The 144,179-nt window shown below is 39.9% G+C and overlaps 3 protein-coding genes, 2 long non-coding RNA genes and 10 other non-coding genes across 32 annotated transcripts; 4 read left to right on the top strand and 11 right to left on the bottom strand.

The window, feature by feature from the left end:
- Nucleotides 1-2,776: 2,776 nt before the first annotated feature.
- LOC132344236 (uncharacterized) lies at nt 2,777-8,151 on the bottom strand. The gene is made up of 3 exons (XR_009493413.1): nt 6,018-8,151; nt 3,596-3,751; nt 2,777-2,993 (listed from the first exon to the last, which is right to left on the bottom strand). It is a non-coding gene; the product is annotated as an uncharacterized lncRNA (long non-coding RNA).
- Nucleotides 8,152-50,787: 42,636 nt separating this feature from the next.
- On the top strand, nt 50,788-104,368 carry CEP295 (centrosomal protein 295). Of its 15 annotated transcripts, none has more exons than XM_003588005.6 (30): nt 50,788-50,918; nt 55,978-56,114; nt 56,718-56,918; nt 58,032-58,156; nt 58,985-59,078; nt 61,517-61,609; nt 65,949-66,089; nt 67,714-67,897; nt 68,151-68,318; nt 70,281-70,502; nt 73,888-73,980; nt 74,120-74,217; nt 75,740-75,877; nt 76,338-76,435; nt 76,696-80,122; nt 81,120-81,252; nt 81,416-81,559; nt 89,097-89,249; nt 92,574-92,677; nt 93,156-93,258; nt 93,630-93,878; nt 94,679-94,818; nt 95,571-95,745; nt 96,297-96,940; nt 97,571-97,711; nt 103,365-103,458; nt 103,558-103,722; nt 103,813-103,912; nt 104,059-104,158; nt 104,251-104,368. In XM_003588005.6, the coding sequence occupies exons 2-30, from the start codon at nt 56,001-56,003 to the stop codon at nt 104,287-104,289; spliced, it is 7,680 nt and encodes a 2,559-aa protein (XP_003588053.3). In that variant the 5' UTR covers nt 50,788-50,918; nt 55,978-56,000; the 3' UTR covers nt 104,290-104,368. The 15 variants fall into 15 exon arrangements, with proteins under 15 accessions (XP_003588053.3, XP_059739184.1, XP_010819086.2 ...); XM_059883201.1 differs by adding an exon at nt 52,911-53,288 and having other exon boundaries at nt 104,059-104,368; XM_010820784.4 differs by having other exon boundaries at nt 104,059-104,368.
- Nucleotides 92,761-92,840, top strand: LOC112444971 (small nucleolar RNA U2-19). Its single transcript, XR_003033375.1, has one exon. It is a non-coding gene; the product is annotated as a small nucleolar RNA U2-19 (small nucleolar RNA).
- Nucleotides 92,997-93,068, top strand: LOC112444970 (small nucleolar RNA U2-30). The gene has a single exon (XR_003033374.1). It is a non-coding gene; the product is annotated as a small nucleolar RNA U2-30 (small nucleolar RNA).
- LOC107131948 (uncharacterized) lies at nt 104,291-108,771 on the bottom strand. 2 transcript variants are annotated; one of them, XR_001495384.3, is made up of 7 exons: nt 107,078-108,771; nt 106,836-106,868; nt 106,109-106,142; nt 105,449-105,496; nt 105,089-105,151; nt 104,670-104,706; nt 104,291-104,434 (listed from the first exon to the last, which is right to left on the bottom strand). It is a non-coding gene; the product is annotated as an uncharacterized lncRNA (long non-coding RNA). The 2 variants fall into 2 exon arrangements; XR_001495382.2 differs by lacking the exons at nt 106,836-106,868; nt 107,078-108,771 and having other exon boundaries at nt 106,109-106,829.
- On the bottom strand, nt 104,513-104,639 carry LOC112444965 (small nucleolar RNA SNORA25). The gene has a single exon (XR_003033369.1). It is a non-coding gene; the product is annotated as a small nucleolar RNA SNORA25 (small nucleolar RNA).
- LOC112444968 (small nucleolar RNA SNORA32) lies at nt 104,941-105,063 on the bottom strand. Its single transcript, XR_003033372.1, has one exon. It is a non-coding gene; the product is annotated as a small nucleolar RNA SNORA32 (small nucleolar RNA).
- LOC112444963 (small nucleolar RNA Z40) lies at nt 105,290-105,363 on the bottom strand. Its single transcript, XR_003033367.1, has one exon. It is a non-coding gene; the product is annotated as a small nucleolar RNA Z40 (small nucleolar RNA).
- On the bottom strand, nt 105,608-105,741 carry LOC112444966 (small nucleolar RNA SNORA1). The gene has a single exon (XR_003033370.1). It is a non-coding gene; the product is annotated as a small nucleolar RNA SNORA1 (small nucleolar RNA).
- Nucleotides 106,226-106,362, bottom strand: LOC112444964 (small nucleolar RNA SNORA8). Its single transcript, XR_003033368.1, has one exon. It is a non-coding gene; the product is annotated as a small nucleolar RNA SNORA8 (small nucleolar RNA).
- LOC112444976 (small nucleolar RNA SNORD5) lies at nt 106,958-107,028 on the bottom strand. The gene has a single exon (XR_003033378.1). It is a non-coding gene; the product is annotated as a small nucleolar RNA SNORD5 (small nucleolar RNA).
- Nucleotides 107,178-107,308, bottom strand: LOC112444969 (small nucleolar RNA SNORA18). Its single transcript, XR_003033373.1, has one exon. It is a non-coding gene; the product is annotated as a small nucleolar RNA SNORA18 (small nucleolar RNA).
- Nucleotides 108,772-108,978: 207 nt separating the features above from the next.
- On the bottom strand, nt 108,979-109,105 carry LOC112444972 (small nucleolar RNA SNORA40). The gene has a single exon (XR_003033376.1). It is a non-coding gene; the product is annotated as a small nucleolar RNA SNORA40 (small nucleolar RNA).
- Nucleotides 109,106-109,382: 277 nt separating this feature from the next.
- Nucleotides 109,383-115,335, bottom strand: TAF1D (TATA-box binding protein associated factor, RNA polymerase I subunit D). The gene is given in 6 exon segments (NM_001037586.2): nt 109,383-109,795; nt 110,147-110,204; nt 111,449-111,624; nt 112,609-112,993; nt 113,609-113,761; nt 115,230-115,335. Coding segments are annotated over 5 exon segments (825 nt in total). The 5' UTR covers nt 113,668-113,761; nt 115,230-115,335; the 3' UTR covers nt 109,383-109,648.
- Nucleotides 115,336-115,497: 162 nt separating this feature from the next.
- On the top strand, nt 115,498-139,783 carry C29H11orf54 (chromosome 29 C11orf54 homolog). Of its 3 annotated transcripts, none has more exons than NM_001046315.2 (9): nt 115,498-115,524; nt 123,356-123,421; nt 125,178-125,276; nt 129,006-129,079; nt 129,259-129,360; nt 130,348-130,524; nt 131,700-131,849; nt 137,377-137,493; nt 138,359-139,783. In NM_001046315.2, exons 2-9 carry the CDS (start codon nt 123,367-123,369, stop codon nt 138,530-138,532), a joined length of 948 nt encoding a protein of 315 aa, NP_001039780.1. In that variant the 5' UTR covers nt 115,498-115,524; nt 123,356-123,366; the 3' UTR covers nt 138,533-139,783. The 3 variants fall into 3 exon arrangements, with proteins under 3 accessions (NP_001039780.1, XP_005226701.1, XP_005226700.1); XM_005226644.5 differs by having other exon boundaries at nt 123,336-123,421; XM_005226643.5 differs by having other exon boundaries at nt 115,498-115,565; nt 123,336-123,421.
- Nucleotides 139,784-144,179: the final 4,396 nt, after the last annotated feature.

Genomic DNA, 144,179 nt, shown 5'->3' with positions numbered 1-144,179 from the left:
AGAGTTGGACTATAAAGAAAGCTGAGTGCCGAAGAATTGATGCTTTTGAACTGTGGTGTTGGAGAAGACTCTTGAGAGTCCCTTGGACTGCAAGGAGATCCAACCACTCCATCCTAAAGGAGATCAGTCCTGAATGTTCATTGGAAGGACTGATGCTGAAGCTGAAACTCCAATACTTTGGCCACCTGATGCAAAGACTCATTTGAAAAGACCCTGATGCTGGGAAAGATTGAAGGCAGGAGGAGAAGGGGATGACAGAGGATGAGATGGTTGGATGGCATCACTGACTCAATGGACATGAGTTTGAGTAAACTCCGGGAGTTGGTCATGGACAGGGAGGTCTGGTGTGGTCCATGGGGTCTCGAAGAGTCGGACACAACTGAGCGACTGAACTGAGCTGAACTGAACTGAACTGAACTGTGGCTGCTGACTCAGGGCTCCTGAAACCCTTGTAATTAATTTCCTAAATGTTAAGAACCCTGGGGGCATATTTTGTTCTAGTATTTGGTGTTTGACCCTGTCCTGACGTAGAGCCCCTAGATCCCACATGAATTCCTAAGGGAAAGGAGCAGAGCGCTGGGTCCATATTTTGCTCTAATGGGTGGGTTGACTCTGGGTGGGTTTCCGGATGGCTCCTGGTTGGGCACTGGTCACTAGAAAGATCGAGTCACAGTTAGAAACTTGGAATTTTTAGCCCCTTCCCCTCTCTCCAGAGAGGGCAGAAGGGCTGGAAATGGAGGCAACAATAGATTGTTTACATGCGCAAGCTTCATTAAAATCCCAGCTGCATGGGGTGCAGGGGACTTGCAGGCTGGGAACAGATCCATACCAGGAGGGGAACAAACTCCAGCTCCATGGAGACAGAAGCTCCTGTGCTCAAGGCCCTCCTTGACCTCACCCTTCCTACCTCTTCATCTGGTTGCTCAACTGTATGCTTTATCATGGGGGTCCCCAAGCTACAGGCCACAGACTATTATCTCCTGTCAGATCAGCGGCAGCATTAGATTAGAAATAAAGTGCACAATAAACTTAATGTGCTTAAGTCACCCCGAAACCATCCCTCCAACCCCAGTTGGTGGAAAAGATGTTTTCTGTGAAATCAGCCCATGGTGCTAAAAAGGTTGGGGACTGCTGCCTTTTCATATCCTTTAATAAACTGACAAATGTGCTTCTCTGAGTTCTGTGAGCTGATGTAACAAACTAATTGAACCTGAGGAGGGGACAAGGGACACTCCAATTAGTAACCAAGACCGATGGAAGCTGTGGATAAACTGGGGACCTACTACTCGTAATCAGCATCTGAAGGAGGAGGGGAATGTTCCTGGGGGCCTGAGACCTTAGCTTGTGGGATTTGACACCATCTCCAGATGGAGAGGTTTAGATATGGAGTTAACTTGTAGGATACCCAGCTGGTGCCTCAGAGAATCACTTGTTGACAGGGAAACCCCACACAGTTGGTGACCTCAGGTGTCAGCTCTGAGAAGGAAGACTCACTGGGAGAAGGGAAAATTGTAGGTTTTTCCAATATATACAGTATACATAGTCAGTTGGGCTTCCCAGGTGGTATTAGTGGTAAAGAATCTGCCTGCCAATGCAAGACATAAGAGATGCAGATTCAATCCCTGGGTCAGGAAGATCCCCTGGAGGAGGGCATGGCAACCCACTCCAGTATTCTTGCCTGGAGAATCCCATGGACAGAGGAGCCTGGTGGGCTACAGTCCATGGGGTTGCAAAGAGTCAGACATGACTGAAGTGACTTAGCATGTGCCCCCAACTCCACACACACACACCAATGTCCAATAAATATTTCTTGAAAAGAATTGAACATAGGATGGTAAACTGGGCTGAAGCAACGCCACTAAAGGGTGATTGGTGCCCACTGTCTCCTTTGCCTTCAAAATGCGTTTTTCCTGGGTTGTGCTCACAGGTAACACCATCTGCCAGTATTGGAAGGTATTACAAGAAACAATACTATAAAATTTGCATTCTTCTGTTGTAAAGATGGAGCTGAGGATGTTGCTTGCTCTGTTATGGTAAACCGTGAGATTTTATGAGGATATTCAGGATAAATCTCTGCCTTAGTAGACTATCACCTCTGGAGTAGTTACATTCTCTTTTATCTCATGACTCTCTCAACTATATAATGATGAAGCTTCCATGTTCACACTGGCCACCATAGGGTGTTTGAAAAGTCTGGGAATCTAAGATAAACTTATTTTTAAATGATATGTTAGTTGTTTTTAACTAATATGCTTACTAATATGGATATATGTCCAAAATAAACACACAAAAAATTTTCAGATTGTTCACCTGAAAAAAAAAATGAGAATAAATATGTTGTTTTCCCTGTGTATTGAAACCTTTATTTTTGACACTGTGTTTCATATTTATTGCACATTTTTCAGATTAACAATTGGACCCACTGCTTAAAATTTAGAGGTACTTCATTTACAAAGATGTCTGGAGCTTAAGCATATTACTTGAAAAAGTAGTTGACTTACTGTATAAAAATACACTTCCTCTACATTTCCTGACTTTGTACCTGCTATAGAAAACTTGCCTCGAAACTGGAGAAACCCTGCAGGCAGCAACAAGACCCAGCACAGCCAGAAATAATTAATTGATTGATTGATTAATTAATTAAAAAAATTTTAAACTGTGGTCTGGCTTATCAAGGATTTCACTGTTCTTGTAAAGAACAGAAAACACTCAAAATCATTTTTATTGTAAAATGAAAGTATTTTATTATAAAATTAAAGATAAAATTTATAAAAATTATAAAGAAATAAAATATAATACATAAATAATTTATTATTTTATTATAAATAAATATCAACCCTGTGGACTCTAGCCCACCAGGCTCCTCTGTCCATGGGATTTCCCAGGCAAGGATACTGGAATGAACTGCCATTTCCTTCTCCAGGGAATCGTCCTGATCCAGGAATCGAACCTGTGTCTCCTGCATTGCAGATGGATTCTTTACTGCTAAGTCACTAGGAAAATCCAAATAAATAAATTTATAAAAATATAAATAAATAAGTTATTATTTTATGATGAAATAAATACCCACAGAATCCACTCAAACTAACTAAACCAAGAAAGAAGAGTTTCTGGAAGGAAGTGGCGTCACACTGACGCTGAGAACTGTCTCAGGAGAGTCTGATTAGCCCTGAACCCACAACACTCTCGTGACCCAATCAGCAGGGGCAGCAGAACAGGGTCCACCCACAACACTCTCGTGGCCCAATCAGCAGGGCAGCAGAACAGGGTCCACCCACAACACTCTCGTGGCCCAATCAGCAGGGCAGCAGAACAGGGTCCACTGCAGCACAAAGGTGGCTACAACAGGAGAAAAGGGAAGAAGGGGCTGAGACTGATTTCTCCTTAAATGTTGTCTCCTCCATTCTCTGTTTTAAGCATCCTCATAAGCTATCTTCAATATTTTGGGGAAACGGTGGAAAAGAGAGGTGGCAGGAGGGACTGAGGATTGGGGGAAGCAATGATGCAATTATCATTTATTTAAGAAATATGTACTGAATGCCTACAATGTAAAACTGTATAAGACATGGTCCTAGCAAACCCAGGCAACACTTACTCTTGATGCCAACTTTGAAACAAGTCAAAGGTTACAGCACCTGCTCTTCAGTCTTCATCCTTTCAGGCCAGGATGATAAAAGCCAACATTTGCAGTGATAACTCAGGAAGCCCAAGACCTTCTATCATCACAGAAAGATGAACTATGTTCATAGAACTGTCTGAGGACAGAAAAATGAACTTGCTCATTTAGAAATATTTTCAACAAGATCTGGACAAAGAGGTTTCATAGTTAAGTTTAAGTTAACCTTCTAATAAGCAGAACATGCCACCCTCCATCTAAGCCTTTTCTGTAAAAGATCCATGTCAATGAGAGTAGATAGGTAAAGAGCTGGGAAAAAAAAAAAAACACAAAGGGACTCCATGGAGGAACATCATTTGAGGGTAGATATAATCTGAGAAAACGCTGCCTGCATGGTCTGTAGATTCCTGTAAAGTCTGTGAAAGACACGCCAAAATAGGGAAACACCAAACCGAGCCCACATTAGACTAAGAAACTTCAGGAAAATCTTACAGGGAGCTGCTGTTTGGTAATTACAATGACAGATAACACACCAGGCACCACTATGCTAGATACTCGGTATGTGTGCAAACTAAGTCGCTTCAGCCGTGTCCAAGTCTGCGACCCATGGACTGTGGCCCACCAGGCTCCTCTGTCCATGGGATTCTCCAGGCAAGAAGACTGCAGTGGGTTGCCATTTCCTTCTCCCGGGGATCTTCCTGACCCAGGAATTGAACCTGTGTCTCTTATGTCTCCTGGATTGGCAGGTACGTTCTTTACTGCTAACGCCACCTGGGTACAGGATCTCATTTAAATAAGATATATACATATACATATACATATACATATACATATACATATACATTACATATACATGTATGCCTTGTATATAACTCTGGGAAGTAAGAGTTATTATCACTCCCATTTTATAGATGTGGAAATGGTCTCCGAATGAATAAAGTCTTTTGATTACTCAACCCAGTCTCTTTTTAAGAATTTTGTGGCCTAACTTAATGTCTAAAGAGCAGAACATAACGTTGAAAGTATTTTAAGTAATTAGTTAGTAGTTGTCCAGAGACTCAATGCAGATAATTCTGTGCTGGAAATAGATTTTGGCCCTAATAGTCATTTATCTAAGTGGGTTTTAATTCTATGATTTAAATCACCAACAACTTCCATCCCAACTCATGAAGAGTAGTGACCACCACTTATAAAAATCCATAAGGAGTCTGACTCATGAGTTTAGTTGTGGAACTTAGCCAAGAGGCTTTTTAACTCAAGCACACATGTGGTGGGGCAGCATAAACACATTGAGTCAAGACCAAATCTGACAACACGGAGGTCATCTATTAAAGAAAATCATTCAAAGATCACAGCAGAATTGCTTGTTAAAAATGACCATAAATCATGATGCAAATATTGCTGCTTATTAATGTTTTTATTATTGTCATTTAAAGTGAGTGGTTTAGCAAACCATTTATTTGTCTGGGGGCACCCCACTTGCCTCTAATACATTGACTTTGTAAAATTAGTGAAATCAACTTTGATATAGTAAATATTCATGGTATGTGAAAAAGTATGATACATAACTGTTCTCTCTTAATTACATAAAAATGGATGCTTAGTTGTGTAAATACACAAAGAAGACCTAGAAGAACATATCAAACAGTAAACTGCTTGTAATTATAGATGACTTGGTTTTTTGCTTTATGTGTTTTTTGGTTTCCTATTATGCACGTGTCAACTTTTAAGAAATAAGTATTATTTTAAGAACCTTTTAAAAAATAAAATTAAATTAATGAAATCAGACTATGCTGTAAAAACCAGGGCTGAGCAGCCCGGTGAGGGCTTCTCAGCGAAATCAACAATCAACAACAAGGTTGTGTAATGGACCAGGACAATGCACGTGGACCCAGAAGGAATGAAGTCGCCTTTGGCAAGAATGTAAGATGAGGTAGTTTGGGAGCAACAGGAGAGGAAAAAGCACTTGTGTTTTTAGTCTTGCAGTCACCAACGTAGGTGACCCTCTATCCCTGGTACCCTTTTATTTTCTTTTTATTAACTTTATTTTTTTTTAACACCAAAAACATTTTGTATGGGGGTATAGCCTATTAACAGTGATGTAATAGTTTCAGGTGAACAGTGAAGTGGCTCAGCCACACATATACATGTATCCATTCTTCCCCAAACCCCGCTCCCATCCAGGCTGCCACATGACATTGAGTAGAGTTCCATGTGCTGTAGAACAGGTTTTTGTTCATTACTCTTTCACTTTCTAGTTGGGTATTTCCTCCTGGCCTTATAGGCCTTTGCTCCACTCTCTTAAACAGAAGGAGTCTTTCCATTTCTCTACCATTAACTCTTGAGCGTGTTACACTCCTCTCTCTTGGCTAATGGCACCGTTTTAGTGATTCGGCGTTACCTTGCTTCACCGTGGTCCGCCCACTAGTGGGCGCTCTGCCCCTCGCCTTCCGGCCTGGCGTCCTGTAGTTTCCTACCGCTCAAGTTCTAGCAATGGATGTGCCCCTACTTGTGAGCAGCTGGCAGACACATCATCCAACTCGCTGTGACAGTCCTGGAGGTTGTCCCAAAAACAGGATAAAAGAGAACATATTCAGTTTTTAATGCAAGCTCAAAGGACAAGGGGATATTATGAAACAGGGTTTCATAGGGTAGAACATTTAGAATATATAAGACAATGAATATGGTGATGGCCGCTTAGGAGAGGAACCAAGACTGGATGGAGATGTATAAATCCTCTCATACATTTTTGCTATTGTATCATTTTTTAAAAATAGGGTGTTTTTTTTTAAATGAAGTATAGTTGATTTCTGTGAGTATGGTTTCAGTGTGTTTGCCCTCTGATGCCCTCTTGCAACACCTACCATCTTACTTGGGTTTCTCTTACCTTGGGCGTGGGGTATCTCTTCACGGCTGCTCCAGCAAAGCGCAGCCATTGCTCCTTACCTTGGACGAGGGGTATCTCCTCACCGCCGCCCTTCCTGACCTTCAATGTGGGATAGCTCCTCTAGGCCCTCCTGCGCCTGCGCAGCCACGGCTCCTTGGACGTGGGGTTGGTCCTCCCGGCCACAGCCCCTGGCCTCCGCCCCGGCCTCAGTCCGTGCGGTTGCTCCTCACCGCCGACCTTGGCCTCGGGGCTTAGGGGCGTGGGGTATCTCCTCCCGGCCGCCGCCCCTGACCTCGGACGCGGGGTAACTCCTCTCGTCACTGCTCCTGGCCTCAGGCGTGGGTTGCTCCTCTCGGCCGCCACCCCGGGCCTCCGGCTTAGGGGCGTGGGGTAGTTCCTCCTGGCTGCCGCCCCCTGACCTTGGACGCAGGGTAGATCCTCTCAGCCGTTCCTGCGCTGTCGCAGTCTGGTACTCTCAGCCACTGCCCCTGACCTCGGACGTGGGGTAACTCCTCTTGGCCGCTGCCCTTCGGGCATGGGGTCCTCCTGGCTTCTGCCCCCGACCTCGGACGTGGGGTGGCTCCTCTCGGCGGCGCTATGGCGCGCCCAGAGCAGCTGCCTGCGCTATGGCACGCCCGTGGCAGCCGCCTACTCACAGAAAACTAGTCAATCTAATCACACTAGGACCACAGCCTTGTCTAACTCAGTGAAACTAAGCCATGCCCGTGGGGCAACCCAAGATGGGCGGGTCATGGTGGAGAGATTTGACAGAATGTGGTCCACTGGAGAAGGGAATGGCAAACCACTTCAGTATTCTTGCCTTGAGAACCCCATGAACAGTATGAAAAGGCAAAATGATAGGATACTGAAAGAGAAACTCCCCAGGTCAGTAGGTGCCCAATATGCTACTGGAGATCAGTGGAGAAATAACTCCAGAAAGAATGAAGGGATGGAGCCAAAGCAAAAACAATACCCAGCTGTGGATGTGACTGGTGATAGAAGCAAGGTCTGATGCTGTAAAGAGCAATATTGCATAGGAACCTGGAATGTCGGGTCCATGAATCAAGGCAAATTGGAAGTTGTCAAACAAGAGATGGCAAGAGTGAATGTTGACATTCTAGGAATCAGCGAACTGAAATGGACTGGAACGGGTGAATTTAACTCAGATGACCATTATATCTACTACTGCGGGCAGGAATCCCTCAGAAGAAATGGAGTGGCCATCATGGTCAACAAAAGAGTCCGGAATGCAGTACTTGGATGCAGTCTAAAAAACGACAGAATGATCTCCGTTCGTTTCCAAGGCAAACCATTCAATATCACAGTAATCCAAGTCTATGCCGCAACCAGTAACTCTGAAGAAGCTGAAGTTGAATGGTTCTATGAAGACCTACAAGACCTTTTAGAACTAACACCCAAAAAAGATGTCCTTTTCATTATAGGGGACTGGAATGCAAAAGTAGGAAGTCAAGAAACACCTGGAGTAACAGGCAAATTTGGCCTTGGAATATGGAATGAAGCAGGGCAAAGACTAATAGAGTTTTGCCAAGAAAATGCACTGGTCATAACAAACACCCTCTTCCAACGACACAAGAGAAAACTCTATACATGGACATCACCAGATGGTCAACACCAAAATCAGATTGATTATATTCTTTGCAGCCAAAGATAGAGAAGCTCTATACAGTCAGCAAAAACAAGACCAGGAGCTGACTGTGGCTCAGACCATGAGCTCCTTATTGCCAAATTCAGACTTAAATTGAAGAAAGTAGGGAAAACCACTAGACCATTCAGGTATGACCTAAATCAAATCCCTGATGATTATACAGTGGAAGTGAGAAATAGATTTAAGGGCCTAGATCTGATAGATAGAGTACCTGATGAACTATGGAATGAGGTTCATGACATTGTACAGGAGACAGGGATCGAGACCATCCCCATGGAAAAGAAATGCAAAAAAGCAAAATGGCTGTCTGGGGAGGCCTTACAAATAGCTGTGAAAAGAAGAGAAGCGAAAAGCAAAGGAGAAAAGGAAAGATATAAACGTTTGAATGCAGAGTTCCAAAGAATAGCAAGAAGAGATAAGAAAGTCTTCTTCAGCAATCAATGCAAAGAAATAGAGGAAAACAACAGAATGGGAAAGACTAGGGATCTCTTCAAGAAAATCAGAGATACCAAAGGAACATTTCATGCAAAGATGAGCTCAATAAAGGACAGAAATGGTATGGACCTAACAGAAGCAGAAGATATTAAGAAGAGATGGCAAGAATACACAGAAGAACTGTACAAAAAAGATCTTCATGACCCAGATAATCACAATGGTGTGATCACTGACCTAGAGCCAGATCCTGGAATGTGAAGTCAAGTGGGCCTTAGAAAGCATCACTACGAACAAAGCTAGTGGAGGTGATGGAATTCCAGTTGAGCTATTTCAAACCTGAAAGATGATGCTGTGAAAGTGCTGCACTCAATATGCCAGCAAATTTGGAAAACTCAGCAGTGGCCACAGGACTGGAAAAGGGCAGTTTTCATCCCAATCCCAAAGAAAGGCAATGCCAAAGAATGCTCAAATTACCACACAATTGCACTCATCTCACATGCTAGTAAAGTAATGCTCAAAATTATCCAAGCCAGGCTTCAGCAATATGTGAACCGTGAACTTCCAGATGTTCAAACTGCATTTAGAAAAGGCAGAGGAACCAGAGATCAAATTGCCAATATCCGTTGGATCATTGAAAATGCAAGAGTTCCAGAAAAACATCTATTTCTGCTTTAGTGACTATGCCAAAGCCTTTGACTGTGTGGATCACAATAAACTGTGGAAAATTCTGAAAGAGATGGGAATACCAGACCACCTGATGTGCCTCTTGAGAAATTTGTATGCAGGTCAGGAAGCAACAGTTAGAACTGGACATGGAACAACAAACTGGTTCCAAATAGGAAAAGGAGTTCATCAAGGCTGTATATTGTCACCCTGTTTATTTAACTTATATGCAGAGTACATCATGAGAAACGCTGAACTGGAAGAAACACAAGCTGGAATCAAGATTGCTGGGAGAAATATCAATAACCTCAGATATGCAGATGACACCACCCTTATGGCAGAAAGTGAAGAGGAACTCAAAAGCCTCTTGATGAAAGTGAAAATGGAGAGTGAAAAAGTTGGCTTAAAGCTCATCATTCAGAAAAGGAAGATCATGGCATCCGGTCCCACCATTTCATGGGAAATAGATGGGGAAACAGTGGAAACAGTGTCAGACTTTATTTTTCTGGGCTCCAAAATCACTACAGATGGTGACTGCAGCCATGAAATTAAAAGACGCTTACTCCTTGGAAGGAAAGTTATGACCAACCTAGATAGCATATTCAAAAGCAGAGACATTACTTTGCCAACAAAGGTCCGTCTAGTCAAGGCTATGGTTTTTCCAGTGGTCATGTATGGATGTGAGAGTTGGACTGTGAAGAAGGCTGAGCGCTGAAGAATTGATGCTTTTGAACTGTGGTGTTGGAGAAGACTCTTGAGAGTCCCTTGGACTGCAAGGAGATCCAACCAGTCCATTCTGAAGGAGATCAGCCCTGGGATTTCTTTGGAAGGAATGATGCTAAAGCTGAAACTCCAGTACTTTGGCCACCTCATGCGAAGAGTTGACTCATTGGAAAAGACTCTGATGCTGGGAGGGATTGGGGGCAGGAGGAGAAGGGGATGACAGAGGATGAGATGGCTGGATGGCATCACTGACTCCATGGACATGGGTCTGAGTGAACTCCGGGAGTTGGTGATGGACAGGGAGGCCTGGCGTGCTGCAATTCATGGGGTCGCAAAGGGTCGGACACGACTGAGTGACTGATCTGATAGTTGATTTACAATGCTGTGTTAGTTTCACATGTTCAGTACAGTCCCTCACTATGTCCGATTCTTTGCGACCCCAGGGACTGCAGCACGCCAGGCTTCTCTGTCCATCACCAACTTCGAGAAGTGGAGGTGGAAGTCACTCAGTCGTGTCCGAATCTTTGTGATGCCATGGACTGTCCATGGAATTCTCCAGGCCAGAATACTTGAGTGGGTAGCCTTTTCCTTCTCCAGGGAATCTTCCCAACCCAGGAATCAAACCCAAGTCTCCCACACTGTAGGTGGATTCTTTACCAGCTGGGCTACAAGGGAAGCCCACCAACTCCTGAAGTTTACTCAAACTCATGTCCATTGAGTTGGTAAGGCCATCCAACCATCTCATCCTCTGTCGTCCCCTTCCCTTATCGCCCTCAGTCTTTCCCAGCATCAGGGTCTTTTCAAATGAGTCAGATCTTCGCATCAGGTGGCAAAAGTATTGAAGTTTCAGCTTCAGCATCAGTCCTTCCAAATGAATATTCAGGACTGATTTCCTTTAGGATGGACTGGTTGGAACTCCTTGCAGTCCAAGGGACTCTCAAGAGTCTTCTCCAACACCACAGTTCAAAACCATCAATTCTTTGGTGCTCAGCTTTCTTTATAGTCCAGCTCTCACATCTGTATGTGACTACTGGAAAAACCATAGCTTTGACTAGATGGACCTTTGTTGGCAAAGTAATGTCTCTGCTTTTTAATACACTGTCTAGGTTGATCATAGCTTTTCCTCCAAGCAGCAAGCGTCTTTTAATTTCATGGCTGCAGTCACCATCTGCATGATTTTGGAGCCCAAAACAATAAAGTCTGTCACTGTTTCCATTGTTTCCCCATCTATTATGCCATGAAGTGATGGGACCAGATGCCGTGATGTTAGCTTTTTAAACACTGAGTTTTAAGTCAGCCTTTTCACTCTCCTCTTTCACTTTCATCAAGAGGCTCTTTAGTTCTTCTTTGCTTTCTGCCATAAGGGTGGTGTCATCTGCATAGCTGAGGTTATTGATATTTCTCCCAGCAATCTTGATTTCAGCTTGTGGTTCATCCAGCCAGGCATTTTGCATGATGTACTCTGCATGTAAGTTAAATAAGCAGGAAGATAATATACAGCCTTGATGTACTCCTTTCCCTATTTGGAACCAGTCAGTTGTTCCATGTCCAGTTCTAACTGTTGCTTCTTGACCTGGATACAGATTTCTCATGAAGCAGGTCAGGTGCGTCTGGTGTTCCCATCTCTTGAAGGATTTTGCATAGTTTGTTGTGACACGCAACAAAGGCTTTGGCATAGTCAGCAAAGCAGAAATATATGTTTTTCTGGAACTCTCTTGCATTTTCAATGATCCAGCGGATGTTGGCAATTTGATCTCTGGTTCCTCTGTCTTTTCTAAAACCAGCTTGAACACCTGGAAGTTCATGGTTCACGTATTGCTGAAGTCTGGCTTGGAGAATTTTGAGCATTACTTTACTAGCGTGTGAGATGAATGCAATTTGTGGTAGTTTGAACACTCTTTGGCATTGCCTTTCTTTGGGACTGGAATGAAAACTGCCCTTTTCCAGTCCTGTGGCCACTGCTGAGTTTTCCAAATTTGCTGGCATATTGGGTGCAGCACTTTCACAGCATCATCTTTCAGGATTTGAAAAAGCTCAGCTGGAATTCCATCACCTCCACTAGCTTTGTTTGTAGTGATGCTTTCTAAGGCCCACTTGACTTCACACTCCAGGATGTCTGGCTCTAGGTGAGTGATCACACGTTTGTAGTTATCAGGGTCATGAAGATCTTTTTCGTAAAGTTCTGTGTCTTAATATCTTCTGCTTCCATTAGGTCCATACAATTTCTGTCCTTTACGGTGCCCATCTTTGCATGGAATGTTCCCTGGGTATCTAGTTTCAGGTGTACAGCAAAGTTATTTAGTTATACATTTTTTTCATATTCTTTTCCATTATAGGTTATTATGAACCTGTGCTGTACAATAGGTTCTTGTTGCTTATTTTATAAGTAGTAAAGGAGGGCATGGCAACCCACTCCAGAGTTCTTGCCTGGAGAATCCCCATAAACAGAGGAGCCTGGTGGGCTACAGTCTATAGGGCTGCAAAGAATTGGACATGCCTGAGCGACTAAACACAGCACAGCAGAGTCTTCATCTGTTAATCCTAAACTCCTGATTTATCCCTCCACCACTCTTCCCCTTTGTAACTATTAATTTGTTTCTTATGTCTGTGAGTCTGATTCTGTTTTGTATAGTAAATAAGTTCATTTGTATTGTTTTCTTAGAGTCCACATATCAGAGATATCATGTAATATTTGTCTTTCTCTGACTTACTTCCACTTTTGCCTGGAAAATCCCATGGACAGAGGAGCGTAGTGGGCTGCAGTCCATGGGGTCGATAAGAGTCGGACTCGACTGAGCGACTTCACTTTCACTTTTCACTTTCATGCGTTGGAGAAGGAAATGGCAACCCACTCCAGTGTTCTTGCCTGGAGAATCCCAGGGACGGGGAGCCTGGTGGGCTGCCGTCTATGGGGTCGCACAGAGTCGGACACGACTGAAGCGACTTAGCAACAGCAGCACTTACTTCACTTAGTTTGATAATCTCTAGGTCCATCCATGTTGCTGCCGATAGCAATAGTTCAGTCTTTTTACGCCTGAGCAATATTCCATTGTACAAATATTCCATAGCTTCTGTATCTATTCATCTGTTGGTGGACACTTAGGTCACTTCCACGTCTTCGCTATTGTAAACAGCACTGCAATGAACACTGAGGTGTATGTATCTTTTCAAATCAGAGTTTTCTCCAGATATATACCTGAGAGTGGGATTACAGGATCAAATGGTAGCTCTGTTTTTAGGTTTTTAAGGACCTTCCATACTGTCCTCCATAATGGTTGTACCAATTTACATTCCCACCAACACTGTAGAAGGATTCCCTTTTCTCTGCACCCTATCCAGCATTTATTTGTAGATTTAGTAGGTTTTAAAAGACCTAGAAAGTCACCTAATTGAAGATGAGATGTAAACCTGAATTTTTTATGGAATCCTGGACAGCTGTTGACCCACCTCTCCCACAGGCCTTACTGGAGTCCATGACTGAGAAGTAACTCGTTCGCCTTCTCTGACATCTGCCCTCAGCCTGAAGGGAGTCGGGGGCGCATGTCGCTAGTGTTCATATTTCTTTGCTCATGTGTCTTTATATAAGAAATGCTCCTTCAAAGCTCTTGCCCACCAGGCAGTAAACGCTAATAATATTTAGCTTTATTGAGCTTTAACTAAACATATAGCGTTCTAAGTGCTCCGGATACATAATATAATTTTTTCCCATTTCAGGTGTCAGTGCTGTAATAAGAGAAGTCTTCCCTGGTGTCTCAGATGGTAAAGAATCTGCCTGCAATGCAGGAGACCTGAGTTTGACCCCTGGGTTGGGAAGATCTCCTGGAGAAGGGCAAGGCAAGCCACTCCAGTACTCTTGCCTGGAGAATCCCACGGACAGAGGAGCCTGGCAGGCGACAGTCCATGGGTTTGCAAAGAGTCGGACATGACTGAGCGACCAACACCTTCACTGTCACAAGTGCTTGCAGGGCTGTCGTGTGCTAACGCTGGGATCCAGATCTAGCTTGTGTCTGAAGCCCACCCGGAATCCCACCCACACTCTCCCCTCCTCCCCCTATGTCACCTCCACAGCCACTGAAAAGACACGGTATCTGCAGCCACTCCTTACCTCATCATCCTGGGGCTAAAGGAGGAAGCAAGGGAGGGCAGGTAGGGAAGGTTAGAAGGTCACTCTGGGGCTTCCCTGGTGCTCCAGGGGCTGAGAATTTGCCTTGCAATGCAAGGAACACTGGTTTAATCCCTGATTGGGAAGATCCCACATACTGGGGGGCAACCAAGCCCAAGTTCTGTAGCTAGAGAGTAGCCCCTGCTTGCTGCAACTAGAAAAACTCAGCACAGCCTAAAATGAATCAATAGAATTTTTGCTTAAAAAAAGTCACTCTAGGTAGGGACAGGGAGGACAATCTAAACCATCAGGAAAAAAAAATAATAATCAGGAAGATTCAAGCACTGACTCCTCTTCATTCTCTGTCACCACATCTTTCCTTCACATACACACACACTCCTAAACATAAACACACACACACACTCCTGAACATAAACACACACACACTCCTAAACATAATACACACACACACTCACTCACTCCTAAACATAAACACACGCACACACACTCACTCCTAAACATAAACACACACACACACTCCTAAACATAATACACACACACACTCACTCCTAAACACACACACACGCTCACTTCTAAACATAAACACACACACATACACACACACACTAATGCTTGACACTTATAGATCCCACCGTTGAGAATTTTGTCTTCTAAGAACCTTAGGTTTTGGCTTTTCATTTCATCTTTTGTCAGTAGCATCACTAGAAGAGTCATCAGAAGGGAAGTTAGAAGGACCTGCCTGGCGGGTGCCTGCTGAGTTGACAGAAAAGAAAGCCGCTCTTGTGGGGAAGCACAGTTCTCGTGGAGCAGGGCTTGGGGCCTGGGCACAGCGGCTAGCTGCGGCGGGCGGGAACCCGAGAGAGAAGAGCGGGGCCGCGGGCGCTCAGGAGGGCTGAAAGGAGAAGAGACGAATTTTGTTTTCTTTTTTGAAATTTACAAAGCAGTCGTAGAAATGCAAAAGCTAATCATCTCCCTTCCCCTGCCCCTGGCTGATCAATGGCCTGAAGATAAATGACTGCATTGCTGTCCTCTGCACCACCCCACGAAGCCATCACAGCGAAAAAACAAACTAAAAGCAGAGCCTGTGTTTGGGGAGAAAGAAAGAGAATTCATCGTTGTTTGCAAACTCAGAAGTGGTTGCCACAGCCCTACTAAGGGAAAGACACAGACGCACAGCACACACACCCTAAGTAGGAAAAGAATCTATTAATAAGCAGGTACCTTTGTGTCTTTGCAGTTTCCTACAACCTGTATCCCATGCAGAAAAGATGTTGTTTCAAGTTCTGACAGGGGACTGGCTTGAAAGAGAAACTCCGAAGGATTTAAACCACTTTCTGAGTAAGGGAAAACTCAAACTGTCAACAGTTTCATATTTTTTTCTTATTTTCCTTCACTTTTCTTCTACTTTTTTTCTTTCATTTCTCTCCCTTGATGCACCCCTATCTTTTCCTTTTTCCTACCCTCCTTCCCTTTTCCCCCTTCTTCACAAAAACTATAAAGACGGAGCAGCCAATTAAGAGTGCTTCACGGTATCACAGCGTTTGGGGAATTAGGAAGAGTAAATGTCATGCCTCATTAGAAGATTGACAGCCCAGTGGAAAAATCCAAATAAAAGGCCTGGAGCAGAATTCCCGGAGCTGCTGGAGAACAGCTCATCACCAATAGGATGAGGAGAGGTGCTTCTTTGGGGCTGGTTTTATAAAATCTGCTGCACTGACGGTGATTTTCACTGAGGTCAGCACCGTAAGTACAGGGCCAAGCCTGCTTCAGTTCTCAGTAAATATTATTCCCTAGGATACTTTGGTGGAACATATCAGCAAAGTCTCTAGCATTATACAATGCTTTGCAAGCCAGTGTGACCCTTGCATGGTCGCAAAAAGTACCTGGGTAACTGTAGAGATGTCACTCCTGTGTGTTTGCGCTTCCATGTGGACACCTCAGGGGGTCAGTAAAGAACCTTGTAGTAGGAGTTGGATAAAGCAACTAATGCCTACTGTGTGTCCAACCTAGGTAGGTAAGCTTACAGACCCTACCCTGGAAGCCTCCAAGTCTGGTGGGCAGTAACATGAAAAAAAAAATTACATATACCTATGTATGTATGTACATATTATACATACACACACATGCACAGAGATTAATCCAACAATAAAGCTAAGAATATATATGGAAGGATTTACTCTGCTTTAACAAATAGAAACAGCTTGCTAAGAATCTATAGCCTCTATTTTCCTTTCCCTAACCAGTGACTTTTCCTTCTTACCTCTCAGCTCGCATCTAGGCTCATCCACCCACCCAAATGTTGACCTTATTTCTATCAAGACAGCTGCCAAGGGGAGGTGGGGGAATACAAAGAAAGCCAGCTGCTGAGATTCCTCACCTCTCTGAACTCCTCGTCTGACCCTGACCTCGGCAGCTAAGATGGTCGTGGCTCTTTGTGATTCCCCAGCCCTCTCACTTTTAGCCTATTTCTGATCAGAAAATTAACCCATTTGCTCCCTGGCTCCTAGACTTCTGAGTCACCTGACTTCTGTCTGTTCCCGTCCACTGATATCCCATTCCCATGGGTCTTTGGCTCACCCTCACCCAGTGGTCTAGGTTAATGCCTAGACCCAGATGTTCCAGACTTTACCCTTCCCTTGGCCTGATGGAGTCCTACTGTGTGTCTTATAGGTCAAGACTCAGCATTCTTTCCCCAGTTAATTGAGCTACACTATAATAATGGAAAAACAGGTAAACAGTATATTTCCTCTTGCTATGATGGATTAGCCTCACCTAGGTGAAATGACCCAAACAGTGCCTGTAAGGCATGTGATCCAGAAGAGATCTCTGTGGCTCTAAGGGGCCAAATAAAGGGTCACTATATCAGAGTGAGCCCCTTCCCCTTCCTCTTTATAAAGTGAACCCAGAGAACCACAGAAGTTGTCAAGCATTATCACTACCTTGAAGAGCTCCAAAAAGTGCTGTAGCTAAACCCTCTCAGTGTCGGGAGGTACCAATAAGCTGGATTTCTTGCAATCTGCTTCCTTGTGCGACTCAGGTCTCAGGAGGAGGGAGCCCTGGAGAGCTAACAAAGTGCATGCCAGCCACCTCCCTTCTCTTTCTCTTGATCAATGGCTGTGAAAATACTGCTCTTATTTTTCAGGGGAGGCTGAGGAAATATTGTGAGTCTTCCCGCTGGATTAGACACCTCTAGGATGAAGATAACAGCAACTTACTTATCTTCATACCCCAACCTTTAGGTCAGAACCTAGCACAGAGCAACAGCTTGATTAATGTTTGATGAACATATGATTAGTCCCTGATAGCTCAGTTGGTAAAGAATCTGCCTGCAATGCAGGAGACCCTAGTTTGATTCCTGGATCAGGAAGATCTGCTGGAGAAGGGATAGGCTACCCACTCCAGTATTCTTGGGCTTCTGCTGTGTCTCAACTGGTAAAAAGAATCAGCCTGCAATGCAGGAGACCTGGGTTCCATCCCTGGGTTGGGAAGATCCCCTGGAGAAGGGAAAGGCTACCCACTCCAGTATTCTGGCCTGGAGAACTCCATGGGCTGTACAGTCCAAGGGATCGCAAAGAGTCAGGCACGACTAAGTGACTATCACTTTCACTTTTACTCCATTTTGCATCTTGTAGTTAAATATTCTTTCAGTCAACAGTTCTTGAATTCAGTTCAAACATCATTCACAAAGGTTAAGGGACCTTCCTAAAATGTTGGCTTACAAGGTCCAAAATGTTTAACTAAAGTAATGATTCTCCTTCTGCTTATGTAGCATATAATCTTTGGCTAAAAACAAATTCACCTGGACCCAGTCTAATCCAGATCTTAAGGTTTCCTTTCTCAAGGTTGGTGTCACTGAGCTAAGACCCTTAATCTGATATTGAAAGGCTGGAGTCTCAGGTTCAATGAAGGTTGAGAGCAACCAATTGAAGGCAACAGACTAAGAATTTTGCATTTGGGCAAATTGCAAACATTGATGTAAAAATTGATACTGGGTTTTCTTCTAACATGGTCGGAATACTCAGAGAGAGATGCAAGTCTCTCCCACGCCTTCCCTCACAGGAATAATTCTGAAGCACTTAATTGTCATCTTAAATAATAATGATAACTTGGACATGGCTTTTGGAAGCAGTGCAAGTGCCCAACAATCAATTTCCCTGAGACTGAAACCTATGCGATGCTGCACGTGCACACGGGGCTCAGTGAGGACTAGTGGAGCCAGCAGCCAATCCGAGGAGGAAGATGTGTTTCCCTCAATATACAAATCCATTCTCCCAGAGACCATGCTAGGACTCAGGGAGTTAAGGTGTTTTTTAACCTCTAAAGTAGAGAAGGAAATGGAAACCCACTCCAGTATTTGCCTGGAAAACCCCATGAAGAGAGGAACCTGGCGGGCTACAATCCATGGGGTCACAAAGAGTCAGACATGACTGAGCGACTGAGCACTCAAACCTCTGAAGGGAATGGCAGAGGATAAGATGGTTGGATGGCATCATAGACTCAACACACATGAGTTTGAGCAAACTCTGGGAGCTAGTAAAGCCTGATGTGCTGCTGTCCATGGGGTCACAAAGAGTCAGACTCAACTCAGTGATTGAACAACAAAAACTTCTTGATAATCTCCCAGTTGCAAGGCTACCCCCTATACAGTCTGGCCTGAACAATCACAACTGCTTGCCAATGCTTGACTGCTTCCTAATGCAGACTGACTCCAGGTAAAACTGTGAAGATGTCCAAGTTTGTCTCTGTGATCCCCTGGCCCAGCTTTCTGGGCCTTCCCCTCCCTACTCTGTGCCGCTTCTCTCTGACCAGTCACCTGGATCTACAAGCCCTCGGGAACAAGTTCTCAAGAAAGGCTCGACATGGACATTTAAATGACTAGACTCCCTGTTCTAAAAAGTGTTCACTGTGGAATAACAGTGTTTTTCCCTCCTAGCGTGCATTAGAGGGATGGGGAGAGATGTGTGTGGATGGATGTAGTTCTTCCCCAGTACCTTCGAGTTCGGTGGATGTGTTTTGAGCACTTCAGGAAGGCAGGATAGTGCTGGGCAGGGACTCTCAGCCTTGACTACCCATTAGGGTCTCCTGGGAGGCTTTTGAAACATACTGATGTCTTGTCCTTACTCCAGTCCAGGTAATCAGAATCTCAGTCAAGGCTTTTTTTGTTTATTTCATATTCTTTTCCATTATGTTTATAGAATATTGACTGTATCAATAGTTCCCTATGCTGTACAGCAGGGCTGTGTTTCTTGTCTGTTTTATAGATAGTAGTTTGTTTCTGCTAAGCCCAAACTCCTAATTTATCCCTCTCCCATCCCCTTTCCCCTTCGATAACCATAAGTTTGCTTTCTATATCTGTGAGTCTCTTTTGTAAATAAGTGCATTTGAACCTTCCTTTTTAGATCCCACATGTAAGTGACATGATATGGTATTTGCCTTTGTCTGACTTACTTCACTTAGTGTGATACTGTCTGCGTTCATCCATGTTGCTGCAAATGTCAGCCAGGGTTTAGAACCATCAGCGTGGCAGAGCACATCTGGGCTTTGGCACTGACAGATACATGTGCTTCCCACGTGGCGCTGCTGGTAAAGAACCTGCCTGTCAATCCAGAAGACATGAGACCTAGGACCAATCCCTGGGTCAGGATACCCACTCCACTATTCTTGCCTGGAGAATTCCATGGACAGAGGAGCCTCGTCCTCCTCTGTCCATAGGGTTGCAAACAGTCAGACACAACTTAGCATGCATACACTTGACAGATACAGGTTCAGATCCCAAATCTGATACTTACAAGTTGTATGATTTTGCAAGAATTACTTAACGTTGGTTTGTCTCAATGCCTTCCTCTGCCAAATGACATATTAGTGATACCAGTCCTACCGAGGTGTAAGGCAGTTAGATGACCAACACAGCACCTGACCCATAACAGGGATGCTGTGACTTCGGTTTCCTACCCGCTCTACCTGGTCTTGAACGAGGTACCAGAAATCGCACATACAAAGAACCAAGTACTACAACTATATCTATCGCTTCATAAACAGATACCTCTTTTTGACCAAAAAAAAAATATATATATATACATATATATATATATATTTCCTCTAGCAGTTCCCAAAACTTATTCCTGAGAAGTGACTTTTCACTTTTGGAGGCACATTAGAATCACTCTCACAACTTTTTTTTAATGCAGATGGATTTCGGCTCCATCCCAAAGATTCTGGGATAGGACCTGGACACCAGTATTTTTAAAAAGCTTATAATGTGAGGATAGGGTTGAACAGATATCTTTCTAGAACAAAGACAGATATATTATTGTGTAAAAAGCAATAAAAAAGTGGTCAAAAGACAGTTCTGCCTTTGAGATCTGCCCCTGTCAGTATGACCTTGGGCACATCACATAAGCTCTCCAAAACTGAAAATGAAGATAATATTATCTGGCTTAAAGCAGAGTCATAATGATCAAATAAGATAATGTAAAATTAAAGTGCTTTTTAAACCATAAAGCACTGTGCAATTTTGGCTTATCATTCTAAAGATGACAGAGCCTGGGATTAGTGGCATGGTTGGCCTAACCCTTCCCAAGATTGTCCTGTGCCTAGGGGTGGGATGGGGAATTTGGACGTGGAATACAAATGAATATGGTGTTTTCCATAACAAGAATTTTGCTTGCTTCCTACAAATGAGGAAAGAGAAAGTTTTTCTCTAGGCCAAAAATCCATCAAACTTTAAGGCAAATAGAAACAGCAAATTTCTTGCCATCCCAAGCAACAATTTATGTGATAATGTAAACTGTTGGTGGGACTTTTTAAAAACTTTTTATTTTGTATTGGGGTATAGCCAAATAATAAACAATGTTTTTACAATTTCAGGTGAACAGGGAAGGGCCCAGCCATACATACACATGTATCCATTCTCCCCCAAACTTATGTACCATCCAGATCACCACACAACATTGAACAGAGTTCCATGTGCTGTATAGTAGGTCCTTGTTGGTTATCCATTTTAAATATAGCAGTGTGTACATGTCAATTCCAAACTCCCTAACTGTCCCTTCCCCCCATCCCTGCCAGCAACCATAAGTTCATTTGCCAAGTTTGTGAGTCTTTTTCTGCTTGGTAAGTTCATTTGTATCATTTCTTTTTAGATTCTACATATAAGGGATGCCATACAATATTTCTCCTTCTCTGTCTGACTTACTTCGCTCAGTGTGACAGTTTCTAGGTCCATCCATGTTTGCTGCAAACGGCATTATTTCATTCTTTTTAATGGCTGGGTAATGTTCCACTGTATATGTGTACCACACCTTTAGCCATTCCTCTGTCAATGGACATTTAGGTTGTTTCCATGTCTTAGCCATTGTATACAGGGCTGCAATGAACATTGGAGTGCATGTATCCTTTCGAACCATGTTTTTCTCTGGATATATGTCCAGGAGTGAGATTGCAGGGTCATATGGTAGCTCTGTTTTTAGTTTTTTAAGGGGCCTCCACACTGTTCTCCATAACAGCCTACTAATTCACATTCAGTTTGGTTCGGTTCAGTCGCTCAGTCGTATCCAACTCTTTGCGACTCCATGAATCGCAGCACACCAGGCCTCCCTGTCCATCATCAACTCCCGGAGTTCACTCAAACTCACGTCCATCAAGTTGGTGATGCCATCCAGCCATCTCATCTTCTGTCGTCCCTTCTCCTCCTGCCCCCAGTCCCTCCCAGCATCAGAGTCTTTTCCACTGAGTAAACTCTTTGCATGAGGTGGATAAAGTACTGGAGTTTCAGCTTTAGCATCATTCCTTCCAAAGAACACCCAGGGCTGATCTCCTTCAGAATGGACTAGTTGGATCTCCTTGCAGTTCAAGGGACTCTCAAGAGTCTTCTCCAACACCACAGTTCAAAAGCATCAATTCTTTGGTACTCGGTTGTCTTCACAGTCCAACTCTCGCATCCATACATCTATTTCTGCTTTATTGACTATGCCAAAGCCTTTGACTGTGTGGATCACAATAAACTGTGGAAAATTCTGAAAGAGATGGGAATACCAGGGCCACCTGACCTGCCTCTTGAGAAACCTATATGCAGATCAGGAAGCAACATTTAGAACTGGACATGGAACAACAGACTGGTTCCAAATAGGAAAAGGAGTACATCAAGGCTGTATATTGTCACCCTGCTTATTTAACTTCTATGCAGAGTACATCATGAGAAACGCTGGGCTGGAAGAAGCATAAGCTGGAATCAAGATCGCCGGGAGAAATATCAATAACCTCAGATACGCAGATGACACCACCCTTATGGCAGAAAGTGAGGAACTCAAAAGCCTCTTGACGAAAGTGAAAGTGGAGAGTGAAAAAGTTGGCTGAAAGCTCAACATTCAGAAAACGAAGATCATGGCATCTGGTCCCATCACTTCATGGGAAATAGATCGGGAAACAGTGGAAACAGTGTCAGACTTTATTTTTCTGGGCTCCAAAATCACTACAGATGGTGACTGCAGCCATGAAATTAAAAGACGCTTACTCCTTGGAAGAAAAGTTATGACCAACCTAAATAGCATATTGAAAAGCAGAGACATTACTTTGCCAACAAAGGTCCGTCTAGTCAAGGCTATGGTTTTTCTATTCAGTGGGACTTATTTTTGAAATACAGTTTCCGCTTCTCAAATTTGTCTTCTTCCTACTCCTACAGTACTTTGTACTGACAGGCCTTCCAGGTGGACTGAAATAGTTCATTGTTTTAATCATGCATGTCCTGGGGATTGAGTTTAATTTAACTGTTTGTGCAGTAGGATGCTAGGATATTGTCAAACCTTTATTTAGCCCCTGGAGCTATAAATCAGTCTCAATGTCAGCCAAGGGAAGTTCTAGGGTGTGAGTTAGCCTTGTGTCCACAACTACCACTCATTACTTCTGTAATAAGAAAATACAAAAAATAAATCTATTTAAACACTGCTCTGTAGCAGGTCTTACATATGAATCAAGGAAGCTTTACAAATGCTGCTCTGATTCTCTCACCCTTCAGTGTTCAGACACTCACAGGTGGCTGTGGCCACATGCTGGCCCAAGATTTCTTTAGACAATGGTTCTCAGCCTGGGTCCCATCACTTGAGAGTTTGGTAGAAATCAGATTCTCAGCTCTCGCTTCAGACTTAGTGATTCAGAATCTGCATTTTCAGCTGCCTTTCCCACAAGTGATTCACATACACGTGAAGGTCTGAGGATCCCCCATGTCGGAGCCTCCCTTCACATCCTCCCAGATCAAAGTGGCTGTTACTATTTCCCCATCACACAGAGGAAGCAGCTGAGACTCAGATGGAAACATTTACTCAACTATATCAGGACCACACAGCTAGTCATTGAGAGACAGAGACCTAATCCCGCCCCCGCTCCCCCACCTCAACCCCCACCCCGGGATATTGCCCTTGCTGTAGGAGCTGTTGGTTTTTCTTTTTTAAGTGTCATTGAGGACACAGGGCCTGTAATTTATTTTACATTCTCTTCTGCACAAAACAGCTTCTCAGGGATTATTCTTAACAAATTAATTGCAAGAACAAATAAAACAGAAAAGTGATGAGAGACACACCATCCAGAAAACAAAAGTGGAGAAAAGTCAGATTTCCACTGACAAGGACTTTTACAAGAAAGCCAGAGAAAGGCTTCAATCTCTGGATTTCTGGTAACCCTGGAAACCTGCAGCTCTTTAGAACAGGGATAAAAGTCCTCAAAGGACTAGGATGAAGATTAGTAACATAATTAGGTGGAAGGCAGATGGAACCCTTTGAGAAGGAAATCAATACCCACACAGATGCGGAAAACCAATATAGAAAGCAGTCCCTGTCCCTCCACCCCCAACCCAGCTGCTGAGCTGGAGGAGGCCACACACCCCGGGCTCTGACTGATGACACCACCCCTACCATCTTGCACTTTGGCCCTTCCTGACCCAAATCCCAAGTGCCTGAAGTCCAGGTAGTGCCAGATGCTGAAAGAGCAACACTCCATGAGGGACATGCACTGGAATAGGCATAGGGAGACGAGCTGTGTGATCTTAGAAGTTACCTAAATTCTCCGAATCTCAGTTCCTGCATCCATTAAATGGGAGCAACAAACCTGACCTGCCCCCACCTTGGACTTCTTAAGGATAACCATATTAATCCATGGGCTTCCCAGGTGGGAATCCACCTGCCAATGCAGGAGATACAGATTCAATCCCAGGGTCTGGAAGAGTCCCTGGGGAAGGAAAGGGCAACCCACTCCAGTATTCTTGCCTGGAAAATCCAATGGACAGAGGAGCCTGGCGGGCTGCAGTCCCTGGGGTCGCAAAGACACAACTTAGCCACTAACATGCTAATCCGTAAGAAAGTGCTTAAGAGATCATGATTTTCTTGTTGTGAAGCCTGATGCTATGTATGGAGTTATAATTACTAGTTTCTTCCTGGCCACGGCACTTGAAATTCACAGTCTGGCTGGAAGCAGCCCTGTACTGTGCAGAAGCCAACAGCGTCCAGGCTGCTTAAATTGTGTGTCAAGCTGGGTGCCAACAAATGAGGATGTGATAAACACAGGTTGTTTAGAAGGGACTGGGAATGATTCAGAAACGACCCCCCTAACAAAAAAGATCCTCCACAGGCAAGCCACACTGCCTCATATTCCACTATTATGGCACTATTTGTTCAGTCAAAGTGTTTTCCTGGGAAACCTTTGAAATGCAGATATTCCTAGAAAAGGTTAACCTGTTGACTGATTATGGTCTCTTCTACTTTAGTATGAATTAGTCTATCTACAGATTCCTCAGGTATTGCTCTTAAGCAAAGTCCCCAAACAAGGGAACTGAATGTAAATTTTGATAGTGGAGAAGAGAGAATGTTAGAGACTGAGACCCCAGCTTGAGAGGGTCTACCCTGGGTCTACTCTACCCAGCAGGTCTGAGTGAGTGCTGCAGGAGATGCAAGAGGGCACTGGGGGAGGCGGGCAAAGTGTCCCCAACTCGTGAGATGAACACTAAATACAGGAATGATAGACAGTGCTGAACCAAACTCACTTTCTGCTTTTTCTCAAGGTCTAAAAGGCCAGTCATTAGATCCTGTGTTTCTCTCTCTGGTCTGACTCCCCCTTTGCCTTTCCTTCTTTGAGCAGAGTATACCTTGCTATTGCTCTAGGCAATGGAAAAACAAACAAAGCTAACAATCTTGATTACTGCTCATTGTAAATCATTATTTATCACAGACATGTTACTATCTATAAGTCTTTCCTAATTGCACCATCTTTTTGGGCTTCCCTGGTGGCTCAGATGTTAAAGAATCTGCCTACAATGCAGGAGACCTGGTTTGATCCCTGGGTCAGGAAGACCCCCTGGAGAAGGGAATGGCTACCCACTCCAGTATTCTTGCCTGAAGAGAAAGGAGGAGCCTGGCAGGCTACAGTCCATGGGGTTGCAAAGAGTTAGACACGGACTAACTAACACTTTCACTTTATCAAAAACCCTTTAAGGTGAGTTGGAGCTCTCTTTATACATCATGTTTGGAGAAGGCAATGGCACCCCACTCCAGTACTCTTGCCTGGAAAATCCCATGGACGGAGGAGCCTGGTAGGCTGCAGTCCATGGGGTCGCTAAGAGTCGGACACGACTGAACGACTTCACTTTATACATCATGTTACCACTAACATAATGTATAAAGGAAAAAAAAAAATTAAGGTTCTAATTGGACCCTTTAAGGCTGTAGACATGGGAAGCGTTCTAGAACCCATCACTAGTATAACAGCATGCTGCCTCAGTTCCTCCAGGGTGACCGGTGTCTACAGAGCTGAAGACAAGCAACTCTAATCTAGTCCAGCAAAATGGGTAGCTCACACTGCCCTGATGAACCCTAATGAGTTCTCCTTCCCAGGCCTTCACATTCATCCATTTCATCCATGTCCCAGCCAGTCACAGGTCAGTGGATGAAAACCACCCAGGGTATCTATGGCCACCACCCTTGGGTCACCCTTGCTGTGAGTTCCTGTGTTCCTCCAGTTTTGGTGGAGTCCAGCTTCACTGGTCTTCCCTGCTAATTTGGCCTCCACTTTTACCTAATGCACATGGCTTATGATTTTAGACCCAAATATGTCCCTTAGAAGTCTTGACTCATTGTAGCAGACTGATATACTCATCACCAAATATTCTGATCCTCCTCCCTGAGAGGATTATAAAAGCCTGTCCTGTTGAACTCCAGAGTAGCTATGGCCCCCTTGGCCAACGGGAAGTGGGCAGAAGTGACAGTAAGAACATGGCTTGCCATCTTTCTTCCCCTCTGTCTCCTTGACCTGAAACATTCCCTGGAGAGGCTACTTCAGAAAACATATTTCCCCTGGAAAGCCTGGTTTCAGTATGGAGATATGGAACAAATTGGCAGCTGACTCGTTTTGGGACATAGGAGTGAGAAGTAAGTCTTTATTATCATAAACCTTGAAATTTGGTAGTCTTATTTGTTACTGTGTGTAGCATGTGCTAAGTCACTTCAGTCGTGTCTGATCTGTGCGACCCTATGGACCGTGGTCCACCAGGCTCCTCTGTCAAAGGGATTCTCCAGGCAAAAATGCTGAAGTGGGTTGCCATTTCCTCCTCTAGAGGATCTTCCCAACCTAGGGATCGAACCTGCATCTCTTATGCCTCCTGCACAGGCAAGCAGGTTCTTTACTGCTAGTGCCACCTGGGAAGCCCAAAGTTATGGGCTTCCTAAAGTTTTCCAGTAGTCCCAAAGTTTTCCAGTAGTCATGTACAATGTGACATGACTCATTGGAGAAGCGGTCGAACCCTTCCCAGCCCCGGGATTGAACCTGTGTCTCCTGCATTGGCAGGCAGATTCTGATTCACATATCCTTGGATTCCTACCACTTTCACCAACTTCAGACAGATAGACAGACTGACAGCCTGCTAAATTTAATTCTAGCCCCAACATACCATGATGTTCAGAGTGGGAGGATAGACCCACCAGTCAGGGTAATACAACATACTCAGGTGTTCTGTGACAACTCAGCCCCTGGAGAGAGATGTGTGGTCTTCTGAGTCCCTTGATTTTGTCAGTGTTTCTGGGTTTAAGGCTCTAACAAAATTTCATCCTAGAATCTAGTAGCCTAGGGACTTCTCTGGTGGTCCAGTGATTAAGACTCCACACTTACAATGCACAGGGTGAGGGTTTGATACCTGGTCATGGAACTCAGATTTCCCATGCTGCAGCCAAAAAGTAAAAATTAAAAACAACTCCCCCCCAAAGAAAAACCCACCAAAAAACCCCCCCAAATCTAGCATCCTACATGATACCAGGGTCCCCTTTGGATAAACTACACATTAAAATCTGAGAAGGCTGGAGTGGAATCTCTTTACAGGGTCTCTTTTAGGCCTTACAGGCCTTAGAAGGAGGAATCACCCATCTAACCTTGCCCAGGCCATCTACGCACCTAAAAAGTTACTAAACTCTATCCAATACTACTGAATTTCTAAAACCCCAGCAGTAATCATTAGAGGTGTTACTCTCTCTGTCAAACTTTCTTCACATACGGATTTTCCTTTCTTCTCTTTATCACCTTCTCAATGACGGAAATAAGGTGGCAAGGTCAAGAGAGCTCTGCTCTCACGTCTGATAAACGTATTGAGATACTGCTGCGAGGAGTGGCCGACACGAGTAAATAGCCTTTCCCCAAATCACAGCTGCTCACAGTTAGCACATTTTCCAGGGCCTGGATTTCTTGCTTATTGATGACAGATATATTCCAGGAAGAAATATTAGGGAGAAGGATTTCCTTCATTAAGTGAATGTGCTGAACCTGTTTATTTTTGTTTTCCCTTGTATCCTCACCTTTCTCCCCCAAGAGATTGTGGTACCTTGAGGATGGAAGCCATGATAGACTCAAATACCTACCAAATGGCCTGGTATGTGATAAACGCTCAATCAGTTCAGTTCAGTCACTCAGTCATGTCTGACTCTTTGCCGTCCCATGGACTGCAGCACACCAGGCTCCCCTGTCCATTACCAACTCTCGGAGCTCGCTCAAATTCATGTCCATGAAGTCAGTGATGCTCAATACAGGCTACTAAAATAAAATACAAGCTATTAAATAAAATAATGAATGATTAGTTTCAAAATAGGGAGTCAGAGAAAGACAGACATTACATGATATCACTTAGACATCAGTTCAGTCGCTCAGTCCTGTCCGACTCTTTGTGACCCCACAGATTGCAGCATGCCAGACTTCCTCATCCATCACCATCTCCCAGAGCTTGCTCAAACTTATCTCCATCGAGTTGGTGATGCAATCTAACCATCTCATCCTCTGTTGTCCCCATCATCTCTGCCTTCAATCTTTCCCAGCATCAGGGTCTTTGCTGATGAGTCAGTTCTTTGCATCAGGTGGTCAAAGTTTTGGAGTTTCAGTTTCAGCATTAGTTCTTCCAGTGAGAATTGAGGATTGATTTCATTGAGGATTGATTGCTTGAATCTCCTTGCAGTCCAAGGGACTCTCAGGAGTCTTCTCCAACACCACAGTTCAAAATAGTCAATTCTTTGGCGCTCAGTTTTCTTTATAATCCAACTCTCACATCCATTCATGACTACTGGAAAAACCATAGTTTTAACTAGATGGACCTTTGTTGGCAAAGTAATGTTTCTGCTTTTTAATATACTATGTATATTAGACATATATATATTATGTCTAATATATATATAATGTGTGTATATATTATATATATTAGACATACATATTATGTCTAATATATCTTATATAATAATAATATTATATATAATATATATTATAAAATAATATATAATATATTAAATTATATATAATATATGTAATTTTATTATATATATTATATATAATATGATATTATAAATATATATAATTATATAATATATTATATTATATATTATATAATATCATATTATATATAATACAATATATTATATATTATATATAATATGATATTATATAATATTAATATTAACATAATTATATAATTATATTATATATAATATATATTATATAAATTATATATAATATATTATATATATTATATTTTAATATATTAAATATATTTATATAATATATACTATTAAAATATAATATATACTATATAAATATATAAATATCAACATATAAATATTAAATATGTTTATATATTATTATATATAATATATACTATATATAATATATATTTAAATATTATATATAATATATATATATTATATATAATATATTATAATTATGATGGGTCATGGTGGAGAGTTCTGACAAAACATGGTTCACTGGGGAGGGCAATGGCAAACCACTTCAGTGTTCTTGCCTTGAGAACCCCATGAACAGTATGAAAAGGCAAAAAGATACAACACTGAAAGATGAACTCCCCAGATTGGTGGGTGCCCAATATGCTACTAGAGATCAGTGGAGAAATAGCTCCAGAAAGAATGAAGAGATGGAGCCAAAGCAAAAACAACAACCAGCTGTGATATGACTGGTGACAGAAGTAAAGTCCGATGCTGTAAAGAGCAATATTGCATAGGAACCTGGAACGTTAGGTCCATAAATCAAGGTAAATTGGAAGAGGTCAAGAGGAGATGGCAGAGTGAATATCAACATTTTAGGAATCAGTGAACTAAAATGGACTGGAATGGGTGAATTTAACTCAGATGACCATTGTATCTACTACTGTGGGCAAGAATCTGTTAGAAGAAGTGGAGTAGCCATCATAATCAACAAGAGTCCAAAATGCAGTATTTGGGTGCAGTCTCAAAAATGACAGAATGATCTGTCAGTTTCCAAGGCAAATCATTGAATATAACAGTAATCCAAGTCTATGCCCCAACCAATAACGCAGAAGAAGCTGAAGTGGAACAGTTCTATGAAGACCTACAAGACCTTCTAGAAGTAACACCCCAAAAAGATGTCCTTTTCATTATAAGGGACTGGAATGCAAAAGTAGGAAGTCAAGAGATACCTGGAGTAATAGGCAAAGTTAGCCTTGGAGTACAGAATGAACCACGTCAAAGGCTGACAGAGTTTTACCAAGAGAACTCATTTGTCATAGCAAACACCTTCTTCTAACAACACAAGAGAAGACTCTACATGTGGACATCACCAGATAGTCGATACTTAAATCAGATTGATTACATTCTTTGCAGCCAAAGATGGAGAGGCTCTATACAGTTAGCAAAAACAAGACTGGGAGCTGACTGTGGCTCAGGTCATGAACTCCTTACTGCCAAATTCAGACTTAAATTGAAGAAAATAGGGAAAACCACTAGACCATTCAGATATGACCTAAATCAAATCCCTTGTGATTATACAGTGGAAGTGACAAACAGATTCAAGGGTTTATATCTGATAGGCAGAGTGCCTGAAGAATTACGGACAGAGATTCTTGACATTATACAGGAGGCAGTAATCAAGACCATTCCCAAGAAAAAGAAATGCAAAAGGGCAAAATGGCTGTCTGGGGAGGTCTTACAAATAGCTGAGAAAAGAAGAGAAGCAAAAGGCAAAGGAGAAAAGGAAAGATAAAAGCATCTGAATGCAGAGTTCCAAAGAATAGCAAGGAGAGATAAGAAAGCCTTCCTACGTGAGCAATACAAAGAAATAGAGGAAAACAATAGACTGGGAAAGACTAAAGATGTCTTCAAGAAAATTAGTGATACCAAGGGAACATTTCATGCAAAGATGGGCTCAATAAAGGACAGAAATGGTACGGACCTAACAGAAGCAGAAGAGATTAAGAAGAGGTGGCAACAATACACAGAAGAACTATACAAAAGAGATCTTCATGACCCAGATAACCACAAAGCGTGATCACTCACCCAGAGCCAGACATCCTGGAATGTGAAGTCAAGTAGGCCTTAGGAAGCCTCACTATGAACAAAGCTAGTGGAGGTTATGGAATTCCAGTTGAGCTATTCCAAATCCTAAAAGATGATGCTGTGAAAGTGCTGCACTCAATATGCCAGCAAATTTGGAAAACTCAGCAGTGGCCACAGTACTGGAAAAGGTCAGTTTTCATTCCAGTCTCAAAGAATGCTCAAACTACTGCACAAATGCTCAAAAGGCAATGCCAAAGAATGCTCAAACTACCGCACAATTGCACTCATCTCACAAACTAACAAATTAGTGCTCAAAATTCTCCAAATCAGATTTCAACAGTACATGAACTGTGAACTTCCAGATGTTCAAGCTGCATTTAGAAAAGGCAGAGGAACCAGAGATCAAATTGCCAACATCCACTGGATCATTGAAAAAGCAAGAGAGTTCCAGAAAAACATTACTGCTTTATTGACTATGCCAAAGCCTTTGACTGTGTGGATCACAACAAATTATGGAAGATGCTTAAAGAGATGGGAATATCAGACCACTTTACCTGCTTCCTGAGAAATCTGTATGCAGATCAAGAAGCAACAGAACTAGACATGGAACAACAGACAGGTTCCAAATTGGGAAAGGAGTATGCCAATGTTGTATAATATAACCTGCTTATTTAACTTATATGCAGAGTATATTTGTCAGATGCTGGGTTGGATGAAAAATAAGCTGGAATCAAAATTGCTGGGAGAAATATCAATAACCTCAGATATGCAGATGACACCACCCTTATGGCAGAAAGCGAAGAAGAACTAAAGAACCTCTTGATTAAAGTGAAAGAGGAGAGTGAAAAAGTTGGCTTAAAACTTAAAATTCAGAAAACTAAGATTATGGCATCTGGTCCCACCCCTTCATGGCAAATCGATGAGGAAACAATGTAAACAGTGAGAGACTTTATTTTGGGGGCTCCAAAATCATTGCAGATGGTCGCTACAGCCATGAAATTAAAAGACGCTTGCTCCTTGGAAGAAAAGCTATGACCAATCTAGACAGCATATTAAAAAGCAGTGACATTACTTTGCCAACAAAGGTCCATCTAGTCAAAGGTATGGTTTTTCCAGTAGTCATGTATGGATGTGAGAGTTGGACTATAAAGAAAGCTGAGTGCCAATGGATTGATGCTTTTGAACTGTGGTGTTGGAGAAGACTCTTGAGAGTCCCTTGGACTGCAAGGAGATCCAAGCAATCAATCCTCAAGGAAATTAATCCTCAATTCTCATTGGAAGGATTGATGCTAAAGCTGAAACTCCAAAACTTTGGCCACGTGGTGCGAAGAACTGACTCATTGGAAAAAGACCCTGATGCTGGGAAAGACTTATGGCGGTAGGGAAGGGGACGACAGAGGATGAGAAGGCTGGATGGCATCCCCAACTGGATGGACATGAGTTTGAGTAAGCTCTGGGAATTGGTGATGGACAGGGAAGCCTGGCATACAGTAGTTCATCGGGTTGCAAAAAGTCGGACATGACTGAGCAACTGACCTGAATAAAAAATTTAATGAAGAGTGTTACAAATAATTCACTACTATTTATTCTTTCCAGTTCCTTTCTCTTAGTTCCCTTTCTGTTCATACATCTATCCTAGGTTCACTTGTAGCAGTGATCAAATAACAGGAATGTGAGTATGCATGTGTGTGTGTGTGTGTGTGTTACACCTTGAGCTTTTGGAATAAGAGTGTATTTCAAAAACATACCTATGTTCAAAAATGAACCCTGTTGAAATAACATGGGAGGCGAGAGCTGCTGCATCTTGTGGCTGGTTGTTTGTTCATCATTCTTTAACTCTGCCATGCCCCAAGGGATTCCGCAATGAACAAACTGATTCTGCTGTCCTGGCTGATTTTTATTGTGTTCACGGTGTACACAATTTATTAGCAAGAGTTACAGCCATCCAGTGATCTAAATTATGCATAATAAAAATTCTAAAAGGTAACCAACATCCCTGCCTGCATCCAGTTTTGTAGACTGTGAAAAATAACAAGCTTTTGGGTTTGTTTTTAAATAGATTCTGGGTCTTTCCCCTCCCTGGCCTCAGGATCTGTCTGGTACTCAATCAACCCTTCACCTGTGGTGGGACTCCTGCATGCTCTCTCTCAAAGTTCTGGAATGGGATCCAGGGGCTTCCAGGGAAGCTGGGTCCAATGAGGTAGGGAAAGTCTTTATTACTATCAACCCAGTATGCATTTTGAAGTGCTTTGGAAATACAGGGTGGTTTCCTCCCCCAAAAGTACATTCAGAAAGCATAGTAAAATAAGTGAAAAATAAACAACTAAAAATAAATAAAGTATAGTAAAGTGCTAGTGTTTTGCTAATTGTGCTCTGTGACTACTTGCCTCGAAATCCCCCAGATGGGTGAGTTAAAATGTTGATTTCTGGACTCTGCCACAGATGGGCTGCTGGTGGGAACGTAAATTGGTGCAGTCACTATAGAAAAGAGTATGGAGATTCCTCAAAAAGTTAAAAATAGAACTACCATACATTGTGTAAGTTATGGGTATTTACACAAATAGAATGAAATACTAATTCAAAAAGATATAGGTACCCTTAAGGCCATTGCAGCATTATTTACAGTAGCTAAGATATGGAAGCAACCTAAGTGCCCATCAATAGGTGAATGGCTAAAGAACATGTGGTATATATACATATATACATATATATATATATATATATATATATATATATATATAGAATGGAATATTAACCATAAAAAGAAAGAAATCTTGCCATTTGCAACAACATGAATGAACCAAGAGGGTATTATGCTAAGTGAAATAAGTCATACAGAGAAAGACAAATACTATATGATTTCATTTATATGTGGAATCTAAAAAACAAAACAAATGAACAAACATAACAACACAGAAACAGAGTTATAAATACAGACAAACAGGTGGTTGCCAAAGGGGAGGGATAAAGGGAAAGAAAAGAAATAGGGGAGGGAGATTAAGATGTACAAACTTCCATTTGCAAAATAAATGAGCCACAGTTATTAAATGTATAGTGTGGGAAATACAGTCAATAACTGTGTAACATCTTTGTATAATGACATATTGTAACTATATGTTGATATATATAATTATCACTACCAGACATTGTGGTGATCATTTTTAAATGTACAGAAATATTAAATCACTATGTTATGTACAGAAATTAATGGTACGTCATTGTAGGTCAATTATACTTCAAAAACAAACAAACTCCGATTTTGTGGTTACCAGTGGTGAGGTACAGGGAAAGGAGGAATTGGGTGGAGACAGTCAAAAGGCACAAGCTAATAAGATAAGTTAATACCAGGGATGTTATGTGCCATGTGATACATATAATTGACATTGCTGTATGTTATGTATGAAAATTGTCAAAAGAGCAAATCCTGAGTTCTCATCACAAAGGAGAATACATTTTTTTTCTGTTTAATTTTGTATTTATATGAGTGTTCACTAAACTTATTGTGATAGTTGGTAGGAATGTAAATTGATATAGCCACTATGGAAAACAATATGGAGTCTCCTTAAAAGACTAAAAATAGAACTACCATATGACCCAGCAATCTCCCTATTGGACATATACCCAGAGAAAACCATAATTCAAAAGGACACATGTGGCTCCCCAATGACATATACCCAGAGAAAACCATAATTTAAAAGGACACATGCACCCCAATTTACAATAGCCGGGACATGGAAGCAACCTAAATGTCCATCACAGAGGAATGGATAAAGATTTGGGTGACTTCCCTGGTGCTCCTATGGTTAAGAACCTGCCTTGCAATGTAGAGGACGAAGGTTCAATCTCCGGTGGGGAAGCTAAGATCCCACATGCCGTGGAGCAGCTAAGCCCACATGCCGCCGCTAGGAAGTTCAGGCACCACAAGAATGTTGTGGCACCACAGTCGCCACAGTGAAGAGCCACCACAGCCAAATAATAAAAAAAATATTTTTTAAAAAAAGAATATGTGGTACATATACACAATGAAATATTACTCAGCCATAAAAAGGAATGAAATTGTGTCAGTTGCAGAGATGTGGATGAATCTAGAGAGTGTTACACAGAATGAAGTAAGTCAGAAAAAGAAAAACAAATATCATATATTAACATGTATATGTGGGTTTCATGAAAGGTATAGATGAACTTATTTGCAAAGCAGAAATAGAGACATAGGGAACAAATGTATGGATACCAAGGAGAAAAGGGGTGGGTGGGAGGAATCGGGACATCAGGATTGACACAGATACACTACTGATTGTTGTTGCTCAGTTGCTAAATCATGTTTGACTCTTTGCAGACCCCATGGACACGGACATTTTATATAAAATAGATAACTGATGGGAACATGCTGTATAGCACAGGGAACTCTACTTATGCACGGTGGTGACTTAAGCGGGAGGGAAATCTGAAAGGGATGGGATATATGTATATGTATAGCTGATTCATACATGCAGTAGAAGCTCACAACATTGTAAAGCAACTATCTACTAGTAAAATCAACAATAAATAAATTTATTGTGATAATCATTTCCTGATGTATGTAAGTCAAATCATTATCCTGTACACCTTATACTGTGCTATAACTTATGCACTGCTGTATGTCAACTATATATCTCAGCAAAACTAGAAGAAAAAATTGGCATGACAAGTGTGGAAAGATGCAGAGAGTAGTGTTTTTTTAAAACTCTGATCATCCATTATATTCACTTGTGGAAGCGTGAAAGGGTTAGTTGCTCAGTCGTTTCTGACTCTTTGCAACCCCATGGTCTGTAGGCCACTAGGCACCTCTGTCCATGGAATTCTCTAGGCAAGAGTACTGGAATGGATAGACATTTCCCTTCTCCAGGGGATCTTCCCAACCCAGAGAATGAACCCAGGTCTCCCACATTGCAGGCAGATTCTTTACCATCTGAGCCATCTGGAAAGCCCATTATAATCACCTTCAACAAATGCAGATGGTCTGGGTTCCCATGTCTGAAAATTCTGACTTTAGTGTCTGTAAGGTGGAGCCCAAGAATTTATGTTTTTAAAGTCCCAAAAGTGAGGCAGGGATGAAAGCCATTGGATTTAACGTAATTAATATATTGGATGAAATTTATTTTATAGCCACTGAGAAATGTCAAAATGTATCCTGAGTATAAAACTCTTAATCACCATTGATGGTAATTAATATTTATGTCTTCCTCAAATTCATAATCCTTGAGGTGAGGGTATTTGGAAGTGGGCCTTTGGGAGATGATTGGCTCATGGGGGTGGAGCTCTCATGAGCGGGATTAGTGCCCTGAAAGAAGAGGCCCCAGAAAGCTCCTTTGCCCCTCTTCCATAGTGTGAGGACACAGCAGAAAAACAGGCATCTGTGAAGCAGAAGAGGAACTTCACCAGATAACAAATCTGCTGGCACCTTTATCTTGGACTCTCCAGCCTCCAGAACTGTGATAAATAAATGTCTGTCATTTATAAGCCCCCTAATCTATGGTTATTCAGAGCATCCTGAATGGACTATAGTGTACTGGAATGGCCATGCAAAGAGAAGAGAAAACTTTGGTCTGAACTCTGAGAGAGCTCTAACCATTCATTATGGTGCCAGTCTCCACTGCTATTCTGTCTCTTGCTGCATGAAGAAAGAAGGGTTTCAAGAGGTGAACACCATGGGGAACCCAACTCCATCACTGACTAGCAGTAAGATCTCAGGCATAATAGTTTAACTGCTTGCTCCTCAAATGCCTCAGCTATAAAATGGGATGACATCTAGCCAAGGTATCTCATAAGGTTGTTATGAGAGTTAAATGAATACTCTAAAATCTTGATACTCAAAGTATGGTCCATGGACCAGCAGTATCAGAATCACCTGAAAGTTTCCTTGAAAAGTAGAATCTCAGAACCACTGAATAAGAATTTGCCTTTTAAGAAGACATCCCTCCCCACCATCCACCCAGTGATTCCTATACAAAGTTCACAAAACACTGCTTTACAGCACTAAAAAAAATTGTAGCGAAGTGTTATAAGGTGAAATAATCCTCGTCCTTTAGAATCCTACAGTCTCATTGGAAAGGAGCAAGCCTTATATTAAACATGAACAGTTAGAGATGGGGACAAAGCCAACAAAATCAGGTGCTAAGTCATGTCCACAGCTTTCCATTCAAAAACAACAGCAGCAGTAACAACATTATTTAACATTCTTTATAGCTCTAATTATAATAATCAGTGCTCTCCAAATGTTTTCACAATCAAAAAAGAAATAGTAATAATCTTTATACATCACAGTTATTGTGATAAAGGATAGGACTGTTTAAAACCAGAGTCCATTGTGCACAGCCTCTGAGACTTAAATGAGCAGACGATCACTAGGGCATCTTGTGAAAACACAGATTCTGAGACGAAGGCTGAAATTCAGCAGCTCCCAAAAGATACTGCTTGTCCATGAGCAATTATTTGAGGCGTAAGAGTTGGGGGCTCAGCCCCAACCAGGCACTGTACCAGCAGCCCGGTCCAGGAGGGAATAAATACCTCAGGACATGTCAGCACGCCTGCAGCACAGTGAATGTGAATTGCCATCCTCACTCAGGTGGAGTGAGCTCGTCGTTTATACTGGAACCAGTGTTGTTTCTGCCCCAGGGACATCTTTAGTGCCTGATGCACATAGGATGAGGTAGAGGGGGAGACGCCTGCTTCTGTGTATAAATATAGCAGCACTTTGTGTTGAGGCGTATGTCAGTCAATACCGCTCGCTGACAAGGAAAGGGAAATAGCTGGTGATTAAATGGTCCCGCAAGCAAGGAAACCTGTCAAAGTGACACTTTGTGAGTCTCCAGAACTGTGTATGTGGTTCTGTTCCTTTGCATGTCTTTCCTTGGAGCAGGACTATGTGAGCTCACAGCTTCCAGGAGCTATACAGTGTTCTTTCTTTGGGACTTGCTTTATGAATAGATGTTTAACAGCTGTAGTCAGCTTGTCCTTCTGTGAACTTCCTGGGGAACTGAGTTTGTGGCATTTTGCCTTGGTATAACACTCCTATACCCAGATTCCTGGAACCACATGTCTGATGGGCCAGGTAGTCCTAAACCATTTCCTTCGACCTGGACCCATGATATAATACTTTGGTGGGAAATTTATCCACAAGAAAAGAATATACTTAGTAGACATGTCCAAGAAAGCCTGAGCAAGCTCAATATAACTATATTCTTATTGGAGAAATAAGAAATCACCAGGGGAAAATGAATAAATCTGACTGCATAATACATTTTTAAATTTTCTTTTGCAAAAACACCAAAAATGAGGTTGAAAGACAAATGAAAAACTGGGAAAAATATTGTCAATTCAAACAAAGGTTGAATACACAAAGAACAAATCAATAAGGGAAATAATCATAATAGAAAGGTAGACAAAGAACTTAATGTGGGATCCATACAAATAATGCATGTACAAATGGTCAATAAGTCTATGCATAAAACATACAAATAACCCCAAAATACAAATGAAAAGACAGTATTTTGCCTAAAAGATGACTAAAGGTGAAAAGTATTGACAAAATCCCTTTTGGTGAGCTTTGGTCAAAAGCACTGTCACGTACTCTGCTGACGGGAATATAAATTGTCAAATGTGTCAAATGTGTCTTTAAAATTCATAACCTGGGAGTCAGCAATCCCCCTCTTAGAAATCTACCTGGAGATCACTGCCCTGGAAAACGAATATTCATTCATTCGTCAGATTTGTATTGAGCCCTGATAGGTGCCAGGCATTAGATCAGGAGTTAGGCATACACTGAGAACAAAATAAGTACAATGCTTGCCTTTACAGAACATACATTATAGTCATGGGAGACAAGCGACAAATAAATTGTGTGCTGTGTGTGTGTGTGTGTGCAGGCATGCACACACGCAGTGATGATGGTAAGGACAATAAAGCAGAGTGAGGGCAATAGAAAACAGAATACGCTGTTCCCAACAGTGTGACTAGGAAAGCCTCACTTATAAAGAGACACTGAGCGGGGATTTGAAGAAAGCAGGAAAGCAGGGCCTAGACACCTGCAGAAAGATGATTCCAGGCAGAGGGTGGGGTCTGGGAGGCGACCAGTGACACTGAGCTGAGTGTGGGGTTGGGTAAAGTGGTGGAAGCCAAGGGGGTTGTGTTCTGAGACCACACAGGACCTTGTCAACCACTATAAAACCACTGGATTTGACTGTCAGGGAAACAGTCAGGACTGGAGGGCTTTGGGCAGAGCAGTGGTGGTGGATGACTGGAGTTTATAAAGGTTCTCTGGCGGCTGGTGGAGAAAAGGCTGGAAGTGGGTGCGAGCCGGAGCAGGAAGGCCACTTGGGGTGAGGTTACAGTAATCTAGGTGGGAAGTAACAGGGGAGGGGGACACAAAGTGGTTGAGTGCCAGACACGTTTTGAAGGTAGAGCCAACAGGATTTCCTGAAGAACAGATGTGAGTCATGAGAAAAATAAGGGAATCAAGGATGACTGAGATTTGGGGCAGAGAAGTCTGATATTTTCTGGGGTGAGAAAGCTTGTAGGAAGAGGATGAAGTGAGGTCAGAGAACCCAAGGCTTTCAACTTGTCAGGTTTGAGATGTCTGTTAAATGTCAAAGTAGAACAGTCAGGAAGGCACTTGGCTATGAATCTGGAGTTCAGGAGGAAGTCTGGGCCTACATATAAGTATTTAGTCCTGAGACCAAATGAGAGAGAAGAGGTTTAAGATCTGGATACTGGGATGCTGCAAAATTTGGAGATCAGGAAGACGAGGAGAAATAAGCAAAGGCTACTACAGCCAATGAAATAGGAGGAAACCCAAGAAAGTGATTTCCTGGAAGGCAGTGAATGGCCAATATGTGAAATGCTGCAAGAAAGATGAAGATGAAGGGTAACCATTGAGTTTGACATCATGACAGTCACAGTGACCTTGACAAGAGCTGTTTGTGGAGGACTGTGAGTGAAAACCTGATTGGAGAGAAAGTGAGTCTGATGAGTCTAAACAACTCTTTCAAGAATTTTACGTGTCTGGGGACACAAAGAAAATGGAGTGGCATTGGGAAAGATTTTTTTTTTTAAGATGGGAGCGATTATCTGGTATGTTTGCTAAAGAAACGGTGTAGCAGAAAGGAAAAAAAGACAAAGGAATTTAGGGAGATGAGATGGGATCCAGTTAACAAAAGAAGGGGGAGTTTTGGAGAGACATAAACACAAAGAATTTGCTACAAAATTGTTCGAATGGAAAAAACTGAAAATTAATGAAAAGTTTATCAATAGGAACTGGATAAGTGATTTAAGCGGTCTAAGTACAATAAAATAAAACACAATCATTAAAATTGATAGTAAATGATCCCTTATGATTATACAGTGGAAGTGAGAAATAGATTTAAGGGACTAGACCTGATAGAGTGCCTGATAAATTATGGACGGAGGTTCGTGACATTGTACAGGAGACAGGGATCGAGACCATCCCCATGGAAAAGAAATGCAAAAAAGCAAAATGGCTGTCTGAGGAGGCCTTACAAATAGCTGTGAAAAGAAGAGAAGCGAAAAGCAAAGGAGATAAGGAAAGATATAAGCATCTGAATGCAGAGTTCCAAAGAATAGCAAGAAGAGATAAGAAAGCCTTCCTCAGCGATCAATGCAAAGAAATAGAGGAAAACAACAGAATGGGAAAGACTAGAGATCTCTTCAAGAAAATTAGAGATACCAAGGGAACATTTCAGGCAAAGATGGGCTCGATAAAGGACAGAATGGTAGGGACCTAACAGAAGCAGAAGATATTAAGAAGAGGTGGCAAGAATACACAGAACTGTACAAAAAAGATCTTCATGACCAAGATAACCACAAAGCGTGATCACTCACCTAGAGCCACACATCCTGGAATGTGAAGTCAAGTGGGCCTTAGGAAGCATCACTACAAACAAAGCTAGTGGAGGTGATGGAATTCCAGCTGAGCTATTTCAAATCCTGAAGGACTGTGTTGTGAAAGTGCTGCACTCAATATGCCAGCAAATTTGGAAAACTCAGCAGAGGCCACAGGACTGGAAAAGGTCAGTTTTCATTCCAATCCCAAAGAAAGGCAATACCAAAGAATGCTCAAACTACCACACAATTACACTCATCTCACACGCTAGTAAAGTAATGCTCAAAATTCTCCAAGCCAGGCTTCAGCAATACGTGAACCGTGAACTTCCAGATGTTCAAGCTGGTTTTAGAAAAGGCAGAGGAACCAGAGATCAAATTGCCAACATCCTCTGGATCGTGGAAAAAGCAAGAGAGTTCCAGAAAAACCTCTATTTCTGCTTTGTGGACTATGCCAAAGCCTTTGACTGTGTGGATCACAATAAACTGTGGAAAATTCTGAAAGAGATGGGAATACCAGACCACCTGACCTGCCTCTTGAGAAATCTATATGCAGGTCAGGAAGCAACAGTTAGAACTGGACATGGAACAACAGACTGGTTCCAAATAGGAAAAGGAGTACGTCAAGGCTGTATATTGTCACCCTGTTTATTTAACTTCTATGCAGAGTACATCATGAGAAACGCTGGGCAGGAAGAAGCACAAGCTGGAATCAAGATCGCCGGGAGAAATATCAATATCCTCAGATATGCAGATGACACCACCCTTATGGCAGAAAGTGAAGAGGAACTCAAAAGCCCCTTGATGAAAGTGAAAGTGGAGAGTGAAAAGTTGGCTGAAAGCTCAACATTCAGAAAACGAAGATCATGGCATCTGGTCCCATCACTTCATGGCAAATAGATGGGAAACAGTGGAAACAGTGTCAGACTTTATTTTTTTTTGGCTCCAAAATCACTGCAGATGGTGACTGCAGCTATGAAATTAAAGGACGCTTACTCCTTAGAAGAAAAGTTATGACCAACCTAGATAGCATGTTGAAAAGCAGAGACATTATTTTGCCAACAAAGGCCCGTCTAGTCAAGGATATGATTTTTCCAGTGGTCATGTATGGGTGTGAGAGTTGGACTGTGAAGAAAGCTGAGCACCGAATAATTGATGCTTTTGAACTGTGGTGTTGGAGAAGACTCTTGAGAATCCCTTGGACTGCAAGGAGATCCAACCAGTCCATTCTGAAGGAGATCAGCCCTGGGATTTCTTCGGAAGGAATGATGCTAAAGCTGAAACTCCAGTACTTTGGCCACCTCGTGCGCAGAGTTGACTCATTGGAAAAGACTCTGATGCTGGAAGGGATTGGGGGCAGGAGGAGAAGGGGACGACAGAGGATGAGATGGCTGGATGGCATCACTGACTCGATGGACGTGAGTCTGGGTGAACTCCGGAAGTTGGTGATGGACAGGGAGGCCTGGCGCGCTGCAATTCGTGGGGTCACAAAGAGTCGGACACAACTGAGCGACTGAACTGAACTGAACTGATTCTGTATTTATGTGATAATGTACACATGTAGCTACACGGATCCATAAAAAAATCATAAAACAAAACAAAATAAAAACAATGTCATAGGAGCCTAACTAAACATGATTTTAAAATGCTTTATCTAGACAATAAGATCTGAAGGCAGTTTTTGCTTTCTCCTTTAGATATTGTGTTGAATTTTTTTTTTTAACGGTGAATATACATAATTTGTTTAAAGGTATTTTCTCCACTTACAGTGGCTAGCAGAGGACAGTTCCCAGCCCTAAAGCCCTCTTAGAGGCTTTGAACGATAATTTACTGCTTAATTTCAGGTCCTTTCGAGACCCCCCTCTTTTCCCGTTGACCCCTCCTTCACAAACATCAGTTCAAACTCGGTATCTGTCACTTATTATTTACTTGCTTTAGAGCAACATATTTAACAAGCATGTTTCTTCACTTGTCGTGATCTTAAAAATGTGCCTCAGAAGGCCATTGCGAGGCTCACAGAAGGTGCTGTGGGTAAAATGCCTAGTAAGGTGCCTGGCTGCTGCTGCTAAGTCGCTTCAGTCGTGTCCAGCTCTGTGCGACCCCAGAGAGGGCAGCCCCCCAGGCTCCCCCGTCCCTGGGATTCTCCAGGCAAGAACACTGGAGTGGGTTGCCATTTCCTTCTCCAATGCGTGAAAGTGAAAGTGAAGTCGCTCAGTCATGTCCGACTCTTAGCGACCCCATGGACTTCAGCCTACTAGGCTCCTCCATCCATGGGATTTTCCAGGCAAGAGTACTGGAGTGGGGTACCATTGCCTTCTCCTATGCTGCTAAGTCACTTCAGTCGTGTCCGACTCTGTGCAACCCCATAGTCGGCAGCCCCCTATAACAGGCACTAAACACCAAGCTAGTATCACCCGGACGCTCCCTGTTTGCGGCCATAGGGCAAGTCCAGCTCGCGGCATACACAGAGAGCAGGAGGAGGACCGGCTCTTATCAGCAGCAGTGGCGCTGCCTTTGCTTTTTCCTATTCCTGATGACCTTGGTCCCTCTTCTCTTGTCTAATGGGGTTTGGGTGGGGGCTCCGAGGGTGGAGGGGATATGAAACAAAAAAGTCCCCACAGCGTCTCAATCACGCATTTTAAATTTGACCAGTCCGCCCTCTAGCGGTAGACATGATCATTTCCACCGCTTTCCCCGCAAGTGGAATTGAAACAGACCCCGTAAAGGCATAAAGGACGGCATCTGAGGTGTCGCCTCACCTCTCACTACTGGTCCTGCCGCCGCCATGTAAAGAGAGAAAATTTACTAAAAGTAGCCCCATCGCTCACCTCCTTGTGTGAAGACTTTGAAGGTCCTTCTGAAAACGCACACCGTGCCTTTGCCTGGGAGGACTGGTCCGCCTGAGAATCCTTTAGCTCGAATGAAGCCAGCCTGAGGAATGAGACTCAGAGGGATGAGGTTAGGAAATTCCATGGGAAGTAAGCCCAAAAATGAGCCATGAAGGTGTCCCCTGGCTGTTCCAAATGTAAAGAACAGAAGACAAGACATGTAATACAGGCACAAGCGTTCCCATCTGTAGCATGGGCATGATGCTGATAATTCTGCTGTCAGCAAAACGCTAAACCACAGATGATAGATTTGTTATTTTAAGTCTCCCTGGACATGGCATGCTGGAACTGGCGTTGAAGGTGAAAATGGCGTATGTTTGTAAAAAGACATCTTTGTTTTGACCTGGGCTAGATGACATCAGGGCATGAATTACGAAGTCATCAGGCTCTTTAGCAAAAGCTGCAGAGTGCGCGCAGGATGAGTAGACACCTAATGGAAGGTTTGAGGGAAGTTCCAGCTGCGGAGTTCTAACAGTGAAGTCACAGGAACAAAGGTGGAAGGGTAGGGAGAGAAAAGGTGGGGGGAAAAGCACAGAGATTTGAAATCTGGGAAAGGCTGTTAGAGATGAGACAACTCATAGAAATAGGACAGAGGCTCTTCCTTTTTAAAAAACTTTTTGGTGTGGACCATTTAAAAAGTCTTTATTGAATTTGTTACAATACTGCTTCTGTTTTATGTTTTGGCCCCAAAGAATGTGGGATCTTAGTTCCCTGACCAGGAATTGAACCCACACCCCCTGCATTGGAAGGCAAAGACTTTAACCACTGGCCCACCAGGGAAGCCCCCAAGGGGCTTTTTCTAAAGGAGAAGAGTCAATGAGTCCTCATGATCTAATCACCTCCCAAAGGCTCCACCTCTAAACACCACCACAGTGGAGATTAGGATTTAATATATGAATTTTCAGGACACACAGCCATTCAGTTTATAGCTCACTGTCTGCTTGGTCATCTGACCACAGATGGGTTCCGCATCTTGTTTTTCTTTATTCTCATGGTCTAAATCCTCTGGAGAAGGGCATGGCAATCCACTCCAGTATTCTTGCCTAGAGAACCCCATGGACAGAGGCACCTGGTGGGCTACAGTCCATAGGGTTGCAAAGAGTCAGGCACGACTGAAGTGACAACACAAACACAAGAAAGAACCTGGTCACAGCTGGTGTTCATTAAATGTTGAGTTAATGCATATAACTGGGTAATACAATCATATCATGAAATAATAGTTAACCTGTGTGACATCACTCTAGGTATAACGTTTCAGAGGTAGGAGAAAACCAGGGGAGAAGACTTCATGAATGAGATAGGATGTGAGCTAGAAAAGGAAGACGTAGTCAAGGATGAAAAGCGCTTGCTACAACAGTGCCGGGAGTGATGTGATGTGCTAAGCACGGTCTAAGGGCTTTACCCCGGGAGCCCATTTAATCCTCACTACAGCCTCCAGGGCAAGTGCTGACCCAGACCCCAGGCAGTCTGGCCTCAGGGTCTGCTCTCCTCCCCACTGGGCTGGGGACTCACATAAGCCCCAATTCAGAGACAAGAAGGAACACAGCACATTGTGGTCCAGTTGAAGGATGACATGAAATAATGCTGTATGGATCAAAACACCAACATCATAATACTCACATCTGTACAGTAACACTACATTGGTGGTTTGCGAAGTGCTGTCAGATGCATCATTTTGTTTAACACTGACACAGTCCTGTGAGTTTGATATGGTGGATATTATTATTCCTATTTTACAAGAAAAAAAAAAAAAACAAGGCTCGACGTGATTAGTGATAAACTGAAACTCTGAGCTCTGCTCTCTTTAGGGCCATATTTTGGAGGTTCTGGAAAGCTAGTAAGAGACATTAGCGTTGATGTATTCTGTAAAGACAACCACTGTAGGTTTCAAGCAGGGCAGGAATGCTTATAGAGGGCTGTTTGTCTAAAAGAGTGTCCCATGTCACCACTTTCTAGAATGCTGAGGAAAAAACAAGTCCAAATATACAGAGATTGAAGCAAGCATAAATTTATTCTCTCAGCTGTGCTTGGCAGTATTATAGAAGTGCAGAATTCCCTTCAATATGCCTGTTTCACCACATTACAAGCATTTAAATAAAATATTTTACCCCATCAACACACACTGACACCATATGCATTATATTATCAATACACTGCTCCCTTTAAAATTGCTAGAATATCTTAGATTCCCACCTGTCTTCTCCCCGGTGCCAAAGATTTATAGCTGGAGTTCCCCTCTCTGGAAAGCAGAGTGCTTACTATATGTGTTGGGTCTCTGGGGCAGCAGATATATCAATTGTATCCTCAGGAGTCAGTGTTTCCTTCTTTCTGCTAATTTGAGCCTCAAGAAACCCACAGACTTCTGACGGCTGCCTCACTAGTTCACCAGTTACGTGGCAGCCCCATTTTTGGCTCAGACAGAGCTCTGGCTGGGAATGAAAGCGTGTAAAGAACAAGCAGGCTGTTGCACTTAATGTGAAGTATTGTGAGAGCCTGTTCACATGTCTTCACTGCCTTTTTGAGGGTAGGATAGCGTCTGTCTTGTGCATTTGTTATATCCTCAATATCTGGTTTATCACTGTATCCTCAGCCAAAATGTTTGGTTGGCACTTAGTAATTGCTCAATGAATAGTCAATGAATGAATGAAAACAATGAAGCCAAAATGGTTATAACTGGATGATTACTATCTTGGGGGCATATGCCTCATGGCATATGGGATCTTAGTTTCCTGACCAGGGATTGAACAATGTCCCCTATGCTGGAAGGCAGAGCCTTCATCATTGGACCACCAGGAAGTCCCCAGACCTCCCTGTCTTTTTAAGTATATAACTCACAGTCTACACCCTCATTGCTGAATAAATATCAGTAATATTAATAAAAATCATATTAGCTGAAATATGATTTAAAAGATGAAACAAAATAAATTCATTTTCCTATTCTCTCCTCTCAATTTTCACTCTCCTTAAATAAAAGGCCCAATTCCTCCCCACCTTCGGATCTACCCACACACATTTTAAAGAAATATTTATAGCTTTTAAAAGCCTTTCTGAGCCCATCTTTCCTCTCCTGCTGGGCACTCTTAATCTCACTTCTGTTAGCAGCTGTAAATTACCCTGAGATCCTATCACTTGTTAAGCCCTTTTGGTGTTTATGCCAGAGAGAAAGGCCAGTTGGCAGATGGTCAGATGGAAACCTGATTACTTCTGTTCTTGCAATGATTCCCTTTCATCAGGACTTTATACATGAGAATTATTGAGGGTCCTCCCCGACCCCAACTTTAATGCCAATCTCTTGTATTGAATGTGGATAAAGATAAAGGGAACTCAGAGCAGTGAAATGGTTCCCCATCAGAGAAACATGTTAAACTGCTCCTAACCTGAATGGCTTCCATTGCAGTTTGAGGGGCAGCATTGCATAGTGACTAGTCACACTAGTGTTGTTACTGCCTAGGAAAATTCTTCTTCTTGATCATTGCTTATTAATGTTCATTCCTTGTTGGGTAGCAACACTAGAAACAGCCTATACACCTAGCCCTAAGCCAATAGAGTACAAAGGGACCCAATTAAAAATTAAAAACTGAACACCAATAAACACATTTAAAAGGTGTTTTTTGTTTGGTTGGTTTGGTTTTGTCTCCTGCAGTCTGAAGTGAGTGTATTAAAATAAAAGCCACAAAAGATTCAGTTTAGAATATGTTCCTATCCTTGGGTCAATCTCAATAGCAAAGGAGATAGAGAACTGTGATTTGCTCAGTTTGGGTCACATGCCTACCCTTGTGGCCTGGAGGGCTGGGTCTGTAATGAGAAGAGGAAACAAAGGTGCCTATATATATATAATAGCTTCTAATGTATGCCAACAAAGGTCTGTCAAGTCAAGGCTATGGTTTTTCCAGTAGTCATGTATGGATGTGAGAGTTGGACTGTAAAGAAAGCTGAGCACCAATGAATTGATGCTTTTGAACTGTGGTGTTGGAGAAGACTCTTGAGAGTCCCTTGGACTGCAAGGAGATCCAACCAGTCCATCCTAAAGGAAATCAGTCCTGAATGTTCATTGGAAGGACTGATGTTGAAGTTGAAACTCCAATACTTTGGCCACCTGATGCAAAGAACTGACTTATTTGAAAAGACCCTGATGCTGGGAAAGATTGAGGGCAGGAGGAGAAGGGGACAACAGAGGGTGAGATGGTTGGATGGCATCACTGACTCAATGGACATGAGTTTGAGTAAACTCCGGGAGTTGGTGATGGACAGGGAGGGTTGGGGTGCTGCAGTCCATGGGGTCGCAAAGAGTCAGACACGACTGAGTGACTGAACTGAATGTATCTAACATGGTTTTGGAGTTCATTCGTGCTCTTTATGATTCATGACTTTGAGTTTCACAAGCAGCCTGTGAAGAGAGCAGGTCAACTATTACTAAGGAAATGGTGGTGAATTAAAGATGGCTGCAAATTCTTTGTCACTTCACTGGGAGATGACTTTTTCCCCTTCACTTGAACTTGGGCTGGTCCTATGATACTTAATCAAGACAGTGTGGCAAAACTGAACATTTCTCAGCCTTGCCTTTAAAAGGATTTGCAGCTTTCATGTTCTTGCCCTGGAAATACTCATTCTTTGGACATTCTCTCTTGAATCTCAGCTAGTAAGAATTCCAACCCACATGGAGAGGCTGCTTGAAGGCACTGAGATATGTCTGGGACCTGGGACCCTTTGCTGCAGTACTGAAGTATTTGCCCCTGGACAAATACCTCCCTGAGCAACAAAATACAAAGAAACTGTATGGGACTAAAAATAACTGCATGCATACACAGTTGGGGCAAAATTATGAACTGATGTAAAGAGACCAAAAAACCAAACTGTAATTTTCTTTTTAATATCTATACATTTATTTTTATTTGTTTGGCTGTGCTGGGTCTTGGTTGCAGTACATGGAATCTTTGACCTTTGTTGAGGCACGTGGGATCTAGTTCCCTAACCAGGGATCGAACCCAGGCCCACTGTATTGTGAACGCAGAGTCTTAGCCACTGCACCACCAGGAAGTCCCTGAACTGCCACCTTTGAAAAGCCTGGAGCAAAAGCAGAGTACTGAGCATGCCCCCTGCACACAAGACCACAAAGTGCTGGGCAAACCACCTAAGCCATCCCTCTAGCCTGACCCCCACAAACACCCCTACCCTCATCCCCACACAAGGAACAAGCTCAGCCTCCTTGAAAAGTGAGCAAGTAAGGGAACCGGTTGTTTGTTCTCACTCCACCCTGCTGCAGAAGGGACCCCAGGAGAACTTTGCCTGAATTTCTTGTCTGGCCCCTGATAATTTAAATTGATTGAGGAGGCCAAGAACCCTGGCTGGTAACAGCACTTCACTCAATAGTTTCAGCAAAGTTTCAGCTGACAGTCAGAATCAATTGCTAGTCATAATGAGTGAGCCATTCTGGACACTCTGAGGTGGTCTGGTTGGCAATAATAGAGAAACAAATCACAAACCAAGGCTCATTGGCTTCGTGTTCAACAGTTGGAAAGTCTCAGAGTTGTGACAGTAGACCAAACACTCTGATTCTAAGCCCACTGGGTTTTCTTTGATTCCTCACTGCCTCCTATCAAAAAAAAATAACAAGCCTTAATTCAAAATCTCCAACTGTAAGATTTCTGCCCAGGATGCAGGTTGGGGAAGTGATTTATTTATTCATTCATTCAACAAACATTTCAGAAGCTCAAAGTGGCAGGTGACTGAACAAAGTGCACTCCAGTTCTTGAGAATTCAGTCTAGTCAACACAGAGCCTAATAAACAGATCATTTCAATAACAATTGATAAGTGCTATGATGGGGAATGTGCTTGGTGCTTTTGGAAAACACAGTGGGCACCAAAATTAGCCTAAAGCGTGAAATAATGGGCGCATCTTTTGTTCAGTGTGGGAGGGTACCTATGAGTCTGTGTTGAGGATGTTGAAGAGTTTTGTTTAGAATAAGTACAATTATTAAGATAAATGTGATCATGGACAGGGAAGCATGAAGGAAGAATCCCAGTATTTGGGATAAATACATGAATTCTAGTCTCGGTTTCACTCTTCCATGTCCTCTTGGCCAAGTCACCAAATTTCTCTGTAATGCAGCTTGTCTGTAAAACCAAGGTGGTTGTTGTTCAGTCACTCAGTCGTGTTCACCTCTTTGTGACCCCATGGTCATGTATGGGTGTGAGAGTTGGACTGTGAAGAAAGCTGAGCACCGAAGAATTGATGCTTTTGAACTGTGGTGTTGGAGAAGACTCTTGAGAGTCCCTTGGACTGCAAGGAGATCCAACCAGTCCATTCTGAAGATCAGCCCTGGGATTTCTTTGGAAGGAATGATGCTAAAGCTGAAACTCCAGTACTTTGGCCACCTCATGCGAAGAGTTGACTCGTTGGAAAAGACTGATGCTGGGAGGGATTGGGGGCAGGAGGAGAAGGGGACGACAGAGGATGAGATGGCTGGATGGCATCACTGACTGGATGGACGTGAGTCTGAGTGAACTCCGGGAGTTGGTGATGGACAGGGAGGCGTGGCGTGCTGTGATTCATGGGGTCGCAAAGAGTCGGACACGACTGAGCGACTGAACTGAACTGAACTGAAATATGAAACAGCTCTCACTCCCTTTCTGATTGCAGGTTATCTACAGCGGTTAAATCCTTGACATGTTCTAGCTAGTGTGGCCCTCTGGAGGCACAGCATTACGATACGGTTCCCTGTTGAGTGAATTGAAAACTATCAGAAAATAACTGCAGCGTGAGAAAGTACCAAACGAATTGTGTCCTTAGACAAGAAAGGCTGCACTTCCCAAGGCGTCTTCATAAAGACGCTTGAGACTGAAGCCACCCGGGTGGGCTGTGGTAAGTAACTCTCCCTTCCTGGACCTCTGTCTCGGATCTGTAAGATGAGCCTGTCGGGAGACGTAAAGCAGACCCTCCGAGCCACGCCCGACACGAGAAATAATGGGCCCCACGTAGGAGGGGCGAGCGCCCCGAGCGGCTTCCGCCACGGCCGTCCCGACGGCCCCCGGGGCGGGGCGGGGCTCGGCGCTTCCCGCGGCCTGGCCGCGCCACTGCCGAGCGGTTTGAATGACGGAAGTGACGGCGGCTCGGAGATGGCCGCCTCGCTCACGTCCGAACGGCTGTTCGGAGGCAGCTGTGGGGCGGGCCGCCGGGCCTTCTGTGTCTGAGCCGCGATTCCTGAGGCCGGGCTTTCGTCTCCCTGGTGAGTGACAGAGGCGCTGGCCTCCCAAGGTCCCCGAGCGTGCACTTCTCCGCGAGGCGAGGAGCCGGGGGTGTGCTGCGGCGGGGGACGCACTCGCAGCGGCCCGCGGCTCTCCACAGAGGCCGGGCACGAGGCCGGCGGGGCGCGCGTCCCCTCACGGCCTCGCCTGCGCCGTGTGAGAGGCCGCCCCGGAGCCTTTGGCGCAGCCGGCCATGCGCGTTCCCGTGGGGTCGGGCCTCGCGGGGGCCCTGAGCTTCCAAGTCGGGGCGGCCGGAAGGGTCTGCGGGGTCCGACTGCAGAACTCCTGGGTGCGTCCTGCCCCCAGGTCACCCGCCGAGCGGCCTCACTCCTGGGAGCCGTTTAAGAGCCCAGCTTGGAATCGTTTCATGCAGAGAGCATGCTCTCTTTTGGTGTCTCTCACCTTTAATTTCTTAGATACTAAGTTCTGCCGCAAACGTCTGTTTTGTAAAACAATGGGGAACGGTAGAGTCATTAAAATTTAGAAAATATCTGGCAGTTTATATTTACTAAGACATACAATCAGAACAACCTGTTGGAGAAGATATTATACTCCGCTTATATATTTCAAGGAAGTGAGACAAAGTGATTTTAAGTGTCTTTGCTTCAAGTGGAATTGGGCCTTGAAGCCGCATCTTCCTAATATAGGTGATTAAGAGGTGCTCGTTGCCATTTAATCCTCAGGACAGTCTTGAAAGATAAGTAGTATCACCTCTATTATTTGTCAGTAACAGTACTTAGAATTTGAAAATCTGTATTGATATGAATAAATACTAAAGTGAGGGAATGGGTGAAACTTCCTTAAGTAGGATTCCAGTTGGTAAGTGTAGAAGGAATAATGTAAGCAGAAAACACATTGTTTCAGGTGGTCATCAGTGGATACTAAATTTAGTTGGCAAATATGGTGGGGAACATGGTATTTACATAGCCTCAATTATCTCTCCACCAAATTCTTTAAAAAAAAATGGTGTTTGTAGTGGAGGAACCTGTTAGGCACCTTCTTAATCAAGAGATCAAAACTCATTCTGGTGTGATGTGCTGAGAAGAGTACGTCATGACTTCTGTGGTGGTCTTGCCAAAAATGCATAACCTCAGTCTCACTATAGGAAGGGATTAAACACATCTAGATAGAGGGACATTATGCAAAATAACTGGCTGGCATCTTTTTAAAATGTCAAGATGGAGGAAGGGGTGACAGGACTGAGGAACATCTCAAATTAGAGGAGTTGAAGGAGACAAAACAGCCTAGCCATTAGAACATGATTTATAGACCCTCAGCCCCTGCGTTCTGAAATCTGTTTACATGGATGCCTCCCATAGACTGCTCCTAGTTAATGACAGCATAGGGTGGATGTGAAGGCAGGCCTGTTCCTGAGACACAAGGGATTTTGGCTTAAGGACTCCCCAGCAATCTTCCTGAAGCTTCCTTAGACTGCACCATTTAAGGGTCATCTACCCAACTTTGCCTTCCTCCTTCACTCAGTGGCAGATTTGCATGAAAGTCTGAAACACTCCTAGCTTTCACCACCTCCCTCTCCATTTTCCCTCACACAGGCATTTCCCCTAATAAAATCCTCGTGGGTTTCATCCCATTTTGGCATCTACTTCTTTGAGGATGCAGAGTGACACAACAGTCAAAGGATATGTTTTCCTTGGCTTGGGACCTGGTCCAGAAAATGGACATTAGTGGGACTATTGATGAAATTTGAATAAGGTCTGTAGATTAGCTAAAAGTATTGTGCTAGTGTTAATTTCCTGGTTTTGGTGGTTGTACTGTGGTTGACATTTAGAGAAGCTGGGAATACTAAATCAGATTATTTCCAAACAAGTGTAAAAATTAAGATAATGATATACAAGAAAAAACAGTTACTCTGTCACAGCTTAGGTAAAAATAACAAACATATGCTTGTTCCTGTAATCCTCTAGAAAAGGAAATTGAGGATTACAGGATTACTTGTTTTCTCTTTGTTTCAGTTTAGTTCAGTTCAGTCGCTCAGTCGTGTCCAACTCTTTGCGACCCCATGAATCGCAGCACGCCGGGTCTCTCTGTCCATCACCAACTCCCGAAGTTCACTCAGACTCACGTCCATCAAATCGTGATGCCATCCAGCCATCTCATCCTCTGTCGTCCCCTTCTCCTCCTGCCCCCAATCCCTCCCAGCATCAGTCTTTTCCGATGAATCAACTCTTCGCACGAGGTGGCCAAAGTACTGGAGTTTCAGCTTTAGCATCGTTCCTTCCAAAGAAATCCCAGGGCTGATCTCCTTCAGAATGGACTGGTTGGATCTCCTTGCAGTCCAAGGGACTCTCGAGTCTTCTCCAACACCACAGTTCAAAATCATCAATTATTCGGTGCTCAGCTTTCTTCACAGTCCAACTCTCACATCCATACATGACCACTAGAAGAACCATAGTCTTGACTAGACGGACCTTTGTTGGGTCTCTTTGTTTAGTTCTTGTCAATCCCCTCTTGCAAAAAATACAGGCTTAAACAAAATTTTCCTTATTCCCTATATTTTAGCATTTCAGAAAGTTAGGAGCCATATATAAGAAACATCAGATTCTTTTCTTGGCTCTGCCAGTAGATATTGTCACTCAGGTCAATAACCTAAGAGGCCTTTGATTCTTGTCTAAAATAGAGAATGGTTGGTTGGCACTTTCAGAGTACATTACCAAAGCCTTGTGAATATCAGCTGAGTGGGTTTCAGCTGGAAAAGATTTTTCACATGTAAGCAGTTATTCCTTTTTGTCATCAGGTTGTAACAGTGACCACATATACCTATCTAGCACTTTATATGAATTAACTCATTGAATGAGTCATTCATTCAGTCAGCACACTGAAGGACCTACTTAGGAGCAAAGCAGCTTTTAGGCTCTGCACATACAACCATGAATAAGATCATTCCTGCCTTCTTTTTGATGGAGAGTTCAGTGAAAAAGTTTTAGTTTCTATTTTTGTTTGTTCAGTTAGTAAGTCATGTATCAACTCTTTTGCAACCCCATGGACTGTAGCCTGCTAAGCTCCTTTGTCCATGTGATTTTCCAGGCAAGAATAGCAAGAATACTGTAGTGGGTTGCCATTTCCTTCTCCAGGAGATCTTCCCAACCTAGGGATCAAACCCAGATCTTTGCATTGAGAGGTAGATTCTTTACCACTGAGCCACCAGGAAAGCCCTTAGTTCCTATTAGATAACCCCAAATTCTTCTGGTCGCTATTTGTACACCTGAGTGAAAACAGTATTTATCCTTAGTATGTGAAATACTGCGTGGTGGTGGTTATTCGTGGTTAATTTGGATATTAAAAAAAAACAACAAAACCAGAGCCTCTATCCTTATTGTTAAGGAATCTAATTAGAAAGGGCAAGTTATTGATGAAAAACTAGAGGAAGGTAATATCAAGGCAGCATAGGTTAGTCCTCATATGAATGTGAGGGTAACATTTCTTATGGAAAGGCAGGTCGGGACAGGCAGGTGGAGCAAGAATCACTGGAGGGCAGTTTCACAGGGAAGTGCTGCTTAAGCTGGCTGCAGAAGGGGATTCCCTGGTGGTTTAGTGATAAGGACTCAGCACTTCCATTGCAGGGGGCCCAGGTTGATCCCTGCTCAGGGAACTAGGATTCTCACAAGTCAAATGGGGCAACAACAACAACAGAAAACTATCTTCAGAAAGATTTAAGTGTTTGGTTACCATATTTCCCTTCCTGGTCATTGTAAAGAGATTGATCTCAAATGAAATCATGGTTATGTACTGATTTGAAGTGTCTAATTTTTGAAAATGGCAATAATGGGAACAAGGAGATACAGAATCACCTGGGGAGGGTTTTTAAATTTTATAAAAACTATAGATTCTTAAATTCTTTCGTTTTTTCCCTGCCAGACTTCCCCAAATTGGGGCATGTTATAATCTAGAGACGTGGTTGAGAACACCTGAGTGTAAACAGGAGCAATAGAAGACTAGATCTAGGAATCTTAAACCCTGGACTGAACCTAAAAACATAACTTTGTTCTAGGAGTTTTGTTTAATGATTTCATTTAAAAATCACACCACCAATTACTGAAGAGTTGTTTTACTGTAGAGGGGTTAATGTGATTCCCTAAGATACAATGACACTTGGTGATCATATTATATATCACAGACTAGGAGCTGAAATATGAGCCAGGAGCCCTTGCAGTATAGTAGTCTCGCTGGTTATGTACAAGTTATCAGAGTTCTAGTGTTAAACTGTAATTTTGAAGCATTTATTCTGCGCTAACACACTTTTTGAAATCTTTGTGGTTTTCTGTATTTAAGCTGGGTAAACTCTGGAAATCTCAAGTAGGAGTTAGTCAGGTCCCACATACTACAGGTAAACAATAATCTGCCACAGATGAGGAAGCATTTTTTCTTTTTTTTAATATGAAATTTATTGTCAAGTCCTCAATATTATAAATGGCTGTAATTGAGAAAACATCTTTTCAGCAAACTTTCATGATTTAACAATTGTTAGACAGCATTTTTTTTTTCAAAAGCATCGATTCTTCGCGCTCAGCTTTCTTTTTTTTTTTTTCCTTTTGAATTTTATTTTATTTTTAAACTTTACATAATTGTATTAGTTTTGCCAAATATCAAAATGAATCCACCACAGGTATACATGTGTTCCGCATCCTGAACCCTCCTCCCTCCTCCCTCCCCATACCATCCCTCTGGGTCGTCCCAGTGCACTAGCCCCACGCATCCAGTATCGTGCATCGGACCTGGACTGGCATCTCGTTTCATACATGATATTTTACATGTTTCAATGCCATTCTCCCGAATCTTCCCACCCTCTCCCTCTCCCACAGAGTCCATCAAGTAATGCTTGAAATGGTTTACTTACCACTAAACTGCTTTCTCCCCATCTGAGAACTACCAATTTAAGTGCTGAATTAATGATTGCTATTTATAAATAAGTTGAACTTAGTTTACCCAAATCATTTCATGTTTACAGCCCTTTAAAAAGTGTTCTAATCTTTACTGTCTTATTTTTAATAGATATATATATATATTTTTTTTTTAATGCAGAACCTTCATATTTAAAGTACTACATGAAAATGAAAAGAAAGGGAGTGAATGCTGGCAAGCTGAGATTGAGTCCTAATGAGGAAGCCTTCATTTTAAAGGAAGATTATGAAAGAAGACGAAAACTAAGATTGCTGCAGGTGAGATTTATTTGGAACATAGTGTCAACTTCTTTGTGTCCCCAAAATTATTAGTATTTTCTACATTGTTATTGTTGTTAAGTCACTAAGTTGTGTCTAACTCTTTGAGGCCCCATGGACTGTAGCCTGCCATGCTTCTTTGTCCGTGGGGGTTTTCCAGGTAAGAATATTGGACTGGGTTGTGGATTCCTTATCACTGAGCCACCAGGGAAGCCAATTTTTTACATTCAGTTCAGTTCAGTTTGGTCGCTCAGTTGTATCTGACTCTTTGTGACCCCATGGACTGCAGCACATGAGCCTTCCCTGTCCATCACCAACTCTTGGAACTTGCTCAAATCAGAATGATAATGGCAGTCCCCTTAGGTCTCTGGGGAGGAAACATAATGGCTTATCAGGGAACTTTGTAAGTCTTATTTTTGGTTTTTTCTCCTTCACCTGGATTTTCTGCTTTAAATAGGGCTTATCTAATATCTTGTGAATATTCTGGAGAATTGATATATCTAATACCTGAATCAAATTCATTTAGGATCCTGTTTCCAAAGAGCTTTTCCAAAAAGTTGAAGTAAGCCTCTTTTCATGTAATCTTAAATATTCATCCTTTAGGTTCGAGAACAAGAAAGAGATATTGCTTTACAGATAAGAGAAGATATAAAACAGAGGAGAAATCAGCAATTCACTCGTTTGGCAGAGGAACTAAGGACAGAATGGGTGGAATCACAAACTCAGAAAATCAAGAACTTGGAAAAACTGTATTTGGCAAGTTTAAGAAATATGGGAGAGGGGCATCAACAAGCCAAAGAAAATGTAAGTGAGCACTTATTTGACTACCTGTCTGTGGTAATGATACTTGTTAAAAGTAGATTTGTGTTATTAGACACTGATAAAAGTGTTTTCATGTATAGAATTTGCTGTGGGCAGCCTGAATGTTTTTGTAAATTTAATATAACTAAGAATACTACTTGATTCATTTTCTGGTAAGAGTCATGTGAAGGAAAATCTGTTTTCTATGATGTTTAAATTAACATTATTCTCTAACAAACTTAGGGTTACCACTGGTGGGCGGTAAGGGATAATACATTAGGAGAATGGGATTAGCACACACACTACTATATATAAAATAGATAACCAACAATGACCTACTGTAGAGCACAGGAAACTATACTCAGTATTTCATAATAATCTACAAGGGAAAAGAATCCAAGAAAGAACAGCTGTATATGTGTATGTATAACGGAATCACTATGCTGTATACTGAAACTAACACAGCATTGTAAATCAAACTATACTTCATAAAAAAAGCAAACATTATTCTTTTCCAGTCCTTAACAACTGGGTGAATAAAATAGTAACCTTCAGAATTACAAGTTGTTACTCATTTCAGTCATTTTGGACAAGTTCGGTGGGATGAATTCAGTTTTCTGATTTCATTATCACTCCTTTCTCATACCTCCAAAATGTGTAATTAAATGTGTATACACTTGAGTTCTTCCTTTCACAAAGGCAAAGTAGTACTTAACTCAGTATTTAAGACTACTCCCTGACCTTGTTTCTTCTGATTTATGGTTGGAAAATCCTAGATTGTGGTCCCAGAGATAGTCACACAAAATAAACAAGCTGGATTCCAAGAATGCATGTCTTTGTAACCAAACTTTTAGTCAGGAAGAACTCTTTAAAGAATTTGTCAATCAAAATATTCTTGGTCCCTGGCTTTAGTTTGTGTTTTTAGTATTAATAGCTTTAAGTTCTGATATCAGATTTTTGTAGCTTTATTTATTTCATCATTAATTTTGTGCTATAGCCAGTGTTTTCATTTGAATACATCTTCATGATTTTTGCCCTGACAGAGTACCACACATATTATATATTTGCCATTTTAGTCTTGTTTAACATGACATTTTAAGTAATATTTGTTTTTAGGAGCCTGATTTAAATGCTCTGGCACACCGGGCAGCAGAAAGGAAAAAAAAGGCAGAAATGAGACATAAAGAGGCCCTGAAAGTACAGAAAAATCAAAAAGAAATGTTAATGAAACAAAAAACCTGGTAAAGTAATAGTAATTTTTACCGTATTCTCCACTGAAAGTGATATGGCTGGAATTAAAGGGTACATTGGTATTTTTTTGTGTGTGTGGAGAAGGAAATGGCAACCCACTCTAGTACTCTTGCCTGGACAATCCCATGGGTGGAGGAGCCTGGTAGTCAACAGTCCATGGGGTCGCAGAGCTGGACATGACTGAGTGACTAAACTTTAAAACTAAAACTTGGATACTTTTTAAAAGTTACATAGTATATCCATGGTGTTTGTTAAACTTGGTTTAAAATAATGCAGTTGGGGGAGTACATACTAACAAGTGAACTTTCTCTTCTGTTCTGACTTTAGCAGCAGTTACTGAGTTTCTGAAGAAGTGTATTACTAGTTTAGAATGCAGGTCAACCAAAATCTGTCTGCCTCTGATATAAAAAGAAAAAAATCAGTGCAATTATGAACATTAAAAGAGGTTATAGACTCTGCAAGTCATTGATGAGATTTTTGCATATTGTAAAAATGAAAGAACCTATTAGCTAGTCAGAAGTGGTCATTTTATGCAGTGGCCCCTCTTTATCATTTTTAGGTTTTTATAATTCCAAATTATTCTAAAGAACATTAGATGTTTGTTGGGTCAGTCCGCATTATGGAGCTTGATGTCTAGCTACACCGCTTTTACTCTTTATTTTCTCACATGTGTATGCACTCTATTAAATAGCATTTGAGCCTGTGGGATCAGGCTGTGGAGGATTTCTTAAGATTGTAATGGCTTTTATATTTTTAACTTTGAGTTGTACTGTAACATTATTTGAGAGATTAATTTATGACATCTTTTATTTTTTAAGGCATATAAAAGCTCGAAAAGAAGCTCTGCTTGTGGAAAAGGAAAGATCTGCCAAAATTGCAAGTCTGCCACCCCCTCCTCCAGCTCTCTTTGAGGTGAATTACTCTGGGTATGGGAGCTTGGATATAGTAATTCTTCTTTGCTGTTAGAATTCAGTGCACATCCAAATGCCATTTGTTTGAACTTAGTTTTTAACTGTACTGGTAATACATATCTAGAATATTTAAAAATAATTCTAGACAGCATTTTACCCACAAATGCTTTAGTTTGTATCTCTGATGTTTAAGGACTTTAAAGCACAATACTAATATAATGTTGTTCCCAGTATAATCTGATACCCAGTCTGTGTTCAGTTTTCTCCAGTTGTCTTAAGATTTTTTTGTTGTTTGAAAAACTGTAACCTTTTTTATTTTATTGGGAAAGAAAAGGATTATTTGCCCTAAAGACTTTCCCACATTCAAGATTTGGCTATTGTAAATAGTTATCATTTTATAGACACAGAAATTAGGTCCAGATAAGTTAATAACTTCACATAAGATTATGTGAAATGGTAAGAAAAGTCTGTTTCTTTGTGAGAGTAAAATGTGTGATTTTGTGATTTGAAGCTTTTTTTAAAAAAAAACATTTAACTTATTAAGCAGAAATTAATTTTGAAAGGTATTGCTTCTCCTGCTCAGATTATCTTGCTGTGGTTATTAAAACAACTCATTTGGATCATTATCTAAATTACATAGGTGTGTTTATCGAAAAAGTTAAACAGAAATTTAAAAAATACAAATACAGGATATATTATTTTGTTGTATAGACAAGAGTATTTTATGTATGTGTGATCAGCCTCAGTACCAGGTAGTCTCATCTTAAGCCTCTGGTTTTGTCAGCCTTCCTACTTTTATGTTAGACATCTGCCATGTGACATTTGATCTAGTAAGATCCAAACAGAGAAGTCAGATTTCAGCCATTCCCCCAGTGCCTTGTTAAAAGGCAGGCAGTATTTTGCCCATTTTTTAAAATTATTATTATTACTTTTGTCATAATTCTTAATGTTTCTAACAAGCCGAAAGTGAAACTGGCTCAGTCTTGTCCAACTCTTTCTGACCCTCTTGGAATTCCCCAGGCAAGAATACTGGAGTGGGTAGCCATTCTCTTCTCCAGAGAATCTTCCCAACCCAGGGATCAAATCCAGGTCCCCTGCATTGCAGGCAGATTCTTTACCATCTGAGCCATCTGGGAAGCCCTAACAAGTCAAGGTCAAAACTTTAAACTGACCAAAACATCGTCTGTGTAAGTGATTTGGCAAATACGAATTATATGTTAAACTGTGGTGGTACTTTTCCCCCCAACATTTTTATTATGAAAAATTTTTAAATACAGAGAAGAGTATAAGAAATAGCGTGTGTGTAGATTTCATTTTGCATTATGTGTAGATTTCAAATGGTTGTGTATACATTTGAAGATATAAATGTATACATTTGAACGTATATTTATAGGTTACATTTCACCCCATATACTTTAACGTACCTCTGCTAAGAATAAAGACATTCTCTTTTTCTAACGAAACTCTAGGTTGGTTTTTATTTTTTGTTGTGCTGGGTCTTTGTTGCAGTGCGCAGGCTTGTCATTGTGGTGACTTCTCTTGTTGTGGAGCACAGTCTCTAGGTGCATGGGCTTCAGTAGTTACTGCTCATGGATCAATAGTCATGGCTCCAGGCTCTAGAGCACAGCCTCAGTAGTTGTGGTGCACAGGCTTAGTTGCTCCGTGGCGTATGAAATCTTCCCCAACCAGGAATTGAATGTATCTCCTGCATTAACAGGCAGATTTTTACCACCATACCACCAGGTTAGTCCAGGACATTCTCCTATGTGGCCACAATATCACACTAAGAAAAGTAACCAGGATCCAGTCAAGGTTTACCTCTTGCTTCTGTTTGCTTTGTGTCTTCAAAGTAAAGCATTCTCTCCCCAACCCTTTTTTATTTCAGAATTTTTGAATAGACTAATTTCTTGTATTCTGTATTTGTCTGATTTGGTTATGTGGCTACAAGAGATCTCAATTATATTGGTAAATTTTTCTCTTTTCAATTTCCAAATAATCTGGGAGATGATACTTAGCATCACAAGTATCTATCATCCTTTTGCATTTATTCATTGGCCTACTTCCATTAGACAAAAGAGAACTTTCTTCTTTCAGTGATTATGAAAAGACAAAAGAGAACTTTCTCTTATCATTGATTATGAAACATCATAACCAAATGAGCAAACTTAAAATCAGTAATAGAGGCACACCTTGCCATTATGTGCCTCCTGATGTCATACAGTAAACTGTAGAGTGTCACCTATTCATTATTCTTACTGAAATACAATCTGACTTTTAAACCTAAACTTCAGATTAGTGGAAATACAGTGCACGCTCTCATGAAGAAAAAAAATAAAGAATAACTGATTAAAATATAAAATTACTTTTTTCAATGGATCCTGCTTCAAATGAAAATGAATACTTCCAACTTAACAATCTATTTTCTGTTTCATTTTTCAGAATGTTGAAGTAAAGAAAACTAACGTGAAGACGAACAGTTCTACCTACCATCATCTTTGTACTTTTGTGAATAGAGAGGTGGACACAAAGCAGGTGATTGACTTTTTTCATGACTCTCACTTGATTATTTCTCTGTCCATTGAATTGAGTTATATATTGTTCTACATATATTGTTATCAGATATCAAAATTTGAACAGCTCTACCAACTGTCTTAGGGTAATAGTGATTAAAAAATCTTTTAAATATGCTTTGAATTACAATGTCATGTTGAATGTGAATGGAATGTTGATATAATATGAATGAAAGGGATTGGCCTCCTAAATTGATATATTTAATTTTCTTACCATAAAAGTTTTTTTGACATAAAAATAATACATACTCTAGAAATTTGAAACTAGATACATGTAAAACACCTAAGTTTTCATCACGAAAAAGTAATCGGTTAATACATTAATGGATTCATTATAGTATTTTTAATTAATACATTTTCATTATTTGTGTATAAACATACACATGCTTTTTAAAACATGATTTTTAATAGCTACTTAAATATTTCATTATAGAGTTTATTTAACCATTCTATTGTGGAGGGGTTTTTTTTTTTTTGCTTTGTAAATAATGCAAACATAATCATCTTGTACATTTTTTATAGCTTTTTAAAAAAAATTTATTTGTTTATTTCTGGCTGCATTGGGTCTTTGGTGTTGCCCGTTGGCTTTCTCCAGTTGTGAAGAATAGGGGCTCCCTTCGGGTTGCACTGCTCGGGCTGCTCGTGGTGGTGGCCTCTGGTCGTGGAGCACGGGCTCTGTGGCGCATGGGCTTAGTTGTGGTGCATGGGCTTAGTTGCCTCACGGCATGTGGGATCTTCCTGGACCAGGGGTCAGACCGGTGTCCCCTGCATTGCAAGGTAGATTCTTAACCATAGGACCACCAATAAAGCCATGTTGTGTATATTTTGTCTACAGCTCTGATTGTATCTTTAGAATAAATGTCTAAAAGAGAAATTATAGGTTCCACAGTGTATAACATTTTATCAGAGATACTTGATATAGATCTTTAAATTTCCTTTTAAAAAGTGACTGCAACATATGAAAATGGCCGTCTTACCGTACTCATGGGCTTCCCTGGTGGCTCAGTGGTAAAGAATCCGCCTGCAATGCAGGAGACCCTGGTTCAATCCCTGGGTGGGGAAGATCCCCTGGAGAAGGGAATGGCTACCCACTTCAGTATTCTGGCCTGGAGAATCCCATGGACAGAGAAGCCTGGTGGGCTATAGTTCTTAGGGTCGCAAAAGGTCAGACACAGCTGAAGTGACCTAGCACACAGCGTACATCATATCCTTGTCTGTAGGAAATGATATGGCTTAAAAATTAATTATCTGTGTTAAGAGTGACAAACAATTGTTACTCCTTGTTATAATTGCTGTTTCTTTGTAACAGTGAATTTTGACCTTTTTCATGTTAGATATATTTATCTACTAGATACATACACTATTTCACAGTGTAGCATTCATGTGGAGGTTAGAATGCAACAAATTCTGTAATAGCTAGTGTTAATATTTGATCAAGACACAAGATGAGTATTACCATCATAAAGTTAACTTCTAAGAAAGGAATAAATCTTGAAGATTGTTTAAAATTGTAAAATACTATTATAACTTTCAATACCTTCTATTAGTATTAAACATATATTTTATACTAAGATTGATGAAAGACATTTCTGTTTTTAGCTGTCATATAGGGTATCACTGATGGTGTCACAGTAAATTTTTAAACTTTTTTCTTTGACAGTGACTAAAAGACCTACCTTCTCTTCAATTTCTGGACTTGAAGATTACATTAGTAGTTATAATGCAGTTTTATAAAAACTGTCCCGCATACTAAAGCATTCTAATATTTTCTTCCTTACACCATCACTTAGGAAAAATCTGTCTGTAAACCTTGGGTTTAAAATGTGATAGTGCAGTAATGTGCTTGATTTCCCAGATAACAAATCTCTGTATTTTCATCTGCATCTAAGCTTATTTCACATGTGCAATAATTTAGAATCTTTGAATAGAATGATAGGATCTTTATAGGAGGTATCATATAAAACTACTTGCATTCTTGGCATATATTTCAGTTATTCCTTCAGCTGCTTTCTCCAGATAAGCACTTTCATTTTGTTCAGTCAGTCTTTTAGCATGTGAGAGTTGCTGTCATGTTTTGTTTGAATATCTTGATAAAGTGGTTATACTTGATAGAGTCTGTTGTATGTTATAAAGTTTGTCTTTGACAGAATGATGACATTGACCTGCTATATTCCTATTTAGAGCCAGTTATTCTCTAAATTTTGTGCTACATTTACATTCTGTACACACAAACAAAACTTCATAGGCTTGAAATTCCTAAATTACTCCTGCTCTTCATCCTTTATATTAGTATTAAAAAGTTGTTTTATACTAAGGATGTTTTCATCGGATTTATTCCTTTGTCAATGACTGTACGCAGCACTTGTTAAAATGGATTTTTCATCCTAGAAATATTTTTCTAATCAGATCCACTGTATTGTTTGCTGTAAGATCCAGAAATGTCAGCAGACAAGCAGAACAGATTTCGACCTATATGTCTTGGGTAGAAGATGCAGAAGTAGCATATTTAATCACTTATTGTTTTGTGTATTGCAGATTACAATTCATGGGAAAGGGGTTTTCAGAAACATGTTTTCTAAAAAGTATTTTTGCTTGGGATTTACACTTTTGCAAATTTCACATGTATCTTTTGAGTTCAGCTGGTAAAAATAGAATCTTGAAATTATTTCAACCAGATACTTGTTTAAATTTTTAATTGCATTGACACAAAGTTTCAGCAGATTGTCTTCTTAAAGAAAACAGTTACTTGTAAAACCTTGTTTTGACATTGAGTGGTCAGATTACATGGTAAAGAACCCACCTGCCAATGCAGGAGATGTGAGTTTGATCCTAGGTCGGGAAGATCCCTTGAAGAAAGAAATGACAACCCACTCCAGTATTTTTGCATGGAAAATTCCACAGACAGAGGACCCTAGCAGGCTGCAGTCCAAAAGAGTTGGACACAGCTTAGCAATTGAACAACTGCAGCAGCAGTCAGATTAAAACTTGTTTGGCATGTCTAATGTTTCTCTGACCCTTTATTGATACTCTTTATATATATCATTATATCTGGACTCAGTCTGTTTATTATATATGTTGTGTGTTTTGAAGTTTTTCCTTCTCTTCAAATTTTGGTTTATCATAGTTGACATTCTGGTTTTTAATTCACCCTCACATGATGTGAAGAATCCCCAAATAACTTTTTTTCTTAAAAACCTCATGGCCTAAATGAAATGTTGCTCCTAAAATTCATTTTAATATTTTACATGTTAATACACTGAATAATTTTATAGAGGTTATAACTTTGATTTAATCTGACCTTTGTTAATAAGGATTTACATAAATATTTATTAGCTCAAAAGGAATATAATATTTTTCATACATTTATTTGGCCATTACACTCTTTGTTTCTTTCTTATTTTTTGGCTGCATTGAGCAGCTTGCAGGATCTTAATTTGCTAACCAGGGATCCAACCACATCCCCTGCATTGGGAGGGCAGAGTCTTAACCAGTGGACTGCCAGAGAAGTCCCTACTCTTTCTTAATTCATTAGCTATCTCTCTATTTATCTCACTACTTGAGAGTTATAAATAATTTTAAATATGTGGTAATAGCTTTTGTGGTTATTGTTTCATTGACTGATAGATTTTTACCATGTAAAATATTTAAGATTTTTACTTAAAGTTATGTTTGAAATGCTTACTTGTATTTGAAAGTGAATGTTTAGGTATAATAGTAAATCCAGGTTATGTTCCATGCCCCACTCCCAACGCACATGCACACATTGAATGTTGCTATGTTAATGAAATAATGGCTCACTGTACAACCACATGATCATTGATTTGCACAAGTTCTAGTAAGCCAGAAATTATGTTAAAGAAGGTGTTTTGATTATTTGGCCTTCCCGAGGTGCAAGCCAAGCAGCAAATTTTGGCTGAAAACCAAAGGCAAATCTTAGTGCTAATGGCTTTCATGACCTTTGACGTTTGTGGTTTCTTAACTATTATTTGTTTACCTTTCAACACTGTTGTTTTAGTAGAATTTCTTAATAAAAGTAGGATGGAGGAATTATTTGGATGAGTATAGTGTACTTTACTTTAAAATGAACAAGTTGTAAAACTGTTTAACAATTCGACTTTTTTCATACATACATGCTGTTGATAATTGTGGGCATTTAAAAATATAACTTGAAAGAATATATGTAGCTGGTTATCATTTAATTTGATATAAATAGAAAAACATGACTTTAGGGTTGTTTTGCTTTTTAGTTACCATTTTGTTTCATACTTTATTTGTCTAAAATGTTATTGATTGACTGCTAGCCAGATCCTCATTTGGCTGCTGAAGAAGAAGCTAAAAGATTAGAAGAACTACAGAAGCAGGCAGCGCAAGAGAAAATGGAACAGAGTGAGAAGGCACATGCCCGGGGATTCCAAGCAATGAAAAAGATCCATTTGGCTCAAGTAAGCATTCAGTTCTGCTGATGGCCTTACGGATGGCACTGTAGGACTTAACTGACAGGGAACAGTCTCAAAGGACAGAGTCTTGAAGAATGGGAAAACAGCGTCTCTGATTCATGTTATTCCAAGTTTTCCGACTTGCTTTTACCTCCTCGTTTCAAATTCAGGTTGGATGAAACTGTTCTCATTTTTCTTCTAAAATTTGTACTAATGAATATATTAAAAGTTTAATGTATTAATCAGTTTAAAAATAGCCCAAGAAGAAATTAATCACTTTTCTCATTTAGTTATTTGAATTACATTTGTGCTCTGTGGATTTTCAGATTCGATTCATTAAATATTTACCAAGCAAAGGACTTGTTGGCTTTGCAGAATATTGTTCAAAAATAGTCACAATCCTTGCTGTCAAGAAGCATTGAACTTTGTTGCAGAGATGTAAAATATGTATGATGAAAGCTGGCTTTGTAGTTATAGCATTGCATCTGTCATGCTTATTGTTCAATGTTTATTCTTGAAACAGCATAGAAATGATTCCTCTTCTTAGAAGTCTGATTTTCTTTTCTGAATTTGACTAATACATTTGGATTTTTAAACATTCATCTGAAGAATGAGTTTTTATGCACTTCTATGGTAATTAGATGCCACAGAATTAGATGCCTTAGTTTGTATAATTTGAACTGAATTATGACTTAAATTTTTAGTTTTTATCACTAGGACTTGTTGGCTCAGACAGTAAAGAATCTGTCTGCAGTGCCGAAGACCTGGGTTGGATCCCTGAGTCAGGCAGATCTCCTGGAGAAGGGAATGGCTACCCACTCCAGTAATCCTGCCTGGGAAGTCCCATGGAGAGAGACTACAGTCAGGTTATGATTATCGTGATAATCATAACTTACCCCTAGTTTATAAAAGCTAAAAGATGAATTTCATCTAAGTTTTAAACCTACAGGCAAAAAAACATGAAAAGTAATATAAACTGAGCACATTCTTGTATAAATTAGTAGTGTTTAGTGGTTAAGAAAGTGGACTTCACAGTCAGTCTTCCCAGGGTTTTCCTCCCTTCTTCACTACTTAGCTGTTTAATCATAAGCATAGTGTGGAATAACAGGAAATATTTGTTAAGGCACAATCTCCCTGAGTCTTGGTGCTCACTTGAGAATGGTATCTGCTGCTGGCAGCATGGAGAACTGAAAAAAGTACATTGCAGGAGCGGTGGCACCTTAATTAGAGTGTAGCTTTGTGACTGTCCCGAGGAAGAAGACCTGACAGACACGTTTGAAGCTTTGTGGCCTAACCAAAACCATCTTCTCATATTACTTGCCAGCATAATAGAGTTGACCCTTGAAGTGTGTGGGTCAGCTTACACCTGCATATTTTTTCAATGGTAAATACTGTGGTGCTGCACGGTCCATAGTTGGTTGAATCTGTGGATTTGGAAGAACTGCGGATATGGAGGGCCAACTCGTAGTGTCTTGTGGCATTTGATCAAATGGTAAAGGAGGGGATGGAACTACAGCCCCTGTCTTCATGATTTCTCCACTTTTAATTTCCTTCATGATTTCCTCACTATTAATGTTACTATCCAAAGTGTGTGACTCAGTTGTTAATTATTTCTCTTTATCCTTGGAAGAATCAAGAGAAACTAATGAAAGAACTCCAGCAGCTCCAGCAAGAGGACCTGGCACGCAGGAGACTGATGGTAGCACGGATGCCGCCACAACTAGTGGAACTTCCATACAAACGCAGTGAAATGAAAGAAGATTGGCAGAGAGAGCTAGAATTTGCCTTTGAAGACATGTACAATGCAGACAGAAGTAAGATGTTTTCAGTAAACTTTCAAAGTTTACTTTGAAATGTTATTAAATGTCACTAAAATGTTACTTATTAAATGTCTTTGTGGGAAAATACATTTGTCTTGATGAAGCAGTTTTTGTTTTGAAAGGAGTTCTCATTTGAAAGAGGTGCTCATATTTTAAACTTGAAACTGTGATGAGCTTTAAAATTTTATGTGCAAGTTCTTTTTAGTCATTTTGGAATGGAAACATGTTTGTGCATTTCTTTATTGAGAGGTGAAAGGAAACCTGATTTTGCACCTTGAACCAGAGCCTCTGCCTGCTGTGATTGATCAGATCCAAGACGAAGAACTGGACCTCTCAATGGAACATGAAAGTTTAGGGGAGACTGAAAACATTCCAATGACAGAAGCTGAAACAGTACATTCTAGTGAAGCAGACGGTAAAAACTTCTGACCTGAATATTGCTGTATTTTATAGGAAAAAATGTTCATCATTTGCCAGCAGTTAGGAAAGGCTGGTTTGATTTAACTACTGCTGCTGCTAAGTCGCTTCAGTCGTGTCCGACTCTGTGTGACCCCATAGACGGCCGCCCACCAGGCTCCCCCGTCCCTGGGCTTCTCCAGGCAAGAACACTGGAGTGGGTTGCCATTTCCTTCTCCAATGCATGAAAGTGAAAAGTGAAAGTGACGTCGCTCAGTCGTGTCCGACTCTTAGCGACCCCATGGACTGCAGCCTACCAGGTTCCTCCGCCCATGGGATTTTCAGGCAAGAGTACTGGAGTGGGGTGCCATTGCCTTCTCTGAATTTAACTACAAACAGTGCCTAATACTAATGGGAGTGATAAGGGGAGGAAACTTCAGATTTCCGTCACTAAAGATCCTTTTCATATACATAGGAGGAATGTTTATATATATATATATATATATATATATATATATATATATATGTATATGTAGTCTGAAGATTTTTAGGTTACTTAGGTTATTTGATAAACTCAGTTCATTTGAAAGGTCAGCATTTTTTTGTTTTTGCTTTTTAGATTTTGTGCTTCTATGGTGCAATCTCCTGTGCTTCTAGGCACTTCATATGTGAGGATGAACAGCACAAACTTAGGTTTCTTCCAAACTTCATCTCTCTCTCCACCTTCTGAATTTTTTCACTTGCCAGTGTCTAACAGTACATTTTTCATCTTCTCTTGCCTTGTCCTTCTGTCTTCCTCATGTTAATGATGATACCACAGTCTGCAGTAATCCAGGCCAGAGCTATGAGAGGCATCAATACCTCTAAAAAGACAAAGCTGTCTCTCACTACACATCTCCTTAGAGACCAAGTCTTCTTCCTTTTAACTTCTTTTCTCCCCATTCCTAAGAGTATTGCCTTTGTTCAAAACCACTCAGACTTTCTTTTCATCTTCACCATACACTGTGGATAGGTAGTCCTTGGGGGTTCCCATTTTATGTGGATCTCCTCTAAGACTCCTTGGGGTAGGGCTCTAGGCATTATCCCTGTTTCCTGTGTTCACACTGCTGTCCGAACAAAGTATAAGGTTACTACGATTTGGCATAAATTTCAGAAAAATGGGTTCTGGGCTCAATTGCCATGAATTCCCCTTTAAACTTCATTTCTGGCCTCTGCAGAATCTTTCATTTTCTTGCAAACCTTATAGCACATATTTTGAATGCTAGTCTTAACCACAGATTAAGAGATACACATTCTGTCATCATTTATCAAGTGGAATAAGCATCTTCCTGATACATTTTTAAGCTTGCTGCATGCCGATCATTGAAAAATACAGTTGACCCATGAACAAGGGGTTAGGGGTGCCAACCCTCCATACAGTCCAAACTCTGCTTGTAACTTGGGCCTCAGTACCCAGTATATCTGCAGATTCAACCAACCCTGGATCATGTAGTCCTGTGATAACATATTTATTTGAAAATAATCTGCACATAAGTGGAGCCCAGGTGGTGCTAGTGGTTAAAAATCTGCATGTCACTGCAGGAGACGAAACAGATGTGGATTCAGTCCCGGGGTTGGGAAGATCCCCTAGAACATGGTATCCCACTCCACTGTTCTTGCCTGGTCCCATGGACAGAGGAGCCTGGTGGGCTGCAGTCCATAAGGTCGCAAAGAGTCAGACATGACTGCAGTGACCTAGCATGCATGCACGTGCAATTCACATGCATGTTCACGGGTCAGCTGTAATTGAATTTTGGTGTCCTTATTTAAGTTGAAAAAATTTATACCTGGTTATAAAATTGCGTTTAATTGTAAATACTGAGGAAAATACAGTTGTACTTTTGTTTTAACCAGTGGTAGTTGTGGTAACTAAGTGTAAAGATAGAGTAATTTACTTTATTTGTAATAGGTGCTGAATAAATTTTATTTCCTTTTCTTTTAGTTCCCTCAGCAGTGAAGACCCACCAGATTCCTTCAAAAATTCTTTTTAAAAAATTATTAAATAAGATCCGAAGCCAAAAATCTCTCTGGACAATTAAATCCGTGTCTGAAGAGGAGGGTGAAATGATTACAACTGTCAGTGAAGCTGAAAGTAAAGCCCTGACAGTTGAATCAGGAGCAACTGTGAGTGAAGACAGAACATTATCCTCTGGGCAGGAACAAGGTAGTTTTCTCCAGTCTCATACTATAGTACATAAACCCTTTCTAAGTTGTTCAAAGATAAGCTCATTTCTGAAAAATCAAAGAACAGAGGTCAAAAGGAAGAAAAATGTTTCAAAGCCCATAATGCTGCCACTTACAGGCAGTGAGTGTTAGAAACCTTACTGAATCCTCTTCCAGAGCACTTTGAGTGTAGTGAATTATTCATAGATATGTTTCCAAAGACATTGATGAACCAGAACTAGCCTGTTCCTTATGTTGAGATGTACAGGCTGTTTCTAATGTTTCTTATTACTTTTTTGCACTGTAATGAGCATCATTTTAGCAAAGTCTTTGCCTACATCTTTAATTATTTCCATAGGAACAAAGGAAAAGAATTCCCGAATCAAAGGATATGAACACATTAACAGTTTTGAATGTACAGAATTGTGTGTTTATTTTACTTTCCCACCAGAGATTTGGTTTCTTGTTAATTTTTTAAAAAAAATTTTGGTAGATAAATAGGCTATTTAAATATATTCCCAGAAGTTACTAAAGTCAAACCAGTAGTATTTCCTTGAATTACATACTATCAAACAAGAATCATGATATAACTCTTTGATTTGCTTTTTTCTTTGAGTTTTATCTTCTAGATTTTTTTTAAACAAAGTAATTGGATTTATGTGGAAATGTTTTGCTGCCAGCCTTCTTAAAGAAGTGGCTTGTAGTTCCTATTTAAGTCTTTGATTTGATCCTAAGTACAGCAGGAATCCTTCTGAAAATACTTTCTGCACTTGACCTTTTGACACCTCCCTTTCTTGGTTTTCCTACGTCGCTGACTTCTCCGTCATTGTTTTCTTTGCTGCTTATTCTCATCTCAACAACCACTAGTTATTGCCCCAGAACTTGATTCTCACATCTCATCTCTTTGTATTGATACTCCCTAGTTGGTCTCTAAAATGTGATGCCTTTACATTACACTCTGTACGCCAGTGACTTCCAGGTGTGTCTTTCCAGACTTGGCCTCTTCGTTGAACTCCACTTCTTTATTTAAATGTCTATTTGATATTTTCCCTTGGTGGCTCAGGTGGTGAAGAATCCACCTGCAATGCAGGATTGAACCCTGGGTCAGGAAGATCCCCGTGGAGAAGGAAATGGCAACCCACTCCTGTATTCTAGCCTGGGGAATTCCATGGACAAAGGAGCCTGGCAGGCTACAACCCATGGGGTCACAAAGAGTCAAACACAACTAAGCAGCTAACACACACACACTCGTGTATCGAATCACATCTTAAACTTCTCCAGAGCTAAGTTTTTGATATCCCCTCCTGCCCTATACCTGCTTTTCCTATGATCGTATATTTCAGTAAGTGGCAAAAAATTCTCTTGCTTAAGCCAAAAAGCTTGTCATTCTGGTTTGTCTCTTCTGTATTCTACATCCAAATCATCATCAACCTGTTGATCCTATGGTCAAAATATATCCAGAGTCCAGCCATTTCTTACAGCTACCATCCTTGTGTAAGTAACATTCATTCTCTAGTGTAGATTCTTGCCTATACTAACCTCCTCTCTATGCATAGCTTTTGCACCTTCCTGCAGTAATCTTTTTCCAGAGTCATCTTGTTAAAACATGTCAGCTACGTCATTCCTTTGGGGGAAACCCTCCAACAACTACCCATTTCCTTCAGGAAAACTGTTTTTCTTACAGTGGCATCAGATCTCCCCACACACCCCTCCCCACTACTTCCCTTACTCACTGTTGCTCTGACTTCATTTTTCCCCCAACCACTGCACTGTAGGCACTGGCTTCCTGGCTGATTTTCCAACACAGCAAATATAAATCATATGGTCTTTGAAAGTGCTGGTTTTGGGTAGGGAGGGGGATGCCCTTGGGTATATTTATGGCTTACTCTGTCACTTCTTTCAAATACTTGCTCAGATACCACTTTCTCAATAAAGCCTTCTCAGCCACGCTATGTAAAATGTCAAATTTCTATACCTTCCCCCAGCCCCATAATCCTCACTCCCTGTCACCTCTGCTCCATGGCTCTTAGCATCTGATGGACCGTAAATTTTCTTTCTTGCTCATTTGCTTCTTGTCTTGACACCTACCCCTCTCCACCTTGCTCATCCTCCAGTCCTGGAATGTAGGACTTGATTCTGTTCATTGCTATATCCCCAGAGTCTAGACTAGTGCTCAGTTCATATTTATTAACTTAATTGACCTGGTTAAAGCAAAGAGAGTTAAGTTTGGAAGTCAGACATGTGATATTCAAGCACATGGGCATGGAAGAGCTCTTAGTGGAAAGAATTCAATGAGAAAAGGGCTTATAAGACATCTGAGGAACTTGGGCATTTAGAAGATGTCTAGAGAAGGGGCAAGTAGTAAAAAGGAGTGAGAAGTAGGAGAGAGAATATGGCATTGGCATTTAATACAAGGCGACACTTTCATCTTTAATCCATAACCAAGTAATTTTGGAAAAGGGCCTGGGTAGTAATCTTTCTCTAGCCTCATTTGACTGTGTTCTTCCCCTTATCTGAACCAAGTTTTTTTTGTTTTTGTTTTTTTTTTAATCCTCATAGGGTCCTTAATGCCTGCTGACCTGTCTGGAAAGGTTTCCTGTCCATCTCACACTCTTTACCTGGTTGATTCTTCCTTACCTTTCAAATGTCCACTTAAGTGCCATTTCTTAAGGGAAATCTCATCTGAGCTCCTAGTCTGATTCAGATTTGTCTGAAATACTCTCTTGTATAGCCCCTCTTTTTTTGTTTCTTATATAGTACTTAGCACTGTTTCTAATTTTATAATTTTTTTCTAAGATGATTATATAACGTTTTGCTCCCACCTGCCCCATAAAACCCACTTTGAGGCCTTTCCTTCCTGACCAGGTACATGTGCGTGCAGCACGTACGTAGGTGCTGCATGCATGTGTGGGTGATACTCTGTGCAGTTTCTGGCTACCCTGATATGATCAGTGTAGACTGCTTTACCTTAACTTTCTGCTCTGGTTTCATAAATAATAAAAATCCTAAAATCTAAGTATGTTGAAGATACATTTAAATTTCTTCAGCTTTTTTCTTTTTACACTTTGGTACCTTACTTCCTCTATTCTTTTTATGCTTTCCTATTGTGTTTGAAACTGTTGTAAGCCTGTCTTTTAAGTCAGTTGTCTTTCATCTTTTCCTTTTTGTTTACAATTTTAGTCTTACATCTTCTTGTATCTTCTGTATTTTCTTTTTGTGTTTGACTTGAATTTATCAGATAAAATATGTGATCATCTGGAAGGTGGCTGGATCTTAACTAAATAAGACATTCAGGTGGACCAGTGATAATCTGAATGTAGATTTTTGTTACATTGTTCAGATTTAATTTTGACAGTGATATTATGTTAATAATGTATCTGTTACAGTTGTTGAAAGTGACATGCTAACAATTGACTCTGGACCACTTACTAGTGAAGATAAACCACTTTCATTTAGTACTGACTCTGAAAAGGAACAAGGTATTTCTTTTTCACATTCTTAAGCGAACTTAATTCATTACATCTTTTTCCTAATAAAATTACATGTAATAAATGAACAAAGGACATTACAGTTGTATTAAATTAGTGAAACTAATTTTTGCTTTGGGAATTCTCTTAGAAATGAAAACCACTCAGCCTCTCATAGCTCCAAGTTCAATTCTACTTCATCCTCAGGAAGAAGCAGTCAGAGTTAGAATGGCAGCGAGGCAGAAACAGGTAATTTGAAATTTTTATTTTTAAAGGTTTCTTTCTTCCCCTGGGTACTATAGTTTTGTTTGACCATTGAGATTTGTCTTAAAATCCAGCTACTTTTGATACCATTTCTTCTACCTTACACATTCATTTGATAAAGGCAGAGATTGTCTTTTTTAAAAGTCAATTTACCCTACATAGTTTCTTGTACAATGCCTTATATATAGTAAGTACTCAATAAATATTTGTTGAATAACTGAGTCCCTGTCATGATATTAAACATTTGGACTTTGTGATCCCAACAGTTTTTTTGAAAGGCTGTTTTTCAAAGAAAAAATTTTAATTCAGCTTCTACAACTGTAATATTGGGCCCTTCTACTTTAATGAAAAATTTTTCTTAATACAAATTAACTTGATAGAGGCTAATTGTTACTAAACCAATCAGTTTATAGTCATAGCTTTTATAAAAAATACATCTGAGGGTTGATAATCTTATGAGCCATTGTTTTTTCTCAGATAAATGCTTTCTAATCTGTGTTGTAAAGCAGTATTGTCTAATAGATTCTTCTACAGTAATGGAAATATTCCATATCTGTGTCAAGTATGGTAACTGTTAGCTATGTGGGCTGTTGAATATGAGTAGAGCAGCTGAAAAAAACTGAATTTTAAATTTTGTTTTGGATTGCTCTAAGTTTTAATAGTCACATGTAGCTAGTGACTACCATATTGAAGGAAGGTAAAGACAGGAACTCAGCTATAGTCACTCTTGCTTGATGAGGAATAGGTAGTATCAGATTGAGACATTTTTAATTTTGAAAATTAGATCATTTCTAGCAGAAGTGTGCCGCTTAATAAAGCTTCACATAGATTCCCTTTTCTGTTCATTCCTTGTTTCTTACGTATATTTCAAGGACTAGAAGGTGTTGGATTTAGCAGGCAACCAGTTAGACTAGTCCTTGTCCTCATGAATCGTAGTTACTTTAACATAGATGTTTTTATTTCTTGGATTTGTGTGTGTGTGTGTGTTGGTATAGTTTTAGAGTTTATCATGCCTCTGCCATTGTCTTCCCATCTGTTTCATGCCTGACAGTAAAGACTGAATGTTGTTCACTATACTGTTATTTAACTTCTAGATAACTGCACCCTTTTACGAGTATGCCTAAGAAATCAAAGTGTTGTGGGAGGTCTTGATATTTAATTTCTTAGGCATTATCCTTACCGAAAACAGGATAAGAGCTAAAGATGTGAACACAGAATTTGCTACTTCTCTGGAGGTGGTGCTTCAGTGGTGGTCAAGGTTTCCCTGTGCTCCCAGGAAATAGAAATAGTTAATATGTTTATTTTTAGTTCTCTCCCTTCTCCTTTCCCCTTTCTCCATCTCACTCCTTTCCTTCCTCTGGCAGTGGCAGGAACAGATAAAATATCACCACTTTCTTCTTGGAGAGTTGGTACTCTTGGGGATGAGACCTATTACTTTTCATTGTAATGCATGTAAACTTTGGTATGAGTTTGTTGTTAATAGATCAGTAGTATTTTTGTTACTTAGATAATGGAAATAGAAGAACAGAAGCAAAAGCAGTTGGAATTGCTTGAACAGATTGAACAACAGAAGTTAAGATTAGAAACTGATTGCTTCAGAGCTCAGCTGGAAGAAGAAAAAAGAAAAAAAACTCAACAGACTGGGGTAGGATGCAGGAAATCTCATCCCTGTGTAGACTGTTGGAGGATAAGAACAATCAATCTTAGTGTTCAGAAAAGTAAAACACCTTTCTAATTTGTGTTTGATTATCTTTTTTTAAAGTATGTATGTATATGATTATACAAACCTGATTGATATATATATATATGTGTGTATAAGTAAGTTTATACAGACCTGATGACTCTCATCTTTCAGTTTCTAGACAGTGCTAATACAATGACCGTGACTTGTATGTAATAGGTATGTTGAGCTCTTGAACTTCCTTGACACTAAACGAGAGTGACAGATTACTTCATTTCTCAACAATGGAAGTGCCAGTCTCTTTTAAGAAAAAAAAAAAAAAGGCTATATGGAAGTTTACAATTATAGAACTTCAGTTTATGTAAAATACTCTAGTACTTGTTTCTGTATTTGCCTTTTGATTAGTAGCTTTGTCTTTTACTAGGTCAGCACTGCTCCAACATCATACACCATATGTTCTGATGAAGATAGGCACAGGCAGATGATTCATATTTATCAGCAACAGCTATTACAGCAAAACAGGTATTAATTAGGGTACAGTTTTTATGTGATATTGTGTGGCTACATTTTCAGGGTTTATTATTTGGTGTATATGAAGATCTTACCAGGATTCCCTTTAGAATTATGACGTGTAGATTTCTCAAAGAGCAATGTTAATAGCATTGTTCCATTTCTGCCTTGATTATGGCCATCCCTAGATTGAATGTAATGTATAAACACTTGAGAATGTAGGTTGTTTTTGTTTTCATCAAAAAAGAGTAACATTTGTTTGTTTGGGGTAGGTTTCACAAGCAGTCTGTTGAAACAGCCAGGAAGCGATTACTTGAATATCAGACAATGTTAAGAGGAAAGTACCCATCCATGTCAGCTACGCCAGTGATACCTGATTCTGTTACATCAGTGCCACCACCAAAATCTGAAAGACCCAGCGTTCCATCAGAACATGAGGATCAAGGTCAGAGACCCAAACTGAGTCCTGACAAACAACCTGTACAGATCTCCAAATTAGAGCAAGATTCTCAGGTTTCAAGACAGAGTCGCTTTCCACAAAGACAGGTAGAAACAACTGAAGCATTAGTCACTTCAGATGTTTTAGCCAAGCAAGCTTTGGAATCAGAAGAACACCAAAAGCAACTCTCACAGACTGAAGTACAACAGAGAGACTACAAATTGGTCGCTAAAGATTCTCAAATGCTTTCAAGGGCTTTATCACATGATAAGCCACTGACAGTACAGGATGCTAGAGAAAGAGCTGAAACATCTGGGGCAACAGCTTTTCAAAGTTTAGACTCCCAGCAAGTGTTCTCAGAGAACAATGAAAGTGTATCTTCTAAGTTAATTGAACCATCTTCATTCTTACCATTGGTAGCTGAGCATTCTTTTAGTTCTCTGCCTACTAAAGTCGAGTCTGGAGAAATCCAGCAGCCCTCTTCAACTGCGAGCAAAGGTGTAGTTTCTGTAAGCCACTCTGTAGCTGGCCAAATGCAGGATAAGTCTTTGCCATTCTCGGAAAATATCATAGCCCAGCAAAGTAATTTGAAGGCTCTCCAAGAACAGTTAGACCTACAGAAGGAAGTTCTTCGGACAAGACAGGAAGCTCAGGAACAATTGCTTTTGTGTAAACAGAAAGAGTTGGAAGGGCAAACTGGCCTTTCTATATTCCTTCCTTTAGTACCTCTGAATTCATTTGCTTCACTGCCTTCAGCCCAAGCTGAGTCAAGGAGAATCCAGGAATCTTCTCCAACCAATAAAGAGACTGGTGTTTCCTCAGGCCATCCTGGGGTCCCACAACTTCAGGATAGGCTTAATTTAAAATTTTTCCAAGAACAGTTAAAAACGCAGAGGGACAGCCTTCAGGCTAGGCGGGAAGCCCAGGAAGTATTATGTGTGCATAAACAGAATGAGTTGGATGGGAGAGTATGGGCTGAACAGACTGGGTCCTCTTCTCTCCCACCTCAAGTAGCTCAGCATACATTTACTTCACTGCCTTCTGCTGGTCCTCAGTCTGGAAAAATCCAGGACCAGTATTCATCTAAGACTGAGAAGGAGCATTTCTCAATCCAGACTGAAATGCCCACATCTCAGGATGGGTCTTTAGGTTTCCCACAACAGTTCCAACCTTTGCACGATTGTTTGAAGTTGCTCCAAGAGCAGCTGATTACACAGAGGGATGCTCTCCAGGCCAGGCATGAAGCCCAAGTGGAATTACTTTCACGTAAACAAAGGGATTTGGAAGACGCTAAGTCTGTGCAGATGAGTTCTTCGTTCCTGCCAGTGGTCACTCAACATTCACTTGCTTCACAAGTTTCAGCTAAAACTGAGCCTAGGAGAATTCAGAACTTTTATTTCTCTGAGAGGGATAGTGTTATTCCCTCAAATAATTTGGTAATGCCAGCATCTCAGGATGCGTCTCTTAGTTTTCCACAGTATAGTCTGCCACGGCAGGAAAATTTAACAGCACTCCACAATCAGTCACACGTTCAGAGGGTAATACTTGGCGATAAACAAGAAACTCAGGAATTTGTACACAAACAAAGTGAATTAGAAAAAATTTTCCCTTCTGAACAGACTGGCACTTCTTTGTCTCAGGGAGCTGAATCTGAAAGATGCCAGGAATACATGTCATTCAGGAGTGACAGTACTGTTCCCTTGAGCCACTGGAAGATCCCAAGATCTCAGGAAAGACTTCTGGGATTTTCACGACATACACAACCTCTGCAAGGTAATTTGGAAGGACAGCAAGAACAGTTAGACAGAGAAGAGGAGGCCCTTCAGTTCAGCCAGAGATCCCAAGGGAATGTATCTTCTGGACAGATTTGCCCCTCGTTCACACCCCGGTTAGGGCAGCTCTCTCTTACTTCATTGCCTTCTGCTGAATCTCGGGAACCTCTTTCAGCAGAGAGTGAGAGTAGAACTCCTTCAAGCCGTTTTCACATCCCGGTGTTGCAGGATAGACTTTGGAAGTTATCACAGCTTATACAGCCTCAGCAAGATAACCTGAAGTCACTCCAAGAACAGTTAGCTACACAGAGGGAAGCCATCATTCAGTCTAGGCAGGAAGCTCAGCAAGAATTTCTTTTGCACAAACAGGGTGAGTGGAAGGGAAGAGTGTCTCCAGAGCAGGTTGGCACCTCCTCCTTCCTACCCCAAGTCATACAGCCTCTTGCTCCATTACCTCCTAGTAAAGCTGGTAGAATCCAAGAACCTTGTTCAACTAAGAGTGATAATATAGTCTCCTCAGGTCATTCTGAGATACCAAGGTTGCCTGATAGACTTTTAGGTTTACCACAGCCTGTTTTGCCTCAACAAGATTATCCAGTCACATTTCAACAAGAACATTTGTATGCCCAGACAAACCCCCTTCCATGTAGCGAGAAAATCCAAAGAGAGTTGGTTTTGCCCAGACAATATACACTTGAGGGAAAGTCACCTAAGCATTTTGTCCAACCTCACCATGGTGATTTAAAGGCCTATCAACGGCAGTTAGATATACAGAGGGAAGTCCAAGAAGAATTCCTTTTGCAAACACTAAGTAAATTGGAAAAAGGGGTCTCAGCTGAGCAGACCACCACCTCTTCATCCTTATCCCACGTAGCACTGCCTGTTGCTGACTCTAAAGGAATGCCAAAGTGTTTTCCAGCCAGAAGTGACCTTGCTGTTTCCTCAAGTCATCCTGAGATTCTTAGACCTCAGGAGAGGCCTTTGCATTTATCCCAGGCTGTTTTGCCTCAGCAAGACCATGTGTCCACACAGTTGGGCCTTCAGGGTGAAGTGCTACGTTTTAGTGAAAAGGCCCAGGAAGAACTGCTAAGAGGCAATCACACAAAACTGATTGAAGGTGATGCTTCTGGGCAGCCTGTGCCCTCTTTGTTTCTACCCAAGGAAAGAGAACATTCGTTTATTCCACTACCTTTTGCTGAGGTAAAATCTCAAAACATACGTGAATTGTATTCAGCCAAGATTGAATGTGCAGCTCCCTCTAGTGCTTCTGTGAGCCCAAGACTTCAAGATAGAATTTTGAGTTTTTCACAACCCATCTTTGCTCAGCAAGATAACTGGGGACTTCAGAAGCAGTTGGAGCTACAAAAAGAAGTTCTGCCTTTTAGTCAGAAAGCCCAAGAAGTATTGCTTGTACCAACACAGACAGCCTTGCAGCAACAGACACACAAACATCGGGAGACTCTGAAGGATTTCTTCAAAGACAGCCAGGTATGTATTAAACTTGAATATCTAAGAATGAAACATCACCAGTAACCCGATGACTCAGGTAACTCAGCCAAACTACTTATTTTACTCCTAGGCTGAAATAATAAGTTATTAGTTATTGAGAATAAGTGGTTTGAACTTAACTGTGCTTTAATTTTCTACCTTAAATAACATGGGATTTAAAACATAAAAATTCATCTGCCTTGCATGGTGTTTATGAGGTTAATAGTTATTTGAAGCCCAACTAATTTCAGCCAGTAGTTTGATACAACCAAATGCAAACATCATTAAAAATGTAGGCCGTGTTTTGAAGTTTTGTCATAAAGAGTTTTGAGCTTACCACAAGATTAAATTGTAAAATAACTAGTTAGCAGAATTTCTCTTAGGCAAATAGCAGACTTTGCTTTCTCTAGAGCATTTTGTTGACATTTGTATAGAATCAAAATGAGTACCATCTTTTTCTTTAAGTGACAGTACTAACACCTGGTATAAAAGTGGTGTGATTTTAGGCTCATGGACATTTGGACCTGCTGCTGTGACTGAATTGTTGAGAGGACTCTGGTTTCTATTCATAGTTTCTCTATATGGGAGACAGGGTATCTCCCTATATATGAATGTGTCTATTGTATTTTAAAAGACTGTTTCCTAAATTTATGAGTTAGCCTGAACAGAATTCTATAGTTCTTTTGATGCTCAGGAGAAGTTTGAATTCATGAGAATGTGAGGTCTAGGGATACTCAAATCTAATCTTGAAAGGTGCAGTGGAGGCTGTTTTTGAGGTTCAAGGCTGTGACTGGTGGTTCTTTTCAGTGGAATTACTACCCTTTCAATATTAGAAGTACTTCTAATTTTTTTTTTAATCTATAGATAAATTTGTAATAATGTAGTTGGAGCTGTTTGTTTGCTTGAGGTACTAATTGAAGGAGTTACAAATCTAATAACTTCTTCACATGACCCTTCATCCTGTGTCATCCCCACCCTCATCTATCTACTTTTTCAGGAAAGTAAGCCCACAGTTGAAAATGATTTTGAAACCCAGAAGCTCCAAGAATGGCTTCCTCATCTCCACGATCAAAAAAACATTGGTCCTGCAGACAGGAGCAACTGTGATGATTATCAGCTCCTTTCAGAAGGTAGTAATGCCAAGCAAAGTGGCAAGATACTAATAATTGCATTCTGTTGTACTCATTATCCTGATGATGATTCTTTGCTTTCACCTCCTGCACTTGCTAATTGAAGAAGTTCATTGGGTTAACAGATCTGTATTGTGCCTGACTTTGTCTTTTGACTTGATAGGTGTGCATCAGGACAAAGAACTGGGTAGGAAATCCTCAAAACCACCTGTAGTAAAAATAAGAGGTGGATTGGACTTGAACCAACATGAACTTAGTGCCATACAAGAGGTAGAATCACCAACAAGTGGCAGAACTTCTATACTAGGTAAAAAGTTGGTTTGATAAAGTGATTTTTTAATAGTTTGCTAGTTTTCTATAGTTATTTCAGGATGCTAAATATTTTGTGGCTGTTGAAGAAACGTAGACCGTGAGTACTCATGAAGGGGAAAAAGTGGTTTATATAAACAGTATTTTAAACGTGGACTTAAAGAAATACATCATTAGGTAACTAAATTCTTTATATATGGGAGAAAGCAATTTATTGTAGACAAAAATTCTTTGTTCTCCTTATTCTGACATTCTTGCTTCCCTCTGCTGCTGCTAGGTTGCTTCAGTTTGTGTCTGACTCTGTGCAACCCCATATATGGCAGCCCACCAGGCTCCGCCGTCCCTGGGATTCTCCAGGCAAGCACACTGGAGTGGGTTGCCATTTCCTTCTCTGGTTCCTTCCTAAACCGGTTTCTTTAGGACATAACTCTTTTTTCTTTTTTTTTTTTCTCTCTCTCTTTTCCCGTGCTGCTGTTTCACCTCAGTACCTTCACTGCTCTTTTCCTGTATCTTTCACAGGATAATTATGGTGCTTAAAATCCTGGCTCTAAGAACATGTATATTTCTTTTCTGTGCTTCTTCAGAGATCCAGTTATCTGGAAAAATTTCTTCTGGTGATCCTTAATAAAAGCTTTATTTTCATTTTATAATTGTTTTTAGATTTTATACTCAACCAGATAGTTTTATTGATCAAATTTATCAAAGCAGACTCTTTGAAGGGGGAAAATAAGCTTTGTTAATAGAAGGGTGCATGGAAGTTTACTATTGATACTAGCTATTTAGGTCTTGTGAAAGTTGCTCAGTCATGTCTGACTCTTTGCAACCCCATGGACTGTATAGTCCCTGAAATTCTCCAGGCCAGAATACTGGAGTGGGTAGCCTTTCCCTTCTCCAGGGGATTTTCCCAACCCAGGGATTGAACCCAGGTCTCCTCCATTGCAGGCAGATTCTTTACCAGCTGAGCCACAAGGGAAGCCCATTTAGGTCTTAGGCCATAAAATATTGTACTTTTGTTTCTGGCTAAAAGAGTTTAAGAAGGTAGAGATTCTGAATAACTCTTGAGTCATTCCACATTTTGTTTTCTTCTTAATGTCTTATGGAAATTATAACATAAAGTAAGTATTCTGTTCATTACTAGGCTTTGGAAGTTTTGCTTCATTTTGCACTATTTGGTAAACAAAACTATTCAGGAATAGAATGGTGATTGCCCTGATTCAGATTGAGCATTGGGAATTTCTCACCATTGATTCCTGTAAATTAATGAGTTGTGTTTGAGATTGCAAAAATGTCCTCTTGCTTAGAAGGGAATGCTATATATTCCTTCACCTACACCTCCTTATCCTTTAGCCCTTTTTCAATGAAAAGTACCCGATGTAAGTCTTAACAGTTTCCTTGTCTGTACCTCTCCAACACCCAACAGATTACCAGCTCTTTTCAGTTCTAGATGATCCACTCTGTTTCCATTCCCACTACCGTTTCTAGTTGATTCACTTGTTTCCATTCCCACTACTACCCTTTTAATTCAGGCTGTCATTTCTTTCTTTTTTTTTTTAATTTATTATTTTTTTAATTTAAATTTATTTATTTTAATTAGAGGCTAATTACTTTACAATATTGTATTGGTTTTGCCATACATCAACATGAATCCGCCACAGGTGTACATGTGTTCCCAATCCTGAACCCCGCTCCCACCTCCCTCCCCATACCATCCCTCTGGGTCATCCCAGTGCACCAGCCCCAAGCATCCTGTATCCTGCATCGAACCTGGATGGCGATTCATTTCTTGTATGATATTACACATGTTTCAATGCCATTCTCCCAAATCATCCCCCCTCCCTCTCCCACAGAGTCCAAAAGACTGATCTATACATCTGTGTCTCTTTTGCTGTCTCGCATACAGGGTTATTATTACCACCTTTCTAAATTCCATACATATGCCTTAGTATCCTGTATTGGTGTTTTTCTTTCTGGCTTACTTCACTCTGTATAATCAGCTCCAGTTTCGTCCACCTCATTAGCAATGATTCAAATGTATTCTTTTTAATGGCTGAGTAATACTCCATTGTGTCTATGAACCATAGCTTTCTTATCCATTCATCTGCTGATGGACACCTAGGTTGCTTCCATGTCCTGGCTATTATAAACAGTGCTGCAGTGAACATTGGGGTACACGTGTCTCTTTCAATTCTGGTTTCCTTGGTGTGTATGCCCAGCAGTGGGATTGCTGGGTCGTATGGCAGTTCTATTTCCAGTTTTTTAAGTAATCTCCACACTGTTCTCCATAGTGGCTGTACTAGTTTGCATTCCCACCAACAGTGTAAGAGGGTTCCCTTTTCTCCACGTCCTCTCCGGCACTTATTGCTTGTAGACTTTTGGATCGCAGCCATTCTGACTGGCGTGAAATGGTACCTTATAGTGGTTTTGATTTGCATTTTTCTAATAATGAGTGATGTTGAGCATCTTTTCATGTGTTTGTTAGCCATCTGTATGTCTTCTTTGGAGAAATGTCTGTTTAGTTCTTTGGCCCATTTTTTGATTGGGTCATTTGTTTTTCTGGAATTGAGCTATAGGAGTTGCTTGTATGTTTTTGAGATTAGTTGTTTGTCGGTTGCTTCATTTGCTATTATTTTCTCCGATTCTGAAGGCTGTCTTTTCACCTTGCTTATAGTTACAAACCCCCATGTCTCCCTGTTTCCAGCCTAGCATTACTTTCATTCATTTTTCCATGGTGTACTCAGAGTAATTTGCCTCTATTGCCCTGTGTTTAAAACTCTTTGGTAGTTTCCCCTTGACTGGAGGGTAAGTCTAAACTAAGTCTTAAGTCCCTAACTTCATCCACCAGGGCCTTCATGATCTTGCTCTCTCCCTTCAGGGTTGAGTTTGGTGCCACTTTGTGGCATAAACTTTGCCTGGACTATCATGTGTCCTTCTCGTGTGCTCTTTGGGAGCTTTCGTCATAGCCTTTATCACACTTCTTTGGGCAGTAATTTAATCAGATAATTAAAGGCAACTAGTGCTAAAAGATTACAGCATGAAACAGTATTTCTTCTTGCCCCTACACACCCCTCACCCCTTAATCCTACTCACCAGACACAGTCACTTTTCAAGCCTCCTTCGTGCTTCTTCTTGTATTTGCTTCTGTAGTTGGCAGTGGATTTTAGTAAAAACTAAGCCAAATACTAAACACCACTAAAATAATTTCAGATCACATCATTTTCTCTATTTGTGGGAACACCTTTTAGTTGGAAATTGAATGATACATTCTTTTTTTTTTAATTGAAAGATAATTGCTTTACAGAATTTTGTTGTTTTCTGTCAAACCTCAACCTGAATCAGCCATAGGCACACATATATCCCCTCCCCTGAACTTCCCCCCACCTTCCCCCACATCCCACGCCTCCAGGTTGACACAGAGCCCCTGTTTGTTTCTTAGCCATACAGCAAATTCCTGTTGGCCATCCACCCCACATATGGTAATGTAAGTTTCCATATTTCTCTTTGCATACATCTCACCCTCTCCTCCCCTCTCCCCATGTCCATAAGTCTATTCTCTATGTCTGTTTCTCCATTGCTGCCCTATAAGTAAATTCTTCAGTACCATTTTTCTAGATTCCATATATATGCATTAGAATATGATATTTATCTTTCTCTTTCTGACTTACTTCACTCTGTATAATAGGTTCTAGGTTCATCCGTGTCATTAGAACTGACCCGAAGGCATTCCTTTTTATGGCTGAGTAATATTCCATTGTGTATATGTACCACAACTTCTTTATCCATTCATCTGTTGATGGACAACTAGGTTGCTTCCATGTTCTAGCTATTGAAAATAGTGCTGCCATGAAAAATGGGATACATACGTCTTTTTAAATTTTGGTTTCCTCAGGGTATATGCCTAGGAGTGGGATTGCTGGGTCATTGGCAGTTTTATTCCTTGTTCTTTAAGGAATCTCCATACTGTCTTCCATAATGACTGTACAATTTAATCCCCACCAACAGTGCAAGAGCATTCCCTTTTCTCCACACCCTCTCCAACATTTATTGTTTGTAGACTTTTTGATGATGGCCATTCTGCCTGGTGTGAGGTGGTATCTTCTTGTTTTAATTTGCATTTCTCTAATAATGAGTGATATTGAGCATCTTTTCATGTGTTTGTTAGCCATCTGTATGTCTTCTTTGGAGAAATTTCTGTTTAGGTCTTTTTCCCACTTTTTGATTGGGTTATTTGTTTTTCTGGTAGTGAGTTATATGAGCTGCTTGTATATTTTGGAAATTAATCCTTTGTCAGTTGTTTCATTTGTTGTTAATTTCTCCCATTCTGAGGGTTGTCTTTTCACTTTGCCTATAGTTTCCTTTGCTGTGCAAAAGCTTTTAAGTTTAATCAGGTCCCACTTGTTTACTTTTGTTTTTATTTCCATTACTCTAGGAGATGGGTTGGTCATAGAGGATCTTGCTTTGATTTATGTCACCAAGTGCTCTGCCTATGTTTTCCTGTAAGAGTTTTACAGTTTCTGGTCTTACATTTAGGTCTTTAATCCATTTTGAGTTTATCTTTGTGTATGGTGTAGGAAGTGTTCTTATTTCATTCTTTTATATGTAGCTGTCCAGTTTTCCAGGCACCATTTATTGAAGAGGCTGTCTTTGCCCCATTGTATATTCTTGTCTCCTTTGTCAAATATAAGGTACCCATAGGTTCATGGGTTTATTTCTGGGCTTTCTATCTTTTTCCGTTGGTCTATGTTTCTGTTTTTGGGCCAGTACCATACTGTCTTGATAACTGTAGCTTTGTAGTATAACCTGAAGTCAGGAAGGTTGGATCCTTTAGCTCCATTCATCTTTCTCAAGACTGCTTTGGCTCTTCAGGGCCTTTTGTGTTTCCATATGAATTGTGAAATTTTCTGTTCTAGTTCTGTGGAAAATGCCATTGGTAATTTGATAGGGAGTGCATTGAATCTATAGATTGTATTTGGTAGTATAGTCATTTTCACAACATAGATTCTTCCTACCCAGGAACATGGAATATCTCTCCATCTGTTTATGCCATCTTTGAAATCTTTCATTAGTGTCTTATAATTTTCTGTGTACATTTCTTTTGTCTCCTTAGGTAAGTTTATTCCTAGATATTTAATTCTTTTGTTGCAGTGGTGAATGGGATTGATTCCTTAGTTTCTCTTACTGATTTTTCATTGTTAGTATATAGAAATGCAAGTGATTTCTGTGTATTGATTTTGTATCCTGAAACTTTGCTAAATTCACTGATTAGCTCTAGTAATTTTCTGATAATATCTTTAGGGTTTTCTATGTACAATATCATGTCATCTGCAGACTGAGAACTTTACTTCTTCTTTTCCAATCTGGATTCATTTTATTTCTTTTTCTTCTCTGATTGCTGTAGCTAGGACTTCCAGAACTATGTTGAACAATAGTGGGGAAAGTGGGCACCCTTGTCTTGTTCCTGATAGGGGGCATGCTTTCAGTTTTTCACCATTGAGATGAATGATACATTCTTGACAAGGCTATTATTGCCTCCAAAAGGGGTGAAAATTGGTTTTGGGGGAGATGAAAAAGTCTTACTTTTTATGTATCAAAGTACAAATGTACATAAAGTGATATATGGTATAATTATTTACTTAATCTTCTCTTTTTGGTTAATATGTCTCTACTTTTATTTGTAGATAATGCATGTATTTGTAAAAATAGTTTCATATGTTATTTTTCACCTTTTGTAGTTTCATACTTTGTGAATACTATGCCTTGTCTTTGAAAACAGAGTTTCTGAAACTGTCTTTGAAGGACCAGGGTGTTCTCCAATCCTTTCAGACCAATATTTTGTTAAATTACAGACCATGTAGTTGAATGTCAAAGCAATGTTATCCTGGTATTAAAGTTTCCAAATGCTTACTCTTCCCCCACAAAAAAAGATATACAGGATATATATAGTTATTAAATTTCATAGAGTTGGGAAGCCATTAGGGGAAAAGTCTTTAAAAGGCTCCTTAGGTGGGTGATGATGAAGTTGAGAAAATCTGAGCTAAATTTCTTCTCTGTAGTTTATTTATTTTGGCTTTACCTTTTAGGAGCATTGTCTCAGCTTTTTCTTCTAACATTCTTAGAAATTTTTATTTTGGCTCTCAAAGTATAGTTTCTAAAAGCTTGTCCTCTTTTCTGATTGTTTCTTTTCATAGCATCTTGCTCTTGTTTTATGGACGCAAGATACTACCTACACTGAATATTTATAGGTTTTTGTTTGTTCAGTTTCCTGTATTTTCTGTCTAGGTCCTTCCTTGTTTGTTTTTTTTCCTCCTGTGTGAAAGTTTAGAATTTTTAAAATCTAAAATCTTGCATATTTCAGTGGAACACTGAATGGCTAATTGGAAATTTTATAGGTGGGGACCTTATTTACTTCTGGATTTCATTGGAAAAGGTGGCTTTGCATTGAGGACTGTCAACTTAGTACCTGTGGTTCTTTTACCTGAGCAATTTACTGTTTAGTTTCTTCAAAGAAAGATCCTCCAGCTTTGATACAAGCCTGGCTGTTGGTGCTGTCTGGAGGCAGACCTGAGGGTAGAGGATGTAGACTTCTTTCAATACCCCTGATTTCCTTATGCCATTCTTTTTCTTCCCTGCACCCTTGCCTCATTCTGTGCCCGATCCCCCTGGTTTCAGAGTGAAGCTGTGGCCACATGGCTAAGAGGATAGACTGGAAGTCCATCAGGGTCTCTCCACACAGGCTTGAACCCTGTCAGCTGTGGCGCTGGCGCTTTTCCCCTTAGAAGGTGACCTTTGACACTTCTCCAATTTGAGAGTCTGCCATAAAATTGATCACAGTGTATAGGATTCCATTTCTCCAGAGAATAAACCTTTAGTCTTCTCTGGGGATGATGTTGAGAGACAGGAATCTAAAGTGATGGGAGGGCTCTTTTCCAAGTACATGTTTTTAAACCTTCTACCTGTTTTCAGTTCCCTAATACACACCTTCATTTTGTAATACACTTTGCCTCTTAATTCTCAAGTTTTTCTCGAGTTGCCCCCAGTAAATTAGCTTCTACTTCTGAGTGTCTCCCATTCCTTTGTTTCATAAGTGTTTATTTCAATCATAATTATTTATTTTACTTATAGAAATAAGTACTTTGAAAATCACCCTCAGGTACACACCATCCAGCTCCGGAATTGGAATGTAAGAGAACTCCATAAACTCTTCCTTTGTACACTTGATATTAACTCTTCTTTCTCTTCTCCCCAGGGTAAACACCTGAATTGGTCCCTTATACCACAGATTAGCTGTGACTGTTTATGAATTTTACATTATGAATACATATTATACCTTACAATATTAATGGTTAGTAAGTTCTCCAGGCATATTAAAAAACTTAGTAAAATTGAAGTAAAACAATGTAAAGGCTGTGTGAAAGTTAAGCAGTTACTTTTTCTTGATACATTGATCAAACTTTTAAGAGTTTAGATTTTTACCCTTTTTACTTTCAAGAAGAAACAAAGTTTCTAACATCCAGTAAGTCAGTTTTTTTTCCTCCCAGGTAAACCTGATTTTTATCAAGACAGAGACCCCCTAAGGGTCTCAATAAGCCGAGAACAAAGTTTTCTTGGGAGCCCTCTGGACCGTGATCCATTTGGTCATCTTCACCCAGTTGCTCAGGAGAACATCTGTGGTGATGACTCTGATAAAGCAGGTGAGAGAAAAAGGAATCAGAAGTGGAATTACTGTACACAAGAGTATGTGGGCAGAAGATAATTATTGTAGCATTGCTTGTAATGCAAAATAGTAAATAACTTCAGTAAAACTGCAGTTTTGTGAAAGTGTTAAATGAGAGGAGAAAAGTCTGTTCGTGCATTTGAAAACTGTCTGAAATAAGAATCAACATGTTGGTACAGGTTAACCCTTGTTGGAGATTGGGTTTCACTGTCTATTTCTTATGTTTACATACTGTAAAATTTTTTCCCATAAGAAGCCTGTATTCCATATTCAAAAAGTTGAATAAGGAAAGTGAAGTTTATTTAGATAATAAGTAATTTCACATCTGTGGCATTCTAAATGAGCTGTTTTATGTTTAGTTTTAAATGTTGGAAAGTATTAAAGAACAAGTTACAAAGAAAAAACTTTAAATGACTAAAATCTGCCACTCAAAGACAACTGATGTTAATTTTCTTGCTTTTGAATTTATGCATGTTTATAACAGGCTGTTTTTTATGTGTAATATTGACCCTACAAAGCATAGGTCCAGTACTGCTTCATTACTTCTAAAGCTATCTTTTTAAAAGTTGCCTTTTTCTAAGCAGATTTCTTCTTATTTTAGCTATCACTTACACTTGGATAACTGTTATCTTAGTTGTATCTGGTGTTTAATAGAATGAGAAAAGAGCAAGACCTGTTTTCTATATGGGAGTTTATAGAGAAATTGACTTCAGCATCTCCTTTTTAAATTGGAGACTGAAATAACTACAGATATAACTTCCAATTAATTATAGTTTTTGAAATTTTAAAATAAAACTATTAGCATTTTTTTTAGATTTAGCCAGTGAATACTTAAGGGCTTCCCTGATAACTCAATTGGTAAAGAATCCACCTGTAATGCAGGAGACCCGGGTTTGATTCCTGGGTCTGGAAGATCCACTGGAGAAGGGATAGGCTACCCACTCTGGTATTCTTTGCTTCCCTGGTGGCTCAGCTGGTAAAGAATCTGCCTGCAATGCGGGAGACCTGGGTTCAGTCCCTGGGTTGGGAAGATCCCCTGGAGAAGGGAAAGGCTACTCACTGCCGTATTCTGGCCTGGAGAATTCTATGGACCATATAGTCCATCAGATCGCACAGTTGGACATGACTGAGCGACTTTCACTCACTCAGTGAATACTTGCATTCCTTTTCATTCTACCTGTCAGTGTCCTCTAGCCAAAGACTACCAGAGAACACATCTCTACACAAGAAAGCTGTGTGCTTTGACTTGCTGCAGTGAGAGAGCATGCACATCATGGAGAACCGAAAGTGAGTTAGTGACAGGGTATCAGAAAGGAGTTACTGTTAGACTTGGGCTTTTATTAGGTGATTTTGGGGAGGGTTCAAGGAAATAGGGCTTTGCTTATTAGTACTGGAAGCAAGTGTGATTCTATTATTGAATACCTACAAAATTCTTATCTAGGAGGTAGGAATAATGGAGTTAGGCTAAGTAAAGCTGTAATTGGTTAAACAGCAGTCACTCATGTCAGCCAGGATAAGGAGATGGTTGTTTTTGTGGTTTGGACAGTATTCATGGTTTTGTCTATGTTCAGACATGAGAACTGATGGTCTGATTTTGTTTTGACCCATCATAGTCACAGAGTGGCCTTCTCCAATATTTGTATTCTGTAACACTGTACCTGTTTACCAGGAGAACTCCAAGGCAAAGCCAGTAGTGCCAGGTCTGCCCCTGGCTGTCAGAGGCTGCTTGTCTCTTTCTCACAATTATCCTGGAGTGGTATTGTTTCTACTTTGGAAGGGAGGGTCTAAGTGTTGTTACTGTCTTTTCCCTCCCTACGCTTGATTTAGGTCATCACCTCACCTTGGTTCCTCAGCTTTTTAGGTGGTACTCCCTAGCTTTGCACTCTGTACCCTTTGCTTTTGTAGGAAAGCAGGAAATGGTGCTTTGCTTCTCAGGAAAGCAGAAAATGTTGCCTTCCTGTAGCAATATGGGAAGATTACTGTCTCTAAGGCATTGCTTTAATGATGTAACTTCCCCTTTTTAGGAACCTCCCACTGTGTCCCTATTATCAATGAGCTGTTTTCAAACCAGTGATACTTCTCTTCCAGTTACTTTCAGGGACCTATCCATTGAATTCTTCAACATCTTAAGTAACTTGACCTTGCTTCTCTCTCTCATTTTTATTTTTCAATTCTTACCCCTGCCCAAATGCTACCCTGGGCCACCCACCTCTGGGGGAATCTTTGGTTTGTTATAGATAATAACAGTTACAGAATTGTGATTCTGAAATGAAAAATCCCTAACTTCTCATCTCAAAACTGACTTTTGAGATGAGCTGCTTAAAAAAAAAATAACTCAATATTAAGTTTCTTACTTTCTTCACTTAAAATCTTAGTGTATATAGAAGCAACCAAGTAACAGTTTAATGGTTAAATTATGTCGCAATATTTTTAATTCAACTAGGAGTCAAAAAATGTATTTAAAAACAAATTATATTTAAATATAATACTTTTTGTAGTTTTACTTAATTATCCATAATATAGATATCATTTTATGAATATGTATCTACATACATATAGATACATATGTGCCTGCAATATGTGACCTCTTAGAAAACATTTCTTACATAAACACTTAAGAAACATTTAATTAGCATTATCTCTTAATATCATGGTGATAATGAGATGAAAATTTTATTTTATATTTGGTGGAACAGTTTTAATTTTATTCTGTTTCAGAGCCACAGATGACATATGCTTTGGCCAGCGTTCTCACAAATGTTGGCTATTGAGAGTAAGAAAAAAACTAACTGAGAATACCCAAATTACTAATAGTGAGATAGTATAATTTGTATGTGTTTTTAGTATGTCAAATGTAATTAGGAATGATAATTTCATAGTAAAAGCAGTACATGCTCCTGTGATTTTAGACAGCACTGCAAGTTATAAAGAAGTCAAATTTCTCCTTGTCCTGCCACTGGTTGCACTTTCTTTATTATGTACATTTTTCTCAACTTTGAGATCACACTGTACTTATGATTGAATATTCTTGCTTCTTCACTTAAAATGATGATAGAAGCATTTCCAGTCACACTGGCTGTTTTCTAAAGGGTTTTTATTCATAGAATAATAATGACAACCACAGTTTTCCATGAAAAAGTATAATGTGCTAACTATGAATATTATTAATGAATAATAACATGAATTATTTTTTCTTCGTAGTCAAAAAAAGAAAATTGTAGGAAAGCAGGAAATTATGCCCTCTGGTGCTAAGAATTTGATTTGTCATAATCCAGTCCTTCCTCCTCCCTCCCCCTTTTAGTCAAAGTCAAGGAGGCTGTGGTTGAGAATTATGCAGTATTAAGCTATGCTGTGGAGAGAGAAGGCCATACGTACCTGGATCCAAATGTGAAGTTAGATGTTAAGGTTAGTAATGTCTTGATGTGCCCTGCATCATTAGAGCTGCTTGGCTTCATCTGTGTTCTCTGAGATCTGCTCTTACTGAAGTGGATCAGTGATGAAAGTAGCCAAATCTGAGCATCAGAAGACCACCCAGTGTATCTGATGCATGATCTCTGTAGTTCTGAGAAGCAAAAGAATAATTTAAAATAAGGGGTATGAAGGGGTGGGTGCGTGCGTGTGTGTGTGTGTGTGTGTGTGTAGGTGACTGGATAATTAAGGGGCTTATTGGTGGGTAAGTGAGAGTTGGTTGTGGGTGTGCTTGTATGAAAGGCTGATCAATTCTGAGCAATGATGAAAAGATTTTACTGCAGAACTTTATATAACTATGAAGGTTTCTACACTTGATCTGAGCTCAGAATTAATAACTGCTACTGTTGGCAATTTGGGTTTTTTCTAGCTATTTCTTCCTACACAGTGGCCTAATGTTCTCCTTCATTTTTAGGCTGAAACACAAGAAATTTATCATGAGCCACTATCTTCAATAACTGTTTCCACTGGGAGTTTTTTAAGTTACGAAAACATAGATTTGAGCCTTACAGAGCCAGGTACGAGTATCAAAACGTTTATAAACAAATTGAAAGTCAAGCACCAGTTGAGTTGCAGTACAGTGATGAGAGCTAACCTTGTTTTTCAGAATGTGCTGAGAGGGATTGTTCTTTAAGTCTCAAAAGTAAAGTAATCATGTCTTTAGAATATTGGACAGTATGATCTTCTGAACATGTTTGGAAGTCACAGTGATGCTCTATCAATCTCCATAGCACATTGAGTAGGGTCTGCTAATATCAGTGGGAACTACCAAGCACTTTTCTTGGTTGTGCTGATTCTTTATCAATGTATGTTGCTATGTCTGTCTGCTAAAGTCTGTCTCAAAGGAAGTACCCAGCCATTAAGTATTTTCATTAAACCCCATTTTCAGAGTCATTCCCAGAGCATGTGGACCATAGGGAACAAGAACCTCCTGCCGGTAAAGAAGAGGAAACAAATGTTTTAAGTTCTAGAGTTCCTTCAACACAAGATATTTATCAAAGACAGGACTCTCAGGACGTCCATAAACCTCTTTTATGTGCAGTGGAAACATTGACATCTGGTCAGACACACATTCAACAGATGAGAGACAATTACATTAATGAAACAAATTTGATGACTGAAAAAACAGACTTTCGGGGTAAGTTTTATTTAAAAGTAAGACTTTTTTAATAAATACGTCTATGTAAACTAAGTGTTCATTTTTAACCTATCATCCTTTTTAGTTAGAAGTAGTGATTGTTTGAGCTTTGTGTTTTGATGGCTTGCTGTAGCAATTGTAACATGGAAAACACTGAGGAGGGCACTTAGTGAAAGGAGCTCTGGAATCAGACTGAAGACCATGTAGAAGAGATGAGCAGGTCTTCCTTTACCTTTGCAAAGTTACCTATAGCAACAGAGGCAGTACTGCCTGTATTGAGCACATAAACTTAAGTCATACAGACCCTATGACTGTTTCCTGAGACCACAGGCAGCTTACTCTTCATCTTCTGTAGAAGAGGTGTTGGAAATAATACACATAAAGTGAAATAATACACATGAAGTACAGTGTCTGGCCCATGGTAGCACTCTATAGTATAGTGAGCTTTTCTTAAGTAATTGATCCCCAAATGACCTGAGAGTAACAAAGCTTATTGTAGCAAAGCCGTGACCGTAATGGCATCTTATTCCTAATTAACCCCATAAAGATGTTCAGGCTAGTAGAAATGGAAACTTAAATTTGTCAAAGGGTTTGGAAACCGCCCCCCACCCCCCACTTTTGCATCAGAAATGATAGGGCTTGATTTGAAAGCGTCTGCTGGTAATGAGAGGAATGGAAGTAATTTTGTTGAGTTGCAGTTACCTTAAAATAACCTTTATGAATATGTTCTTAGTACTACTTTTCTAGGCTTTACTTTTAAGATAAATGTCTTTTTTTTTTTTCCCTTAAAATTCCAACAGTTGACTTTGACTTTCCAGAATTGGAGCACAATTTTCCAAATTTGCATCGTCAGCTATTTAAACCCTTAGAACCACATCCAGATTTTGATTTGTTATCATGTTTCTCTGGGATTTCTCAAGACAGTAAAGACTTTAACCAGGTAAAGTAGATGCTTCTTTGCAATCTGTCTTTTCTTCTGTTAGAACAGAAGAATGATTCTTAGCCTTGGCTGCCAACTAAAATCATCTGGTGAGCTTTTAGCTACCAATGCCCAGACTGTGGTGGTGGTGGTTTGGTTGCTAAGTCGTGTCCGACTCTTGCGACCCAGTGGACTGTAGCCTGCCAGGCCCAGACTGTACCTCTGACCAATTAAATCAGAAAATCTAGGAATAGTCAGATAAAATGGTTACAATGTGGAACCAAGATTGAAAATAGGTGCATTAGAATTTGGTCCCAACAGCTTTATTTCTAGGTATTTTTTATGGGTCACTCCATAAAAACTTGAGAACATTTTTATCGTTAGTTTTCAGGGTTTTGGGGCAGGGGTTACTTTGATGGAATTTAGTCTTAAATAGTCAGGTAAATAGAATGTTGCAAAATTTTGAAAGTCTCCTCCTACAGAGTAAAGGAGCTAAGATTCAAACCTGGGTGTTTCTGTTTCCAGGCAGGTCTACATAGTTCCTGCTTATCAGAAAATGATTTAGTCATGTTCTGAACTGTGTCTTGTTAGTTAATACAGTTTGTTTTCTAAATAAAAAGTCTCCTTTGTATTTCCTAAAGTGAAAGAATTGGGTTTGAATAAGCAAGTTGTTAATGTGATAGTAAAGTGGTAATTACGGAAGCGCAATAGCAAAGAAACATGAGGATTTGTTGATGCAACTGGTAACACAGCCTTTTCCTGTTTCCCGTCAGAGGTCAGGTTCTTCCTGTGAAAGCCTCCGTGCTACTCCATCCCCCAAAAGTATGGCTTCTTTTACAGCACTGAGGAGGGCCAGCCTGCATTCTTCTAACACCAGTCTGAACCAGCAGCCTGACCCTAACTTGGCTTGTGACACAGCTCAGAGTTTTGCTGTAGAAGATATTGAGGGTATGCAGAAGTTCGGAAAAGTTAAATAAAGCTCAATAGTTTCTCATGGTTGTTTATATCATTTTTCCTTGGAAATTGCACCCAATAGCTCTTGGTTTCTCTCTACTCATACCCTTATTCCTTTTGAGGGTAGTAAGTGCTGCCTCTTGTTCAGCTTCCTTACCTCAGCACTTAAAGTATCCTTCTAAAATTTTTTATACAAATTGTGTGTGTGTGTGTGTGTGTGTATACACATCACAGCATACCCATCTGTGAGACATGAATGTTTTAGTTTTTAAAAGTCAATATTCAGTTATGGGGGGAAAAGTCCTCATTGCCTCTAATAGCTGTATTTCCTTTATTAAATATTATAGGAGAAAATACATGGTGTGTGCAGTAATTATTTAAAATCACTGTGACCGTCCTTTAGCTTCCTATTCTTGTTTGTGTACATCAGTTTTTGTTCCTGAACTTTATAAGTAACCTGGCTTTATTTATAATTTTCTCAGAAATTGTTAGCGACTATATCCAAGTTTTACAACACCTAATTATGATCAACTGATCTCTTACAGGGTCTGAACAATCTTTTCGACAACTTCGACCAGAATATTCTTCACAGGAAGGGAGCCAGCATGCCGATCTACCAAGCATTTTTAGCATTGAAGCGAGAGCTTCTTCCCAAGATGTGGAAAATCAGAACTGTTCCTCTGAACATGAACTATTACAAAACAAGCAAAAAAGTGTTCATTTCCAACTCTCAGTAGGAAATTTGCAAAGTTCAGTCTTCAATTCATCTGGTGAGGCTAATGTATTTCATCAGTTAAATCTACAGCATGGCACTACATGTGGTTCTACCTCTAGTGAGTGGTCAATAAAAGACCAACCAGAAGGCAGAAAAGAAAGACTGGGTTTTGAAAAACTATCAGAAAGACTTGATACAGTGTTACAAGGTCAAGGACTCACTGATGATAAAAAAGAAACCTGTGATTTAAATCCACACATAGAGGAAACTGATTCTCATTTATGTGTAAGGACAGTAGAGATGGGAACTTCAATTCAGATACCATATTCACTCACTGTTCAGAATGAAAAATGTCTTCAGGACTCAACTATGGCAGGAATTCCAACAATCGTAGGAAACCCATCTCAACTTGCACAATCAGAGCTCTTTGTAAATTCTGGATCATTTTCATTACAGAGATCTATTCCAGTCTGGGTAAGTGAAATCTGTGCTGTATACTTAAATTCATTTTCAGGAAAGACTCTGAAAACAAGATTGCAGGACGTGCAACAAAGCTACTTGTTCACATTCCTATCTGAGACAGTCTCATAATCATTGGAAATCTCCAATAAAATGCAGAAATGACAAATTTTTTAACTTGACCTCCCTCTGAATTTTACATATCTTTCTTTCCAATGTACATTTCTCATCTCCAGCTTACCTGAAAAATGGTAGCTAAGCCTATGCTTCAGCAGTCACCTGAACATAGCTTTTACCTTCTAGTACTGTTTGTCCTGCCACAGGTAAGCAGAAAATAAGATGTTTTGGTCACCTTTTGGATTTTCTTGTATTCTTGTTAAGTATTTAAAGGTTGTTCACTTACAAACGGTGCTGTAGCAGCAGTGACATTTGGCTGCAGCCCAGTAGCCAGCCACTGCTCCATTTAGATAGAGTGCAGACTCTGATGTTGTACAGCCCCTACCCAGTCTGGCCGCCTAGGCTTGTAAGCGTTTTGTAATGCACAGAGTAGATCTTCTCTGGTGTCCATAGTTGAACAACCTGTTCTTCCTCCATAACGTACATTATTTTTTCCCTTCTGAATGTGGTTTCCCTTTTGTTACACAGGAAACAGAATCTGGCCATGGTATAATGGAAGAACCAGAACTTACATTGACAAGCACCAGTGATATCAGTATTGCTGAAATGGATTTTGCAAACTTAACCCTAGAAGAAAAGAGAGAAAATGAGGCAAAGAGCTGTTTTCAGGTAAATTTCACAGCTCTCATTAATAAACCTCAATTATATAGCAACTCGTTGAAATTTAGGGGATAAGGGTATTTTTACTTTGCTTTGTACATGGCATTTCTTCTTAAAGTATCACTGTATGAATGTGCTAACAGTAGAAAACTGACAGTGGGTAAGCTGATAGGGCTACTGCTGCTGGTGCTTAGTCCTTCAGTCATGTCTGCTTCCGAGCGACTCCCACCAGGCTCCTCTGTCCTTGAGGACAAACTCTTCTGTCCAGACAAGAATACTGGAGTGGGTAGCCTATCCCATCTCCGTGTAAACTTCCTAACCCAGGAATCGAACCAGGGTCTCCTGCATTGCAGGCAGATTCTTCACCAGCTGAGCTATCAGGGAAGCACAATTACATGGTACAAAACAGTGCTAACAAAGTGCTATTCAGTTTAGTCACTCAGTCATGTCTGACCTTGTGACCCCATGGACTGCAGCATGCCAGGCTTCCTTGTCCATCACCAACTCCTGGAGCTTGCTCAAACTCATGCCCATTGAGTTGGTGATGCCATAAAACCAACTTGTCCTCAGTTGTCCCCTTCTCCAGCCTTCAGTCTTTCCCAGCATCAGTCTTTTCCAGCTAGTCTGTTCTTTGCATCAGGTGGCCAAAGTAGTGGAGCTTCAGCATCAGTCCTTCCAATGAATATTCAGGACTGATTTCCTTTAGGATGGACTGGTTGGATCTCCTTGCAGTTGAAGGGACTCTCAAGACTCTTCTCCAACACCACAGTACAAAAGCATCAATTCTTCAGCTTTCTTTATAGTCCAACTCTCACATCCATACATTAACGGAAAAAACCATAGCTTTGACTAGACAGGCCTTTGTTGGCAAAATAATGTCTCTGCTTTTAATATGCTGTCTATATTGGCCAAAGCTTTTCTTCCAAGGAGCAAGCGTCTTTTAATTTCATGGCTGCAGTTACCATCCACAGGGATTTTGGAGCCCAAGAAAATAGTCTGTTTACATTGTTTCCCCATCTATTTCCCATCAAGTGATAGGACTGGATGCCATGATCTTTGTTTTTTGAATGTTGAGTTTTAAAACAGCTTTTTCACTCCCCTCTTTCACCTTCATCAAGAAGCTCTTCATATCCTCTTCACTTTCTGCCATAAGGGTATCTGCACATCTGAAATTACTGATATTTCTCCCGGCAATCCTTGATTCCAGCTTGTCCTTCATCTAGACTGGCATTTCACATGATGTACTCTGCATATAAGTTAAACAAGCAGGGTGACAATATACAGCCTTGACGTACTCCTTTCCCAAATTGGAACCAGTCCATTGTTCCATGTCCAATTCTAACTTGATTCTCAGGAGGCAGATTAGGTGGTGTGTTATTCCCATCTCTTGAAGAATTTTACACAAGTTTGTTGCGATCCACACAGTCAAAGGCTTTGGCATAGTCAATAAAGCAGATATTTTTCTGGAACTCTGATTTTTCTATGATTCAATGAAGTGAAGTCGCTCAGTCGTGTCCAATTCTTTGCAACTCCATGATGAAGTCGCTCAGTCGTGTCCAATTCTTTGCAACTCCATGAACTGTAGCCTGTCAGGCTTCTCTGTCCATGGGATTTTCCAGGCAAGAATACCGGAGTGGGTTGTCATTTCCTTCTCCAGTGGATGTTGGCAATTCGACCTTTGGCTCCTCTGCCTTTTCTAAATCCAGCTTAAACATCTGGAAGTTCTCTGTTCATGTCCTGTTGAAGCCTTGCTTGGAGAATTTTGAGCATTACTTTGCTAGCATGAGATGAGTGCAATTGTGCTGTAGTTTGAACATTCTTTGGCATTGCCTTTCTTTGGAATTGGAATGAAAATTGACCATTTCCAGTCCTGTGTCCACTGCTGAGTTTCCCAGTTTGCTGGTGTATTGAGTGCAGCACTTTAACAGCATCATCTTTTAGGATTTGAAATAGCTCAGCGTGGAATTCCACCACCTCTACTAGCTTTGTTTGTGATGCTTCCTATGGCCCACTTGACTTTGCACTCCAGGATCGTTGGCTGTAGGTGAGTGATCACACTATCGTGATTATCTGGATCATGATCTATTTCGTAGAGTTATTTTATGTATCCTTGCCAACTTTTCTTAGTATCTTCGGCTTCTATTAGTTCCATACTGTTTCTGTCCTCTATTGTGCCTATCTTTGCATGAAATGTTCCCTTGGTATCTCTAATTTTCTTGAAGAGATCTCTGGTCTTTTCCATTCTATTGGTTTCATCTGTTTCTTTTTTTTTTTTATTTTTAAACTTTACATAATTGTATTAGTTTTGCCAAATATCCAAATGAGTCCGCCACAGGTATACATGTGTGTTCCCCATCCTGAACCCTCCTCCCTCCTCCCTCCCCATACCATCCCTCTGGGTCATCCCAGTGCACTAGCCCCAAGCATCCAGTATCGTGCATCGAAACTGTACTGGCAACTCGTTTCTTACATGATATTTTACGTGTTTCAATGTCATTCTCCCAAATCTTCCCACCCTCTCCCTCTCCCACAGAGTCCATAAGACTGTTCTATACATCAGTGTCTCTTTTGCTGTCTCATACACAGGGTTATTGTTTCCATCTTTCTAAATTCCATATATATGTGTTAGTATACTGTATTTATGTTTTTCCTTCTGGCTTACTTCACTCTGTATAATAGGCTCCAGTTTCATCCACCTCATTAGAACTCATTCAAATGTATTCTTTTTAATGGCTGAGTAATACTCCATTGTGTATATGTACCATAGCTTTCTTATCCATTCATCTGCTGATGGACATCTAGGTTGCTCCATGTCCTGGCTGTTATAAACAGTGCTGCGATGAACATTGGGGTACACGTGTCTCTTTCCCTTCTGGTTTCCTCAGTGTGTATGCCCAGCAGTGGGATTGCTGGATCATAAGGCAGTTCTATTTCCAGTTTTTTAAGGAATCTCCACACTGTTCTCCGTAGTGGCTGTACTAGTTTGCATTTTCACCAACAGTGTAAGAGGGTTCCCTTTTCTCCACACCCTCTCCAGCATTTATTATTTGTAGACTTTTGGATCGCAGCCATTCTGACTGGTGTGAAATGGTACCTCATAGTGGTTTTGATTTGCATTTCTCTGATAATGAGTGATGTTGAGCATCTTTTCATGTGTTTGTTAGCCATCTGTATGTCTTCTTTGGAGAAATGTCTATTTAGTTCTTTGGCCCATTTTTTGATTGGGCCGTTTATTTTTCTGGAGATGAGCTGTAGGAGTTGCTTGTATATTTTTGAGATTAGTTGTTTGTCAGTTGCTTCATTTGCTATTATTTTCTCCCATTCTGAAGGCTGTCTTTTCACCTTGCTAATAGTTTCCTTTGATGTGCAGAAGCTTTTAAGGTTAATTAGGTCCCATTTGTTTATTTTTGATTTTATTTCCAATATTCTGGGAAGTGGGTCATAGAGGATCCTGCTGTGATGTATGTCAGAGACTGTTTTGCCTATGTTCTCCTCTAGGAGTTTTATAGTTTCTGGTCTTATGTTTAGATCTTTAATCCTGTTTCTTTGATCTGTTAGGAAGGCTTTCTCTCTCCTTGCTAGTCTTTGGAACTCTGCATTCAGATGACTATATTTTTCCTTTTCTCCTTTGCCTTTCTGTTTTCTTCTCAGCTATCTCTGTAAGGCCCCCTCAGACAGCCATTTTGCTTTTTTTGCATTTTTCTTGGGGATGGTCTTGATCACTTGATGGTCCTATAGTTTTTTAGGCACTCTATCGGATCTAATCCCTTGAATCTATTTGTCACTTCTGCTGTATAATTGTTAAGGGATTTTATTTAGTGGTTTCTGGTTATTTTTCATACTTCCTTCAATTTAAGTCTGAATTTGGCAATAAGGAGTTCATGATCTGAGCCACAGTCAGCTCCTGTCTTTGTTTTTGCTGACTGTATAGAGCTGCTCCATCTTCCGCTGCAAAGAATATAATCAGTCTGATTTTGGTATTGACCATCTGGCGATGTCCATGTGTAGAGTCATCTCCTGTGTAGAGTCAGGGTTGGAAGAGTGTGTTTGCTGTGTGGTGGTGGTGGTTTAGTTTCAAGAAAGTGAAGTCGCTCAGTTGTGTCTGACTCTTTGCGACCCCATGGACTGTAGCCTACCAGGCTCCTCCATCCATGGGCTTCTCCAGGCAAGAATACTGGAGTGGGTTGCCATTTCCTTCTCGAGGGGGTCTTTCCGACCCAGGGGTCAAACCCAAGTCTCCTGCATTGGAGGCAGACACTTTAACTTCTGAGCCACCAGAGAAGCCAGAGGTTAGTTACTAAGACATGACTTAGTTACTAAGTCATGTCCAACTCTGGCGACCCCATAGCCTGCCAGGCTCCTCTATCCATGGGATTCTCCAGGCAAGAACTGGAATGGGTTGCATTTCCTTCTCCAGGGGGTCTTTCCGACCCAGGGGTCAAACCCAAGTCGCCTGCATTGGAGGCAGACACTTTAACTTCTGAGCCACCAGAGAAGCCAGAGGTTAGTTACTAAGACATGACTTAGTTACTAAGTCATGTCCAACTCTGGCGACCCCATAGCCTGCCAGGCTCCTCTATCCATGGGATTCTCCAGGCAAGAACTGGAATGGGTTGCATTTCCTTCTCCAGGGGATCTTCCCAACCCAGGAATTGAACCCAGGTCTCCTGCACTGCAGGAGCTATGAGGGAAGTTTCCTGTGTACTCACAAAACTTTGCCCTACTTCATTTGGTATTCCAAAATGAAACTTGCCCATTACTCCACATATCTCTTGACTTCCTACTTTTGCATTCCAGTCCCTTATGATAAAAAGGACATCTTTTTTGGGTGTTAGTTCTAGAAGGTCTTGTAAGTCATACAACTGTTCAACTTCAGCTTCTTTGGCATTGCTGTTTGGGGCATAGACTTGGATTACTGTGACAGTCAATGGTTCTTTGGAAACAAGTAGAGATCACTGTCGTTTGAAACTGCACCCAAATACTGCATTTTGGACTCTTGTTGACTATGAGGGCTTCTTCTAAGCTATTTAATGGTCATCTAAGTTAAATTCATCCATTCCAGTCCATTTTAATCCATTTAGATTCCTAAAATGTTGATGTTCACTCCTGCTATCTCCTGTTTGACCACTTTCAATTTATCTTGATTCATGCACCTAACATTCCAGGTTCCTCTGCAGTATTGTTCTTTACCGCAGTGGACCATCACCAGCCACATCCTACAACTGGGAATTGTTTTCACTTTGGCTCCATCTCTTTTGCTGACCTGAGGAGTTCCATCTTTCAGTGTTGTATTGTTTTGTCTTTTCATACTGTTTATGGGGTTCTCAAAGCTTCTCCAGTGGACCAAGTTTCCTCAGAACTGTCCACCATGACCTGTCCATTGAGGTCATGTCTGAGGAAAACTGTCCAGTTTCATTGAGCTTTTCATTCTCACAAGGCTGTGGTCCATGTGAGTGAGTTAGTGGCTAAATTAAGTTTGCCTTTACATTTTTCAGTTCTTGCTTGACTCATCCTTTCAATTTTTGAAGGTCGTCTGCTGTGGTTAACTCTGAATAACTTTAGGACTGAATTTTCTAGAAAGGCAGTTCCAAAAGAACTAGGGTAAAGTCTGTAAAAGTCTTCTCTGAAGTGGTAAAGTCTTCTATGACTTTCTTGCCATTAGGTGAGTGAATTTCTGCCTCTTCTGTCAGAAACAGAAAACTCAGATTATCCAGCCATGTCAGAACATCCACTGGAGAGACCAACTGTGTGTGGAGGTATGTGCATCAGATTGGTGAACCCACACCCATTCATGAAAACTTGAATTTGTGACTTGCTGACATATTTAAAAAAAAAAAAAAAACTTTTTTAAACAGAAACCTTTTCAAGGTGTACAGCTGCACCAGAGAGCTTACAAGAAGCATTCATAAAAAGAAAAAAGGCATTTATAGAGAGATCCTCACAGAGACAGAAAGAGATAAAGGACAAAGTTCATGCCTCTGGATATTCTCAAACCAAAACAATAACAGAGAAAACTACAGGTATCTGTTATCAAAGAGAATTATGTATTTACTTAGTGGTTTTATTCAGTGGCATTATGTATTTTACTCAGTGGCTTGTTTTCCACTCAGGTTCCTTTGTGAGTGACCTAAAGGGTATGAGTAAAGTTAGGGTGTCGCTTCCTGAAGATAAAAAGACTGCACAACCCCATACGCACGAAAGGGCAGTAGGGTATGTATATGTATATGGATTTACATATATATGATAGACAAAGGAATGGCAACCCACTCCATGTCCCTTGTTCATAGGGTTGCATAGTCAGTGACTATACATGTATCTGAAGTATCTTTCTTTAATTCCATACAAATTTCTTATAGATTATACCTTCAATTAGCTGAAATGAGAAAGCAGAAGGAAGACAAAGCAAAGCAAGATGCACATGCCCAAAACAGAGCAAGGACAAAAGAATTTCATAAGGTAAGCAGCATCCCATACATACCCCCAACTTTTCATGTCTAAGGCACATCGGAGCCTGATACTAATAATAACTGATACTATTTCCTCCACAGAAAACATTAGAGAAGCTTCGAGCCAGAAATATATGCTGACTTTCTGCACAAAAGGTTTCTTTTTATTCATTAACATAGGCAAAGTTATTTAAGTCAATAAATTTTTAAGGATTTTTCACACGTCCTGATTCTTTCCACTGCCAATCACCATAGCTCCTCCAGGGTTGTCATCTTCAAGGTAGCCCTGAAGGAGAGTAGATACTGGTTAAATTTTGAAGACTGTATTTACACTCTCCCACATCACCTGTCATGGATATGAGTGGCTTGTATCTCCATCAGGAAAACATAGCACTATCAAGTGACTATTATATCCAATGGAGAATTCAGTCTTTGGTCACAGCGTTAAGGGCTCCAGGATTTGGTCCCATCAGCCCTCTTTGAAATGACCTACAAAAACTATTTCTCTAATGTGTACATACCTTTCAAAAAGTTCTGCTCAATCCACAGCTGTGATGCCTGTATAACAGAAATATTAAAGGTTTCATTTTCAGAGATGGTCCTATAAAGTTCTGAAGCCAACTACCCCAGTAATAAACTAGAAAACAAGTCCAGCAATCTAGGCATAGACTCTTCAATGCTAGGCATAGACTAGCAATGTCTGGGTATTATAAAAGCTAATTAGAAAAATGGCTGTGTTCTATTTATACTAGAACAGTGCTGACTTTCACAAGTAGTTAATTAAGGCTAATAAAATGTTCCCAACAGGCTGTATGCTAACAAAGTAGCAGGAAGAAAAACCTAGTTGGGATTTTGTTTTACGGTCATGTCCACAGCAAATTAGAAACTGCGTTCTAAAAGCCTTGGTAATGACCATCAAAATCTGACAGATAATAATTACCTGCCACGTTGTTTTAGTTGGGCCTCTTAGATCTTCAGTGGAGTTCACTTCAAAGTTTGCCACCTACAGAAAAGGATTTGAACAATAACTGGGACTGATTCGGTTCCATTTTCATTCATACCTAAACTTTGTTGCAAAATATAAATGTCCTCAGGCAACTTTAATCTTAGAGCTGTCATGTTTTAAAATATAGTTTAATGTGGATGTTCAGAAAGGCTATTTTCACTCAGCCCATTCAGAGCAGTTGAACAATTTTGCCCATCATCATAACATCCCTGAAAAAACAGTAGAACACGTAATGGGCTGTTTAACGTCTAGTTTTTTGCATTAAATACAAGGGGGAAAAAACGAAAATCTTACCTGTAATCTTCAAAGACCCAATTTCCTCAAGCAGTTTACTGTAGGATCCTAGAAGTTAAATATAGCAAGTACAATTGTGTTTATTCCTTCATCTTTCCTAATATTGAAAAGCCATATTATATCCAATTTTTACTCATGAGCCTAGTCAAAAAAAAAAAAAAATGTTACAGGTCTCATTGTCACCACTGCAATAAAATTACAGTGATGGAAGCAAAACCTGTGTTCTCAATGTAGCCACATTAACAGTTTTATGGACACCATGAACAAGTGCCCATTTTCAGTAGAATGAGGCTTTGTAAATAAGTTTCCCAAGCTTAAGACAATGTGCAAAAAGCTTCTTCTGCACCTGTACAGCTCCAGTACTCTTGCCTGGAAAATCCCATGGACAGAGAAGGCTGGCAGGCTACAGTCCATGGGGTTGCTAAGAGTTGGACACAACTGAGCACACTTTTCATTTTCATGCACTGAAGAAGGAAATGGCAACCCACTCCAGTGTTGTTGCCTAGGGGAGCCTGGTGGGCTGCCATCTATGGGGTCGCACAGAGTCAGACATGACTGAAGCGACTTAGCAGCAGCACCTGTATAGAAGTTCCGCTTTGTTAAGCATGCTATCAGCAAAGGAAAGCTGCTAAAAGCAACAGAAAGTGAAAAGCAAAATACCTGTTTAGGGTCAGGAGATGGGATCTGTCTAGTTCTTAATGACAACCATAGGAAAAAAAAGTATTAGTTACTTTTGAAGATTCTGTCAAACTGACCAGTATAAGAAACTAAAAGGATACTTGTATCAGTAGAAATACCAGGTCTAATATGCACAAAGCAAAAAAACCAACGATGCCAGATACTGAATTTATATCGCACTGTCTTTTGAACAGCCAGCAGGAACAAACTGCTGAATGCAGATACCATGCAGTGCAATTATGATTGAACTGGAACCACTCCAACCTCATTCTGTAATGATACTATCTGAGAAATTTACTTTCACACACACCTCTATTTAACATGTGAAATAATTTTTTCTTGTCATTCCAGTAAGCAACCAACTACATTAACTCTTATAAACTTAACTCATTACCTTTTTACCCTCTTTATACCTATAAAACTTACGTAGGAAACTATCCAATCATACTTGCTATTTACATACTAGTTTAATAAAGTATACAAGGGACCAGGGCATTTCATGCCCTACATATGCTGTGTCTTCCTTTTTTTCCAATGAGTACAAGTATTACAGCAAATTTTTGGCCAAATTTTTGGCCAAAATCTTGATAATTCTGTTTTACACCTAAATAACTAGCAGTCACAATAGTAATGGAATACCATACTCAAAATTTCATTGTTTTCAGAACTTCTGAATCCTATTTGAATAGAAATTAAATATTCTACTTACCAAAAACTTACCAAGTTCAAATCATATTAATTCCTGTGGATACCAAATAATAGATTATGGGTTACTTACTCATGATTAAAAAACTTAAATATATGCTTATTTAAATATTTTGTTATACTCAGCTCTATCAGAATTAAGTTTTAGTTCATATCTGTATCATTCAGCAGTTGAACATTAAATTCATCATCTGAACTGGAATGGTAACCCCTCCCCCCAAATTATAGTCACTAACTAAAACTCACCTAAGTTATCCCACCCTAAAACTTGACACAGATCATTGGGATATGCCAATACCTAAGATTAAAAAAAAAACTGTTAGGTTTTTCATAGTTTAATTGGCAGCTTTGTCTTGTAGTTTTTTCCCACAGATCTAACAGGTAGTTCTATGAGTAAAGGAAACTACATAGTTACTCTATGAGGCGTTTCCAACGATGTAGGTTTATAGAAAAAGCCCCATCGGGATAGACCTCAATGCTTAATCATTGTTTAATTAATTTTAAATTAAGTAATTTAAAGAAATCATACAATGAATTAATCACGACATGTATTTTAAAGTCAATCCTTAGGAAAGATACTAAGTAGCTATTACAGCTGAACCAAAAAATTACATATGTAAATTTAAGCTTTATTATTAACAACTTCATTACCAGATTACTGCAAAACTATTTAAATGAATTTTTGCCTTTAAATTGAGAACTAAAATGTAAAATATTTTCTCATTGATAACAATTATGAAAATACAGAAAAATGTTAATATGCCTGATGTTCTGACCATTTGGGGATCCCTGAGGACAAATTTGGCATTTGTATATCATTCAGATTTATGAAATTATGTGTCCTGTGTAGTCATTTCTAACATTACACTATATAATCTTCTACTTCATTTTAGTATATGCATCAAAATATTGTGGGACTTCCCTGGTGGTTTACTGGTTAAGACTTAGCACTTCCACTGCAGGGGGTGTGGGTTCTATGCTCATCACTACAGAGAAATGCAAATCAAAACTATAATCAAGTACCATCTCACATTGGTGAGAATGGCCATCGTAAAGTCTACAAATAATAAATGCCAGACAGGGTGTTGGAGAAAAAAAAAGGAACCTTCTCCTACATTGTTGGTGAGAATGTAGATTGGTATTGCCACTACAGAAAACACGAGAGCTACCATATGATGAGCAATCCCACGCAAAGAAAAACATGGTTGGAAAGGATACGTGTACCTGTGTTCACTACAGCACTGTTCCAAGATATGGAACCAACATAAATGTCCACTGAGAGATGAACTGATAAAGATGTGTGGGAGGGGTGTGTATTTTACTCAGCCATTAATATGAAAATGATGCCATTTGCAGCAACATGGATCTAGCGATACAGAAAGCAAACTAAGTCAGAAATAGGTATCACTTACATGTGGAATCTAAACTACCACCCAAATGAACAGATCTATGAAACAAACAGATATGGACTTGTGGTTGGACAAGAGGTGGGGGTGTGGGGGAGCCACAGACTGGGAACTTGGGATTAGCAGATACAAATTCATAAGATAAACAAGGGCTTACTATATAGCACAGGGAATTAATATGCTGTGATAGATCATAAGAGAAAAATTATATAACTGAGTCACTTTGCTGTACAGCAGAAATTAGCATTGTAAATCAACTATGCTTCAATTTTTAAAATGTACAGGGGGTATTAGAAGATTAAAAATTCATATGCTTGAAGAGGGAATATCCAAGATTCTGATAGCTTATAGTTCTGGGACCCCTTCCTGCAAGCAAATCCTGGCACAATGTCACTATAAAACATGCCAATCCTGAGATGCATTTTCTGAAATTACATGATGAATAGAAATTTAAAGTTGGCAAAAATGGCTTTCAAAAATTAAACCTCTGGAGAAGTTCTGACAATGTATCATATTTACACAAATCTGAACAAAACTTACCTAAAGCATTAGACATATCTTTGCAAAATCCAGATACTGTATTCCGAAGATAAAAGCCTAAAAAAAGAAGTCCATCTTTGTTTTATGTCAACATTAAAACTGAGTACTAGGATCAATATAGCTGGTAATTTAGAAGCTTATTTAGCTTTACAGTCCTGGAAGCAATCTTTATGCTCATCAATACACATCCATTTTATGGATCATGTTCCTTCTTATCTGTATCAAAACTCATACTGAACAATGAGTTGTGGGTTGCAAAAGAGGATTTACTTTCGCACTTGTCTGTAAGTCTTTGTCCACAAATTAAACAAAAACAAACACAAGTGCTACTGTAAAATGCATTATATATGTGGTGATGAAAAGGATATTTGAAATACAGGTAATTAGGAAGGGAAAATTAAGTTATTACAGTACTCAGCATTTCACACTAAACTTGTCTAAAGAAAACAAAAACAGGAAATTGTAGATACCCTACCTCAGGAGGGTAGGTGGAAAAAAAAATCATTGTTTATGCAAACTTTTCAAGATTACAATCTGTTATTTGATTCAGTGTTAAAATGGTACCTTTAAGTTCTCTTACCTAGAAATAAACCATAATAGGCAAAAACAGTAGGACTTTTGTTTATTATTTGTCAAGTCAATCTCTGCAGTAACAGCCTCAATTTTTTTCTACATAATTTTTCTTATAATAACTACTTCAGGAGTTTCACAAATCTGTTTAAGTATTCTTTATTTTCTTACAGGGTTTTTTTCTAAGGCTGGCATATATATATATATACACTTATCTTTGCTTTTATTCTGTTTACCTTGTCTGGTATTTATAATCTTATCTCTCTTCAGGCCATTTTGTCCTCTATAATCTTATCTCTCTTCAGGCCATTTTGTCCTCTATCCAGTGTTTAGATTTTGATGTTCTCTTTTTAAGCAAAGCAGTTTCTTCAGTATATTCTTCTTGATCCAAATGTACATTCTGCTTCTTCTTTGGAAATTCAGAACTTATTATGAAATAACTGTTCTCCTGCATAAGAAGTATTGGTAAGACATATAACCAATTTCACTGCACTAGTAATTACATACAACTAGGTTACTTAAAATAACTTGAAAATTACATTTGGATTTTTTTCTTTCTTATTTGATATCCTAGTAACAATAAAACACATGAAGACTTACAATACTCTTGACACTTATTGACACAGTACTGCTAATTGATGTTCTCAATTATCTATAAAATTCTCATTTTTATCCTCACATTTCTTGCACCAAGGGCTTTGAGGCTTTCTAAAATTAGACAGTTAACACTACAGGATGAAAATCTCCCTTTGTCAACTCCTGCCCTCCCAAAACAAAATGGAATAAAAATGTCACTTACCACCAACTTAATATCACATTCATCATGTTCAAGGTTTGCTGCAGTCTCCTCCTCTGCTCTGCAATATTAAAAACATTATCACTCAGATGACAATAAATTCATAGCATACTGTTATGACATACAACTGAACCCGCAATACCAGTTGATTATCACTATTAAATTTAAGTATGAATACTTATTAAGTAACATTTAATCCTTAAAGAATTAATGAATTTCTCCCGAGAAACCTGTATGCAGGTCAAGAAGCAACAGTTAGAACTGGACATGGAACAAGACTGGTTCCAAATTGGGAAAGGAGTGTGTCAAGGCTGTATACTGTCACCCTGCTTATTTAACTTATATGCAGAGTACATCATGAGAAATGCCAGGCTGGAAGAAGCATAAGCTAGAATCAAGATTGCCAGGAGAAATATCAATAACCTCAGATACGCAGATGACACCACCATTATGGCAGAGAGTGAAGAAGAACTAAAGAGCCTCTTGAAAGTGAAAGAGAGTAGAAAAGAGTTGGCTTAAAACTCAACATTCAGAAAACTAAGATCATGGCATCTGGTCCCATCACTTCATGGCAAACAGATGACGAAACATGGAAACAGTGACAGACTATTCTCTTGGGCTCCAAAATCACTGCAGATGGTGACTGCAGTCAGGAAATTAATAGATGCTTGCTCCTTGGAAGAAAAGCCATGACCAACCTAGAGAGCATATTGAAAAGCAGACATTACTTTGTTGATAAAGGTCAGTCTAGTCAAAGCTATGGTTGTTCCAATAGTCATGTATGGATATGAGTGTTGGACCATAAAGAAAGCTGCACACTGAAGAAATGATGCTTTTGAACTGTTGTGTTAGAGAAGACTCTTAAGAGTCCCTTAGACTGCAAGGAGATCCAACCAGTGAATCCTGAAAGAAATCAGTCCTAAATATTCCTTGGAAGGACTGATGCTCAAGCTGAAATTCCAATACTTTGGCCACCTGATGTAAAGAACCAACTCCTTGGACAAGACCCTGATGCTGAGAAAGACTAAAGGCAGGATAAGGGGACAACAGAGGATGAGATGGTTGGATGGCATCACCAACTGGATGGACAGTTTAAGCAAGCTCTGGGAGCTGGTGATGGACAGGGAAGCCTGGCATGCTGCAGTCCATGGAATCCCAAAGAGTCAGCCATGACTGAGCGACTGAACTGAACATTTAATATGAATTTTAAACTATTAAATCAAAATCTAAACTGATAGTATAATGTGGAGCAACATAAAAATTTAAAAGCACAACGTTTAAAATTGTTCCAATGTCTGAACTTACGCTGACTCTTCAATAGGAGAGAGAGATCCGTCATCATCCAAGTATCTGTATCTTCGACTATCGAGGTCGTCTTTTTCTAAATCTTCAGCAACATTCATCTGTTTCAAGGATTCCTTGAGGTAGTATTCATACTTCAGTTTTTCAAGGTAGTTAAAAAATCCTCTTGCCACTGCTTGCTATATACCAGAACATCCTGTTGTCAGTCACAGACTTGGAAAAAAAAAATTTTTCTGCCACAGCTTAGCAGATAGATGCTTATGTTCTATAACAAGGAAGCTCTAACTCTGCCATATGGTGATCACCCCTATCAAACACTGCTTATAAAAAGAATTCACTGTTCTACCGAGCGAGTTACCAAAGTTGGTACACCAAGAAAAACAAGCACAAATCTTCTATATGGTTTGGATGCTTCTAAAGACTTATTTTTTAATGCAAATTGAAAGATCTTTTTTAGTCACTTTAAACATAAAAGGTTAATAATTACTAATCCTTTCCAATAAATCAGATTTTAGAACAAGTGACATCAAATTATGCTGCTGCTGCTAAGTTGCTAGAGTCATCAGACTCTGTGCGACCCCACAGTCAGCAGCCCACCAGGCTCCCCCGTCCCTGGGATTCTTCAGGCAAAAACACTGGAGTGGGTTGCCATTTCCTTCTCCAATGTATGAAAGTGAAAGGTGAAAGTGAAGTTGCTCAATTGTGTCTGACAAATTATGTAGTCACTTAAAATTCAAATATTTGAGTCTACTGCTATGAACTGGCTGACCTGTCAGGTGATTCTTTCAGAAATGAAATCTACTAAAGCCACTGAACACGAAAGTCAGGTGTGGGTTTGACTTAGGTTATAGTAAAACAACGAAGCATTATTTGAGTTTTAGGAATGATGTTTAAAACCTGTTTGGTAAGAGCAAGGTATAAAAACATCCTTGGAGCACTTTACATGCAGATATATCCACCCAAACCAGTGAAGATTACCTCCAGAAGCCCAAGTCAACTTTGAACTGAAGGACGGAGGTGGCATTTAAGTGGCAGTATAGTCAGGATAAAGAAGTATTAACAAAGTTACAAATTGCATGCTCCAGGTGTTAACTAAATTCTGAAAGTGACCAACAGTTCATTTCACACATTTAAGCTGTGTATGAGCATATATAATGACTCACCTCAAAGGTTAAAATTTTTCTCCAAGGTAATGGTTTTCTTCCATTTTCTGATTCTAAAAATGGGAAACCAGGTCTTTTGTCTTTAAATTGTTTCTCAGTAATCTGTGAGTATCTAGTGGTTCTCCTTCCTTTTGGTCTTCCCACTGATCTTCCCGTTGGCTTGTATTTCTTCTTTTTACGTTTACGTTTCTTATTTTTGAATCTTTCAAAAATAGCCTTTAAAGTCAGTGGTCTTGGCTCTATAGATGAGTCACTAGATGACTCTGTTGCTTGAGTATTTTTGGGTATGTGAACGAATTTTCTAATAGTGTTTCTTTGCCTCCGTTTAGGTGGGACAGGAACACACTGAGTTTTAAATAAGCTGCTACCAGAGGAAGAGTTGTCACTAGAAAACAGGGAAAGATTAATCACACCCTCTCAAATTACTGAATATTTATTACCAATAATATACGTTTTTAAAATCAAAGCAGGAAAACACGCTTAGAATAATTTCTTAAAAGATGGGCTCAGTACTAACAAACTGCTAAAGTGGGCCATAATGCCACTGCCATGGTGATCTTCCTTTATGTAAGTTCCATAAAGGTATTCTGTCCACTGCTAGATCCTAAACGAAATAGGACAAAGCCTCCTCTAAATAAAACAAGAGTATCTTAGTAGAGAGGTATCTGATGTGAATATACTAGAAATGCTTTGATTTCCCAGTGAGATCAATGATTTAGACTAGACACATTTCATCGTAATACATAAGCCAGCATCCTTGCTAATGTGAAATAATGAGAACAAGTTGATTTTAAAGCAAGACTAATACCCATCTTCTTAGTTCAAAAACTTCAAAGGCCTGTCCAAACCAAGTTTTCCTTTTCTGTTTCAATTCTTGAAAATTACATTTACCACCACTCATTACTGACAATGATTTATGCCCTCCCAGTAATTCAAATACAGTAAATATTAGCATCCAGTCTCTTATCCAGGAAAAATCTTTTTTTTAAAAGGCACTTACCTTTGATTCTCAGTTTCCACAGCTGAATCACATGCTGTTGTATAGTTAAGAGAATCCATTCTTGATCCAAGTCCCTCTCAAATTATCTTTTGCTTTGAACAGATTTCTGACCATATAAAATATGGTAAATTTTAGTGTAGTGGTGTAGTTTCCCTGAACAAATTAATGCCAACAGTTAGTAATCAGAGTAATGCAAATTTTGATGTAGCTGTGAGTTATGTAAATAATATGTAAATTAAGGCCATATCACTTACAAAGCCTTTAATATTTTCTGGTAGTAACTGTAAATTCAGATCAATTCTAAAATCTAGAGATTTGATTCACGGGTTCTGTTTCAGTTTTGCCTCCTTCATCTGTCCAATGGAATAAGATTCCGGAAGAATAGGTAATTTCCAACAGTATCAAGGAACTTTCCCAAAATGTAATTTTAACCCTTAGCCATAGTAATGTACAATGAAGAGTATCAGTGTTCAACAGCGTAAGTTAACTACTATGTGTGGCCCAGTATAGCAAGGAAAAAAATCCAAACTCCTGGTCTGGGATTTACTATTGGGGTATTAAAAATTCTGAACTCTCCAAGTTCTCAATAAAAGGCTTGCAGACAATGCCCTTTGTCTTTTTTTCACTTCCTTGGATACAGTATTTAGGGCAAAATTATTTCTTTTAAATTTATTTTAATTGGAGGCTAATTACAATATTGTATTGGTTTTGCCATACATCGACATGAATCCGCCACAGGTGTACACGTGTTCCCCATCCTGAACCCCCCTCCCACCTCATACCATCCCTCAGAGTCTTCTCAACCTCCCTTATAGAGGATACCATCATTCTCCCACTGTTCTTAGTTTTTAGCATTTTAAGAGCGATATATTTCAAATACAGGAAAACAATAGGTCACAGAGATCTCAAGCTTTGCAAAATCTAAGTCATGAAGTGAAGTCGCTCAGTCGTGTCTGACTCTTTGCCACCCCATGGACTGCAGCCTCCCAGGCTCCTCCGTCCATAGGATTTTCCAGGCAAGAATACTGGATTGGGTTGCCATTTCCTTCTCCAGGAGATCTTCCCAACCCAGGGATTGAACCCGGGTCTCCGGCTTTATAGGCAGATACTTAAGTGGAGCCAATGGCAGCGATGGTGTACCTGAGCGCACTATCAAAATTAAAGTTAACACAATCTTTGGGGAAATCTGGAAAGCAATCCTGTGGAAGTGCTGCTTTCTAGTCGGTAACTCTGCTGACCAAACCACGCGGCCGCGAACAACTTCCCCTCAGCGCCTTGCGCGATCCTGGGGCAAGCGTCTCCAGGAGGCGCCCACTTCGGGCGAGAATGCGTCAGCAATGGCTACCTCGCACTCAACCGCCATTTAGAGAATAAGCATTGTTTATGCTCCATTTTAACATCCAATTCACGGGCCACGCTCGGGCCACGGTAGCAGCGCAGCCCTAGGCCTGCAGTCCACAACCACCGCGGGCCCTCCGCCATTAGGGCCCAACTCACGCGGCTGGACCCCACCCCGCCCCGCCCCGCGAAAAGCCACAAGAGCGACCCCTCCGCCGCCTGCAAGGCCCAGACGCCAGTGTCCTCTTTCCGACCTCTCCAGAGACGGATGGTGCATACCAACCTGCGCTGGCTCGTGGTACGGGCCTCTGCTGCGAACAGCAACCTACCGACCATAGCACTCCGAAAGGCACACTGTAGGCAACCTCCGCCGTCGCGCGGGAGGAAAGGCTGGGCGCGCCGCGCGCCCAAGTTAATAGTGGGGCGGAAGTCTCGCGATAACAACTAGACTCCGGGATGAACGGGAGAGCTGGGAGGTGGCACGACGCGGGCGCCATGTTTATCCCCGCGTTGGGAGGGCCGATTCCAGTGGGCGGAGCCTTGGACGCCCTAATCCTGAAGAGGCGGAGTTGAATGAGGTAAGAGCAGGCGTCTGATGTAGGCTTCTCTAACAGACTAGGTAAGTGGAATAGCCTAGGACGTTTAGGCCAACGTTTCGGGAATAAATTGTGGGGTCAGGCGGGTGGAATGCACGTGAACTGCAAGGAAACAGGCACTCCGCCTGACTTGCTCCCAGTGGCCTCACCTCTGCTGAGGTTTCCTATAACTGTCCAGAGTCACTGCGGGTCTTGTGGGGGATGTGCGAGTGTGTGTCTCTGGCCAGGTGTGTTTTGTCGTGTTGTGTCCGCTTTTGCCTTCAGAAATCGCTTCTCCGTTAAATTGTGAGAGGATCGTACCTTGACCGTGACTCAAAATGTGTAACCTTTGTACTGGAAGCCTCTGTTACGCAAGCACTCCCAGCTCCCTGCTCCACCTTCGAACTCGTGTTGTTATCTACAGGAGTTGCTTAACAGATCACAGCAGACACCCGCGACGGATTTTTGTTGTTCGTTTTCTCAGTTCCCTAAATGGTTCAGTTCAGTCGCTCAGTCGTGTCCGACTCTTTGTGACCCCATGAACCGCAGCAGGCCAGGCCTCCCTGTCCATCACCAACTCCTGGAGTTCACCCAAACCTATGTCCATCGAGTTGGTGATGCCATCTGACCATCTCATCCTCTGTCGTCCTCTTCTCCTGCCTTCAATCTTTCCCAGCATCAGGGTCTTTTCAAATGAGTCAGCTCTTCGCATCAGGTGGCCAAAGTATGGGAGTTTCAGCTTCAGCATCAGTCCTTCCAATGAACACCCAAGACTGATCTCCTTTAGTATGGGCTGGTTGGATCTCCTTGCAGTCCAGGGGACTCTCAAGAGTCTTCTCCAACACCACAGTTCAAAAGCATCAATTCTTCAGCACTCAGCTTTCTTTATAGTCCAACTCTCACATCCGTACATGACCACTGGAAAAACCATAGCCTTCACTAGACGGACCTTTGTTGGCAAAGTAATGTCTCTGCTTTTGAATATGCTCTCTAGGTTGGTCATAACTTTCCTTCCAAGGAGTAAGCGTCTTTTAATTTCATGGCTGCAATCACCATCTGCAGAGATTTTGGAGCCCAGAAAAACAAAGTCAGCCACTGTTTCCACTGTTTCCTGAATGGTTACTGTGTTAAAAAGCTAAAAGTTTAAACTAGTTTAGTTTTGATGTTTTTTGTTTTTCCCAAAGTACTTACAAAAAGGAATGAGCTGAAAAAAAAAATTAAAAAAAAAAAAAAAGGAATGATTTGGCTTGATCTCTAGTCCAACTCTTTGCGAACCCACGGACTGTGTAGCACCAGGCTCCTCTGTCCGTGGGATTTTCCAGGCAAGAAAACTGGAGTGGGTTGCCATTTCCTCCTCCAGGGTATCTTCCTGACCCAGGAATCAAATCCTCAGCTTCTTGTATCATATAATAAAACCAGGAAAGCAGTTTAGTCTTATTTTGTGGATAGTATCATGTTAGGATTGAATTGATCTGAAAAGTAATCTAGCCTCTTTACTCAATTTTGCTCTAAATGTTGAACAATTCCAGGCACAGATAGTCAACTCTTGTAGGGTTTGTGAAGCACAGTAAGTTCCAGAACAGGGATTGCATGCCTTATCCCCTGCCATATTTCCAGAGTGCACTTGCCTCTGTAATTTGTGAAGCTCAGTACAAAATGAAAATGCAGTGTCCCTTGTTCAAAATTCAATGGGAGAGTGCCATTAAAGCTACTAAGATATAAGCTGTCTCATTTCTTCCGTAGTATCTCTTTCAACTTGTCATGATGTTTTAACTAATAGCATTAATTTGCTATTATTATCAAGGGCATTATTAATCATGCTATTTTATTGATTATTAATCACTATATTATTAATAATAGCATTAATTTGCTCTTTATTGTCAAGAGAAATTAAAAGGTTAATTCATTAGCACGAGATTTACCACTCTATATTGTGTAATACCAGTTTTAAATACAAACATAAGATTTAGCTTATATGCAGAATCACTGAAATTAGGCTTATGTATTTTGTTCTCACTCTAACACTGAACAAAACTAACACCCCTGTCTTTATTTCACTTCTTGATTTACTTCTTGATGCCTGCTCATTCTACCAACTCCATGGAATCCAGGGAATTTGATTCTCAGTGAACTCTCTTGGATTGTGGGTCCAACAGCATTTTACATTCACAGGACTTAAATGATTTATGTGAATGGGAAGCAAGGATTTGTTGCCAAAATCTTGACTCTCTGTGCACTGATGCCAAAGGACTTAAATGATTTATGTGAATGGGAAGCAAGAATTTGTTGCCAAAATCTTGACTCTCTGTGCATTGATGCCAACCAGAAACACGGAGACAGTTATGGCGAAGGAAATGGAGGCTTGCTTTCTTTGGCAGGCATAGAGGGAACACAGTAGGCTAGTGCCTCAAGACCTGTGATCCTCTCCCTGGGTATTAGGGAGAGGTTATGCAAGATCCCCTGGAGAAGGGAATGGCAACCCACTCCAGTATTCTTGCCTAGAGAATTCCATGGACAGAGGAGCTGAGTGGGCTACAGTCATGGGGTTGCAGTGAGTCTGATTGAGCGACTAACACACAATGTAGTCAAGTCAGGAGCATGTGACTTGTTATGTCATGGCAATAGCAGTCTTGCATTCTTCTGCAAAATTTCAAAAAGGGTGGGGTTCCTGACAAGATTAGGGTGTATGCAACTGAGAACCAACTCATCCAAATAAATATTTTAGAAAAAAATAAAAATGACATTTGCTTTCCATTTTAGAATAAATCTTTTAATTCTGTATGGTAGCCATTTATTTTAATTATTATCACCAAGTAAACTGCTCCTGGATACAGAGAGTTAAAGTTTTGGCTATCATCTGAGAGAGAGAGAGAGAGAGAGAGATATATATATATATATATATATTCATATTTAATAATGCTATATTTGCTAAATAAAGTTAAATTTAAATTAAAATATTTAAATGTCACTATATCTTGTTTCCAAGTATGTATAAGTATCTTAATGTGTATGTATAAATATTCTATATTGTGAAAGGAAACAATGTTAAAAAATAAATGATGGGCAAGAAAAAAAATTTTTTTTGCACTTTTAAAATTTTCTTATTTATTTATTTTTTAGTTTATTTTAATTGGAAGCTAATTAATTTACAGTGTTGTGGTAGTTTTTGCCACACAGTGACATGAATCAGCCATGGGTGTACATGTGTCCCTCATCCAGAACCCCCCTCCCACTTCCCTCCCCATCCCATCCCTCAGGGTTGTCCTAGTGCACCGGCTTTGAGTGCCCTATTTCATGCATGGAACTTGGACTGGTGATCTGTTTCACACATAATAATATACATGTTTCCGTGCTATTCTCTCAAATCATCCCACCCTTGCCTTCTCCCACAGAGTCCAAAAGTCTGTTCTTTATATCTGTGTCTCTTTTGCTGTCTCACATATAGGGTTGTTGTTACCATCTTTCTAAATTCCATATATATGCATTAATATACTGTTTTGGTGTTTTTCTTTCTGACTTACTTCATGTGTACCCCATTGTTCATTGCAGCACTGTTTATAATAGTTAAGACATAGAAGCAACCTAGATATCCATTGGCAGACGAATGGATAAGAAAGTTGTGGTACATATACACAATGGAATGTTACTTGGCTATTAAAAAGAACACATTTGTATCAATTCTACTGAGGTGGATGAAACTGGAGCCTATTACACAGAGAAAAATAATTTGCAAAACAAAAGAAAAACAAAATTTTTTTTTAATGTATGTAAGATGATGGGACTTCCCTGGAGGTATAGTGGTTAAGAGTCCATGCTTACCCTGTAGGGGGTTTGGGTTCTATCCCTGGTCAGGGAACTAAGATTCTGTGGCTTGTTCATGTGTGCTAAGTCACTTAAGTCATGTCTGACTCTTTGTGACCCCATGGACTATAGCCTTGCAGGCTCCTCTGTCCATGGAATTCTCCAGGCAAGAATACTGGAGTGGGTTGCCATGCACTTCTCCAGGTGATCTTCCCAACCCAGGGATTGAACCCATGTCTCTTGTGTCTCCTGCATTTATTGACAGGCAGGTTCTTTACCACTAGCACCACCTGGGAAGCCCTTGCATGAAGTGTATACAAGATTGTATGTACTTCTTTCTTTGTATGTATTTTCTGTCCATCTGAAATTATTTCAAAAGTTAAAATGGCTTATTCCTAAACAATTATAGTTTATTTCAATTTGAAAATATATTTTAGGGAATTCCCTGGAGGTCCACAGGCTTCCCAGGTGGCACTAGAGGTAAAGAATTCACCTGCCAATGCAGGAAACACCAGAGATTCAAGTTTGATCCCTGGTTCTGAAAGATTCCTCTGAAGGAGGAAATGGCAACCCACTCCAGTATTCTAGCCTGGAAAATTCCATGGACAGAAGAGCCTAGTGGGCTACAGTCCACAGGGTCACAAAAGAGTCAAACACGACTGAGCATGCATGCACCTAACCACCACCCTGGAGGTCCAGTGGTTAGGACTCCAAGCTTCACTTTCACTGCTGAGGGCTCAGGTTTGATGCCCTGGTCAGGGAACTAAGATTCTGCAAGTGGCATGTTGCTGCCAAAAAGAAAATATATTTGAAGTAATTAAAATATGATGATATAGGGTTTGGGGCCCAGTATCAAGAGTTTACATTTTATTTGGGAGACCAAATTATGCATATTAAGTAAATAAAGGGCTTCCCTGGTAACTCAGTAAAGAATCTGCCTACAGTGTGAGAGACCAGGTTCCTTCCCTGGGTCAGGAAGATCCCCTGAAGAAGGGGATCAACCCACTCCAGTATTCTTGCCTGGAGAATCCCATGGACAGAGGAACAGGGTAATAAATTTTGGTATTTAATCAAGTACTAAAGAAGTGTCAGGTCTTAAATATATGTTTGTGAAGGATGTGTTGTTTGAAACTATTGTCAAAATTAGAAATCCAGTTTCTAAGAAAATTATGAATCTTGAAAATTAAAAAAAAATTTGGAAGAGTATTTCAAATGTTGCCAAAGGACCACCTTTTACTTAGTAAGTAATGATATGTCTGGAGAAGGAAATGGCAACCCACTCCAGTATTCTTGCCTAGAGAATCCTGTGGACAGAGGAGCCTGGTGGGCTGCTGTCCATAGGGTCTCATAGAGTCAGACACGACTGAAGCGACTTAGCATGCATGCATGCATGCGTTGTAGAAGGAAATGGCAACCCACTAAAGTATTCTTGCCTGGAGAATCCCAGGGACGGAAGAGCCTGGTGGGCTGCCATCTATGGGGTCACACAGAGTCGGACACGACTGAAGCGACTTATCAGTAATGATATGTCAGACAGTATTCAGATTAATGAGGTATTCATTAACAATTTTAATGAGAAATCCAACAGTGTTCTTAGAAACACCCTTAAGAATTTTGTCTTTATTCCTTGCTGTGATTGGCCTAGAGTGGGATTTCTCCACCCACCTAGTATTACTTTTGTTTGTTTGTGCTTTTTGGCTCACATTTTATTTAACTCTGCTTGCTCACCTCATCACCTGTACACTTGAGGTAAGATACTAATCTCTGCATAAATGTCTAATTATTGTAAAATACTTAGCATATATTTTTAAAAAATCAAATTATACTTCATTAGTTATCAGAATAATTGAACATTAAAGCTGTTTACCAAAAAAAAAGTTTATTTGTAAATGAAATGATTCGAATGTCAAAAGCTAATCATTTGTAGAAATTGCCATTTTTCTTAGTAATTTAAATTTTCTCTTGTAAAAGTGATAGTGTAAGAAACTCATTTAATTTTTAGCCTAATTGTCAAATACAAAATAGAAAACACAAGTAAATGATCTATTATAGAAGTACCTGAACATCCTACAACCATCTCTTATTCTACAACCACTTAAACACTTACTCATAAACCTTAGCAACTACCTACCTTTGCTTCAGCATCTATCTTCCTTGAACCAACTGTTAGAAAGATGCATGTTCAGTCCAGGTACATGACTGGAGAAAAATGAATCATGTGCCCTCTTGATTTGGTATTCCTTTTGTCTATTTAAATGTCAGCTATTTAAGGTGTTAGTATTAAAAGAGGTTACTTGGACATTTCTCATTCCAGTTATTAAATACTAAAAGCTGTGGTTGCCTTTCTGTGAGGACAGACACCTAAATGCCCTTTTGCCTTCCTTATATAACTGAACTCTTTCATTTCCAGAGCTTTAGATGTTCATGCTTGGTGCAATGTGAACTCTTGCAATCATTAATCTACACTTGCTTTATTTTGTAAATCCTCATGAATTCTCACAACTCAGGTTGGGACTTCAACCCACTGTCTTTTGAGATCACACACTCAGGACTTAATGAAGCTCAAGTCTTTAGGTCTTATCTAAAGAAAGTACTCAGTGAGAGACAAAGTGATAGGAAGTAGATTTATTTACAGAGACATTTCAAAAATACACAGAAGAACTGCACAAAAAAGATCTTCATGACCCAGATAACCACAATGATGTGATCACTCACCTAAAGCCAGACATCCTGGAATGTGAAGTCAAGTGGGCCTTAGGAAGCATCACTGCAAACAAAGCTAGTGAAGATGATGGAATTCCAGTTGAACTATTTCAAATCCTAAAAGGCGATGCTGTGAAAGTGCTGCACTCAATATGCCAGCAAATTTGGAAAACTCAGCAGTGGCCACAGCACTGGAAAAGGTCAGTTTTCATTCCAATCCCAAAGAAAGGCAATGCCAAAGAATGTTCAAACTACTGCACAATTGCACTCATCTCATACTCTACGCTGGCAAAGTAACTCTCAAAATTCTCCAAGTGAGGCTTCAACAGTACATGAACCGTGAACTTCCAGATGTTCAAGCTGGATTTAGAAAACGCAGAGGAACCAGAGATCAAATTGCCAACATCCATTGGATCATTGAAAAAGCAAGAGTTTGAGAAAAACATCTAATTTTGCTTTATTGACTATGCCAAAGCCTTTGACTGTGGATCACAACAAACTGTAGAAAATTCTTCAAAAGATGGGAATATCAGACCACCTGACCTGCCTCTTGAGAAATCCGTATGCAGGTCAAGAAGCAACAGTTAGAACTGGACATGGAACAATAGACTGGTTCCAAATTGGGAAAGTAGTACATCAAGGCTGTTTACTGTCACCCTGCTATTTAACTCATATGCAGAATACATCATGCGAAATGCTGGGCTGGATGAAGGAGAAGCTGGAATCAAGATTGCTGGGAGAAATATCAATAACCTCAGATATGCAGATGACACCACCCTTATGGCAGAAAGCGAAGAAGAACTAAAGAGCCTTTTGATAAAAGTGAAAGAGGAGAGGAAAAAAGTTGGCTTAAAACTCAACATTCATTGATGGACAGGGAAGCCTGGCGTGCTCCAGTCCATGGGGTTGCAGAGTCAGACACGACTGAGCAACTGAACTGAACTAATTTCATAAACAGAATGCCATCTGTCTCAAAAAGCAAGATGGCCTTGGAAGAAAGATGGACAGTGTGGGCCAGCTCAGAAAGCTAGAGGTCCCAAAATGTAGGGTGGTTAGTTTTTATGGGCTGGGTAACTTCATAGGCTAACAAGTGGGAGGATTATTCCAACTATTTGGGGCAGAGATTTTCGGGAATTGGGCCACCACCCACTTTTTGGCCTTCTGTGGTTATGGTGCTTATGGGTGTGCCATTTAGATGCTAATGCTTTACAACTAATGCTCAAGGTCTACTGGAAGTTGAATCTTTTGCCATCTTGGACTTAGTTGGTTCAGACTAGTTTTTCCCCAATAGCTATGTTATTCTTTTAAAGGTTGTGCCTTGTCCCCTAAGGAAGAAAGAAGATGGCTTGTGCTGAATATTCTTTTCATGTGCCAAGTCTAGAGGAGCTTGTTGGAGGTAAATACTATATTGAGTCTTTTTTATTATCCTAAGGGAAAAAAATAAAAATAAAACATTCCAAGATAGGAGAGTCCAAATCTCTACCTCTCAAAAAAACCTAAATTCACCATTCAAATAGTCTTGATGAAATACTAACTTTACAGAATGAAAATGAATATGATAATCCAAGATTTAAATGTGTGTGGTGCCCAAAGAGTACACAGTTTTGCTTTATTAACTTTTTACCAGTTGCAGTACTCTTAAAATAATCTACTGTGATACATTAATCATGTTTCCAATCTACTACTTTTTCCCCCTCTCCTGATACGACAGACTGCCAGTGAACCTTGCTTAGGTTTTTCTGTGTATATTTTTAGGTATCTCACCTTATTTGAACAAGAATTTAAGGTAGTGTCACAGGATTAATTCGAGGGAAGGGATCTATTAATAGGTAAGAAAAAGAAAGTGAAGCCAGGAGAGAGAAGGAATATATATATATATATATATATATATAATTATGACAGATTCAAGGCAATGGCACCCCACTCCAGTACTCTTGCTTGGAAAATCCCCTGGGCAGAGGAGCCTGGTAGGCTGCAGTCCATGGGGTCACTAAGAGTTGGACACGACTGAGCGACTTCACTTTCATGCATTGGAGAAAGAAATGGCAACCCACACCAGTGTTCTTGCCTGGAGAATCCCAGGGATGGGGGAGCCTGGTGGCCTGCTGTCTATGGGGTCGCATAGAGTCGGACACTACTGAAGCGACTTAGCATAGCATGGCAAGTTGATATTGGGCAGAAACCAACACAACATTGTAAAGCAATTTTCTTCCAATTAAAAAATAGATCCAACATGCCTCAACCAAGACCTGTAGCAGTCAAATAAATAAATATTAAAAACAAAAAAGATTCTGGAGGGGTGCACAAATCCTTGTTCGGGGAACTAAGATCCCACATACCACCCAGCATGGCCAAATAATCAAGTTTAAAAAAAAAGGTATAAACTGTTTCCAGTATCCCAGAAGACTCCTCACACTTTCTTAGTCAATATCACTTTCCCAGGAAGTGACCATTGTTGTGACTTCTGTGACCTTAGATTAGTTGCCTTTGTTTGACATACAGATAAGTGAAGTCATATAGCACATACTTTCATGTCCTCTTTTGCTAAACATTTTGCCTGTAAACATTAATGAAGGTGTTGCATGTAATTGCTTACTTTCTAGCAGTTTAAATATTTACGTTTCAATTCCTGGAATCCTTTCCCTAAAAGAAAATGAGTGCAGTGTTTATCTTCAGGGGTTTATAATCACTATAGCTTACAGTGGTATTTATGGAAGTATTTATGTATATTAGTATGCATATCTTGTGATTAATTATGTGTCTAGTATCTAAATAAGTTCATTAACAAGATTGTTCCCCCCTCTTTTTGTTTGTTTATATGACTTTTTTTGGCAGCACAGCATGCGGGAGTACCTCCTTCAGTAGAAGCATGGGGTCCTAACTGCTGGCCCCCTAGGCTCCTTTTAAATTACTCAAGTTTAGGGACTTCCTGGCACTCCAGAGGGTAAGACTCCTTGCTTCCACTGCAGGTGGCAAAAATTCCATCCCTGTTCTGGGAACTAAGATCCCACATGCTGGGTGCTGCAGCCAGAAAAAAAAAAAAAAATTACACAAGTTTAGGTTGGAAATAGGACACACAAAACAATCAAGGGAAGACGATCTGTGATGGCAAATTTCTACCTAATGATAACCCTTTTTCTTGTCTTCATTAGTCTTGCAGAAGGGGCTAACGGATAACTTTGCTGAAGTCCAGGTCTCTGTAGTTGATTGCCCTGATTTAACTAAGGAGCCATTTACCTTTCCTATAAAAGGTAAGCAATCTTTGCAATTAGCTTTTCCTTTTCAGACCAAATCTTTTCCTGAAACCAAAATTATTTTTAAGGATTATCTTAAATTATCTCCAGATAAAGGATATTGCCCCAACTTTTAGATTAAATTGTGCTTCATTTCTGTGATTTCTAATATTCGTCAAATTTCATTTTATACCCTTGTAGGAAAATATGGTGTTTTATGTACTTTTGTAACTTTCATAGGTTATATAATAGCTATCCAGTAGGCTAGCATATGAATATCACATGAAAATTTTATTTTTAATTGTTCAAGTAACTGTTATGGAAACTTATTATAATTTTTATGTTTTATTTATTCAATATCAGAAGGGATCTTAAAAGCCTTGTATTTATTTGAATCATCTATTAAATATTTACATCCCTTTAACAAATTTGTCAACTGGTTACCAATGTTCAAAGTGAGGAGGGACATTAATATTGATACTGAAACAGACTCTGTGTAGCAGTGTCGAACTGACTCTCAGAGACAAAGAGTTTTCCGTGAAGTAGAAAAGAATAGCTTTATTACTTTGCCAGGCAAAAAGGGACATAGCAGACTAATGCTCTCAAAACTATGGGTCCCAAACTGAAGTGGGGGTTGTGGGGAGTCTTAGGGAGGGGTTAGTCATGGGGAGGGGTTTCTCATAAGGATCAGGGTGCTCTCAAGGCTTGCATTTGTTCAGTATAGAGATCGTCTCAGGTGGTCCTATGATCTGTGGTTCTCAAGGTTATTGAACTGTAACTTTCTCTTTGGAATGAAGAATGTTTCATCAAGTAGTTAACATCTTCCATTTGACGGGGGTTTTAGTTCTGCAGAAGAGCTCAAGAATACTGTTCTGTATGTCCTTACTGGAAGGACCCATTCGAAAAGACCCTGATGCTGGGAAAGATTGAAGGCGGGAGGAGAAGGGGATGACAGAGGATGAGATGGTTGGATGGCATCACTGACTCAATGGACATGAGTTTGAGTAAGTTCCGGGAGTTGGTGATGGACAGGAAGACCTGGCGTGCTGCAGTCCAAGGGGTCACAAAGAGTCAAACACGACTGAGCGACTGAACTGAACTGGTATCACTTAAGGAAAAACCTGCCCCAAGGCTACACTATTTATTTTGGCTACTCTTGGCCTTAGTTGTGGCTCGTGGGATCATCACCATGGCGTGAGGACTCTTGGTTGTGGAATACATACAGATCCCCGACCATGGATTGAACCTGGGTCCCGTGCATTGGGAATGTGGAGTCTTCACCACTGGACCACAAGGGAAGTCCCCTTAAAATATAACTTTAGCTAAAGCCCTCCACCCCCACAAAAAAAAGATTTTTAAAGGGCTAAGTCATTATAGACTAATATAGAAACTTCATCCAATCCAGACACTGGCCCCAGTTCTAGCCCTTGCCTTACCATCAACTCCATTGCCTTTATGTTACTAACTATATCAAGTCACACTTGGTTATGACAGTATTAGAAACACAAGTGGGGAACTCCTCAGCAATTCAGTGGTTAGGACTCCTAGTCAGGGAACTCAGATACCATAAGGCAAGTGGCCCAGCCAGAAAAACAACAAAAAAGAAAAAAAACACAGGTAGGACAGGGGTCCTAGCTACTTTTAGGTTGGCCAAAAGATTCGTTTGTTTTTTTCCTTAAGATGGCTCTAATAGCACTTAGTTGCATTTAGCTTCATTCAGACAGTTTTGTTAGATTATATTGTGACAGCTGTCATATCAGCATACATTTTTAAAAAACTTATCAAAATGGATAAGTTTTGTGTAACCATTTTAGTATTGAAGATAGAAGAAAAAAAGCAACATTTTCAGCATATTATGCTTTATTACTTGAAGAAAGGTAAAAACACAACTGAAACCCCAAAAAAGATTTGTGCAATGTATGGAAAAGGTGCTGTGACTGAAAAAATGTGTCTGAAGTGGTTTGTGAAGTTTTCTGCTGAAGATACACTGGATGATGCTCCATGGTCAAGTAGACCAGTTGAAATTGATAGTTATCAAATTGAGACATTAATTGAGAATAATCGACTTATACCATGCAAGAGATTGCTGACACACTCAAAATATCCAGTGCTGAAAATCATTTGCAGCAGCTTGGTTATATTCATTGCTTTGACATTTGGGTTCCACATAAGTTAAGCAGAGAAAACCTTCTTGACTATATTACCACATGCGATTTTCTACTTAAATGACATGAAAACATTCTTTAAAAAAAAAAATTGTGATGGGCGATGAAAAGTGAATACTGTACAATAATGTGGAATGGAAGAGATTGTGGAGTAAGTGAAATGAACCACCGCCAACCACACCAAAGGCTGGTCTTCATCCAAAGAAGGTGATGTTGTGAAAATGGAGAGATTTGGAAGGGAGTCCATTCTACTATGAGCACCTTCTGGAAAATCAAACAAGTTAATTCCAAAAAGTACTGTTCCCAATTAGAACAACTGAAAGCAGCACTTAACAAAAAGTGTCCAGAATTAGTCAACAGAAAATGCATAATCCTCCATAATGCAAGGCCACATGTTTCTTTGATGACCAGGCAAAATCTGTTATAGCTTGACTGGGAAATTCTAATTCATCTGCCATATTCACCAGACATTGTACCTTTGGATGTCCATTTATTTCGGTCTTTACAAGATTTTCTTCATGGAAAGAATTTCAGTTCCCTAAAAGACTGTTAAAGGCACTGAGAACAGTTCTTTGCTCAAAAAGGTAGAAAGTGTTGGGAAGATGGAATTATGAAGTTACCTGAAAAATGGCAGAAGGCAGTGGAACAAAATAGTGAATACTTTGTTCAACGAAAAATGTGTGTTTTATTTTTACTTTAAAAACTGAAGGAAATTTTTGGCCAACACAATACAGATTCTGACCCCTGCTATTTGTAAAATGATGAGAATGGAAAACTTATATACTCTTTTTTTAAAAAACATTGAAGTATAGTTGATTTACAATGTTGTGACAATCTCTGCTGTACAGCAGAGTGATCAGTTATACACATATATACCTTCTTTTTTTATATTTTCCATTATGGTTTATCACAGGATATAGAGTAAAATGTGTATACTCTCTTAAAAATACTTATTTATTGATTCATTTATTTCTCTGCACCTGGTCTTAGTTGTGGCATGCAGAATCTTTAGTTGCAGCATATGGGATCTAGTTCCCTGACCAAGGATTGAACTCAGGCCCCTTGCATTGGGAGCTCAGAATCTTAGCCACTGGATCACCAGGGAAGCCCCAAAAGTTATTGTTGTTCAGTCGCTCAGTTGTATCCGACTCTTGGCAATCCTATGGACCTTATACAGCATGCCAGGCTTCCTTGTCCATCACTATCTCCCGGAGTTGACTCAGACTCATGTCCATTGAGTTGGTGATGCCATCCAACCATCTCACCCTCTGTCGTCCCCTTCTCCTGCCCTCAATCTTTCCCAGCATCAGGGTCTTTTCCATTGAATTGGGTCTTCACATCAACTGGCCAAAGTATTGGAGCTTCAGCATCAGTCCTTCCAATGAATATTAAGGGTTGATTTCCTTTAGGATTGACTACTTTGATCTCCTTGCTGTCCAAGGGACTCTCAGGAGTCTTCTCCAGCACTATACTTTGAAAGTGTCAATTCTTCTAAAAGATATATACTCTTAATAAGTGTCTTCTGGTATTCTATACTTAGATGTAGATGTTCACCTATTTTTAAGGTGTATTTTCTTTTTAGGCATCTGTGGAAAAACTAGAATTGCAGAAGTAGGAGGTGTGCCTTACTTACTGCCTCTTGTAAATGAAAAAAAAGTAAGTGTATTTTTACTTTTCACATTCACATGAAGATTATGGAAATTGATTCCTATTTTTATTCTTAGAAGATCCACTGACCAATGTGACAGGCAAATGTTAATGGACTCAATAACAAAAAGTAAACCTGGGAATTTATGTAAGTCAGTTTTAAATAATATGCTTTTTCTCTTACTTAGGTTTATGATTTAAATAAGATTGCAAAAGACATCCAGCTTCCTGGAGCTTTTGTTCTTGGAGCAGGAGCAGGCCCATTTCAGACTCTTGGATTCAATTCTGAGGTCAGCATATTATCATATGTTATATATAATATGTAATATATATTATATATTAATATAATTATTTTAATTTATTGATTTGAGACTTAGTTTGCCTTTTTCCTTTTACTGCCTTATCAGAAATCCTGTCATCTGAATGAATTGTAAGTGGTTGATATCATACGTCTCTGCAGATTTGATACTGACTTAAAGTATAGAACATGCTCCAGTTAGTCGAACTGAAATGGAGCACTAATCTCTAATTTATATTTTCTTAAGACATACATTCAGTCATAGATGAGTCTATCAAAGGTCCTGCTGTGGTTTGTCGAGGACTCTGGACTGTTAAAGATTTTGGTCCATACACATCAGAGGATTCCTAGCTATTCTGACCTTGGCTAGTTCAAAGACAGCTAGCTTTCAATCAGAAGATGCATGAAATGTTTAATGATCTAGTCAACTCCCTCTTTCAGACTAATAGTAGGGATCTAGCCCAGTAGTATGATTATTATTTATGAAAGGTAATATCCATCAGTGTGTATGTCAATACATTTCCAACATAAAAATGTCAGTGCTTCTTCACATCTCATGAACAGAAAGTGAATAACCTCCTCAGTTTGCATATTCTCTCTCACTGCCTCTTACAGCTGTGACCGTTAGTCAATAATCATACAAGCCCTTTTACAGAAACATTAATATAAATTGCCTAGTGTTCAAGATAGAAAAAGTTAAAAATTTAAAATGGGAAAATTTAAAGCAAATGTCACAATCTCATAGAAACACCATAATACTGTAAACATTTTATAAAATGTTTTTTCCAGCTTTTTGAGATTTGTAAATCTTTAACATTTTAATCTAACATTAAATATTCTATTTTCATGTTTTATTATTAGATCTTGAAATAAAATGTCTTACAGTCTAGGGCAAAATATTTTGTCACATTTTCAAGGTATTCTGTTTTGCATAGAGATTCTAGGATTGACTAAGTACCTTATTTACTTTTCTTTTCAGTTTATGCTACTTGTTCAAACAGAAAGTGAACACAGACCTCCTGTGAATGGAAGTTACTTTGCTCGGGTTAACCCTGCAGATGGAGGGTGTCTACTAGAGAAATACAGTGAGAAATATCATGATTTTGGGTGTGCATTACTGGCTAATCTTTTTGCCAGTGAAGGCCAACCTGGGAAGGTGATTTTGTTCATAAAAATGCAGTATTCTCCAAAATTTCTCAGAGAGCTAAAAATCTGAGTGCTTATTGCTACTGTAATTTTCTTAAGAAAATCCAAAGCTACCCAAGTCAAAGCTCTTTAAATAATCCAGTTATGAAAGATTCAGAAAGTACTGCAGGCAGAGTGAAAGTATCATTTAAAACTAAGGTTAAGAATAATACTAGTAAACAATAGCCTTTTTCCAAGGAACTAAAAGGTAATAGGATATTCTTGAGTTAGTCAAATAGATGAACCATGCAGCTGAAGTAGATAATGTCTACCTACAGTTAGTACATATATAACTTGCTCATTCCTGACTGATCAGACATTGATTGAGATAGCTATAAATAATGGGATTATATTATAGATTGTAGAAATTATAGAAAGAAGAGAGAAGGAGAATTAATGCCCCACTTCATATTTATTTCCTGTTAGTACCAAAAAAAAAAGATGATTTCATATTCCAAAATTGTAATGATGGTCACACAACTCTATAAATATACTGAAAGCCATTGAATTGTTTACTTTAAATAGATGGATTGTATGGTATGTGAATTGTATCCCCAGTAAAGCTGGTTTTTTTTAAGGTGATTTCAGTTTTAGCAGTAGTGAGAACTCTCAGATTTTATACAAAAATAACTACTTCAGCCACTTTGAGAAATGAGGTGGTGAAGCAAAAATACCTACTAAAGTGGGAGTAATAGAAGTCCAGAATTTTAAAGGAAATGAGAAAATATAGTCATTTCTCCTCTCTAGTTATCAGAAATTAATCCCTTAAATCAAAGAATTCTCAATCTTATACCATATTGACATATAGTAAGAATCTCAAGAGTTCAGTGTTGAATTTAGCTATAAATTTATAAAATTAAGCTATAACTCTCTTTCTCAGTCCAAGAAAGCATGAATAAGACATTATTAGAGTAAATGATGTATCTTATATATATTTATATATATATATATATGTATAATTAAGACTTAGAAAAAAAAAAAAAAGACTTAGAGGACTGAGACACTTCTGCTAATATCTGGGTGCTCAAAACAAACAATTGAATATTTGCTTGATGGCACTGAATTATATAATGTTTCACTTTGGTAGTTATTTGCATAATATTTTGCAGCTTAGAACAATGGTATGTACATTTATGTTCTCTCTAGGTCATTGAGGTGAAAGTCAAAAGAAGAACTGGAAAACTTAACTTTGTGACATGTATGAGGCAGACTCTTGAAAAACATTATGGAGATAAGCCTGTAGGAATGGGAGGTGCTTTCATAATTCAGAAGGGAAAAGTGAAGACTCATATTATGGTAAAGGCCTCTTCACATGTGTGTGTGTGTGTGTGTGTGCGCATGTGCTTAAGATTGTAGGAGATTTTAATATACATTGAGAATTTAACCTTTAAAGACGTTCTGAACAAATCCTTTTACTATGATCGTATTACCTTAAAATTTAAATGACAAAGAATACCGTAAAGCATGTTATATGATAAGGTCCTGCTAGAGTGCTTTCTTCATGTTAATAATAATAGAACTTTCTTCTTAGTTAGTTTCAAAGATCAAGATAGCTCTGAGTATAAGCCTTGAAAGTGCAAGTGAAAGTTGATCAGTTGTGTCTGACTCTTTGCGACCCCATGGATTATACAGTTCAGTCCATGGAATTCTCTAGGCCAGAATACTGGAGAGGGTAGCCTTTCCCTTCTCCAGGGGATCTTCCAAACCCAGGGATTGAACCCAGGTCTCCTGCATTGCAGGTGGATTCTTCACTAGCTGAGCCACAAGGGAAGCCCAAGAATACTGGAGTGGGTAGCCTTTCCCTTCTCCAGGAGATTTTCCCAACCCAGGAATCAGACCGGGGTCTCCTGCATTGCAGGCGGATTCTTTACCAACTGAGTTATCAGGGAAGCCCAAAGTTAATTTGGAGTCAGGCTCTCCTGCCCTGACGGCACCCCAGCCTTAGAAACTGATCATTTCCATTGCCAGAATCCCAACCTCAGTATATTGAGTTTACTGTTAAGGTGGTTGTCAAAAAAAAGATGGTTGTGGTTTAGGGAAAAAATTCATTATGAAAATTATAATCTTATATGATACTGTGAAAGTGCTGCAGGTCAGCAAATTTGGAAGACTCAGCAGTGGCCACAGGATTGGAAAAGGTCATGTTTCATTCCAATCCCAAAGAAAGGCAATGCCAAAGAATGCTCAAACTACTGCACAATTGCACTCATCTGACACGCTAGCAAAGTAATGCTCAAAATTCTCCAAGCCAGGCTTTGACAGTACATGAACCGTGAACTTCAAATTTCAAGCTGGATTTAGAAAAGGCAGAGGAACCAGAGATCAAATTGCCAACATCTGTTGGATCATCGAAAAAGCAAGAGAGTTCCAGAAAAACATCTATTTCTGCTTTGTTGACTATGCCAAAGCCTTTGACTGTGTGGACCAGAACAATCTGTGGAAAATTCTTAAAAAGATGGGAATACCTGACCACTTGACCTGCCTCTTGAGAAATCTCTATGCAGGTCAGGAAGCAACAATTAGAACTGGACATGGAACAACAAATTGGTTCCAAATCGAGAAAGGACTATGTCAAGGCTGTATATTGTCACCCTGCTTATTTGACTTATATGCAGAGTACATCATGACAAATGCTGGGCTGGATGAAGCACAAGCTGGAATCAAGATTTCTGGGAGAAATATCAATAACCTCAGATATGCGGATGATACCACCTTTATGGCAGAAAGTGAAGAACTAAAGAGCCTCTTGATGAAAGTTAAAGAGGAGAGTGAAAAAGTTGGCTTGAAGCTCAACATTCAGAAAATGAAGATCATGGCATCTGGTCCCATCACTTCATGGCAAATAGATGGGGAAACAGTGGAAACAGTGAGAGACTACTTGTTTGGGCTCCAAAATCACTGCAGATGGTGACTGCAGCCATGAAATTAAAAGATGCTTGCTCCTTGGAAGAAAAGTTATGACCAACCTAGACAGCATATTAAAAAGCAGAGACATTATTTTGCCAGCAAAGGTCCGTCTAGTCAAAGCTACGGTTTTTTGAGTAGTCTTGTATGGATGGGAGAGTTGGACTATAAAGAAAGCTGAGTGCCGAAGAATTGATGCTTTTAAACTGTGGTGTTGGAAAAGACTCTTGAGAGTCCCCTGGACTGCAAGGAGATCCAAGCAGTCCATCCTAAAGGAAATCAGTCCCTGAATATTCATTGGAAGGACTGATGCTGAAGCTGAAGCTCCAGGTGGCTGAAGGCCACCTGATGCAAAGAACTAACTCATTAGAAAAGACCCTGATGCTGGGAAAGATTGAAGGCAGGAGGAGAAGGGGATAACAGAGGATGAGATGGTTGGATGGCATCACTGACTCAATGGACATGAGATTGAGTAAACTCTGGAAGTTGGTGATGGACAGAGAGGCCTGTTGTGCTATAGACCATGGGGTCGCAAAGAGTCGGACACAACTGAGTGACTAAACTGAATTGAACTGGACTAACTGTAAAAAAAAAAAAAAAAAAAGAATATATTTATAAGATATTAATGATGGACAAACCAGGTCATCTAGGATTTCACAAATAATTTTTGGGACTTCCCTGGTGGTCCAGTGGTTAAGTATACACCCGCCATTTCAGGGGACACAAGTTTGATCCCTGGTCCTGGAAGATGCCACAGGGCAGCTAAGTCCACGAGCCACAACTACTGAGCCCACACACTCTAGAGCCCATGCTCTGCTACAAGAGAAGCCATTGCAAATGAGAGGCCCACGTACCACAGCTGGAGAGTGGCCCTTGCTTTCAGCAACTAGAGAAAGCCCTCATGTAGCAACAAAGACCCAACAAGCCAAAAATAAAATAAACAAAAAAATTATTTAAAAAAATAATAATTTTTGGTAGGTGAGTGAATGAAGTGTCATTGTTCATTCCCAAGTCATTTCAGACTCTTTGTGATCCCATGGACTGCAGGACGCTAGGCTCCTCTGTCCTCTATTTCCCAGAGTTTGCTCAAATTCATGTCCATTGAGTCAATGATGAACAAAATGTAAAAGTGTTACACTTTAATGTTGTTTTGTTTTAACAATGAAGCTGTCACAAAATATATTGTTTTAAAATTTTTAGTCTGATAATTTTAAATGGCAAACCAGCTGATCTCACATATAAATACATATTATGAAACTACTTAATTACTTTTCCAAATTATTTACAACAAAATTAAAGGTCAATCCATTTGTAAATACCAAATGATTATAGGATTTTTAAAAAATCAAATAAATAATACTTCATTACAAACTGTAGTTAACATGATGTACATTAGATCTTTAAACTTATTCATCTTACAACTGAATTTTGTACCCTTTGATCAGCATCTCCTCATTTCACTCCCATCCTGCCTCAGCCTCTGACAACCACCACTCTACTGTTTCTCTAAACTGGACTTTTTTAGATTCCACATACAAGTGATATCACCCAATATTTGTCTGCGACTGGCTTATTTCACTCAGTATAGTATCTTCCAAGTTCATCTACATTGTTACAAATGGTGGGATTTCCTGCTTTTTAAAGCCTGAATGATATTTCATATATATGTATATCGCAACTAGAAAGATAGGTAATAATTTCTTTGTCCCTTCATCCATTATTGTTGTTATTGTTTAGTTGCTAAGTGTCTGACTCTTTGGCACCCCATGGACTGCAGCATACCAGGCTCCTCTGTCCTCCACTGTCTCCCAGAATTTGCTCCAATTCATGTCCATTGAGTTGGTGATGCCATCCAACCATCTCAGTATCTGTCGCCCCCTTCTCCTCCTTCCCTCAGTCTTTCCCAGCATCAGGGTCTTTTCCAATGAGTTGTCTCTTCGTACGAGGTAGCCAAAGTATTGGAGCTTCAGCTTCAGCGTCAGTCCTTCCAATGAATATTCAGGGTTGATTTCCTTTAGGATTGACTGATTTGATCTCCTTGCAGTCCAAGGGACTCTCAAGAGTCTTCTCCAACACCACAGTTCAAAAGCATTGATTCTTCAGTGTTCAGCCTTCTTTATGGTCCAATTCTCACATCCATAGATGACTACTGGAAAAACCATAGCTTTGGCTATATGGATTTTTGTCGGCAAGGTACTATCTCTGCTTTTTAATGCGCTGTCTAGGTTGGTCATAGCTTTTCTTTCAAGGAGCAAGCGTCTTTTAATTTCCTGGCTGTTTTCATCCATTGACAGACACTTAGGTTGTGTTTCCCAGTCTTGGCTATCATGAATACTGCTGCAGTGAACATAGGAGTCCAGATATCTCTTCAAGATGGTGATTTCATTTACTTTGGATATATACCTAGAAGTAGAATTGCTAGATCATATGGTAGTTTTATTTTTAATTTTTTGAGGAACTTCCATAATGGTTGTACCAGTTTACATTCCCACTAGCAGTGTACAAGGGTTGTCTTTTCTCTACATCCTCACCAACACTTTATCTCTTGTCTTTTTGGTAACAGCCATCTTCACTAAAATGAGCTGATGTCTCATGGTTTTGATTTGCATTTACCAAATGAATAGTGATATTGAGTGCTTCTTCATATACGTGTTGCCCATTTGTATGTCTTCTTTGGAAAAAATGTCTAATTCAGTTCTTTGATCATTAAAAAATTTTTTTTTGCTCATGAATTCCTTATGTATTTTAGGTATTAACCCCTTATCAGATATATGGTTTGCAGATATTTTCTCCCATTCCATAGGTTGCCTTTTCATTTTGTTGACTTTTCTTTTCTTTGCTGTACAAAAGCTTTTTAGCTTAATGTAATCCCACTTGTTTTCCTTTTGTTACCTGTACTTTTGATGCCAAGTCTAAAAAGTCAAGTCCAATGTCTTAAAACTTTCTCCTGATGTTTTCTTCTAAAAGTCTTTATAGCTTTAGCTCTTATATTTAGGTGTTTTATCCATTTTTAGCTTTTGTATCTGGTATGAAGTAAGGGTCTAACTTCATTTTTTTGCATATGGACATCAGTTTTCCAAGTTTTGTTTGTTAAAAAGATAGTCCTTTCCCATTGAATGGTCATGGCATCCTTGTCAGAATATATGCAAGGATGTACTTCTGGGATCTCTTCTGTTCCATTGATCTGTATACCTGTCTTTATGCTAGTATCACACTGTTTTGATTACTACAGCTTTGTAGTAAGCTTGATATCAGGAAGTGTGAGACTTCCAACTTTCTTCTTTTTCAAGATTGTTTTGACGATTTGGGGCCCCTTGAGATTCCATATGAATTTTCGATGAATTTTTCTGTTTCTGCAAAAACACCATTGGGATTTTGATAGGAATTGCAGTGAATCTGTAGATCATATTTGATAGTACTGACATGTCAACAATATTAAATTGTCCAATCCATGAGCACAAGATGCCTTTCCATTTATTAGAGTCTTTTAAAATTCATTTCAGCAATGCTTTGCACTTTTCAATGTACAAGTCTTTAGCCTCCTTAAGTGTATTCCTCCTCAATACTTTATTCTTTTTGATGCTTCTACTCCACTTTCAATGCCTTGCTTTTTTTTTTCCATCTAGCAATAGCAATAATAACATTTAAAACTGGGATGAGGATATGCTCATATGAAAGCTGATAAGCTATGAAAAATAAAAATACAGCAATAGACTCCTTTATTTATTCAGTCGTATCTTTCAGTGTGTACACACTGGTTGGCGGTCCTTTTGAAAACTAGGGTATATGAATCTCCTGGTGCCAAAAATAGCAGTAGAATGTATAAGAAAGCTTAAAGCTTTTAACAATGAAATTATATGTAAATTTTTAGCTCAGAAATATTCAGTATGTTTACATGTTTAATGTCCTCTTACTGTAGCCTGCAGAATTTTCTTCCTGTCCATTGAACTCTGACGAAGACGTGAATAAATGGTTGCATTTTTATGAGATGAAGGCTCCTTTGGTTTGTCTGCCAGTTTTTGTCTCCAGAGACCCCGTAAGTCTATGTCTGTCTTTTACATTGAAAGATATTACAGTGGTAATGCTTGATTTTTAGAATATTCGTTTAGAATAATTAAGCACTTTTTGTTCTTAATTAAGAACTGGGATAGTTTCTAGAATTACCTTGAAAGGTAAGGAAGCAAGTAGCTGACTACTTAAGATCTAGGCAAAGTAGATTTTACCTTTGGAGAATTGAAGGCACCAAACATTTTAAATAGCATCCAAAGTTATGTTATTAAACAGTAGAATCAGGACAGGATTCAGATCTATTTGCTGTTCTTCATACTATTCATCATATTCTAGTTTTCTACCCTTGAAAAATAATAATATAGACTAATTCAAACCAAATATCTACCACTGTACTGACTAGTTATATCTTTTGATCTAGTGATTACATGTTTAGGAATTAATCATTAAATATATGCTTACATGATAAAATGATTAGTGAAAAGGGTTATTCATGACATCATTGTTGTAATAGCAGAAGAGCTGGAAATAATCTAAATCACATTTGGAAAGAATTAGGAAGCTCTCATGATCTGAAAGCTATATTGTAATTTAAGAAAAACAACATACAGCATAGTAGTTGCAGAATACTAGATATGAGTAATTAAAAAAATAGATCTTTCTGGAAGGATATAGGAGATACTGCTTACTGTGGCTGCCTTTAAGGAAAGGAGTGGTAATGGCAGGAGTTGGAAAGATGAATTTTACTGAATATAAACTTTTGCACCCTCTGAATTTTGATTCATGTGTCTGTATTACCTATCCCAAAAAATTACTGTAGCCTAAATTTAAAAGGTCTCCTATCCCCTAAGTTCTAATTGGAAGACTAACAGATGGCTCCTCTGTCATTCTAGGGGTTTGATTTGCGGTTGGAGCACACTCATTGTTTCAGTCATCATGGAGAAGGTGGACACTACCATTATGACACCACCCCAGATATAGTGGAGTACCTCGGATACTTCTTACCTGCCGAGTTTCTCTATCGCATTGATCAACCAAAAGAGACCCATTCATTTGGGCGAGATTAAATCATCTGGTACTTGTTTAGAAAAAGTAATAATTAACTAAGGTTAATTGATTGATTAACTCATTAATTGATACTAATATAAAGTCTAATAGAAATGATCTCACTACTTAAGCCCTATTTTTGGGGGCCTTTAAAATGAAAGTTATGTTAACATTGGGTTCTGTGTTATTTCACAGATCTATCTGAAAGGGACTATTGGGAACACAATACACATGATGGAGATGTTCTTCATTATTTTTAATCTAAAAATCATTCTTATGTTTATAATTAAGTATAAACATGATTAAGAATTAAGTGATTATTCCTACTGCTAAGTCGCTTCAGTCGTGTCCGACTCTGTGTGACCCCATAGACGGCAGCCCACCAGGCTTCCCCATCCCTGGGATTCTCCTGGCAAGAACACTGGAGTGGGTTGCCATTTCCTTCTCCAATGCAGGAAAGTGAAAAGTGAAAGTGAAGTTGCTCAGTCGTGTCCAACTCCTAGCAACCCCATGGACTGCAGGCTACCAGGCTCCCCTGTCCATGGGATTTTCCAGGCAAGAGTACTGGAGTGGGGTGCCATTGCCTTCTCCTAGCTAATGGTAATTTACATTTGTATAACATTACTCAATTTTTAGTCTCACAACTGCCAAGTGGATGTTTCTGGGTATTAGAAAGATCAGTGTTGGAATATTGATTATTGCTAAATCTTTCTACTGAATTTTTAAAATCCATTTTAGAAGTCAGAGTACACTTTTTTTTCATGGAATAGGTGGTCAGAGGGAGCACCTTTACTTCTTTTGGTGAAGTTGAACCATAATTAGAAGTTTGCAGTTTGCCTTTCACAAATGTCAGTTGGAAGCCGTTTGTATCTTGTTGGTTATTTGCAAGAAGAGAAGGGGAAAAAAAAGTATCAAAATATGACTTTGAAGTGTATATAATTTATAAGTGAGGCTGTTGCTATAAAGTGAGGCTGTTACTGTCCTTTGTGAAATATAAAATCATACTTTACCAGTTATAATGGTTGAGATTTTCCTCAGTGTTTTTCTATAATAATCATTTACCAAAAACAACTCTCTAATCTTACAATACCAACACTACAGATTTAGGGGCTTTTTAGTACTAAGCATATAATAAATCATCAGGAAATATGTTTTGATTGTCTTTGGATGTTAACTATAATGTGTCCTATGAGTATAAATCCCTAAATATTACTTTTAAGTAAACACTAGTCTGTAACAAAAAAATGAATAAAAATGTTATATTCATAATATGATACTGTGTTTCTATTTTTTAATTTTTATTTGTGTATTTGGCTGTGTTGTCTTAGTTGAGGCACTGGAGATCAATCTTCATTGTGGCATGGCAGATCTTTGGTTGCAGCATGAGAACTCTGGGCTGTGGCATATGGAATATGGTTCCTCCACTAGGGATCCAACCCAGGCCCCCTGCACTGGGAGCCTGGAATCTTAGCCAATGCACCACCAGAGACTCCTTGTGTTTCATATTAATATCTTCAGTTCAGTTGCTCAGTCATGTCCGACTCTTTGTGACCCTATGAATCGCAGCACGTCAGGCCTCCCTGTCCATCACCAACTCCTGGAGTCTACTCAAACTCATGTCCATCAAGTCGGTGATGCCATCCAGCCATCTCATCCTCTGTCGTCCCCTTCTCCTCCTGCCGCCAATCCCTCCCAGCATCAGGGTCATTTCCAATGACTCAACTCTTCGCACCAGGTAGCCAAAGTATTGGAGTTTCAGCTCTAGCCATCAGTCCTTCCAATGAACACCCAGGACTGATCTCCTTTAAGATGGACTGGTTGGATCTTCTTGCAGTCCGAGGGACCCTCAAGAGTCTTCTCCAACACCACAGTTCAATAGCATCAATTCTTCGGCGCTCAGCTTTCTTCACAGTCCAACTCTCACATCCATATATGACCACTGGAAAAACCATAGCCTTGACTAGACGGACGTTTGTTGGCAAAGTAATGTCTCTGCTTTTTAATATGCTACCTAGGTTGGTCATAACTTTCCTTCCAAGGAGTAAGTGTCTTAATTTCATGGCTGCAGTCACCATCTGTAGTGATTTTGGAGCCGAGAAAAATAAAGTCTGACACTGTTTCTACTGTTTCCCCATCTATTTGCCATGAAGTGATGGGCCCAAATGCCATGATCTTCGTTTTCTGAATGTTGAGCTTTAAGCCAACTTTTTCACTCTCCTGTTTCACTTTCATCAAGAGGCTTTTCAGTTTCTCTTCACTTTCTGCCATAAAGGTGGTGTCATCTGCATATCTGATGTTATTGATATTTCTCCCGGCAATCTTGATTCCAGCCTGTGCTTCTTCCAGCCCAGTGTTTCTTATAATGTACTCTGCATATACGTTAAATAAGCAGGGTGACAATATACAGTCTTGATGTACCCCTTTTCCTATTTGGAACCAGTCTGTTGTTCCATGTCCAGTTCTAACTGTTGCTTCCTGACCTGCATACAGATTTCTCAAGAGGCAGGTCAGGTGGTCTGGTATTTCCATCTCTTACCTCCAGACAAAAATAATATTAGTATTCTTTCATTTAACAAATACATACTGAATGAACAACATAGCCTATCCTCTGGAAACGTAGGCTCCATGGCAGGGGCTTTGATCTCCACTATAGACCGTGCCTTTAACAGAATCTGCCTAAAGTAGACACTCAGTAAATATTTGTTGGATGAATGAACAGATGAATGATTATGACAGATACTTTACTAGATACTGGGATCGATCATTCAGTCCTTTACATGGTAGGAGAAGGCAAATAAGCAAATACATATTATATCAGGTGGTATTCGTGCTCTGAAGGAGGATCTGTTTTGTTATGGGCATCCCACGCTGAGAAAAGGTGGACTCCACACCCAGCTCAGTCGTTGAGAATGACAAAGTCACACACACACCAAGGGGGTCCAAAAGACTTCATGATTCCCATAATGAGGCTTTCTGGAGTAGCAGGGCAGCTCCCAAGCAAGTCCAAAAACGGCCTGTGAGAACAGGGAGAGAAGACTGGCTTGGGGGTTTTATAATGGTTAGCAGGTCAGTTCAGGGTGATGGTTGTGCATGCAGTTTGAATTTTCCACAGGTGTCAAAGCAAGAAGGAGTCAGGCTTTTTTTTTTTAATAATAATTTTATTTGTTCTATTTATTTAGTTTTGGCTGTGCTGGATCTTCATTGCTGCGCTAGCGAGCGGGGGCTACTCTCCAGTTGCAGTGTCTGGCTTCTCATCGCGGTGGCTTCTCTTGTTGTGGCGCACAGGCTCTGGGGCACACAGGCTTCCGTAGTTGCCGCACGTGAGCTCAGAAGTTGCAGCTGCAGGGCCCTAGAGCACAGGCTCAATAGTTGCAGTGCACAGGCTTAGTTGTTCTGCGGCATGTGGGATCTTCCCAGACCAGGGATCGAACTCGTGTCTCCTGCATTGGCAGGAGGATTCTTTATCACTGAGCCACTCGGGGAAGCCCACAGCCAGGCTTTCTTATCACACAAACGTGGGGGCAGAAGGGGAGGAAGGATAGGGGTAAGGCTTAATATCTGTCAGCAGTCAAACATCAGAAGTGGAATCAGACTGTTACACATTTTATAGAGAGAGATCAGGGAAAGCTGCCGATAAAGAGACGTTTGAGCCAAGTCCTGAAAAAATGAGAGAGTGAGCCATGAGGTTATTTGGAGAAACATCCTTTCTGGCAGATTTAAAGGTTCAGCCAGAAGAGAGCTTGGTAGTTTCAAGAAACAGCAAAGAGGCCATTGTGAACAAAGTAGGATCACCTGAACTCCATGAAGCTAACATCGAGTGCATATTCTGAGAAGCAATTTTTTAAATGCTAGCTAGATATAGGTATTTGCAAAATTATGTTAATACCATATTCACTTTAGGAATGTGACAAGGATGCCCAATATCATTAACTATTGGAGTTTCAACCAGGAAAAAAAGACAAGAAGAGGTATAACAACTGAAAAGGAAGCAAAAAATCAATTTTTCAGCAGAAAACATGGTTGACCTCTTGAAAAACCCAAGAGAATCTATAGTTATATTATCAGACTGAGTTCAAAGAGTTTCCTGAATATAAATATTATTGTTGTTCAGTCGCTAAGTCATGTCTGATTCTTTGTAACCCTATGGACTGTAGCCTGCCAGGCGCCTCTGTCCATGGAGATTTCCAGGCAAGAGTACTGGAGTGGGTTGCCATTTCCTTCTCCAGGGGATCTTCCTGATCCAGAGACTGAACCCATGGCTTCTGCATTGGCAGGTAGATTCTTTACCACTGAGCCACCAGGGAAGTCCAAATAAAAATATTATTCAGCCATAAAAAAGATGAAATATTACCATTTGCAGCAACATGGATAGACCTAGAGAATATCATAGTATGTAAAATAAGTCAGAGAAAGACAAATATTAAATACCACTTAAATGTGGAATCTAAAAAGTAATACGAAAAATCTATATACAAAACAGGGACAGACTCATAGACAGAAAACATACAGTTATTTACCAAAGGGGAAAGGGAGTGGGGGTGGGGTGGGGGAGTGTGGGAGTGTGGGCGTGTGGGAACAGATATGGGCTTCCCAGGTGGTACTAATAGTAAAGAACCCACTTGCCAATGCAGAAGATGTAAGAGACAGGTTCGATCCCTGGGTGGGGAAGAGCATGGCATCCCTGGCAGAGGAAATGGCAATCCACTCCAGTATTCTTGCCTGGAGTATCCCATGGACAGAGGAGCCTGGCAGGCTACATTCCACAGCATTGCACAAAGTCAGTCAGGACTGAAATGACTTAGCACACACACATAAAATAGATGAGCAACAAGAATTTACTGTATAACAAAGGGAACTATAATGGACAATAATCTGAGAAAAAAATGTATATAACTCAATCACTTTGCTGTACACCTGAAACTAATACAATATTGTATCTATACTTCAATAGAAATAAAGTTTCTAAATGTAAAAATCAATATACAGTAATGAGTTGTATTTCTGCATACCAACAAAAAAAAATGGTTAAAAATAAAATTTGGAAGGAATTCCCCGGCAGTCCAGTGGTTAAGACTCCGTGCTCTCAGTGCCAATGGCCCAGATTTGATCCCTAGTTGAAGAACTAAGATCCGGCAGTGGTGCAGCCAAAACAAAAAAGTAAATTTGAAAAAGATACCAATTACATGTTACTAAAAGTACACAGCAGTATTTTTAACAAAAATTACATATAACCTTTATGGAGAAAATTATAAAATTGTTGAAAATGCAAAGAAATAAAAACAGTTACATCTAGGAAGACGTAATCTCTAGAAGTATCAGTTCTTCTCAAATCTATAAATTCAATGTCAGTCTAGTCCCAGTAGGGCTTTTGATAGAACCTCACCACTTCATTTAAAAATATATGGGAAAGCAAAGGGCCAAGATAAGCAAAGACGATTTTCAAGATAGCAAGATCAGGGATATTTGAAAGATAGCAACATCTTTAAACTTACTATTTAAGTAAGACAGTGTGGTTTCGGTACAGTGAGGACAGTCAAACCAAGAGCAAAAGCAGGTCCTCACATGTGCAGATGCTTGATTTTTCTGATGCAGCAGATCGATAGGGAAAGGAGAATGTGTCCACAGAGTGCTGGCACACCCAGTCATTAATGTGGAGAAACCAAACCG

The sequence above is a fragment of the Bos taurus genome, chromosome 29 (genome assembly GCF_002263795.3).
Source record: "Bos taurus isolate L1 Dominette 01449 registration number 42190680 breed Hereford chromosome 29, ARS-UCD2.0, whole genome shotgun sequence".
Lineage (NCBI taxonomy): Eukaryota > Metazoa > Chordata > Mammalia > Artiodactyla > Bovidae > Bos > Bos taurus.
This window is presented reverse-complemented; position numbering and strand designations above follow the sequence as displayed.

Bases quoted from the DNA above. Each gene is read 5' to 3' on its own strand.
- C29H11orf54 (NM_001046315.2), top strand. From the start codon at position 123,367: ATGGCTTGTGCTGAATATTCTTTTCATGTGCCAAGTCTAGAGGAGCTT. The intron at 129,080-129,258 runs GTAAGTGTATTT...TCTCTTACTTAG, and splicing joins CTCTTGTAAATGAAAAAAAA to GTTTATGATTTAAATAAGAT. The intron at 130,525-131,699 runs GTGATTTTGTTC...TGTTCTCTCTAG, and splicing joins GTGAAGGCCAACCTGGGAAG to GTCATTGAGGTGAAAGTCAA.
- CEP295 (XM_010820784.4), top strand. From the start codon at position 56,001: ATGAAAATGAAAAGAAAGGGAGTGAATGCTGGCAAGCTGAGATTGAGT. The intron at 95,746-96,296 runs GTATGCAGAAGT...GATCTCTTACAG, and splicing joins TGCTGTAGAAGATATTGAGG to GGTCTGAACAATCTTTTCGA. The intron at 103,913-104,058 runs GTATGTATATGT...AATTTCTTATAG, and splicing joins ACGCACGAAAGGGCAGTAGG to ATTATACCTTCAATTAGCTG.